The sequence below is a fragment of the Anopheles nili genome, chromosome 2 (genome assembly GCF_943737925.1).
Source record: "Anopheles nili chromosome 2, idAnoNiliSN_F5_01, whole genome shotgun sequence".
NCBI classification, from domain to species: Eukaryota; Metazoa; Arthropoda; class Insecta; order Diptera; family Culicidae; genus Anopheles; species Anopheles nili.
Genome location: NC_071291.1, coordinates 24098080 through 24237500, shown reverse-complemented (window position 1 = coordinate 24237500; position 139421 = coordinate 24098080). Strand labels below are relative to the sequence as shown.

Here is a 139421-nt window from a genome sequence, read left to right as displayed (position 1 = left end):
TATGGTACGTTGGAGTATTAGCATTGTAGATGAATTTACAAAATCCCTTGTCAGCTTGGCTGAGCCACTAACCCGGCGTTCGAGCTGTGTCGACCTGTGTCGTTACATGGATATCGTGTCTCCTTCCTTGTGCCGTTCGATGATACCCGAGCCATTGCCCTCAGCTGGTGGTTGTGTGGTCTTAAATCCAAGTTCAATCTTTCCTAATTGCTAGCTTAAGCTAAGTTGTGTGATACGGTTGTTGTCGGTTTTTAGCACATGGCCACACACAAAAACATGAACGGTGTCTCGATTCGTTTCCCAAAGATTTCCCTGCTCCATTTTGTCTTTCCAAAAGTACACATACCACTAACGAGCGTCGTTCATTGCAATTTACATCGGTACGCTTCACATATGCACGAGATGTCGCGGTTAATTATCTCTGCGACGCCAAATCGCGCAACCGTGGTGCGAGCGTTCAAAGTGCGATAAAAACGAAAGTAAATATGCATTATTCAACAGATAATCGAGCGATCAACGGTGCAAACCCGACCCGGCGATAATCATTCAATTCACTCGCACTTTCACCGCTGCAATCTGCACACTTTCGCACAGTGCTTTTATCGCTCGCACCCCGAGAGGAAGGCGTTCGGAGTAACGTTACCACCAATGGGGCGAAGCACCCAACGGAGTCATTATTGCCTTCCCGTGCCTGTCTAAATTCACGCTGCTTCAAGGACCAACCCGGGCACCCACCATCGCTTCGGTTGGATGCATTCAGAAAGAAGTTATCTCTCATACATGAGAGCGCTGCTTCCCAAAGCGGAAAGAAGAATGCACAACGGCGACCGTCCCATACGAGCCGCCCTCCGGGTTGATAAAGCTTATTTATGAAAAGGGGCTCCGGCAAAAATTGCATTCATGTGTCCCGCAATTTGGCAAGCGGCCCTCATTTGCGGAACGAGAGCCACGCGCGGCACGGGGACATCGTTCGCCCCGGCGGGAATACCATTGCCGGAGTGTGCACACATGTGCACGAAGGGCAAAGTTTCGCTCGCATTTCCACGCTGTTCCGCCTTGTTTATCTCGACCTTTCGCCGGACGGCCCTCTTGGCTGACCTCTTGGCTCCGGTCCATGGTGGACTCGCGCGGAATGGTGCAACAACCGGCGGATGTCTTCGTACATCGAGGAAATGGTGAGTGCTCTCGTCGCGTGAAGGAGAACTCGCACGCCATAACCCGGTTTTCGGGGAGATGCCATGCCGTCTGAATTGCGGCCATCTTTTTCGGTATGTCGATTTCATAAGTTTTAAGTGCTTTTCAAAGTGATTTTAAAAGCTTCCGGGAGTTTATGCACTCCAACTTTTGCGCTCATGTCCCATGAGAGAGAGCCGTGTGGGCTAATAGAATAGTTTTATCCGTTTTCTAATCTGCCAACCGACCGCGAGCGCCACCCAGGCCGATTGCCGCGTCACAAGCGGTACCATTCCGAGGACTTGCGGAAGGAACCCTCACGCGTAAGGACCTCGCACGCGCGCGCTCGTTTGCGTTCGTTGCACCATCCAGCTGCACTTGGTCACCGTGCCGGGCAACAAAACACTGATCACCATGCCGCTCTTGTGGGAGGTGTGTGTCTGCTTGTGTGTGTGCGTATGTGTGTGTGTAACGGTGCAAGAAAAATGCAAGACAGAGCGCCCGAAGCACCGAGTTTACTGCCACGGGGCCCACCGGCAGCGAATAATGTACTCGTATTAAATGCTATTGCTCATTAGCTAATGGATAATTTTGGGTTTCGAATTTAGCCAGGTCACACACACACAATATCACACACACACTGGAGCCTAGTGCACCCGGTGCGATAGTCGCAAATACATTTCATTAGCAAAGATCCGAGTGGAAGCTGTTTCGGCAACTACGCGCCATGTGCTGCCGTTATCATTAGCATCAAACACACACACACACACACACCATAAAGAACCAACGCCAAAACCCGCGCACCCAGCTAGTGCCCGCGGCGCTACCATTCCCTGCGAACGCAATATTCAAAATTAATTTCACTCACTTTTTCCCGAAGCCCGCTCGCTCACCCTCAGGCTGGGATCCTCGGCCCGTGGGGTAAAGCCGAAGCCTGAAGCCAGCCCGACCGGAGCTAATTTCATGAATGATGATTTTGCATGCTTTATAGAAACCTTCCCGAACTCGCCGACAAAATAATTGCCGCACAAAAAGCTCTCCGGCTAATTGTGCCCGTGGCGGCTAACGGCGCGTGGTTCCGTGGGTTTTCGATTTCGAGACTCGCGCAGCTCGTGCGAGCGGTGTCGTATGGTTTTCTTTTTTTGGTCCCAGGTCTCCTTTTTTCTTTTTGGCACAGCTCGCCGAGGTGTGTTCTGACGAGGAAAAAAAAAGAGGTGCGAGCGAAATTAAAAGCCACGCGCTCCATCATTCATGTGGCCGCGAGCCCGATAGCAAACCCGCAAAGACCATGATGGCGCTCTGATAGTGGTGGCATTTGGTGGCATTAATTGCGCCGTTCACATTCACCGGGCTGCATTCCTTCCACCTGTTTATGGCTTTACTCTCCCCCCGAACCGTACGCAAGCCATTCCAGTCGTTTGTTAGGCCCACATTATTGCATCAAGCGTTGGGGAAAGCGCTTGCTTCCATGGCACGTTCTCTTATCACCCGCGTAAGCCGTAAGCGTTCTGTTCACCGCCCGCAAACCCCAGGGAAATCGGGACATGCAACCGGCCGCATTCTTCCGTTGCGCGTGCGATGTAATCTGAATACCCGTGCCGGTGCCCGTGTACCGTGTGTATGCCGGTCCGTGACGAGTTTCGAGGCTAGCTCTCAACCAACGTTCCGGTCTGTTCTCGTCTATCTAACCACGCGCAGTCCTTGTACAAGGCCCAAAAGGGTGGTACAAGCTTTTCAAACTAACATTCATCCTGCTCCGGGGAGGCAAAATTGGCTGCTGGTGGGGTGAGGTCAGATCCCAGGACAAGGTGCGGTGCTCGAGGCCAAACATCACTCGGTGGGCTCCATTTTCCGCTCCAACCGGGCGGGCCGTCTCGACCATCCCGCGCTAGGCATGCCAAGACGACCCGAACGTTGCTCTCGAACGTGGATGACCTTGACGGTGGTACCGGCAGCGCAGGGAGGTGGAGGGCGGGGTGCGAGAAAAATAGCCCCACATATATCTAATAATTTACAATAGCAAGAGTTTAAAAGCTTTATCTTGTTATCCAACAAGCAAATGGATGTTGCTCTAGCAAACAAAGTTTAATTTTTATTTCATCGATTTTGCCATTTCCCCCGCCAAAGCTGGCGAGTCCATTGGCTTCAGCGTCGGGAGGAACTTTCCACCACCGGGTTTCCACGCTTTCCCGGCCATTCTCACTTTGCTGCTGCTTCAACTCCTTATCGCGGCGAGAACATGCGCGCACCTCTCGCATCCCAGTGGCTTACGTTTCTCGCAGGACCCCACCGGCCATCATCATTACCGATCGGAAACGGAATTTTCCGACCCGTCTTGGTGCTTCCGGGTTTTTATTTTCCCACGATTTGTTCCGGGTTGGCGCCCGGTTGCAAAAAAACTTTTGCCACGTAATCCTTGCCACACGCGGTGCCCGAGCATTCGCTGCCTGCTGGAAGAGGATCACCGAAAGCGTGGAAGCGTGGAAACCCAACGGGAACTTGCGTGGGGAAATCCCTTGAAATAAGTTAAACGAGAAAAGGAGTAAGAAGAATAACGGATTACAATTTTTCAACAGCTTTCGCTTGTCGATTCCCGGCGTCGGTTTGGGACAGGGTTGAGCTTGCGAACCCGCGAACTGGCCGGGGTCGATTCGGCGAGGATGCACGGGTTTGCGCGGTTCGATGTACGCGAGGGTACGCGGGATTAGGAAACAAAACACCGAAAGTCATAAAGCATTTGCTTTACATTTGCCATTGCCATTCGAGCCGGACGTCAAGCTGCGCGGGAGTGTGTGAGTTTGTGACAGGTTTCTGCAACCGTTGCTCTTTCGTTCATTTGTTTTTTCGCGTTCTTTTTTTTTTTTTGGGGGGGGGGGGTTGAGAAGCTTTCAACAACAACGAAAAACCTCTTCCACCAATCAGCCGTGCTTTATTGAAAACCAACCACCTGGCTGTGCGCACCAGCGGCATGCAAACTCGGCCACGCTTCGTTGAATATTTTGCCGAAGCTGACTGTTTACCTTCCACGAAGGAGTGAAACTCAATTTAGCTTTTCTGTGCTGCGCAAAAATCGAACCATATTTCTCTGCTTGTGTGTGTGCGTGTGTGGGTGTGTGTTCGTGCGGCTCAAAATGTGTTTTTACAAATTAGTTTAAAATATCGCCAGCTCACAAGCTAGCTCGTTGGAACCACTGCTTCACAAAATCACGGGAAAATAAAAAACCCTCCATTGAAGATCCGAACGTCCTTTTGGGGTTCCTCACCAGGCCGCACGCAGGTGGAAAGCAGTTTTGAACACGATCCGGCAACCGGGCTTTTAACGGTTTGCGCTCGTCACAAATCATACGCACGACCATCGTACGCCATCGTTTGCATCAACGTCGCGCGGATTGAGCAAGGATAAAGCGAATGAACCAGCGCATCGCTTTATTGCCGTCGTTCACCGCCGTGGCGGTGGCGTTTCTAATTATGAAATCATGTTTTCATAAACCGAGCACAACGTTTGCCGTGAAGCGTGAAGCGGTCGCGCAAAAGCGCACCGTGCACCCCACGCGTAAATTTACAGCCATTAAAGCGATCACTCGACGCGACGGCAATTCATAATGTCAGCACGCGTCACCACACACACACACGCACACACACACGTCTAAGACACCTCCCGCGTGGGTGGCCGCATGGTGGGTGGGGGTTGGGGAACCAATTTAGCCGTTCCTCCCAGTCATTCCCAAGCGCGAGCGGAAAACCGGAAACCGGGTGGGAGCTTTTCATCATTGTCACACATAAAACGTAACATGCGTTCAACCGGAAAACTCATAAAATATTCAAACAACATCAATCAACCGGTAAACACACTAAATCAAATCGATATGCCGAAAAGACGTGTGGGGGGGGGGGCCCTCGCTGACGAAACTCGTACCAAACGCGCCGTGCTCGAAGAGCCTGCTGTTCGTCGGCTTCTTCCCTTAGCCCGTACGACCCAACCGGGTTGGGTCTGCTTCACTTCATTATAAAACATCCCCCACATCTCGTTCGCTTGCGGGAGTGGTTGCTGACGCTGGCTGGCTGCTGGCTGGTTGACTTTGTTGCTTTCGGAAAAGTTCATCCTGACGGAGAAAACCCCCCGGTAACCCACTGAACCATATCAGGCACGCCAGCACTCCCAGCGTAGGGCTTTCCCCCGCAAGCGCCAGCGTTACAGTGTGCGGGAAAAAAAAGGAGGGTTCTTTTGTTTGCTCATTCTAAATTTCCACGAGGCCCCCCGACCGACGGGTTTACGCAGGGAAATCACTCAAACCCGCACTCCCGGAGCTTCGGGAGTCGAACGAATCAATCACGGGAGTGGGGGGGGGGGGGGGGGGAATGTACATTATTGATCTTTTCTTCCGGGAGGTTTGAGTGGGGAAAGCCAAATTAAAATGCCACAAACCTTCCCCCGGGCTGTATTAAAAGTTTAACCACATTTTGAGCCAATTATGAAGCACTACGAATGCGTTAGCGCCTCGTTCCCACGTGTTCTGTTTCTCTCGATTAGACGCGCTGGAAACTCGTATCGGCGAGGAAACACTTTCATTTTGACACACACTCCAAGGGACCAATGAGTCATTACAAATTAGTGGGAACGTGTGAGTTTTTCATTTGTCTTAGCTATACTTTCTAATTGTTAGAATCGACTGCTAGTGGGTCGTCTGAATCAATACCAAAAACGGTATGTTATTCTATATCCTCTTATCAGTTCATTGGCAGAAGAAGCACCATTAGCAAACTTTCTTTTTATTTCTACAACTAGGCAGCGCTGAAATATGTGTTTTTATTGTTTTAATCATTCTGCAGAGTTACACGCAAGCAAATCGCGCTCAGTTGGGAGTTATTACGAGAATAAAGGAACCAAAAATACAACAGCAATATGCAAAAGATATTAATTTGCAATCGCATTTCATTGAAGCATTAGCATTCGCTTCTGTGGAAATGTAGCGAGTTGGTGAAGTATTTTCCGCTAAAGGCAAGTGTTGCTCGGCGAGAGCAGTAGGAAAAACATATCTTCCCGCATACCTACGAACGGGCGGATGTTTTCGTCTCTCGCGTGGGCTAGTGGCATAATTGATGTAAAACGCGTTCACCATAAACTCCCCGGCCCAACGGGTGTAAACGGCGACCCAACCCATCGCACGTACCCAGCGGTAAGCCAATGCGGCTCGTGGTTTTATACCAGCGCACCATTTACCAGCCCGGGGGCCCATTTCTGGGAAAATTAAAATCAATTCACTTTCGAATTCCAGCCCCGTGCGCCACCTCGAAAGAAGGCACCATCTCGCTGCGGCATAATTGACCATTAGGCATCGTTAAAAGATGGAGTTGAAAATTGTCTGCGCAAGGTGGGTAACGGTGCCCATCCGGTTGAGCCACCCAGTTGAGGTCCTCTGCCACGGACGGCATTCGGAAGCATCGCTCGCGAGCTCACGAAACCAAAAAACCCATCGTGGATCCTTGCATCCTTGCGCTCGTGGTCCCATTCCAGAAAGGTTTCCGTCGTGCACGCTGAACGCGCGTATGCACATAGCCACATTTATTCAAATGGTATTCATTTTATGCCACTGAAAAGACAATATGCTCCCGGGCGAAGCACCTTCCTTTTTGGGGCGCCACCGGGTGTGGCCACACCGATGGCGAGATGGCAGTTGCTACATCCCGTTTTCGGCACCGTTCGAGAAAAAGGCATTATATTTAAGCCGCGGACACATTTGAAATGGAAAACCGTTGCACCCAAGCGCCATGTGAAGGTCTTGTCCGTGATCACGGTTTTCTGTTCCCCGTTTGCTGGCTATTATTCTCTCTCTCGCTTTCTCTCGCTTTCTCTCTACATCTCGCTCATTGCTTTGGCCTGCGTCAAGGAGTCGAATGAAGGCATCAAGAGTCGCATCGTGCGGATATAAGACAGCCGAGAATCTCGCACCAACGGTACCACGATTACTGTGCCACTACGCGCTCAAGGACGAGAAACGTCGGTCCGAGATGCGGCTGCAAGGATGATGATGGCAATGCTAGCCGGTGCCTATCGTTCCTCGTTTTGTGCCGTTTGCGAAGTACCCACCAGGGAAAGATTGGCAAGCAATAACTGCTTTTCCTACACACAAGAGAGAGAGGACAAAAAAAGAAGCGATCCCCCATTATCGTCCCCTTTCAGCGAGCGTCCTTTAGGCCAACCCAGCTGAACGGCGGAAAGTGTCCTCTTCGCTCGTTTTCCACACTTTTGCTCGATAGTGCTTCTTGTTCTTTTTTTATTGGCTTTGCTTTGCTTTCCTCCCGAAGTCCGTAAAGAGCACGAAGTCCGGTACATCACCAGCCGCTTTTTGTAGCGATCTTTCGGCTTTAGATCCCAAGCCCGTCTCCCTTTCGCAGCTTGTTCCACTTTTCTGAACGAGGTTTCTTGAAGCACTATCACCACGGACCCCACGGACCCGACGGAAATGTTTATAAAACCGAGCGCACCTAGTCGTACACGAGCAGTGTTGGATGTGTTTGCGCGCCATCTGCAAATGTCTCGTTCGGGCGTCGTGCTCGTGGAAGAAAATCTTGTTTATATGAAAATAACGATGGATCTTAATAATAATGTCGTGTTCGGTCGGGAAGGCCAGCAACAGCTACTAGACGTCATCACCCTGCAAACACGAGCGTGAGGTGACAAGGGCAAGCCTGGGAATCGGTGCGGCCCTTTCAGCTACAACCCCCGTTCGATGCATGTTGCACCGCAAATAAATGGCAAACAATTCCATGCCATCGCTCGGAACCGTAATGTAAAATGGCCAATGAGGCAAACATGCCCAGAAACAACGTGCAGCAGCCATAAATTAAATCATAAATTGGAACGGTACGGGATCCCAGCTCCGGTAGAGACAAAAGAAATGTGTTAAGAAACTTTCTACACTTTAATTCACTCAAAACCAGAAAGAAAGCTCAGTAGCTTACCAGAAGGTCCCCTTCAAAAGGTATACCAGCACTATATGTTTCCCGGCTTGAGGCTTTTATGCTCATTCCAGCTTAATCCTACGCATCTCACTACATTTCCCTAGACGCTCGGGAGCGGAAAAACTTTCACACACATCCCATTCCCTGATCGCCCGGTGCCCGGTGGATATTGAAATTTAAAATACCCACTCTCAAAATCACCACCACTCGTGGGAAAGGCGTGTGTGAGTGTGCCAAAAAGTGCGACCCCATTCGGAACAGCGCCGGCAAGCGCTTTCCCTCCGATACGCACATGTGGATGTGCGCAGGGCGAAAGTTATAAACATATTAACAACCTCGTTTTGCAGCAGGGATAATGGCGGTGACTAAGTGGGATGTCGGATCCGTTCCGCCCGAACGTTCCCGTGGCGTTTCCTCGCCACCATTTAATGGAGTCCCCCGGTGGGCGCCGGAATCTTTTCCATTGCGTTTGCCGTTGCGTTCCTGCGGTTTGTTTTTCCGGGCGTCCCGACGCATGTTGCTAAAAAGATCGCGCGAATTAGCCACCGCTTGGGAGGGGGAAACCACCACCATCGCCAGGATGGGTGGCGAAACAAAGCCGAAACCCCTTCGACAGGTCGACAGGTAGCGTCAGTTGCGGCTCATCCGAGAGCGTGGCCGATGGTTAAGCTAATAACGGTTACCAGCGATGGGATGGCTGTCGGTTGATGAGCGAACCAGAATTCCGGGCACCGGGCAGACAAACGTGCACTAGCGGCAAGGCCTGGCGCTTAAGTTCTTCGCAACGACATGGACATTTTCCCGATGCGCTGGAGTTTTGAGTATGTTTTTTTTCTGTTTGTTCTGTTGTTCGTACTGCAGCATCTTACGGTAGCTTTCGGTTGAAGCGAACCGAACGGTTAGAGCAAACCACACCCAGCAGGTGCCACATGCAAGAGATAATCGTTGCCGAAAGGCAAACAAATTATGCTAATACGTTTCCGAAATGCCACCCATCGCCATTTAATTGTGCATTCAAATAGACTGATTAGAAGGGCGGTGAGGCTCGCGAACCGTGTGAAAACGGGAAAAGTTTCACCAGCCACCAACGGTGCCCGCTGCTCACCGCATTTTAAGATGCTTTCGATGGAAACATTCCTAAAAGCCCGGCAAACACCGGCAAAGCAAACACCGGATTGCGAGGAGTTTCTGCATCCCGGTTTTTTTTCCCCCCCATCCGTCACATCCTTCAAGCTGTCGCGTTACGGTTACGGCAGCATCGAGTGCATCGCAAAAGCCCGCTGCACTACGGGGTACAATTATTCATGCCTCCACGATTTATCCCATCATCAATTAGGCTGGTGCTGGGAAGCCGAACACGTTTACCACCGTGCACGGCCGGGCTGGGAAATGAGAGAACCGTAAGGGTAAAAGCGAGAAAAAAAGAACAGAAAAAAATCAGCTCCCGAACTTCCGGGCGCGAAAATCGAACCACGTGCGTATGTATTTTACCAAATTGTCAGGAAAGTTTATCGGCCGCAATCCACGCGAGTCCTTCGCGCGTCCTTCGCGTCCGGGCTACCACACGATCGTTTGGCACACGGCTGCACGTAAACAGAAACTTTCTTACCCATTAATTTATTCCATGTCATATTTAAACTTATCTCGTATTTCAATCGTGAAAATCAGCATGTATTATTCATTCCCACCACGCGCGTCTCGATCGTATCGTTTTTGGGGAAGGAGGGTGGAGGGGGGTTGGTGGGTGGGTGGGCAGATTTTCATCATACGCCTTCATCCGCGCGAGTATGTTTGCGGGTACACGTGGGTACGGTGTATGAGTGCCAGCGCGTGCCGCTGTATGTGTGCTTGGTACGTGTGCGCCTAGGCTCGGGGAAAACATACGTGCCCATCCGCGTGGGGTTGCGGGAAGCGACGGGCGGTGAGAGGAGGCTTTTCGTGAAAGCCAAAAAACTTTTTGATTCGTGTAATTATTGTTTAAATAATTTAAGTTGATTTCTGAACATTACGGAAACCAGCGAGCCAAACTGGGCGGCTGTGAGTCAACGATGTGAGGTGCAGGAGAAAATGGAATCGAAAAGAAAGGAAAACAAAAATGCGAGCGTGAAAGCAAAACGACAACAACAACCAAAAAAAACAGAAAAAAATAAGAGAAACATACATAAAATAAAAAATAAACTGCTGAGCCCTGAGAATGATGGCGGTGATTTTCTCTCTTTTGTTTCCGGTCCACATTTCGCCTCCGTCCCCGGGTTTTTTCACCGAAATCACGTACCACGAGCGACAAGTGAGCTTACAGTTTTTAATATATATATATTTTGTGTTATTTTTCACTGGAGCGTGCAATTTTTTTTTTCTCTCTCTTTCTCTCTCTTCTGCTAATAGGCTTCATTCACCTCATCATTGCACGTGCGCTGCAACCCCAGCAGCGAGCCGAGCGAGCTGGCCGGCGCATTATTTATTGGAAATTAAATGTTTCATAATTGACTTATAATATGTGTCGCTTTTATTTTATGCTTTCGACCGGTTCCCTTTTTTTCCCCTAACCATCCCATCCCATACGTCGCACCGCAGGCCATGCATTGCCAATGCCGCGCCGGTTTGGAAATCCATCGCGCGCGCGCTGGACCGACCGACCGACGGAGGGGTTTTTTTTTCCTGCATTTATCGCGGTGTTTCGCATACTTTACAGGGTTTGGCTTGTTGCTGTGCTTTTTGTGTCTCTTAACAGTCGTTGCCTTTATTTTCTTTTCGATTCCGTTGCTGGCAATTGTTTTTTTTTTTTTGTTTTTGCTGTTGAATCCTCCACCAGATGTACTGCATGAGTGCTTTTATTTTGGCATACATTTTCTCCGTGCTTTCCCACATGTCCTTGCGCGCTTCAAACAAGCCCCGCACTGGAGGTACTTTTTCTGCCCTGATTCGTGGTTCGTCGGTTTGCGTGTTTTGCGGGGGTTTCCGCGTGCAGCCGTAGTACAGAGACAAAAAAAAAGCCGTTCTCGCACCACATGAGCCTTGTTCATTACAGCGCGTTTATAATGCTGCCAGCGCCACCCGCGGGTGCTGATCGCGCTTTGTTATGACCATCGCTTCGGCATGAGTTGGTAATGAAAATGGCTTATATAGTATTATGATGTGCCGAAATAATTCTCAGCCACTTGCGTACCGCTTGCGAAACTTGCCCATCTTCTTCGTGGTGTTCTTCGCCGAATCGACGCAACCTGGCCGCGGGAATGCATGAAATATGTGCACGTGCCATTCGTGTGGCGTGCATTGGATGAGATTTCCGTTTTTTTGCTCATCCTTCTTTTCCTTTTTTTTTAATTCATTTATTTCCGCCGTGACGATATGTCAAGCTGAGCGCGATTTTTTATCCAGCTTTTGATTATTTTCTTTTTTTTTGCTTTGCTTTGCCAGCACCCCCTTTCGACGGCTGTTGCGGCGCGCTCGATTTTCACTCAACACTGAGAAGGGAGAGAGAGAGAGAGAGCGAAACAAAAAATTGCGACGAAATGTGCAGCACATCGAAATGAAATTTATTTATTATTAAAAATTTATATTTATTGCTAGCTCAATGATTCGCAAATTAATTCGATTCCAATAATGCTCATGAAAAGCACCGGACCCGACAAGCGCCGCACGGCTTGAAACGCAACCGCTGGCTCTCTTCAGCACGCTTTGTGGAAATGTCGAGACCTTTTTGTTTGCTGTTTTCCCTACCCGCTTTTGCTTCCGTTTTATTTATTCTTTATTCATCTGACGCGTGCTTAAAGCACCCGTTCTCGTTCAGCGAAGGCAACCAGTGGGATTTGAGCTTTCTTTCGATGAACGTGTGAGCCGTTAAAGCTGCACCAAAACGCAGCACAAACAAGCGGATCTCATCAGTGTTGTGATCAAACAACACCTCAACAACATCATCACTCAGGAACCAGCAGTCCGGGTGCAATTTATGCATTGGTAATAAAATAGATGTACATTGTTCAATCATTAATATTAGTTTTCCATTCAAATTTACCCAATCATACATCTTCCCTGATGCACGAAACAGAATGCTCCAAGCAGCCTATGACCTTTTTGCCCCGTAGCTTTGTGAGATGATTTAAGCTAGGCTCATTGTCATTGGAAACCTGTGTCTGTGGATGGTTGCTTTGCTTTTATTGCGAGCGAAATATCATACCTCCCCATTTGGTTGGTTATCATCGGGAATGGTTCAATAAAGCGGCGATGCGTTCGGGAAACGAGCAAACAAGCTCACGTCTAAAAATATGCCCTCCCCCTTGTGTGTAGCAAAGGTTGCAGCCGGCACAATGGTAGACATATATTTTCATTTCACCATAACCCCTGTGTCCATTTGAGCTCGCAAAAAAAAACCACCACCCAACCGATCGAGTGTGGCTACCCACACTGGTGGCTTAGGATGTGTTGGTACGTGCAGCAACAACGCAAACGAGAAAAAAAGAAAACACAACCAGGTATCAATAGAATTTTATTTATTAATTTTACAATACCACCCCCGGCTTACGCGTACCGAGCCGTAATTCAATCGTGCCAGCGGACACAAAAAAAAAAGCGCTCCGGTTGCCAAAACGGTGTCACAAAACGACCCGACGCCCATGCGATCCCGTCGCACCATCGCTCGTTTCCGTTGGGGGAAAATGGGAAAACGAGCGTCCGCCCCCCCCCCCCCCCCCCATGCGGGTGGGTGGGCAAAAGGAAGTAACGCAGCAACCATTGGTGACATTTCGAAACGATCGTTGTTACCTTTGTCGTTCGCACTGTTGTCACCACCATTGTCGCTGTACTGTCGGTATCACTCCGGCTGGGTACAACCCGGGGTACACAATCATGGCGCAAATGTTCTCGTACACCGAATGCCCAGGTTGAAAAAGGGGTTGCTTTGCGCGTCGTCCTTGCTGTTGCCGTTGCCAACATTTCACTACGCAAACATACCGACTAACCGTGAAAACGAACGAACACACACGCGCATACGGAGCAGCATTGGCTTGAGCACCATCGTAGCTCAAAGCTTTTCCAAAGCTCCCGGTGGTTGTTGCGGAATATGGAAAAGGCTTCAGGGGGGCGGGGTCCTCGAGACGGGGCTTGAGATTGCAGGACAAAGCACGGACACCAGTACCCGTTTGTGTTGCGGGCCGGCATCGTCGGAAGACACGTCTGGAAGCAAACAGTAAGGAGTCGCAACAAAATAGCGAACCGGGAACTGGACCGCAGGTGGTGCGGACTGAGAAGACGATTGAGCAGAGGCGAAAGGGATGTTTAGGGATCGAATCGACAGCTTTCGACAAACAGAGCGTGTATGCAAATTTCAATTCCCATCTCCCGTGGTTGGTGGCCTTATTTATTTATTTTACTCTTTGTTATTTGTGTTCCGTTTGTCGCCCCGTGGAACGTGGCGTTTGTCCCAGCACTCGGGTTGTTTCCGAGGAAAAGCGCTTCACCGACTCTTTTGCCGTGAGTTTGAAGCGTTAGGGATGATCACGGTTGTGTAAGTAGACCCCTGCACAGATCGCACTTATATTCGATTCACGCCAGGGAATTCAATCGCCACACAATGCACACAGGCATGTTATCGCTTAAAGGCTTTGCGTGGGTCGATTGCAATAGGCAATTCGATAACAGGCGCGATCAATTACTCTCGCGAGTCTTCAGCTCGAGTCTTCGCCTCATCGCGCATACCGAACGAACGTACGGTTAATTGCTAGTATCGCAGGAACGTGGTGCGTTTAATGCGCACATTCTTTCCAATCAACCCCCGACGAGAACCAACCCCTGAAAGCTCCCCGTCGTGGTTGTTCGTCTTTGGAGGCATGTAGTAAATGGACGCCCTTCCGAGGGCGTTGGTATTCCTCAACATTGCAACGCGCGTGAGTCGGAATCGCGAACGCAAGACCCTCCAGAAGTACATGCATTCTGGTGCCACTCGACAGCGATGCTCGGATGCTCATTAGCACTGTTTGAGCAAGCCCTTCCGGTACCGACCGCTAGAGGGCGCCCCTTTTTTAATTTCGTAAACCGACGTCCATTGCTCGTTTCAGCAAATGCCTGCTACGCTTTCGCTAGCGCTATGGTTCGTTCCCGTGGACGAGCACCGGCGTTGATTAATAACTTCAAATACCTCACTTAACTCGTACGGAAGCGCTCAGGACCGCGGTTACACCGTGCAGTCCGAGCTCTACGCAACGACAAAGAAAAACCTTCTCTTTTTTGCGTACATTTCTTTTTTCTCCACCCCTCACCAAACGCTTCCAGCCATCCAGCCTGGATCCTCTCAAGCCGGCGAAAGTTGCGCGCTCGGTTGATTGCTTTCATTTGAGATAAATTCTGCGCTCCCGAACGGATCGAAATCCTGGTGCCCCGGATCGTACCTGTAGCTGTGCTATCGCTACCGGCGCCGCCGCCGACATCGCGCGTCCCGGCCAAAGCAGCGCCTCAAATAGCTGGCAGCGTTTTACCTTCATTCGGGAATATTGGCAAAATTAATGAAAATACATTTTCAAATCGAATGAAGCACGGAGCATGGCCAGAAAGAGAGAGAGAGAGAAAAAAAACACTGCCGCACACTGCCGGAAAATCATTTCCCTCGCTGCAGGCGAACGCGGCCACCTGTCGGTGGCGCGTGTGCTACGTTTCCGTTTCCGCGTAAATTAAGAACGGAGTGCTCGAAGTTAGCCGGTGATGTGGGAGCCAGCGGGAGCGAAAGAAAAAAAAACCTTTTAATCCCTACCGGGCTCTCCCACCCACCGGGCCGCCCACGAACGCCTTCTTCTGTGCTCCTTTGTCCCTTTGCTGGTGGTGTTTGATGAAGCTTTGCTTTGCCGTTCACCGTGCAGCATCCTCCGTACGAATGTTCGTACGCGAAAGTGTACGCTGAATGTCCCTTTTTTTCATCTCTCCATCTCTCCACCTCTCTCTCTCTCTCTTTCTCTCACTCTCGACCCCAGGGGATGTAACAGTAGCCCCCGGGAAGTAAAAGCTAGCCGAGCTAGAGAGAGAGAGAGAGAGCTTCGTCCTGCTTAGAGCGTTCATTTAGAGCCTCCATTGTCAACCGACCCAAAAAGTCTTCAAATTGGAGCCAAATTTAGCCCGCGGACTTTCCCCGACGGCGACTACCAAACCTTGCACAGACCGACCGATCGCTGGATAATCGGGTTGTCGTAGGCTATTCGCCACGCCGTGGAATAATATTATGCGGGTTTGCGGAAGCCTCACACCCGGCACAGACACACGAAAATCAAACCGTTCTTTAAACGGTTGCGGATGGTGACGTTTCGTTTTTTGGCGCTTGCGAGGCTTTTTGGCGATGGTGGGGCTTAAAAACTCATTTATTACATCGCTTCCACTTCCACGCGGACCCTTTTTCCGAGTGGCAGTTGATAAGACGCGTCAATTACGTTCGCTTTGTCATTTAAATAGTATTACGCCGAGCTACGTCTTCCAGGCTCGGTACATCATCGGCGCCTCGCCGGAGCCGGTGAGTTTCAATTTATGAAAATTCCATTTATGGATTCTCGATATCTACGATGGTGCCGTGCGTTAGAATCGCTTCACAAACACTTCGTGGATGCTGCAAAACGCTTTAACTTCGCGAAGCTGCCCCGGGCACTTTGACTTCCTCCGATGCGAAATAATCGTACGGCGAGGATACACACAAATGTGCAGAAAGAAACACATTTAGAATTTCTGCAAATTCAGCGAACTTGGGGAAAAATATTTCTCAGTTTTACTAAATGGCTTATGGGTAAAGCTTTCTTTTGTCGGCTTCTTAATGGATAACTCATTTACCATGAACTGGCAGTGTTGTTGAGTGTTGAAAGGAAATCATACTCGATTTTGATATGTTTTAACAGTGCTATTTTTTGTAGAACGCAGATAATGGTTGTTTTTGTTACGCTTCGTACCCGGTTTCTAATAAGCCATAACTGTTTCATTAAGCTGCTCAATGCTTCTGGTGAAATAAACTCCATCAGGTTCTGTAGCTTTTAATTTGCTCCGACCCATTTCGGGATAGTCCAGGGATTTACGGTATTTATCATTTCCAATGAAAGGTCATCCATTTTCCGCATCATTACAGAATTGTGTGTGTGTCTTTTTGTTTCCTCTTTGTTCCATATCTACCGCCACCGAAAGCAGCAAACGGTTTCTAGCTGGTTTTAATTTTTACTCCGTCAGCGGGAAGCATCACTTTTTTTTGCGAGAGAACCAGCACGAAAAACGGAAAGCAATAGACGGAATTAAACGCAACATTTTCGTGGGCGGGGGAGTGAGGTGGTTTCCCAAGCGCCCGTTTTGTGATGAGCTCATCTCAAAACAAACCCGCAGGACGCAGGCGCTTTCCCTGTGGCGCTTTCCGCTAACGAGAAGCAGGAAAAATAATTCCGACTTACGAGGCGAAATAATTGAAGTGACAAAGATCGAGCAGAATAAGGCGACCGATTACGATATCCCGAAGGCGGCCCGCCGGAATCGTCCACTGTGTCCTTTTGCTATAAAAATCACGCAATGACGCCTAACCGCGAGACCGCTAACCCCCTAAAAGGCAACCGAAGGGCGCGCTAATTTGCATGCTCGCGTACGACAAAAAGCTTCGCGCGAAGCAACAGAAACTGATCCAAATCATTATGAATTAGGCTGCTCCTGCTTAAGTAGCCCTCTAATTTGTTTCTGCCCTTGGGTCGTCGGAACCTTTCCCAAGCGCGGTTTTGCCAATAATCAGGACTTTCGCACCACGCAACCGGCAACAGGGCAACGATGTTTGCGAGCGAATGGGAATCGTTATTTCGAGCGTGGTTGCGTTTATGTGCGCCAGATTGTGTGCTGAAGAAATCGCTTTTCCTTTTCGCATTTTTATTTCGATCGCGTGAACGAGACTGGTACGATAGGGTGTACCGGGCAGCTGATGAAGGTGGATGAACACGAACTACCGAACGGTAATCATTCTTCTTTTCCCCGACTAATACGCCTTCTGATGGAAGAGAGAAAAAAAAACGTCACTCCCGCATGAGTACGAATCAGCAAGTTATGAAAGGAGTACGAAAATCTGCCGGAAAAATCGTATCTCCGATGAAGGAAAAGTGTGCCGATGATGGCCGCCTGCAACCTCCGTTTATCGGGCTTCTTTGCGGTGTGTCTCTCGCTCTTCCGGCGATGCTTCGTCCTCGGCAAGAGTGTCATCGGCCTCGGGAATGTGCCCACCCCAAGGGCACGGTTCTGATTTAATTTGTTTCCACCGTGCGCCAACGCCACCATCGCACGTCGCCCAAGTAAGCCATCGTGCCATCGACCAGGCGGCCATTTGCAAGGACCTCGGCGGAAGATAACACCGAAACGGCTCCCTTCCACTCCGAGCGACCTTCCACTTAACCAATATCACCACCAATGACGGGCACTTCCTGTCGTCAGCACCGTCGGCGTCAACTTCCGCGCGACGCGCCGCCTGTGACTAAATAAAAATGAGTTTTAATTAAAACGCTGCTGCATCCGTTCCCACCCAGGTGGCTGCCATGCTAAATGATCACCATTACTGGCAGCCTCCGTCGGCTCCTTAGGGCTTCTCTCGGCAGCGAATCATGTCACTCGAGAGGTCGGCTCACGGTTCCTCCCGGAGTCCTGCGGTGCCAGCGTCGGCACCGGTGTCTGAGCTGTGAATAGGCGGCTCCTTATCGATAGCTATAACCGACGGTGACGGTTTATGAAGCGCGGGTGAAACTAGGGGGTGGAATCTCTTTTCTCGTCCCGCCGCTATGGATGCAGCCGCCGGTACAACAATGGCGGCTCTGAAAGGCATGCTGATGCTGAGGCTGCTTTTCAAGCGCTTTCACTGTAACAAGTCGCTCAGGCATAAGGCCCCAAGCATTTATCTCACCAACTCCATCTGGGTTCAGGTGCATCTTTTGCTAGCGATTCGAAAGCTGCTAAGCATAGCCCGGTATGCAGAGAGGCCCAGGAAGCATAGGTGAAAACTAATTAAATTGCCATGATTCGGCACGCAACACAGGCTCGGGATATTGAGTGTTTTTTTTTCGGAGAATGACAACCAAACGCCTTATATGGTGGTGCGTTATCTTTAGCTAGCTCATGCTCCAATTGCAACTCATTAGCGATCTTCGTGTATCTTGTCAGTTAAATGCAGCGATTTGCACGTTATCATCTTTGTTATTCAACGGAGGTTTATCGCATACATGATGTTTCTTAACTTAGAGAGTCAATAGCAGCGCAACACCTCAAACCGATCAGAGTCTGGATGGTGAACGAGTTATAATAACGAGTTGTACATAGTTTACTAACTATTTTTCACAAAATTAATGGAATCAAAATAAAAACGTAGGTACACTCATACACTGTTAAATACAGGAAGAAAATTTTGAACTGCTATAAAATTTGAATCTTGCCATAATTTTCCATGCTTCTGTTTACATGCTACCGATTCTTCATTTCGGCTGAACAGTAAGATGAAAAAATAGTGAATGGATCGTTTATTGAAATATTTGTTTATGAAACTCTACAACAGTTCTAGAAGCATTTCTAAAACATTTGCAAATCATATCGTTAACAATAATGGAGCAAATGTATGATGACTTCATATCAGACATAAAGGTGTAGATATTTTGGTACTGGCAGTCTGTAATCCTTAAATATAACCAGTAAGGACTGAAAATCTCAATTTCGTTCAACAAACAAAGCAATTTAATTTTAATAGGGTATACTGTATTTTAATGGATGACAAAAACTGGACATGCTGTGCATTGAATAGGTGACGAGCAAAGCATATGCGCTGTCAAATTGCCAGCTGCCTGCAAATTGTGTCAAGTGTCAAACTCCAAACTGATGCTGTCATTGTGCTTCTTTTCGTGCCGTGAAACGCGAGAAATTTTCATCGCAACATTTTTCTGTTTTCCGAGTTGATTTCCGTTTGGCGCGTGGTTAGGAGTGCGTTGCGGAAGTCGTTTTTCGTTTTCGCCGGCCAACGATCATGAGTGCGAGCAAAACGATCACGGAAACGCTTAGCAACAGCAAAACGGCGACGACGGTAATTGCTTCGCAACCCGCCGCCGTCACCGCCATGCCATTGCAGCGTCCATACGGGAAAATAGTGCTCACTCTTGAGAACTGCTTGCTTCCGGAAACGAAGCTCGATGTGACGCCTTCACAGAACGATGGGCTCGACCGGGAAACAGAAACGGATTTACGGATCCTTGGCTGTGAGCTGATACAGACGGCTGGAATTTTGCTAAAACTGCCCCAGGTAGGTTTGCAGAACGTGTGTCATAAGCAACACCGAGACGCCATCTTGTGCTGTGTGTTGAATGTGTGCATAGGTGCAAAATAAAGTGAGCCAAATTGTTTGCAAATGAAGTGGCGAATGCTTATCAGATGTAAACTTATCTCGCACTACAGTGCACCGGTAAAACCCTTTAAGCTGTGAATTCATGAGGCTCTAAACAATTGCCCTTGAAATTTCCAATATTGATGGTCAAAGGACGCGCTTTATTGTGTTTCTATCGTAAATAAAACTAATAAAACCTTCCATTTAAGACAAATATTTAAAAAAATTGTCACATAATTAAAACGATTCATTTTTAAATTTTAGGTCGCAATGGCTACTGGACAGGTTCTATTCCAGCGTTTCTTTTACTCAAAGTCTTTCGTGCGCCATAGCATGGAAGCGACGGCAATGAGCTGCATCTGCCTTGCATCCAAGATCGAGGAAGCCCCGCGGCGGATACGGGATGTAATTAACGTATTACATCATATCAAGCAGGTCCGCAGTCAAAAGTAAGTATCCTGGTCGCCAATCGGTACAATCCGGCACCGTTTCAGTCCCGCCAGCAACACGTCTGCTGCTGCTGCCCATATCCTTAAGCGACTTCTATTAACTTATTTCACTTATAGTTTTGTAGGTAAGACGCAATCTTACTCAAAACTCTATCCCCTTCTTAAAGCAAAGCCCAAAAAGCTTTAGAAAAAAAATCAAACAAACAAAAAAAACAAAACATTCAAGCAAAGGTCTGAACAGAACAAAACAAAATCAAACCAAAAAATCACCATCTCTGATACATGTGTACGGCGCTGCGCAGCGACGGCCACCCCCAAATGCAATGCGATAAAAGCGAGCCAGCGTCCAGGTTAGTCTAAAGTGTGAGTGTATGTCTTAGCTGTGGCAATCAAAAACCATCGGCCACCGACAAGTGCTCGAGGAAATGTGCATTCAACAGGACATCCGTCCGTTCTTCTCTTAAAACGCCACACCGCAGGGTAGATAGCGTGCCGTAGAAAGGTAAACATGTGCGAGCATCTGTAAGTTGCTTTCACGGTATTATTCCTTAACCAGCATATGCTATGGAACGTCCACCGCCACGATCGGCTCTGAAGCTGTTGGCCGGTCACGCTGGCAGGTGTCGCGAACTGGAAATATCGATGCACGTTCTCGAGAGAATCGTTCGCCTCACATCCCACCGGTATGCAGCGGGCCGTCGCACGTGTCGGCGAGAACTAAATCGATTCCGGAAGAGAATGAAACGAATGCTCCGATATTATGGAATCTGCTGCTATCGGGACGGCTTAACGGCCAACTGTTCTGAGGCTGGATGGTTCACGGCACACACGCGGGATTTGGGATATAAAGATACAGAAACCAACCGCTGCCCTTTGAAAGGACGAGTGTCCGTAATGTCACAGTGGCTGCTGTTCTTGTTTCTTTTTATCTTTCTCTCTCTCTCTCCCATCGAAGCATAGTATGTTCTCTCTCTCTTTTTTTTCTTTATGTTTTCTTATCACCACCACCCGAAAGGACGCGATTGTGTCTACCTGAAGGGACGTGATCGTGCTGTGCCAGATTCGTGCGACGATCCGCTTGCCTGTCGGCGGGGTGACACTGTGAATGAGGTTCTTCCAAAGAATTCGATCGATATTTTAAGCGCCGTGTTGTGTCACGACATGACTCGTCAGCGGATGACATCAACTAGCACGACGGAAGAATCCTTGGAACGAAGGCTCTTCTCTGGCGTAAGAGACGGTTCGATGCAGGAGCTGCACGGACGTAATAAGCCAAAGCGAAAGTGGACGATGAAGCTACTATGACACACCGAAATGTTTCTTTACTTCTTTTTCATAGCATCAAATGTTAAACTAATCTTAATGTTAGCATTTGGATTAAATGCCATTTAGTATTAAATGCAATTGTTACATAGGTTAGCAATAAGCCAGCCAATCAGCTCGTTCTTGGTAAGTGAATGAGTAACAGGCTTTTTCAAATAGTATATGCTGCAGACCCGTACACCTGCTCATTAGCATTTGAATGCAGGAATCTGAAAAGCGATAGTTAACGTTGGTTAAAACACACTCTAAAGACAATTTAATTCAAAGCCTGACACCCTGGTGCTCAAGAGCGCTTGTGTTTGTAGCCTAAGACGCTGCGGAGCGAATGAGGTGCATTTTTTGTTTTGTTTTGTTTTGTTCATTGCGCAATCGGAAACGATAGAACTGGAGGGAAATCCTCGTTGTCGCCAATTCTAAACGAATTTTGTTAATTTTTGCCTAATAATGGCCTGTAAAAACGCGCCGCCGCCGCGTTGGCTTGCTACGTTTCTTTCTCTCCTTACGCTTTGTCTCTGTTTATTTCTCTGAAAAAGGCCCATGGTACCGATGATTCTGGATCAGCACTACATCAATCTGAAGTCGCAGGTAATAAAAGCTGAACGGCGCGTGCTTAAGGAGCTGGGGTTCTGCGTGCACGTTAAACACCCGCACAAACTAATCGTGATGTACCTGAAGTACCTCGAGCTAGAAAAGCATCAAAACATGATGCAAATGGCGTGGAACTTCATGAACGACTCCTTTCGGACGGACGTATTCGTGCGCTACCAGCCAGAAACGATTGCATGTGCGTGCATCTATCTGACCGCGAGGAAACACAACATTCCGCTACCGAACAGCCCACCCTGGTTCGTGATATTCCGCGTCAGTGAGGACGACATGCTGGACGTGTGCTACCGCATTATGGCACTGTACAAACGCGGTAAACCGAACGCCGAGCAGCTCGAGGAGGCCGTGGAGGCGCTCAAGAAGAAGTACCAGGAGCAGCGCAAAAAGGATCGCCCCGAGCCAAATCCCGCCCCACCGCCCGCCGTGATTACCGTCGATCGGAACAACGGTTCCCACAATGCCTGGGGTGGCTTTATTCAGCGTGCGGTTCCACTTCCGCTTAATTCCACCGGGAACAGTGTGTCCTCCACGGCCAGTGGCGGCAACATGGTGGGTGGTGTTAACTATAGCGGAAACAGTGCGAACATCAACAGCGGTGCCCAGGGCAACAACGAATCCGGTGATATGGTAACGATGATCGAGGGTAAAAAATCTCGATCACGATCAAAGTCCCTATCGAAATCGTCCCGATCGAAATCACGCTCACCCCGGTCGGTGTCGCACTCGCAGTCACGATCGCGATCTCGTGGCTCACGATCGCGCTCGCGTACCTCCCGCTCACGGTCTCGTTCCAAAACGCGCACATCCCGCTCGCGCAGTGGAGGTTCACGATCACGGTCACGTTCTCATTCACCCCACCACTACACAGTTGAGAAGGCTGGTGACAGGAGGGCGTCGAAGAAGTCAAGGCATCGCTCACGAACTCCCTCGAAGGTGTCCTCCTCGGGAAAGAAGAAATCATCCCGCCATTATTCGTCTCGTTCACCATCTATAGACTCGCCGCAGAAGTATAAAAAAAGGTAAATTTATCTTGTGGAACACCAAGACGTTGCTTCGTATTGAGTTATGACAATTTATCTAATATGTTTTTTTTTCTTATTTCCTGTTCCCAATCTAATGCTTAGTGAGAAGAAATACGACCGCCACAGGAGCAATGACAATCGATACACAAATGGCGCGGATCGAGAACGCGAACGGGATCGTACGAAAGGTACCACAAACTCATCTTCCTTTGTGGTCGATCACTCTCGCGGTCGGGATCGCGATCGAGATCGGTTGCGCATGGATGGCAGCAAAGGAGGCGGCGGTGGAGGATACGATCGGGACGAATACAGACGCAGTGACCACCGGGGAAATGGAAAACATGATAAATATGTTTCCAGCCGTCATAGCGATGGCAGCAATCGCCACCGATCATCCAAGCACGAAAGCGATCGGTCTCGCGATCGCGATCGAGATCGTAGGCGATAAAAATGTAAACTTTTCACACAAGCACGTACACTTGCAGTGAATGTTTGGTTTATTTCATTCGTTTTTACTTTTGTGGAGTTCCGCTGCCATGTTTACTGGATGGTCGAGCTTACACACGAGGCAACGAACCGGTACAGCACCACTTGTTCAACTATAAAAGAACCACGTGACTGAACCACAGAAACCACGTGACTGAAGCAAGAACAGCATAGAGCAACAGGATAAATCGTTGAAAATTGTCTAGCCATGCGTATGGGACAAATTATCTTAAATAGAAACAAGCCCATTTCTACTTTTGTTCATCAAGCCCAAGAAACGAAAGCAATTGTGTATTGACATAATAGATGGGCGGGACAAATTACGATGATCGCGAGGTAGCACTACACTACATTCATTATTGTGGCTTCGGTGTCCAGAATCGAGGGAATCAAACATAACCCAATACATTTTGGATGGCGGTTCCGTGTTGTGTACCGGTAAAATACCCCACGTGTAAGCTCGACCGATAGGCTAGATATTTTTTTTGTCTGAATGTACAATTAGAGTGAATCAAATGATAGTAATTTTTATGACTCCACTACACCTCCGGCCACGTTAACCGTGTCGATGAACTTGTGCCGAATTAGCTTTAATTTTACTGACGATCCTTCGGTGTTGGTCAGCCACTGTATTCGCTGTTCATCGATTCTGTTGCGAGACATTTTAATTTTGTACATTTTTACAACATTTCACAATCACCCGATATGGACAGACAGTAGGTGCTTTACAGGCGAACGGAGTAGGACTATCTACTACAGCCAGAACTGCATCAGAATTAGGGGTATTATTGCAGCAGTAGCGTTGCTACCATTCTAAACCGAGAAACGAAACTGTAAAAATAGTTTACTCAAGTACGGTATTGACGGCTGAGTTGAAAACATTCGACACGTGATGAATCAAATGAAATATAAAATGTTATTTACATGCAACTACTTGCTGACTGACCGGGCTTAGTTCGGGCCGATGCTGTTTTATTTCATTTCTTTATACCTCATTCATTGGGCTGCAGGTGAAATGGCGAGAACATTCGACTGAATTCCGTCGTATTCCACAGGTTGTGTTGGTGAAAAGAAGCGAAAAAATGGAACTGCTTAACGAGCAAGAGAGACAGACAGATCAGAACAGCCCCATCGCCGACAAGATCGGTCACGTGCAGCTTCTTGCATGCTCTCCTGTTACTATCTTTGCCTGCTACAGTCTCGAAACCTTCGCGTTTGGAGGCGGATTTTTGCGGTATATTGCCGTGGAATTTCAGCGCGCACCCACCTCTCACGGTGAAGGCACATTTGCAACTGCCTATGATATTTGGCTATCAATGCAAAAATGCGACCGTCTAACGACGAGCTAAACTCAACGCGTCGGAGAGAGCGGGACAGCCTCATCCCTGGTAAGATTAATCATGCGCTCCTGTTACTATCTGTACCCGCTGCGGTCTCAAAATCCTCGTTTCCTGGTGGCTTTGTGGCGTGTTTTTGCGATATTTCGACGCACACCCACCTCTCGCAGCAAAGGCACGTAAGCTACTGCTTTTTTTATTTGCGAGCGACGTGATTGGTCAAATTCGCACTATGGCACGATGCAAGATACCGGTCGGCCATTTTTGCTCATCGCTGTAATTTCACTTTATTTTGCTCAAAACACGCTCGCAATTCTATTGGAAATATAAATGAATGCTACAATAATTTATCGCATACATGTTTTTGCACTTTCCTGTACAAGAAATGTATTTAATACATGCAGTTGAATAATTTAAGTGTGATTATTATCGCACAGTTTATTTCCGTAACAATCTCATAGTGTGCTTGGTTCAAGGCGATCGACGGCAAAAGAGATAGCATGCGGGCAGTAACGCGCGAGAAAGAGCAAAGCTATGTGTTGATATCGCTAAAGGGAGACAGCAAGCTGGTTGGCCAACGCGTGGAAGCGAGATCACTGAATGCGCAGAAGTACCAGGTTCGAAGCAACCTCCTTGATGCATGTTCTCCTGTTCATTGCTCGTACACAGCCCCGTTTTTGGTGAGCAAAATCGGATTTCGAAAAATCTTCCTCGCAGCGTCGAAACGCAATTCCGTCTGTTTTTTTCTTCCTGGATCGTTCGCGCAACCGGGGTTTCGTTCTGGAAATCGACAATTGCTTACCGTTTTCGCTAATTAATTATGGTGTATGCTTCGGAAAGGTGCAATATAACGATTTCGGATAATATTACACATAGTTTCGGAGCAAAATAATTACCGCAACAAGGCGAAATAGTTCCATAAAAAATAAAACATTCAAAAATGTTTTTATTGTGTCTAATTGTTGCTACGAAAGGATATGAACATTTTCGAATGGTTATTGCATCTATTTTCGGATTTTTATACTAACCACAACATGTTCCAATATAATAAAACATTGCAACATTTTATTTCGGAAAATTCTATGTACAGTTTCGGATAATCTTATGTATAGTATATGAAATAAAAACATTTGAGGCCGTTTGTGGTTTGTTGTAGTGTTGTGTATTATTTCACGAAGTTCGTTGTAACTATATACAATGTTGTTTTATTTTTATTTTCGTATTATTTCGTCGAATCGTATGCCTGTTTTGAACGTGTTAATATAATATTGTGACGTATTTGAATGGAAAACGCAGCGGGCGTTTTCCGAAACGCTTGCCGAGTGAAAAAAAAACGATTTGCAGAACAGACCGTCGTCAATAATTAAGAGCTCTCAAAAATCGACAACGTCCATTTCGAGTCAGAATAAGTTATTATTATATTAGCAATAATTTAAAAGACATCAATCATCGTTAGCGCAACTGAGCTACCATATGGAATAGAGAAACAAAACTCCTCCTCTGAGGGGAAGATATATTGCAAAGGATAACCGTACTCCTAGCTGGAACGAAAAACAGAAGAAGCTCTTGTGCATTGCTGCAACTGCACTACTTTTGGTTGCAAGGGGTTTTTTTGTTTGTAAATTTATTCCTGCTTACTTGTTTCCTTTTTTACCTATCTCACTCTGTTTCCATCAGCGACTAGTAATTTTTTACTCAATGTTTTGTTTGCTTCAAATTCGTAATAGTATACTACCGATATTTTGTGCTAAGAAACCTCTCGTGTATCCTTTGCATTTTATGTGTTCTGTTTCTGTTTCGTTCTACTACAAAAATTTGCACATAATCTGCGTGTTCTCTCTCTAATTTACCGTGAGTGGAGGTTGTGGTTGTAGTTTTGCTGCGTATGATTATTACTTTCGTTATTGCTTCGACGTTCGATATAGGTTGGGGGTTTTAGTTTTGTTGTATCATAACTCCGCTGCTGCTGCTAATCTCACTGGGTTATCGTATCCTTTTTGCATGCAGCATCGTTGAGGCACACTATTCATGTTAGCTCCTAATGTTTCGCTACTGTTTTGCGGTGATTGTTTGCGTGAGGCCTTCGGCCCGGTGTAGTAACTGCCCCATGGTTTTCCCCGAAGTTTCCTGCACCTGCCAACACGCTCGCACGCGCAGCAAGGATTCGTTTGCTGCGTGCGTCACGTGCGTGAGCGGTACCTGTTCGATTCAATGCCCATGTTAACCATTAAGCGCCTTCCGGGCGGCACTTAGTCGTTCGTTTTGTGAAATCGTCCTTCTTTTTTCTACCTTTGCCAGCCACGGCACGCAAAGCGAAAAAAAAACATAATATCATGCGATAATACATACATTACCCGCGTATGTAGGCGCTCGTTCGAGGCGCTCGAAAAGAAAAAAAAACAAGGATACGATCGTGCGTTCCCGCGTGTTCGGGAACCACACGTTAGGCACTCGTGTGTATGTTAGAGATTTGTGGTTAGAGATGTGGCGAAGAAGATCGTGGCGTGGGTTGCCATCCCGAAGCATTGGGTGTTAATATTTTGTGAACGCAGAATATCGCACAAGGTACATCAAGGCGAGTGCAAAATTAGCATAAAACCACTGTTTAATGAAGCGGTGGCATGCCTGATCTGATGCTGCGCAACCGATTCGCCTGGAGGCAAAAGTTGGACCGAAATCACGTTCGTTGTTAGTCGCGTGCGCGTTTTAGTGTGTTTTGTTTTTTCGTTAGTTTGAGGCAGAAGTTACGAACAAGCGAAAACTAAAAGGAAACCCTAACTGATCGTTGTTCTGCTGCTTTCGGGATCGTTGCCAAAGGGAACCCACGTGGTTGCAGCACGTGTCTGTGATCACGTGGCACCGAACGGTCGATCTTTCTCACAATCTTACTCGATCGCAGCACGCGTACCGTATGATTCGGATAGTGGGATTGATTTCGCGGATCAACAGCAAAACAACGCAATAAAGCAAACGAAACGAAAACAACAATCCCTATCCCTGCCAGCCCCGTGTGCACCTATTGCGATAGATAGCTGAGGCGCACGAAGGAAAACGAGGGGTGACTTTTTTTTTCTTGTTTTGTAACATATATGCAACACATGCAATGCACGAATCTAAGGGTTACGATAGGGCTTCTACGTATGGCTCTAAATAAACGTAATAATTACACAATTACACAGTAAATGGTAGTTGGCGTGGGTCGCCGACCTGCGTCGATCAGACCCGATTAAGTATTTTAGTATCCTTTTTTTTTGTTTGTTTAATATGTATATGCAAGTGTGCGCGTTTGTGCGTGTTAAAACGGTTGCTTGTTCCACTCGGGTTTAATATTTGCTGTATTTGCCGTCCGTTTTCTAGCAGACTTTCTTTCAACGCTTTCCCCGACCTTGTGGCGATGATCTTCGCACAGGACGCAAGCAAATCCCAGAATCCGACATCCTGGGCGTTAGCTGGGCGTTTTGCAGCGTGCCGTTGGGCGATGTTAAACTCGACAGATCACCACGCGATCGCGTTGCTGCAGTCTATCGTGCTCCGCACATTCCCGCAGGGTGCAGATGGAACGTTCCTAGATTGCTCTGGTAACTGCCGGTTGCTGTCCGGTTCCACCCAGCACCTTGTTCGCGAACTGCACGATGGCCGCCGCCGGTTGCGTTTGTTCAAGCTCGCAGAACACGTGACACTGGTTGTCCGCCGACGAAGGTGATCGCTTCGCGACGAACGCGAACACACGCCTGAAAGCAAAGGGTACGAGAAAAGTCAATCGTCAATCGTCCATCGTCCTTCGTTCCATTTTGTGTATGGGCACTTACTTGGACGCGGGGATGTCTCCCGTCGTCGATTGAATGCTCCACCGGCGATCGTCTGGGTCAAGCGCACAGAACGACACGTTGTTCGATGGGTAATGGCGTCTGGAAAAGGACGAAACGTTAAAATGGTGATGCCTGGCTATGGACAGCGTCACACACACACACACACCTGAAGAACAACTGCCGCGTGTTGTCGGTCAGCGTGATTCCTTGCAGCGACGCCTTAAAGTGCACTTGCGTCGGTTTTGGCAGTGGCCGTAGTGCCAGTAGCGAGCTGACGGCTTTCCTTATTGCTTGTGGTCCTGCGGGAAAGGTTTTTGGAGGGTTCAAAATAAGCCGCGGTATGATTCGAACGCTCCGTCCATCAGCCAGCCAGTAACCTACCTGTCAACGACTCAGTGTCACAGGTGAACAAGTACAGCACATTGCAGGCTGCACCCTGCTGAAGCAGCTGCTGCTGCGCCGGTGTTTGATGCTCCAATTGTTGAAGGTCCTGCAAAGGCAAGGGTACGTCAATGAAAGGATGCGTGATCGGCTCACCGGCCTCGCAGCCATACTTACCATCTCGGGGATGATCAACCGGCACGGCAGCACAAGCGGCGTGATCGAGTGCTGGTACACCAGCGCGGACAGTGACGTGAAAACGGGCTCGTTCGCGTATCCCTTCAACCGGACACCGCGGATGGTCGGCTCGACGAGGAAGTGCCGCACGAGCTCCTCACTGTTGGGTCCCGTGTACTGCACACCCGGTGGTGGATGCGTTACCTTCACCACCAGCCCGTACGCGTTCGGGAACGTGGTCGAATCGCGCACGATAAACGTCCCGGGTGCGGTGTTCCGTAGCAGCGCGATCGCTTCCTCCCGGCTGATGTTCGGTTTGTACCAGTACTTGGACGAATCGCGCGCAAACTTCACAAACTGTGGGGCCACTTCCTGCGGTTCGCTGTTCGCGTTCGAGGTCGTCGAGTTGCGGCGCGACGTGTAGCAGGACAGCGTCTCGTTTTGGTTGACGATCTCGTGCGTCCGCTGGTTGCCACTGAACGGGTCCTTGCTGCAATAGGGTTCGAGAGGACCGGTGATGAGAGATGTTAAAGGATCTGTGGCAAACACGCTACCATGCGACATGTGGAACGATCAACGATCAACGATCGTACCCAACGAGAACATACACACGGCACACAAAGGACGAATAATAATCAACAACAACAACAACGCCAACGAATTGTCATATTGAGCCACTTAGTTAGCGAACATGCCTCGAACATGGTAGTCAGCGTATTAGCGAGGTTTAGCACGCGTTTTCCTTCCCATGACACTGGGGTCAGCTACTCACTGGTAGTAAAAGGTGCATCCTTGCGTCCGTTTCTCAAGGACCGGTGCAACGCACTGAAACAGGGCAGCCTTAGCATGCGCTAGCTTTTCAAGCTGCTGGAGTAGCACGTTTTTCCTGCTTGCGGGGGATGGAAAAAACCCCGAATCGTTGTGAAACGAGAACCGACGAGTTGTCAGTGTGTGACGGGTGTGATCGATCTCGAATCGGAGGCTCAAAGTAATGTGAGTTTATTGCGGGGGGTGAATGAGAAGCTACATGTCGGGTTTTGTTAGGATGCTGGTGGGTGTTTAGCGTACGTTCAAAACGCCCTATGGCGAACCGGATTGAGTTAGAAGCCCACGTGCAATTCGCTTTCTGAAAATCATGCCGACGACTGCTGTCCTGTGGGTTTTGGTTGTGGGTTTACTAGCTCAAAACACTCGCACAGCAGGATCGATATGATTGGTTAGTGTCTGCTTGTTAGTGTCGTTCGGCGTTTCATCAATCCATCAATCCAGCATTATCTGGACGGTCTGGATGGTTGTTACTGTGAGGCTGGCTACTGATATCTACCGAAGGAGGTGCGCCACAACGAAAACGAACACTGGGTGCGCGTCCGAGGCGCCACAACACCCCTACTTTGCGGGAAAAAAAAACTGCAAAAGCTAACCTCAAGTCGTAGGTCGAGACGCTGGACTTCTGGCTTCGTAGCGACCAAGCGGAATTATATCTCCTGGCAAACCGGCAAAAAAAAACCACAAAAATCCCCCGACGGATGGCGATGGTTTATGAAACAAAATACACGGTCAGGTGAGAACGCCTCTGTCATGTGTGTGTGTGGTGGGAGCCAGCGTGTGTAGGAGGGCTTTTTTTGTGGCTTGAGTCCCCTAAACCAGCGTTACTTACCGTTGTGATGTCGGACTCTTGGGTGGCAGAGCTGGACTGGAGGTTCCATTGCTCAGTCCGTACGGTGTGCGTGGCGTAACCGGGAATGCCGGCGTTTCGGGACGCGGTGAACCCCCCATCGGTGAGTTGTCCGGTTCCGTTTCCGAGCGGTACGACGAGAAGGACTCTTCTCGAGCCTGAAAGACAAACAAACGAAAAATGTGCACAAATAAGAACCAGCACGAGTTCGACGCGAACGGAACACATCACCGCCATCTTTGATTTGCGCTTCGTCCAGCGCCTGCTAGATTACGTCATAAGGGGGGGGATGGAAAAACCACGTTACACGGTGTATTAGTGAGCGCAGTGAGTAGCAACATTGGCAGCAGAGAGCCTTTCTCTGGGGCTAGCGGAAAACAACGGTAAAGCATGCTAACACACCGACCGGTGGGATGATTTTAGCAAATGAAATCCGTCAGGATACGACACCGCAAGGAAGGATGTTCCTAGCGGCCGGCAAAGGGCACGCTTTGTGTGAGAGTGTTTGTGAAAAATGGGACGTGTTTTTATCGTTACCTGATCGCACCAAGAGATCGCATTGCTGCGTTCGGACAAGCTAGGCGAAATGGATGAGATGGTACTGTCGGTTTCAGATGCAATTCGGCGCACATGATTGTTCATTAGTAACGGATAATGATGGTGATGGTGATGATGTGGATGCTGTGACTGTTGCTGCTGCTGCTGCTGCTGCTGCAGTTGGGATACGTTTTGCGACTGCTGCTGGCTAGCGTCGTTACTACTTCTGCTGGTACTGCGTTGTGCTAGTAGGTGGTGCTGTTGCTGCTGCTGCTGTTGCTGCAGCTGTTGATGGTGATGGCCATTGCTCGGTGTATAGCCATTCGCCGTGTCCGAACCGTGGGATGCGTACACGCGATAATTTCCGTTCGTTTCAACCGACGCGATCTGGTGCTGCTGCTGGTAATGGTACAGATGTCCATTGCTGTGGTTCGCACGCTGCTGACTTTCGCTCAGATCGTACTCCGCCAGGTTGGCCAACACGTCCGAAAGCTCCCGGGACGGTTTGTACTCGACCGTGGGTGGCCACCCATTGGTACGGCCCTCGATCTTGGCCAGATGCTCCTCCGTAACGTCGCTTTCGAGGGCCAACGAGGCCAGCAGCTTATCGAGGGCGAGCTGCCCATTGCCGACCGAGCAGTTCACCGAGGCGGCGTTGTCGTTGGCAGCGTTTACGTGCGCGTGTCCATTTCTCCGATCGCCAGACAGCACACCCTGCGCGTTGGCTTCTTGCGTGACCGGTTTTCCATCAACGCTTGCATCCGACGACGACGACGAAGACGATGACGACAGCTCCATTGGATCCTGTTCCTCGGCCGTTCGCACGTGCCCGTTCTTTGCACGCTGATCCAACCGCTGACCGTTGGCAGCGTGATGATCGTGATGATGTTGGTGATGATGGGAAGGATGGTGTTGGTGATGATGATGATGATGATCATGGTACGTATCGATTAGATGAGGCGTGTGATTAATGAGGCTTGCGCTATTATTGCTAGTACACATGGAGGAAGAAGACGAGCTGGTAGTTACACTGGCAGTAGTAGTGTTATGGCTAATGCATGCGTGCCCCACCGTGGGGACAGGCGTCTGGTGGCCGGTGGCCTGTTCTGGTGACGCAACGGGCGCCACGCTGGTGGTTATTTCGTTTAGCAGGTTATTGAGCTTTTCGCAGTTATCGAGATTATTCAGACTGTTTATGTTACTGAATATTATCTGTTCGGACTCCTAAAAGTATAACGGGTAGAAGAAGAGGAAGAGAAAAAGAAAACAAAAACAATCGAAAACGGTGGCGAAACGAAACATAAATCAATGAAATGGAAACGAGGATTTGGGAGAATTTTGAAAAAAAAAGTTAAGGACTAACAAAAAACCAAACACCACACCATTTTGTTAGCTTATCGAAAGCACACAGGCTGTTAGTTTTAAAACACAGAGGCAGTTTTAATGCATTTTCTATCATTCGTTACGTTAGTTTGTGACGCCCACGGCGTGTGTGTGTGTGTTTGTAGATGTTAAATAAAAAGTCATAATGCAATGAAAGGATATTAGAATAGGTTGCCGAATACAGAAAGAGAAAATGTATTTTTTTTTCGAGCCAAACTTCTGCAGGTACTAATTTGTTTTGCGAAAATTCGAAGAAAATTGAGGAAAGACAGTAGGAGCGACAGCACCGGAATACATCCACAGGAAGAGACTACAATCGACAGAACCATACACCACACACCGGACACAGCAGGACGACGGCGAAGGTGAAAGGAGCACATCCCGGTTGTTAGGTAAGTTTTACGTAGCTACGTAGAGGTTTTGTGGCACGTGGCACTCGCGCTGCGAGGAGTGTTTTGCGTACACACGTAATGGAACCTACCAATCGGACCTGTCCGTGCTTCGGAGTCGAATGGTCCTGGTCGGCAAGGGACAACAGTCCACTGCTGCCGTTCAGGCTGCTATTATGCTGCTGCTGCTGTTGCTGCTGCTGCTGGAAGTGACCGTTCATGTGCCGATGCTGTAGCGTCGAGTGTTGATGACCGTTGACTGGACTGCTGGTGGCACTGGAGCTACCGTTCGTTACCTGCTGCTGGGAGCTTGAGACCGGTGGAGCCGGCGATGGAGATGACACCGCCGTACGGGTCGACGAGGACGATGGTGAAGGTGCTTGGGCTTGTGCAATGTGACCGTGCGGTGAGGCATTCAAAATGGTGAGCGGTGCATTCTGAGAGAGTCGTGGTGTGAGTTTGGTTGGTTTAGATTTCGTTACAAAACAGTCCGCAAACATGTGATGGGGCTTTGGAGGGGAAACCTCGAAAGATGAACGAACGTTACGTGAACAAAAGCAATCCGAAAATCTATCATCCGCAAGGGCAAGCTTTCGCGTGTCAAAGAAGGACCTCATTGTTGGAGGATCGTGCGATTTCACGCCACACAAGTGCATCTGCGTCGCATTCCACTACAAGACTGCGTTTGTGCAGTACCGAGAGTTTTTGTGCATTGAATTTGGAAATTTTGAGCCCACCCAGGGGGGTAGAAAAAACACTTTGGTGCCCGAGATGGCGCCCCATTACTCACCCCGATCGTCTGAAGCTTGGCGTTTTCGTGCGCCCGTTGGACGGCCACAAATGGCCGCTCGGTCGAGTGTGTCCTGGTTGTGGTTAGGGTGTGATAGTTGCGTTCATTCCGTACCGGGGACAGCGTTTGGCTGCGACGATGCGTTGTGCTGTAGACGTTGTTCTCGCCGGTTGGGAATGCCGGGCTGCCATAGTTGTAGCTGGAGTGAATTGACAGTCGACAAAATTAGCAACGGTGCAAGCATTTTGTGGAAGTAAAGACGGCTGGTTTTGGGAAATTTCGGGCGCTCTTTAAATTACCTCAAACTACTCGAATGTTCCCGTCGCTGTTGCTCCCGTCGGGCGCGTAGTTTTTGCTGCTGCAACTGAAGCCATGACTGACCGGACATGCTGAAGGTGATAAAAGAAGACATCAAATTAAATTCAGCAGGGGAAAATTGCATGTTTTTATGTAGTTTAGTGAGAAACTTTTGCTTAGGGAACCTCCTGTTTTGTCACAAAAACTTAATTTTTTTCCACGAATAATGCATTGTATTTATAACAGTGTAGTGAAAGCTGTAGCCATGAAGAATATTTGTCCATAGATTTGGATCTCTATCAACAAGATAATCCAGCACAAAAAATGGAGAAAAAAAAATCGTTTTTCATCTAGCACTGCCCAATGACCGAGTTCTTTCTCTTGCGACTCTCTCTCTCTCTCTCTCTCTTTGGTTCAAGTACATCGAGTATACTATCCAGGAAAAAAACACCATAAATCATGTTTTCTCGGTTTGGCAACGGGCTCGGGCTCCATTTGATTCTGCATTTCTCCGGCGGGCAGTTTGCGTACAAAGGCGAGTGTTCTCATTCAAAATTTACTATCCATTTGCTGCCGTGCCGACGTGGTTTGGCGTTCGCAAACAAGATGTCAGACACTTTTACAAAAGCCTGTCGTTTTGTTCGATTCCTCCTGTGACCCTTCGCTGCGATAGCAAACGGCTGGAGCCACGACTTCGCGTTCGAAATCATCTCAATTCCGGCCAACCCGGCTATGCGGTGCGTCATCTTTGGCGATGAGAAAGTTGCAGTACCGCCGCCGGGGCTTCGCTTTCGGAAAAAAAACACTCGGCTCCCACAATTGGAACGCACCGCACCTTCCAAACCCCTCCTCCGGTTCGCTCTCCTTACGCCACCCGGAACGACTGGTCGAAGGGCCGAAAAAAAAAACGGAACAAATCTCGAACCACCCGTAAACGGCTATTGATGTCAATCGCGGCCGCGGCAATTTAACTCGCAGCACCGAGCCAACCTTCCAGACCAAACACGGCACACTATCGGTTATGCCGGGGTGCAATCGAGGGTGGGGGAAGGACAAGGCGACTCGGGGCGGCAAACTTCCCTTCCCTTTTCCAAACGCACCCATCCCTTCACTACGCAACAGGTTGAGCGAGCTCACAACGTTACACCGATAACCAACGAGTTCTCTGCGGCCTGCCAGATTGATCGACAACGGCAAGAAAGCTCAACACGACAGCTCTAGTGACCACGATCCATACCACGAAGCATGGCCAAGATTGCGTTTGAAGAAAAGTGAACCATAGGGCGGCAGGAATGTGGAAACTCGTTCACCTTCTTTCCGCCCGCTGGGAGGCCGCGATCGCGAGTTTGTTCTCATGATCGCACCACACGTGGAATTTCCAGGTCCATCATCGAAACCGAAGGTCACGAAGGTGGTTCGATTCGTTGACGGAACCGTGCGGGAATCCATTACCCTTGCCTTGAGGGTGTGCTTCTGCAAAAAACAAAACTAACCGAAACCGTTTTGGGCGGGGCCAACTGGGGCACATTCGGCAGGTTAGGGGTTAACTGCCGTGGACGTGATTCATTCATGCCGCCGCCTCTTTCACCGGTGTAGCGGGATTGTGTGTGTGCTAATTTTAGCGGATAAAAGCAAATAAATGCAACCGAGCGACGATCCGGCGGCAATGTGTGTAATTGCGATCGGATTAATCATCCGTGGATGGTGGCGTGTTGTGCATTGCACCGGCGTGCAAATAGTGCCAACACTGTTGGAATGGCATACCCGAACTGGCGGTTTCGTTGATACGTTTTGAGAACCGGATTCGGAACGGAACCGAACCGTGCTGCAGGCAACACAGAAAAAAACAAACCTTGGCGAGATCTAACCTCCGAGAACGAGAATAAATTTATTCCCGCGTGGATAGGCGAGGGTGCGCGCAACATAAAACCTACGCCACGCAAAACCCACGCAAACGGTTTTGAAGTGGTGAAACCTTCCGCGATGGACGGAAAATCCGCGACATCCCCACCGCGGCTGGGGAGATGTGTGTGTGTGTGTGTGTGTGTGTGTGTGTGTGTCCGCGGTGTTCGATCAGCCGGCCACGATCGAAACCACTTCCGAGAAGCCAAAGGTTGGCTGGTATGGCGCGCGATCGCCCACCGGATGATCTACGTGAAGGTGGAGTGAATTGAGTGGAAAAAGGCCAAGCAAGCAGCAGAAAAACTACACACGCATCTGTGACGGGCAGATCAACCTTCGTGCGCGCGGCGCAGAGGTTTTTGTTTACATTGCGGCAGGAAAGAGTGAATTGGGTTAAAAATAGGACACCCCCCCCAACGCTTTTCTGGGAGCCCTGGGAGGAACACCCGTGTGGCAATCAGGGTCCGCTTGGACGTCAGGCACAGAGGACGCATCCGTTTTGCTGTGTTGTTTTTGTACACATTTTTTTCCCCCATTTTTTCCCAACCCATTTGCCGCCCAGTTTTGGCAGCATTCGCCTTTCGGTCATTGGCTGCGGGACCGCGTCACGTCAGGATAGGTCAAACCACAGGTAGATATGGACAGGGTTACGGAGCTACATTACGGCGTCCGTCATGCCCGGTAGCTTGCACAGTGCGTGTTTTAAATAGCCGTTCGTGCGCACGAGAAAAGAGGCGACTCACCGTTCAGGCGCGTGGGGGTTGCTGTACACAGTTTTGGGGGGTGGGTTGGTTTACGATCGGAGGTTGTCGGAACATGAACGCCCAACCACCCGAATCTATGCAATTTGCCCACACGCCCCCCTTGGCTATAGCGGGAACAATGGGTATGGCCATCGGGAGGATTTATATGGCGTAACTAGGACGCTCCTTGGGCCCGGGTATTGTTCGTGAAAATTTGATTAATAAATATGATCCCCTGGGAAAGTGGGACAGCATCCATCGGGTCGAGTACTTAAGCTATCGTTTAATAGTTTACTACACCCACGTTTGCAAAAAGGGGTTGATCGTTTAAGGAACATATACCAATGAAGCATGAAGCTTTGGTTTATATTTGGCTTGACTATTTGGCTATTATTTTGGTTTACATAGCGATTTCGATCGCGTAAAGGAAATTGTTATACTTCAATTCAATTGTATACTTTCAGATTCAGAACTGTGAATATCCTTCACAGGAAGAAGTAGAAGAAAGAATCAAACCGATCACTTACGGTTGACTCACGTACTGGTCACCAGAGTTCAGGTAACGATCATCATTTTTCACTTTCCATTCCACGGTTCACATTCAATCTCGAGCAGGCACGAACGTCGAAAGAAATTCGCGCTATCTTGCAACCGATCTCGTCCACGCGAATGTCCTTGGGGTGGAAGGTACAAAAAACCCACCAAGGACTCGCGCACCGCACGGCAGCGAGTCGCACTTGCCGCATCGTTGTTGCTGCTGAAACTTCCGCTTCAGCTTTTTTTTCTGCGTTCCCTTACACGATGCCGATCGAGGGCCACCGCCAGCGCCAGCCTCATATTCCCGCCGCAAGAGGTTTTTACCCAATTTGGCAACGTGCCTGGAGGTGAACCGGAGCCGATGAGATACGGAACGAGTCGTCCCCACCGTCCACCATCACGCTATAATCTAATCAAGGTGCACCACAACGGCCTGCCTGCCAGCAGATCGAGTGCCCTTCCCAAGCCCAAGGATGTTCAATGACACCAGCCAGGAGCAAGTGCGTTGTCCGACGGGACCGTTGGAGTAAGAGGACTCCGAGCGACGGCGAAGGTCAGGAAGTGTACTACATCGCACGCAGTTACCCTGCTCTGATGATGATGTGGGGCGCCAGGCAGATGTGGGTCTCTTATTTCTATAATTAAATTGACATAAACATCGGCGGCGTCGGGGACAAACGCACACAGACAACAAAAAAAAACGTGGCGTTGGTGTTTTCCCCAACATCGGCTGGGCGGGTAGTTTTGTGTAAACGAGCATTGGATTCGATTACGCGGAGTTTGCTGCAACGATGCGAATGCGGCCAGTAGAGCCGTCTGGCTGCACGATAAAGCTTGGTTTTGCGAAAGCGCAGCAGTCATTAAACGGTACGACCCCTAGCGGGGCCACAGCAAGTTTGTGGTGTACCTTTGAAAACGAGCCAACTGACCCACCGATACCCGGTTATTAGCATTTACCATTTAATTGGCACCTGAAGCTGTCTCGTCAGGTCAAGAATCAAGCATCTACACCGCCCCAATGCAGCAGCACTTTGCTCCTCGAATGGCAGACTTATTCGAGTGCCTCCTGACGTTTGACTTCTGACGCTTTCGAATCGATCGCATCTTAATCTCGCACTCACGGGGTGTTTTTTTTTAAATGGTGCCAATAACGGCCTCCCTACCACACGGTAAGTGATCGCGCCCCGAATTGGCGATCAATTCGGAACGACTTCCTGGAGACCTTCTGAACCTGAATGTCCTCCGCGTCTCGCTGGGAGTCGAAATTAGTCGCTTCTTTTATCGCCTTTTTTTTCCACCAAGCACCACCAGCAGGTTAAAGCCGTGCGCAATCAAACCAAAACCGGGCTGTCCGTTCGAGGTTAGCCCACCGATCGCGATCGCGAGTGCAGCGTGTACCAGGGCGAGCGTCAAGGGCGAACCATTTTCCACCCCTTTGGCATGCAAATCTCACCCCAGCGGCAGTTCCAAAGGATGGTTTACGGCACGGGCCAACGATGGGCGCAAACCACCGGAATCTAGAGGGTCCCGATGGCCCACGGGAGGGACATTTGATGACAGATGGTGCTGTGAACTCCGCGCTTCACACACACACGCACGTACGTGTTAAGGGAGATCTCTCGTGTCGTGTGCGCGCGCTCGATCGCACCCCCGTGGCCGTTGGTGGCCGACGGATCAAGCGTTTCGTTACGTTTCGCGGTCCACCCTCCACGGTTTCCCTTGACGTGGTGCCACCCTTCCCCACCCCACCACTCCTTCCACCCACCCACCCATCGCAACCGGGCGGTGTCGAACCGTCAAAGGGGTGATATAATGCTCGCCGTCTCCGCGGAATCTCCTCACCGGCGGCTCGATCACGTGAGCTGCGGTTGCCTCCTCATGCTGCCCAAAGTCGACGTCGCGCTAACCGAAATCATCTTTATTCTATTTGTTTGCTCTCCCTCCGGTCCCCCATCCTCCCACCCGCTCGTGCGCTTCCACACAGATGCCCATAAATAAAAGCCACGGTGCCGCGGTTGTTTTTGTTTTTTGCTCGAGTCGCTCCCTTCGCTTTTCCGCGTGTGGGGAGAGGGTCGTCGCTCACGAAACGGGCCAACCGGCGCAACCAGCGAGCGAAAGAATGGCAAACCGAAAGCCAAAACCGAAAAGGTGGCATTCCGGTGGGTGGTGGGCGCCCTATTGGTGGTGACGACGGGGGTGGCGTTCGCGATCGAATTAATATCCTAATTCCATTTTCGGGCAAGAGTGGCCGCCACGTAAGGCGATCTGGTGGTCTGGCATGCCCTGATCTCTCTCTCTCTCTCTCTCTCCCTCACTCACTCACTTACTCACTAGGCCACCCGGGGCACGATCGGCCTCGATGGCACAAAATGGCGCAGTTTCCGATACGCCCTCGCTGCGATCGGCGGCTGGTTTCAAACTGGCCCTTTCCGAGGATGCTCGAGGCCATCCGCCGATAGGGTGGGATGATTTATGTCCACTGTTTGAGGGGTTGTTTAGCGGGAGCTTTTGAGTTTGCGCGCACACGCCCACGCCGATAAGAGCAGATAGGCTGCAAATAGTGCACGCTTCCGTCCGCTGCAAGTTTGTATGCGCATGCACTTTTAGCGCATGATGTAATCGCGCATCCGCACGCACGGTGTCTCATCGATTGGTTCTTTATCGCCGTCAATAAACGGCACTGGTGCCTGGCACTTTGTTTTTTTTTTTTTTTGAGGTCGTTAAGGGTTTTGCTCAAAACGATAGCTGATAATATTGCGATAGCGGGATTGGGCACGATTTGGTCGAGCACCTGTGGTAATGGCTATTCTGAGAAGTAGTAAAAGCACTCGATGCGCTAGAGTGGCTGAATGAAACGCTAGACTCCACGCCAGCAAGCAGAAGCCCATGCTCAAGTCAATACGCACAACGCCGTGTCTTATCAGCGCACTCTTTTTTTTTTGCTGATAAGCTAAGTCTAGCTAAACAACAACAACAAAAAAAGAGACTATCGTACAATAAAGGTACCTCCGGCGGATGGACGGATTAGCTTAAGCTAAATCTTAAACCACACCCGCGTGTCGACCCCGTCAAGTCGACGGAATACCTAAACTTCTGCTGGTGCTATTGCTGTTAATATTCAAATGTGATGCTCCCAACCCACGACCGGGCGATGGGTGTTAATGATGGTGGCGCCTTAAAAAGCCACCGACAACGCGAAGCAAACCCCCCCCATCACTGAGAGGCCAATAAGTTCACCATCCAGTGGAGTTTCCGGTTTGTCGAGGCTGTGTGTGTGTAGGTTTTCTTTTTGCACGATTCAATCAACGCACCGTTGCCACGTAATGGCACGGACGGAGGCGTATGTCAAACCAGTGGAACATCCCACTCGCGTGCTCGCTACGTGACCTGTTCGTTTCCGACTTCCGATAGGTCCGCACTAAATGGTGCCCCGATTTATGGGGGATGATGTTTGTTTTTTTCTTAATTCCCTAGCCCCATTCGAGGGCAGAATTGCAAACCAGCTGTTCGCGTTCGAGGAGGTGCGGAAAAAAAACCCCCGATCGAACGACACCAAACCACGTTCGGTGTGATCGTGTGGTTCTACGCGCGTGGGCGGCACGCGAGCTTGCGAGGACTTATGGATGGACTTATTTAGAATCTTTTATGAATGAATTCCGGGCGGCATTCGCGCGATCCGCGCACAAAAAACCCAATGCCAAGGTGAGGCGACGGTTAAGCAGCAGCCCTGGCGTGGGATGAAGCGTGGAGCCTCTCTGAACCACACACACACACACTTCGCTCGCGCCCAACACCATTGCCCATTTCCGGCCGGACGGACGGACCGGTCGTCAATCGTGCGAGGCGCACCAAAATTTGCTCAGGTCACGTCAGCGTGCGCTTTTTAGCCGTCCGCCTAATTGCCGGCGAGCGAAGCAGCAAAAACCTGTTTCCTGATGAGTGGAAACAAAACGCACCGCAACCACTCGAAGGCAGGCTCATAAATGCATTCGCAGAAGATGTGCAAGGTGTGGATCGCTCACTTTTGTCCCGGTGGGGATGCTTTGCGCGCACGGGCGATTGGCGTGCTTAAAAAAGTCGTTGTTTTTTTCGAGTTTAACACAAGGTTTTAAATTCTTTGGGTTTGGTCTGCCCATGAAGATCTGCTGATGAAGATCGCGCTCGATCGCGTTCGAATGCTGACGTGGATGCAAATGCGATCGCTGCACTAGCGTGTGCTGGACAGGGATCGAGAAATCGAGCGCCTACAGCCTTAAGTGGGGGAAGGCGCGAGTTCGTTCAACTTCGAACAGTCACCTTTCGCTAATGGTTGGTGATTTCGTCAGCGGCGAATTCTGTGAGCCAGTGAGCCACCCCAAAAAGGTTCTTGCATTGGTTTCGTGCACTTCGCACACACACACACACACGCACACACATCGGAGCTAGCAGCTCGGAGATCTCTGCCAGTTTTCGCCATCCTGGACCGGTCCTGAGTAGGCGAAGGCGAGCTGAGTCGCAATGGCAGAGCGCGATCAAAAGCGCGTGTGGCAACAGCAGAATAAAAAAAAAGTAAACCCGTCCACATGATGTCATGCTCAAGCCTGAAGCAGCACTCGTGTTGGCGACATATGGCTACTGCCGGTTGTTGGCTGCTGATCAAACGGAACCCTTGCCGAAGGTCCTTGCCAACCGCGCACGCTGGTGCGACGTTAAATGGGCGTATATTTTCGATTTCATCCTTAAGTAAGGGGGCAAAAAAAGAAAGCAGCAGAACCCCGATCTCTAACAGCGCAAGTGTGTGCACGTGGCTTGATACGGAGCCAAAAAAAAAAAAAACACCAACCAAAAGCCAATGGCAGATCGGTTCAGCTCGAACGAGCTCGTGCGCATGTTCTGGCCTGCCCTTAAACGTATCCGCCCCCACCCGATTGTGAGACACTTAAGTCCCACACAACGGACTCCCTCCCGAAATGTTTACTCTTCATCGTCCGAACGGAGTCCGAATCGGAGGGTGGCCCAAGATGGAGGGAAAAACCCAACGTCGGACCTTGAATTTAAGCGAAAGCACAAATGATGAAAAACTAGCGCACTCACCCATCATCGTTGCTCTATTTATAACGCTCCGAAACATTCGGTTCGCGATGCGGCCACGCGAAAAAAAGGGCCTACCCTCTGTGCGGCCCGCCCTACGTCTTCGTTCTCCCTTGGCACTGGTGGGGGGTGGGTGGATCGTAAATAGTCCACCCAAAACAACATCCACCGCACGTTGCTTATCGCTTGCGCTTTGACGTAAGCCACCGTAGCCGGCCAATAATCTTTGTGCCCCGTGGCCCTTTTTTAGGGGGTTGCGCGTTTCCAGTAGCGAGTGGCGAGTTGAAAGTGAAATTTTCAAACCCCACCTCATTCGCCCCATGGCCAGACGGCTCGGGATGGACGCGATGTCGTAAATATCCGCAGCGGTGGGGATATATATTTTTGGAACCAACCCAACCCAACCCAACCCAACCCGACCGAAGGATAGTTTTTCCCCCGCCCGGAATGAAGGATGCTCACCGGTGCGGTGTCACACGGCCAAGGACGCACGGTCTGTTCCATTACCATGGGGGCGGGGGGGTCACGTATCCGATCGTCGGTATTTCCGTTCCGGACACCGCACGCTTCCTCCCTACGCGAACTCGCATCGCACCTGTCCCATCGAGAGAGCGCGTCTTGCCAGCATTGTGTGCGCCTTTTGGGGCGGATGTTGACTTTCGTGTGATTAAATGTTTGCGTTAAGCGAACCGCCAGACGGGCGAGGATGAAGGGGTTTTGGGGGTTGGTTTTTTAAACGCATAAATTAGTGACCGTGGGGACCGGTGGGTGAAGCAACGCCACTTTCTTCCTGCCCGGACACGCTCGCCCCCGGGTTCACGGTTCGTTCTGTGTCCCTTTTGGTTTGGCGCACTCGTTGAAATGAAGACCTTGCGCTCGCGCACACGAACAAACACACACACACACACGGGCACACACACGGGCACACACACACGCCTCGGATCCAAGTGCAATGCAAACGGTCTTTAAAAGAGTACAACGTACCATGCGGAGGCGGGCGATTTCAATTTCACTCGGGTTTAATTTTAGGCCCCCAAACGCTCACACGCCCAGTTCAAGGACATTTCCCTGTTGGGAAGAACCCCCCCCCCCACATGATTTCACCTCTTCAGACCCCCCTTCAGACACTTACCTTTCGCTGGAGAACTGCCGCCCGAAGCTCCCATCCATGGTGTTGGAGCGTTTGAGCGGCTCATGCGCCGGATAACCACCGTTCGGAGCCGTCTGGCCCGTCGTCACCGTTTTCACCGTGTGCTGGTACGTCCACCGATCGCGATCACCATTGTTGTTGATGGAGTCACTGGCCATTAAAGCACCGCCCGCGGGCGACTGCCCATCACCGATCGTGTACTTCTCACTGAGCACCTTTTCGCGGCGTTCGCGCAACATCTCCTCGAAATCGTTGCGCGCCATCGACGCCACCTTGCGGCCCGTCGTCGGTGTCCCAAGCGCTTTCCGCACCATGGAAGGACTCGACAGGCCCGACTGCATCTTGATCATGGTCGCAGCCGGCGGATGCTGAGGCGTCCCACTGGCCGGGATGTTGCCGTACGTGAACGGTCGCGAGTCTTCGCGCGCGTGGTACGGTATCTGGTGGCCACCAACGCCGCTGCCGGCCGCACCGCTACCGAGTAGATCGTCGTCGTCGTCCGAGGTGAACCGTTCCGATGCTCCCGTGGTGGACCGTGCTGGCCGAGGGTACGCAAGCGACTGCTGCTGGTGCCGCTGCACGCCCATGATGAGCTCGCGCTCGGCCGGCGTCAGATTATTGTTATTTATATTTTGCAGCTCGCGGTCGCGAATTGCGCCCGCCGCGAAACCACCACTCAGCAGCGGCGTTTCGCGGCCACTCTCGCTGGGCGGTGGCGTGAGTGTCGTCGTTGTGCTGGACGTTTCGTACAGCAGCAGCTCGCGCTCTTTCGCCGCGTAGTCACTCACCGTTAGTGGCGTGCGTGAGCGCGTGTCCTCGCGCGGACCCAGCTGCGCTGAGTGCGATCGCTTGATCGTGTCCGCGTTCGTGTTCACGAAATGATCGCTCGGGTTCTGATGATGGTGATGGTGGTGATGATGGTGATGATGATGCTGTTGCTGCTGCTGTTGCTGCTGTGCCGATTGGTGATGGTTTGTTTGGTCTGCTTTTTGGCTGACGTCCGGGATGCCTTGCACGGTGAGCATCATGTCGGACAGCAGGTCGTCCAGCTCGCGATGGCGATCATCTGGAAAATTGACGTAACGACGACGCAAAAAGGGTGGTGTTAGTGTGGCCAAAAAAAAAACCCCCTGTAAACCGGCATGCGAATAAGATCGAATTGTTTCGGTTGCCCGTAAATAGAACCAGCTAAAACAAACCCTAATAACCTTCAACGTTAGGGCGCGGATGCACTCGTGACCATTGCACCATTGCATTGCTAAATTGTGAGAGTGTGGGCATAGCTTTCAATTTAGAATCCACGCCTTTCCATCCATCTGTCGGTCGGCCGTGCGCGCCAATATAAAGTTTTCCACCGGGGCACCGGGCGATTGAATTGAAGCTGACAGGTTAATTGGGAGTCGGAGCAGCAAAACCAAAACCAAAACCAAAAAAATAGTGTCACCCGGCGAGCAAGCGAGTGTCTTTTTGTGCCTTCAATCCACCAGCGCCCTCGTGAAGGGTGGGGAAAATGAGACACTTTTCCCTGTACCGCGTAATGGAAAAGCGCCATTCCGCGATCGGCGACTGATCGCGCCCGCAAACGTAGCGTAGCGTTACGAAACGAAAACGCCCCAGCCGGACATCAGCGCCGTACGAAAAATGCCCTTTGCGAGGACCCCCAAGATGGTTTCACCGCGCAAAGCCTTCCTGGCAAGGGTGGTGTGGTACGATCAGGTCGGGATTTTCAGCGCACACCCCCCCACCCCCGTGCGAAAGATTCGAGAAAGATGGCGAAAAGTGCACGGACCCACATTAGGAGCGGGCTGCTCCGTTCGGGCATGGATCGCCAAAATGTCGAAACTCGTCGCACTCGCGCCTGCAATCAGCAAAACGGAAAGCCAACCGGGCGCTGCCGAAAATGGGAAAAAATGGAAAAGTCCAACGCGAGTTCGCGCGCACGAGAGAGAGAGAGAGCCCTCCATTTACACCTAGACGCGCGGCGACCACCCTCCGGTTTGGAGCCTCGGGGCAGTTGCCTTGCCTGCGCGCGGACACGACGATACATGTAATTAAAAATCGTGAAATTATTCCAAATATGTGCGAGGTGCTTTGGCAAAAAAGGGGACGGCAACAGATCGGCCGGTTCACACATAATACGACACACACACACACACACACACCGGCGCTACTACTGGGAGCCACCGATGGAAATAGAAAATCATGTTTCTCGGCTCCCGTTCGGTGTGACACCCGGATCTTTTCTTGGTGCAAAAGCAAACTAAAAAAAAAAGGTGAGAAACTATGTGCGAGAAAAGCCTAACGTGCGTGCGTGCGTGCGCGCGCGCACGGCCGTGGAAACGCTCGTCAAAACCAGCATTCCAGCGGTGTGAGCTGCTGGATAAATTAATTCATGCGTTCGGTCGCCATGAGAGCGGTGCCATTTTATGGGCATTCGCAACCTTGGGCGGGTCGAAACGTTGATCGATAGAAATTGTCGATGAAGCGAAAGAAAACACCACCCCATAACGAATGGGTTTAACAGAGGGTGTTATCAAAAAGCCTCTCCTTCTGATGGAAACCGTTCCAGTTTTCATGAAAAAAAACGACCCATTTTATATAAAAATCTAACATGTCCAACACATTTCATGTTGCTGATTGTGGCGGGGGCGAAAAAAAAAGAATCAAATCTGAAACCATTCACCACCCCGTGTCAGTTTAGCCATTGATTTATGAGCAAAGGAATATTTTTCATCCAAATGTATCTAGTCCACAGAAAAAAAAAGCCCGCCATCAAAGTCTGATTCGTTATCTAAACAGGGGGTTCGCTTAAATCTCGGAGGTGCTTTACAACAGCAAAAAAAAAATCCATACAGCTTAGGCTGGCACATTAAACCTCGGCTAAAGCTTGCAAAATGAGACACAATGTCAACACAACGTCCCAAAATCGGCTAGGAATGAGCGGGGAAAGAAAAAGCAAGCTCCCAGGCTCACCCGTAGGCAGGAGCACAAAATTCAATAATTCATGACCGAAAACGTTATCCATGGCGCGGCTGGGTGCAGCACCATCGTATCAAAGTTTCACTTTCGCGCAAATATCGAAAGCTTCCTTCATTGGTGTTTTTTTGTTGTTGCAAAAGACAGAGGCAAGATTAGCTTATCAGCATCGGCGAACCTGCCACGGTCCGTTTTCGACCCCAAAACTTGCACTAAATTCAAAACCCATTGTTAGTTTCTCTCCGATCCGAACCCACATTTGACACCATCACGAGCCTGACGGGATCGGGAGTGATCCTGCCAGCCGTGTATGCAAACGGAAAAATGGAGAGCAAAAAATGAAAGCCCTTCGCTTTCTCGGTGGGGAGGCCGCATGCCATTCCATCGGCGAAATCACCAGCACCAGGGACGCTCTTCCAAGAATCGATGAAAATCGACGCGGAAATAGGTGACATCTTTTTCCGCAGCCACGCAGCCAGCCACACGACACCCGCGATGGAAATAAGGGCAACGTGCTGGCTCTGCCCGAGGATCACAGGAGCGCAGCCAACACGCACAAGGACAGACAGACAGACAGACAGACAGGCTGGCTGGCTGGCAGCAGCAACGCAACGGTCGCATCTCGTGGCCGTCGAAACTGTAGCGGCACAGTTAATCTAAAAAAGGGGCGCAAGCAAGGGCTTCTTTCTCCCAGTGTTTCGCCCGGCCCGGCCTGGATGCGATTGATTTCTCTTATCGATCATTCGCCCGCTCGCAAGTCCGCAAGCGGGAAAAGCCCCCAACCGAGTGGGGTGAGTTGCATAAATGGACGCGCCAACGGTCCGACGACGGTGAGAACACGCTGGAGGCGGATTGGCAAGCTCCCATAACGGGCGTTTTGGTACATCCCCATCTTCGCTACATCCTGGTCAGCAGCTAGCTGGCTGATGGTGCCGGGAAGTCTTTCACCGGCCAGCGTTCAAACGCATACTGTTCAGAGGGGCCTGCGTGCAAAACACTCTCTTTCCCGATGCCGGAAAATGGAAGCTTGACATCCCGGCCACGTCCCAGTCCCCGTGGCTCCCTGGATAACACCACATTCAGGTGGCGGCCTTTTTATGGTGTGCGACCAGCTTTCAGGTCGGCGGTGGAATCTCACTCTCGTGCGTTGGGACGGGCGTTGGGTTTCGATTTTTCGGTGGACCGAATGATTGTAGCGGGAACCAGCGTGGGGGGGGGGGGAAACCGAGAGAAAGAAGCAACGCTGTATGTGTGGAATGTTAGGGCTCGACCTACCTTGCGGACTAGCTTGGCTCGGAAAACTCGACGGTGAAACGCTCGATCCCTGTATGCGGCCTGGGCGCGGAAAGGACCAAAAATTAGTTGCACCATAGCGAGCAGAGACCGGAGAGAGAGAGAGAGAGAGAGAGAGAGAGAGAGAGATAGAGAGAGAAAAACGGTATCAATATTTGCGCGACCCAGCTCGCTTTTCGAACGTCGCCAATCAAAAAAAAAGGGATCGACGTCGACGTGACTTACGAGTGATTGGACCACTGCTTGAAATGCCCGAGTCCATGGAAACGGTCAGCGGGCTGCGCACGGATTCCCGGCCATCAACCTGCCCTGCCGGTTTGCGCCCGCTCGCGTTTCCGGTGGCCACTCCCGGACTTCCACCGTCGGCCACTCCGGCCGTGCTCGGATACGACGCACCGTAGCAACTGCTGTTGGCACTAGCGGCGTTACTGACACTGGCCACTCTCACACTACCGGCGCCCTTACCGTCTCCGTTTGCCAGGACACCCACCAAACTGCTGGCGGGACTGGCCGGAGCCGGTGGAGCCAACGAGAATGGGACCGGTGTGCCACGTGGTGTACCGCGTGGCGTACCGTTGTGGCTCAGATAGATCGAGTTGGGTGTTTTCGAACGTTCCGGCACCGGTGGTGGAATGCCACCGTTCAGAGGCGTCCGGAGCCCGTTGCTGAATTCGGCCGGCGGTGAGATGAGATGCGGTCCCGACGGGGACTTTGGGCTCTTCAATATGGTCGCGTACAGCGACCCATCCAGCGGACCCTGCGTGTGGTTGGACTCATCTGTGTGAGAGAGAGAGAGAGAACGAAGGCGGGAAAAAAAGATTGTTCACTCGTGTTGATCCATTTCACGTGGAAACTACAAGCCAGGATACACCAACGTACAAAGCACACACACGTACAAACACACAGACACACCAAACACACTGATAGTAACACGCGATCGACGACCGAGCGATCCTGCCCAACGAACTCATCAGAAAGCACTGACCCACTGGTCGAAACGCATGGCAACGGAGCCACCGAATGGGGGTCCGATCTCTTTCGCGATCGATGCGCGACCACTGGGGGGACCCAAACGGATCAAACGGGCACAACGGGCATCATTATTGTTACACCCGGCGACCTTCTGGTGCGGTTCGGTTTTCCCCCTTTTTGCCGCACAGTTTCGGAATGGGTTCTGCTTCCAAATTTGGACTAGGTTCGAGGTACCTTGATTGCCTTCCCCCGGCGGTGTTGTGTCGCGGAACGCGTGCGAATGGGACGGAGCTAAGGCCGCAAACAAGCTCAAGCGAGCGAGTGAAAAGCTCGCGCAAGAAGTGCGAAGGACTGCGGACGCGCCGGACGGACCGCTGAGAGCAGCACGTCGCCAGGTGACACGGCGCCAGGTTTACAATAAATTTAAATTGGGATACACACCGTGCGGCCGTCGGAACGAGGTCGGATTTAATCGAACCACCGGCAAGCGATCCCAAAAAGTGCAGATCCACTCGGGCACTCCGTTTTAAAATGAAACCGTTCGCGTTGCTTAGCGAAAACGATCGCCTACAACTCCTTTCTAGAGAAAAGCACAAAATACTTGAAAACTGGTTCCACACCGGGGCTGCGGAGAAGATGCTCGGAAACGCAAGCAAAAACAAAAAGCCGCACACAAACGGTGTCAGATCAACATCACACCGCTGACGGTGCTACATCCGACGAAAGTGGACATAATTGAGAAATGATTAAGTTGATTATCGATCACCGATCGTTGAAACAAAAAAAGAATGACATAAAGGCACCGTTTGTTCCGTTCGCGGGATTGGCTCCGTCAAATGCAAACGGATCGTGAGCCCTTTTGATGAGTGCGCGTCACTCTAGCGGTGCCAAGCTTTCAGGCTCGAATGATCCGACTCTGAAGGATGACTCTTATGTTTAGTGGTTATCAACGTGAGGGACCCACTGCCACACAGCTCGTTCCTTAAGTTCGTTTCAATAAACTGCGCGGTTTTACACGCCAAAAGTACCACTGGATGGTTGATTTCTTTGACGTAATAGGCTTAAATAGCGTCATCTGGCGGCTTGGGTGGTCATCATCGTGTTGTTAATAAGCTCGAGCGCAGAAAATGTGTCTGCAGCAAGAGTGTGTTGTTATAGCTATGAAACACGACGCTTCGATTGATTGTCTGTCATATGGTAGTAATTACTACCTGCAAGCACAGTGATTAATATCGTTTGTTAGGGCGGAAAATTTATGGTAACCCAAAAACAGCAAATAATAACTAATTATGCGGCGGAATGTTACGTCCCAGGGCAGTGTCCATCATCCGTACGAAGACAAACCATTGCAAAAACGTAGCAGCGAAGCTTTATTACGGTACGCCAGTGATGTCGGTGGGAGAAGCAAGCAACCCGTAAGCAAATTCCTCGACAGGATGTTTTTTGGTTGTTGTTGTTGTTGTTGTTGCGGGAAGCCAGATGAGTTCAACTTCGCCCAAACGGTTGACGGTGTAATTAAGCATCGAAGCGAGCAATATTTTAATCAATTTACCTTTCCCAGCCCAACCTAGGACGATGAGATGGTGAAGAAACCCAAAGAGTCAGCGGCACGAAATTGAAACAGAGATACGACGGGGGAGCACAGCAAGCAAACGTTTGACGTCGAGCCCACCGACGACGTTTGCAGCCAGCCGCCGCCGCCGATTATGGCCGCAAGGGAACGCGACCACCGCACGGATGCAAACCGATTCCGGTAACATAAAAAAGAAAACCGGGGGGCGGAAAATTTAATTTACGAAATGTTGATCGAAATTTTGTGCGTTCGCGTGGAAGTGGCTTCGAAGCGCGTCAGCCGATGATGGAAAAATTAAACTGATATGAATCGTCGGGAGACGGAATGGAACTTGCTCGTATATCAGCGGGGCCAAATTAGGGCCCAACTACTCGCGTTCGATTGATCGTTAGTTCGGACAACCTATCGAAACGTGTACCCCCAATGGAACTGTAGCGCAGGAACTGCAACGGCTCACAACCTGATCGGTCGAACCGTACTAAAGCGGGCAGCGACTCGCAAAAGGTACACTTTTAAACGCGCCCGCAGGCATAAATCTTGCTAATGCAAACTTCCCCTTCCGTGGGCCGCGTGAAGCGAAGCATTCTTGTCGGGTGTATTTTGCTGCGCGAGGACGCGAAAAACGTGTATAAATCGCACACACAGGAGACACAGGCTGTAAAGCAGTCCAGGTGGGCTGTGACTGGACTGCAGGAATTGTCACACCGTTACCACCCGGGCGGTGTCGACGAGTACGACCTTTACGTTTCGATGCAATCAAGCAAGCCCCCGATTGGGGCACGGATTCGTGCAACCAGGCATGTCTTTGGTGCACCTTCAGGTTTGGCGGGGTATCTTGGGCAAATATCGCGTCAGTTTTGCTGCTCTCGCGCCTGTTTTGGGGGAGAGCCGACAGAAGCCGTAACGACGCGCGTGTGCGCGCCGTGCTGGTGCCCCTTTTTGGCGTAGGTGTGACTGGACTTTCGCCCTAGCTGGCCACCGCCAGCTGCAGTTCCACCACGGGGTACTGCCGGCTCCCTTCAGTCCAGTGGTTGGTGCATTTCAGCAAAACGTAGCCCACCTCGTCCGCCCGTCGATCGCCCAGTAAACATGCCCAGCCTGCTAGTGGTCGGGTATGTTGTTACCGAAATAGAACACCTTCTTCCTGCGATCGTGGTACCACCATTCGATCGTGTGGTTGGATCGTACATCAACTTCTGCCTGCTGGTGGCAACTCCCAAACCCGGTTTTTAGTTCCACAACAACGGAGAGGTGTAAAGTAATGGAAAAGAAATCCCGCGAAAAAGATTTCCACAAAAAATTATAACCTCAATTAGCTGCGGTTTGTGACACTATGGTGTATAGGTATATAAGTAAATTTCCACATCCCTGCAAGTGATTTGTTTCCCTTAAGGCCTGGATAACTGCTCGGCATTTCGCAACCTTTACGAACATTACGATCGCAGTGCTCGCTGCGGAAAATACAATGCGTTTGATCGTATGTCAAGCACGCGCACAGGATGGGTGCATGGAATTTGTCGGCCATAATTAAACCGTGAGCGTTTGCCAAACAATAACAAATCGCATCGAGCGCAATAGCACGCGAGCGAGTATTCATAACGATATTTATAGAACATCGATTGAGCGTCCGATCTTAGCAACGACCAAATGTTTCCCACATGTTGCAATTTGCTTGCCTAATGAAGTCATCCCGGGGTTGGCATTCGCTGCAAAATGGTGTTATCTTGTGGCTTTGGAAAGCCCACCAATAAGAAGAAAAAAAAAAGACCCCACCATTAATACCAAACCCAGGCACTCGCGATTTACGAACAGCATGAAAGAAAACAAAGAAGAAAGCTGAAGCTATGAGCGGTGGGTAAATAATTTTCGGGTTATGTGTGATAAACGGTGCGGCAACTGCTTCGGACAACAAGTGGTTTGACGTCACGCGAAAGAGAAAGAGCACCGGAGTCAGTTGTCGTCTATTCACAGCATAAATATTCTTCCCATTCCCGACTGAAAATAGACTCTCGCAGCATAGATGGCGACAGCGACATAGTGATAGAGAGCCGTAGCGGGCACTGCTTAGCTGCCGTTGGGGTGCCTGTCTTTTATTTTTACCTCACCGCTTGATTATGAATGTTTCCCTTTACGTCGATGATGATTCGGCAGGACGAGACTGTCCTTTAAAATGCATTCGATAAAATGCCACCAAAAAAAAAAACGCCGGTTTATTGCAGCGCACTTTGTTTTGGGGAAAATGCAATTCATTTCTCACCGCTGGCGTTTGGTACACTTACACCGAAGCATTTTATCTTGCCCTGCTCAGCGTGGTATCAGCAACGGATGATAGCAAACACAAAATGATGGCAAACTTGACGTCGACGCGGTTGTTAGCAATGACTCATCTGCGAAGCCCACAGGCCGTACTCGATTTCACTGTTGTCGCGCACACACATTTGAGGCACATTGCGTATTTTCACTCCAACCGGGGTTGTTAAAACCGGTAATGCGAAAAACGGTGCGGTATTGAGCGCTAAGTACGAAACGTGATACGCAGCTTGACCGGGGCTTTTGTTATCGTCTCGGTTTCGTCTACCTGCACAATCAGCACGTTGTGCATATTTTCCACTGTGCAGGTTGAGGATGGAAAACGCACCGGAAACGCATTCGTCACAACCACGAAACGGTACGCGCCAAAAAAAAAACCGATCCCAAACCGTACCGCACCAGAACGCGACTTGGGAGCAACTCCCGAAACCAACCAACCAACAACCCGGTGATTCCCACCCGGTTGGTACGGGGCGAGCGCGTTGCAAAACGAAACTCCACCGTGATCGTGTGTGGGGGCCCGCGTTGTCGTCGTCGGGCATGTTTGGCGCGCGCACCATCTCGAGCGCGCGGGTTTTCATGCGCACGATCCCTCTGGATTGCGTACAAACGCATAGCGTTAGCGGAACGGGAGAGGGCACGAGTTTTCCGACACATTTCCACCGCCCGAGCGTGGTCGCCCTGCATGGTTGGTGTAGGTTTTGTGATAGCACTCGTGGTTGCGCGGTAGCAGAGAGAGAGAGAGAGAGAGAGAGAGAGAGAGACCTTCGAGATTTATCCAACATCTAGGTGGATGATGTTGAAGGTATTGAAAGCCGATTTGCCGTAAGGTTGCAATAATATTTGTTGCCGTAAGGCACGGGTTTCCGGTTACCGGTTGGCCGAAAGCAACAATAATGAAACGAAAACAAACATCGCGTCCAATTATTGATGGCAAAAAACAATCAAACTTCAAAAGATTTTATTTATAGTGCAGCAAAAGTCGCTGACCATCAGCGAGCGGGATGCTTTTTTCTTCACATCTACGGCACCTTAGCGCCACAAACAACCCCCAACGAGATTTCCATACGCGGGTGGGCGTTTATGTGGTCTGCGATCTCGAAACATTCATAGTCTGCCATGCCTAACATATTCTTCAGTGGTTGTGTCAGCTGGATCGTGATGAAATTGGTGTTCTTTCTGCCCTGACGAGCAAACAAGGCAGAGAACCAACCAAAACGACAGCGTTGGGAACTGGAGCGTAACATTCTGCCATGCTTCTGACCTATGGCATAGCTGCTTCTCAAACTGTTTGCTATCTTAATGGGTGATTTTTTGGATGACTAAAATATGTTGTTTATTCACGTAACCTAGTATTCATCAGCTTCAACACCGTGTCAAGTCCACCCATCAAAAATACAAAAAAGTTTAATTTTGTGCTGCGTCTCCTGATGGCCTCATCGTCGATAGCGTACCTAGGCAGCAGATACTCTTTTATCGATTCCTAAGCAATTTGATGGCATAGATAAAAGTCAACAAGAGTATGGGTGTGACTGCGCCCCAGTCCACCACCGGGCGAGTGAAGGTTATGCTCGCAAACGGCCAAGGCCACGCGGATAATCTTCATCGCGTGCATCGCGTCATCAGCGCTACCGCCACACCTCCGAGCGATCATAAAACAATCAATCAATAAATTAACCTTTACCACACAAACGATACTATGTGTGAACCTTTCGCTGTTTAGCGCTCCGATAAATCGATCGCAATCATCGACACCGCTGTTTACGGGCAGCAAAATTATTGCAGCGAGAGCATCGGTTTATGTACGTTGTGTTGCGAAAAAATGATGCGAGTGAGCGTGTTGATAGGCGGTCAAGAATAGTCAAGGGGAGATTGGGTTTATTATGGACCGTTGTCATGCCTTATCCAACACAACCGTTGGAAATGTTTTATAATTGAGTTTACAAAGCAAAGGGTACGTCGAGTGAAAAAAATTATATGTTTCGCTAGACACAACATTTTTTGTCCCAGAACGGAAAACCATTTCTTCCTGAATGTACCCCATGCTAGTTTGAACGAAAATAAATGATATTTGTGCCAAAAACTGGTAAAATTCTAATTTTATTTCCCCCCAGCGCTTGAAGCATCCCCTCCCGCTACAAGCTTTATCTGTAAACAAGAAGCTCGACAGCCATTAATGTCTAAATAACCCTACTTCAGCGGTGAATGAACCACTACCACTTCCGTTGCCGAACCAAGCACCAGCTGTTCGAGTTTGACCAAGCGTTCGTCTCAATCTCACGCTTGATTGTAGTAGCACTGAATAAAGTATACCATGCTTAGTGGTTTAAGTTTGTAGCGGCGATTGATGAATCATCGTCCACCGGTTTCGGATGGGACAGAGAGACATCGCCCATTAGGTGAACAGGAAGAGGCACCGAAATAGCGCCCTTTTCGCGGGTCTAGGCGCTGTGAAACGTGGCCGTGTTCCAAAAATAACTCCTTCGCGTACACCCCGGTAATAAATCAAACGTTTGTCAAATAAATTAAAGCAAATTAATTACGCATCCTGTCCGATTTTGTCATCTGCACGGTTTGCGTTTTCTTTCCAATGAGCACCAATCATTGCCGTGGTTGGAAAATTATACCAAAGCGCATCAAATTACTCTTTACACAGAAGAAAACTAACCGAGAAGACAATGCTATCTCGAGATGGTGCTTCGCTAGCGACAGTTCAGTGCGTTGGCAGTTCATTGAATCATATGCTGACACCCAGTTAAATCACACGTACCCGTGTGCTACACATGTTTACGATTAAGTGTTTTGATCGTACGGTCCGTGATGTGGCTATTAATGTTGCCTTTGTTTATGTCTTCCAAGCGTGAGCCAATCTTACTGTCAGCTGACGCGAGAAACTAATCGACAGTGCATATCAGGTGAAACAAATTGTGTGTTTATTCTAAGAACCTCACGAGGCGAATGCTAGAAATCACGCCAACGCAACTGCACGTTAGTAGTGGTTTTCTCATGAATTTAGTTTGTCGGATATATCAAGTCAACGTAACACTTTCTAAAAGGAGTGAGTTGTGTTATGTAATGCAGAAAGGTAAAACTAAATAGACGGGCACCAACAATAAAGAATTAGGCGAACTAAGCACAAACAAATATCATGCACATGGTCGATTATGGCAAATAAAATAGCGACTACTTGATGTCCATATGTTGTATCTAGTGTAGGAAACATCATTTTGAGTTTATCATGAGCCATATTGAGTTGTTTCACTACTCAGGAAACATGGCCAATAAAAATAGAGAGCGCAATTTACATTCTCCCGCACTAAGCATGCTTAGCAAAAGTTTGAACGTATGCATTGCGTATTGCATACTTTCAGGCGGTATACATAGTTTACTTTGCTCACTGTTATACACTTACCTTCGTTGATCGTTTCCAGGTGATCGCCGTTCTCTGTGATCGGTTCTATCCGTACGAGCGGGTCTTGGAAAACCAAGATCATAGGCCGTTCGTTCGGTACGGTGTCGAAGCAAAACGTCATCTTATGCTCTACCGAAAAACGTTCATCTGCAATGGAGAGTGAAAAGCCCAACACACGTGGTAAGTTGCATTAGCCTTTTAGGAATTCATCAACTTGAAAGCATTCATTTACCGTCACACGCCAAGTCTAAATCTCCCTTTTTGAATTGTACTTCCTTTTCGGTTATGGCACATGTGTGAAATTGCACGGATGCGATCAGTTCCTTCTCATAGGTCGCTTTGTTGTTATTTGGTATGATCTGGTAGCAGCGCACCAGCATGTCGCCGCGCACCCGTAGCGGGTGCTTGATTTCGTAAATGAAGTGCCGCGTGGTGATGGGAATAACGTAGATGTCGGATGTGAACAGACAATGGACACCTTCGAAAACTTTGATGAAACTGCGCCACTCGCTGTTGACGGTTATGGCACGGTAGTGCAAGCATGGCGGAGATTCGACCCGTATTGCCTTCAGGAATAAGGAGGACGAATTAACCTTGATCATACCGGACAGCAGCCCGGAGAAGTACTGAATGTATCTGAAAGATAGGGAAAAATATAACACCGTGCGTCCACGCACATGATTAGCACCTGCTGCACTCGGTTATCCATGCGTCGACGAAGTCGGTCGTTACCTTTTGTGCGAAGGAATGCGCAGCGGACCGGCGATGGTCTCGAGAAACTTTTGTGTCGAGTAGACGTCCAAATCTGACCAGCTGGGTGTTTTGGAACCATTATCCGCTCCGTTGGGGGTGAGGGAATTGTGCGCATGGCTACTACCCTGCGGAATGTTGGAACCGCAAATTTTCTGATACTGCAAGTAAGCTGCAACCGCTGCACCGAGCCGCTGTTTATCTTCCCTGTAAATACGATAAAAAAAAGATACACCGCGTCAAACGCCATTCTAAAGCTGCTGAAATCCCATGATTGTATTCGAGAATTATCACTCTTTTGTTCGGGTATTATTTATTTTTTGTTATGTGTTCAAAATCACAACAAGGGGTACACTTTGTTCTTTTCGTTATTGTACGAGTTTTGACGCGTCAATTTGCAATTTTTTGCGTCCCCTCTTCATTGGCCGGTATCATCATTCTGTTTCTTCATTCATGAGACAAAGATACCCTTTCATCACGGTACCTTTTGAAGGCAGGATCACTTTGGAGGTAATTATTATTCACTGATAGTTCTTCGCAACCGTCCAGTGAACGCATCATTTAAAAATCGATTTCCTTTTCAGCCGAAATCTTAACGTGCATCGCCGAAAGAGGTTAATAACCATCGACTCGCGAATGATACAGCGTCCAGTGTGCGCGTAAAAGACGACTCCAAACTCAAACTCAAAGAGCAAAGCTGACAAACTTTACCCAACCAGCTTTTGGGTAATGGTTATCCAATGCAGTTATTATATGCAGAGCAGCGAATGCATATCTTCGAGCACCGGTTTCGAAAAGTGAGCGTAAATTAAAGTGCTTCCATGCTACTGGAAAGGGTGAGAATGGCACACAAATTACATATAACTATCACCGAGACAGCGCGGTTTAATGTGCCATTTCCTGTTTCATTTTCGGTATTTTATTAGCTTTCCGCATTAAAAACTTGCACCATAAAAACTTGTTAAAATTGAACAAACTTTTCCGACGATGCAATGGACTCAAATGCATCTCCATACCCGCTACATTTTGCATAATCGGGCTGATTTTGTGTATGTTTTAGTTTTTAGTGAGGCCTTGACGTATGTTGCACGTTTCAAAAATTTATATTGCCTCGGTAATATATGTTATTATGCGCAAGAATCCGCCTGTTTCCGGACGGTAATCATAACTCACGTGGATGAGTGTTTACTCTTCCACCAAAAACCTTCATCTGATTGCTGCACATTGTAGCGTGCGGAACCCGTGGTTCGTATGAATATGATTATAAAAATCAAACGCCCAGCTACGCCCATCATTTCCCAAGACACTCGTAGCGTTTGGTGCCGCAAACAGTTTGGCAATGTTTGGCCAACCAGCTTCCATAGCCACAGGCGCACAAATCGGTCCAAAAACTGTGCGCGGTTCCGATGCGGTAGACTCGCGTGAACCATTTCGAGGCAGCGTTTCTAGTCCCACCAAAACGCTGTGTTGTTTTTGTTTTCGGTGCTTGCCGAAAAGGATTATTTATTCCTCCCCACACAAACTAAATCTCTTATCTCGCCTCTAGTGGTGGTGGCATGCGCAAAATTGATTGGTACCGTAAAAATTGCCCCCGAGATTGCTCAAAATCTACGCTTATGAATTATTTATAAAGGATCGCAAACACTCTCGCAAAAGCTGGTACATGCGCCACCCCTTCGCGAAAGTCTTTCGCATTCTTGTTACTGCCTTTCGCTTGTTTCGGTTGTCGGATCGTCGATCGTCAGCACCCAAAAGCGCCAGCGTTTGCATGTTGCATACGTTAGTCGAAAGCACACCATCGCGATGGTAGGCAGGAAGACGACAAAAGGTAACTACAAATTGCCGCGGTTACCGTTGGTTACCGCTGTTGGTCGCTTGACGCGCCGGATGACCAGAAGCCATTTTGGAAGCCGCGTACACGTTCCGCACACCCGGCGCCTTAAAGCAACCCACTGTAGCGGATGATTTCCACCGGCGTGGAGGATTTGCGACTGGCTACGGCCGATGTTAATATTCGGACACGGACACGTTTTCCCGATTCGGAGGTTTGATTATTATACCGCAAATACCGTCGGAAATGGCGGGTTAGTAAAATACGCTTCAAGCGCCAGTTCGTGAGCCAGCATACACCGCATCGCACCGTGTGAGCGCTACCCATGGGTTGTGTGTTTCGTAGCTTTGCACAAAAAGAAACATATGTCGATGCCATAAACTGTCCGGTGCTGCATCGGTATTGAAGCATTCGCACGCGGACCGGGTGCATCTGCATACGGCGCACGCAGACCTTCGCTCCGGTCTGCGGTGCCGGTTGATGCGGTTTTCCAATCGGTAGTACATATTCAAATGTGACACTTTGGAGCATTTTATGTAAATGGGCCGCTTTTTTAACATTGTCCCGATGGACTTTGGCCGGACGGGCAGCAGACGCCTCAGTCGGTGGCGTGCGTCCGTCAGTGAGCTCAAAACAGAACAAGCAAATTATGGAGGGATTTCATTGTTTTTCAAGCATTTTACTTTCGACGGTACTTTAAGTGAATTAAGATACGAATGATACTATCGAAGGAAGAGTCGAGTTAAAAGAGAAGATCATTTGCTTTTCCACCGTTACGATCATTACCGGCGCGCATTGATCGGCAGCTTCCGATGGCATGTATTTCGCTTTCCAGGCAACCTTTTAAATTTATATTGATAGATTATTGACCGTAACGGTTGGGATCCGGTGAGCGGCCTCCGGTTAAGCGGCTTTCAGGGTTAAATTCCCCAATGGCCTCACAAAATCGTTCCCTCTAGTGGTTGCTATCCAGAACCGTCGATAAAGCGGTAGGTAAACAGATAGTGCGCGTCGGTAAAATGGCTCCAATCGTTGAACGTCGAACGGGCAGCATGTTTGGAAAGAAAACAGACAGAACGCAGAACCGTTCTTTTCGTTGGGCCCATGATGGGTTCTCGCCATGCGTTCGATGGTGGTCCTTCTCAAGTGGCCCTTACGGCCGAAAAGCCTTTCACGGGAGGGGGTGCGTCACGCAATCGCGTTTCCATCGACAGGCGCGCAGACGTGAGTGTAGGATTACCTTTTGGAGGCACACCGGACCACCTTTAAACTCTGCCGATGTGTGTGACGCCCTGCGCCGGGGTGAAATGCCTGTTTACGAGCCCTGCTTTCGTCTTCTACTCACCTGTCCTGGAGGACGACAATTTTTTCCTTCCCACTGCCAAGCCAGGAGTCAATGTATTTGCACAGCTCGCACAGATTCTCGAGCGTGATGTTGCCGAGCCGCGATTCCAGATCGAATATCCGGTAGTTCTGAAAGGGAAAGACACACAATTAGAGCGAGTGAGTGAGAGAGAGACACTCACACAACATTACACAAAACAAAAGGAATCGAATTAGGGCGGGTCACCGGATGATTGAGTGATTATTAAGCCAACCCTGCGCGGTAATTAGGGAAATAATGTTTCTCGCCTTCACGTCTGCCAAGAAACCAACCACCCGCCAGGATTATGCGATTGGCGAGCCGCAAAACGAGGGCTCGCCCTACGTTACACAACCTGCTAAGCAGCTTATCCGGTCGGGTTGTCAAGTGTCTTTCAAACAGAGCGCAACCGCGATCGCACGCGGCAGTTTAAGCCAAAGCGGAGACGCATTTAATTCAATTATCCTAGAACGAGCGGACACCGGCGGCAGGTGATTCCGCGACTCCTGGCACACCTACCTGCTTATGTTTCTGTTCCAGCATATTGATGAGTTCGCGCTCGTGCTCATCGGCCGGCGGTGGTACGGTGCCGGTAGCGCGAGGTGACGAGGACCCATTCTGAAGCCGCCGGGCCGGTAATGTCGACGCGAGAATCCGCTCCGTCACGTAGTTTAGCCGCAGCGTCTGGGGTGGCAGCGGTTCGCCGGTGATCCGCGCCGCAGGATACCCGTGATGCTGCTGTTGCTGCTGCTGGGGCCGGTAGTGCGGTTGAAGCGAATAATTATGATAATGGTTGTTATTTACATGGTTCAGGTTTGCGGCCGGCCTAGCCTGTTGCTGCGGTTGTTGGGCGTTGATCGCATGCAAGGGCAGCTAAGATCGGGAGCGCGTCGAAGCGAGAACGAGAAAGCGAGAGATGGAGAAATGCCAAATTATTCGTGGAATATTGCGGGACGATCCAGGGTGGCCGGATGGATTTAAGAAAGCTTTCAAGCGACCCGGACTGCAGACGGTGCCGGCGGTGTGCTTGGCGCCCAAATTTGGAACACGAAACCTTTTAGATAACGATCTTCATTCCCTTCCGAGCGATCGAAGTCTAGCTCGGCGTTGTTATTGTTGTTGTTTCATTTTTGGGCTCCAGTTTTTTTTCAAGACAGAAAGCGTGACGGGATAGATTTTTTTTATAGCTTTACAACCACTCCATCATCATCAGGCGCTAGGGGTTTTTTTTTTCTTACAGCGAGCATAGATTTTCGATCGTCGATCGCTCCCATCCATCCCAGTCCATCATAAACTGTCACGTGCACATCGGTGAGCCGGTGAATAAGAACAGCGCGAGCTGTATCATCACCCCATTTGAGTTGGAATTTATATCAACGCATTCGCGGTTGAATTTCGAACCGGCGAGCTTCCTTTGAACGGCAAACAAACAGCCGACCACGAGGACCTTACCACACACTGTGCGCATCTGAAGTACATCTCTAGAAATCTTCCCTTCTTGTTCCGATCGATTCGTCCCTTAAATCGAGCACCACAAACGGTGAACGTAAAGTACGCAGTCCGACCCATTAAACAAGCCCGGCAGATGAGGCAAGACGTGCTTCAACATCCGCTGGGTCGCGGACTTCTTGCGATTATAGATTTGTACCGCGGAAAGTGGAAGACGCCCAACCAACCGCTCATTACTCGTCTTCTGGCAGGCCCAAAATAGGCATCGCTTGTAAGGGCCACAATGACCCGTAAATAATGATCGATCGTCTCGCCTTTTCGTGGGAGGAGGGAGGTCTATGTAGACCATGTTTCATCGATAGTGCGCGCTTCGTCTCCACGTGAATCCGTCGGAATCATTTGTTTTCCATGGCAGGGAGTCTTCCGATGGCCGAGCGGTTCAGAAGTTGGTAACGCCGGAGAAAGGAAGTTCCGCTGGAATTGAAACGTAATTTCGAAAACAAAACCAAATTGGGGCGAATTTATTTGATCAAACAAAATTGCCAACATCCTGCAGCGGATTCTCCTTCGGCGCACGTATCGTGCGCGTCCGAAACCCGAGTCATGTCTGTTTGGGTGCTATAGAAGACAGTAGGAATGGCTGGCAGCGAGGTTTCGATCAAGCGGCTTATGATTTGGACACACAACGCATGTTATTTCAAGATTTCTCAAAGCCCTGCTTGCGGAAGCAGTGTTCTAGAACTTTAATGTGATGCTTGTTAACAAACCTGTTGTATCGTTGTATGTTGTATGTTGATCGCATAGAATGATAGTAGAATGTGTAAGATTCTGTTCCAAGCGGAATGTACAACAAGCTAATATTACGAGTTTTAGCATATCAACTTTAAGGAAAAATTAAAAATTCCACAGCTTCCATCCCTGTACAACATTGTTAGACTGGCTCGAGGTCAAGGTAGCAACACCTTTGACATGTATTCAATTTGCAATTGTTCATTATTCACGATCTGGCATAAAAACGATCAAACAAAATCTCCCGGCCGTTGACAAGAGAGAAAAGTGAAATCTCCACTTGTACGTGATCAGCATCCAGGTCCGTTCAAACCGGCTATAACATACATCACAGTGGATGGCACGAGTGCACTTGGATGTGCAAATGCAATGGTACACGTAAGTGACATGATGGTGCTACGTGATCGCCATCGTATCCGCTTCGCCAACATCAGGCAATTCGTACGCTTAATCAAGCAAACAAAGCACAAAAGAATACCAAGTGCATAAACAGCAGAAAGAAAGCTAGGAGTAAACAGAGTTGCTAATTATTCATCAAGGATACATGTTTTTTTCCTACTTTCCATTTCATGTACGACTTGTGCGCTATACTTTATATTAAGATTAACAAATTAACCCATATAAAAACATTCGTGGGTCTAGAATCATTGGCTGAAAATATCGTGTCGATAGTTGTATCCTTAAATAGTTCATCAAATCGACTCTGTGTATCTAGAGGTTTTTTTTTCAATTTGGTAAAAGAACTGATCGGCAAACAAGTTACGCATAAAGCTTCATAAGCGGTCAAGCATCATATATCTTAATAATATACCACCATGCTTTTACATAAAATTGAACAATATTCTACGTGCCACGAGATTTTCCATTACACGTAATTTTGGATCTAATGGTAGTGATTAATACCGATGAAGATCACCTTGCCTGCGGATGGTTAGATTCGTATTTGAACGTAAGAAGCTAATCGCACTTCAACCAACATGATCTGTCGGCCCATTAACACCGTCTAATGATGATGTCGTTATTCGAAAATGGTCGCTTTACAGTTTAGCGGCAAAAACTGACAAAGGTCGTTTCTAATTAAATATTAAGTAAAATGATGATTTATATTTAATTGCAGGTTGTCCCGTTTGGATGTGTGCCCCCGTAAAACATTCTCTTTGATCACAAAGATCGCTCACACGCTGTTGTGGATATCGAATCATTATTACAAGAAAAACGCAGTTCTAAGCGTGATTAAGTATGCGTGTCGGCGAGCAGTGCCGTCATTCTTACCGAGTTGTATTTGTTGATTGCTTGTTGTTCCTCTTCTCTGCCATTTTTCTGTAACGGAAAAAAGAAAGCAAAAAGTGTTTTCTATTAGTTTCGTCTCGCCAGTCTCTGCGTACGTTTGGGGCCATTAATTCGATAATCAACCGATCATCCAGCACTAATTGGTTAAAAATTATGTCAGCCAGATAGTTATGTGTTGGATTACGCATTATATTTACATAGCTTGAGCAACCATGCTCGGGGAGGTGTACAAGAGAAGTACTTCTGGATCACGCTTATAGCCATCGTAAACGACCACGATGGGTTTGGGGGCTAATGAAGCTGAAGCGTACGATAAATAACATGAAATAAACTTGCAATTACACTAGCATATCGAATGGTAATACCGGTCGGACAACTGTGTTTCTGCAACTTGAGCGCTGCGTAATTCCACGGTGTGGAGGAAAATGAAAAATATCCAATTGCTTTACACAGAGATTGCAACAAGCGGAAACGCAAGGCGGGAACGGAAACATATTCGCGTGACAAATTGTAATGTTTCGTCGTTTGATACAAACTGCAGCAAAAGAAAATATTTTGCAGCACTCTTACATAGCCATATCTAAATATCTGTCGCAACTGTAAAGAAAATGATCATTCATGTTTCCTAGCTCTAATATTATCAAACTATTAAATGTGTTTACATGTAACTCTTAGTTGAGGTTGTACATCTTCATGGAAACTTTCTCAAAGCATGTTCGAAATCTTGAAACAAAGCTACAGCAACATGAAAGCACAAAAACTGTCATTATCACGCATGCACGGTCCGGAATTATTGCGGCATCGCAATAAAGTGTCTTCCAGAACCGGTTCAGGACTCTCCCTACAAGAAAGCGATCAGCACTGATCGGTTAACGCAAGATCATGAGTTCATTAAAACTCCATGGTCCTATCGATTCTCGCACCAACTAAATGGTCTTCTTTTGCAGCGACGCTCCAAAAGCCTTTTAGAAGCCCCATCGTGGTCAGGATTCGAGCGCTGCCCTCGTGATGCACGCATGTGATTAACGGTAATGAATGTCTTACTTAGTTGTTCTGCTTTTTTGCGCTTCGCACCGCATTCTTTGTGAAGCACATATTCGCATAAACGTATTCTTTCAACGGCTCGCTTCACCCGATATGCGTGGTTTCGTGGTGCGAGGTTTTATGAGATTTTTGTTTATGGTCGTGAAATGTTGAAATCACCCATTGCAACACGCGAGCATAGGAGATTTGTTTGAATTTTATTGCAAACATGAAAAAGCCAAACGCATCAATATCGGTGGGGCAACCCAAAACCGCCTTGAGACTGTGAAGGCTAAGATTCAAGGTTAAGAGCGCCAAGAAAGAAATAAGAAAGCGGCTACAGAAATTAACAGATAATTTTTTTCCCAAATCCAGCCGAATTCTTTGGAAAGTTGCATTCCTGAAATCATTCGCCATTTGCATGCAAACAATTCCGAAGCCGGTATTTCAACTAAAACAAACAGGAAGCTTTCGAGCGTACGTGTGAATTGGGCTGCGATTGCATCTGAGGCATACCCTGGCACGCAGTAAACACAAAAACGAAGATCGTGAAGGAAATAAAAGCACTGGCGACGCAACGGATTTTTACCCCGGACACGCCAAACGATCGCGAAAAATTCCGCCCACGAACTCGTGAACTCCAGCGTGGAATGCAATCGAAAGCAATCATTCGCTCGGTTATTCTCTATCTCGTTCACACTGTCGCTTGAGTGTGCCGGGTTTGAACAAGGTTCCCGGGGCATTTTCAGACCAATAAAAACGCAACCGTTGACCACGCGGGGTTTCTTTTTCTCTTCCGATCGTACCCTGTCGGTTTTGCAACAGGACAATGTCGCATGGCAACATTGCCGAGAAGTGGAGAAAAAATATCGCACATGCATAAATCTTTGCGGTGGTAAAGTTATAAATTTGTTTCGCCCCAGGCCATTTCTGTGCTCTTTTCGGTGAGCCGCTACTCAAAGTACGGTGCAAAACCGTTGGACACGCAAGTGGAGCTGAATGCTTAACTTTGCACCGCCAACGGAGCCAGTGTAAATTGCAAATCATTCGGTTGTTGGCGTCAACGAATGCATGTTGATGAAATTTAGCATCATTCCATCAAACGATGGCAAATAACACCGATAGCTAATACGAAAGTTTTGCAAACAAATGAAAATAATCCTGCCGGTTTACGAATTTTGACACGTTTATAAAATAATTCTCGCTTCCGTCGATGGTCTGATGGCGGTGGTCAATTAGCTGGAAACAAACTGCAAAACGGCGACCGATCGGGTGGTTACCGAGAGTGCCGTTTCTTACGAGGGATCATCGTACATTTTCCAGGAAAAAAGATGCATGCAGCACCGTGAACGCAATCCGGTGCAGAAACGTGGACACAGTGCAGCGTGGCACCGTTGGATCTCGCGGCTCGTCGCAGTGATCATCGTACATCCCTCGCTCGGGAGCGCTCCAAGAATTGGGCCTCGCGTACGCGTTTCCGAGAGTGGGCAAGGTTTCGCGAAAAAGCTGCCCCGCCGCCCAAACGAGCGTGTACGAACGACGGAGACACTACGCGGCGACAGTGTCCTGCTCCTCCTTCTCGGTGCAAGCCTTGCGGGTGAGCGAAGGAAACGAACTATCCTTCCGTGGCGTCTGGTGTCCGTTGGCCTGTGCCGCTTTTCCGCCCGCCGCACATTGGTTTGCCGGGGCGGGATTTTCGCTTGCCGCAGCCGAAGTTGATATGTTTCCACATGCACGACCCCGGCGATGGTAAGGTAAGATGTCGCTTTCCTTGCACTTTTCGCGCGGGAACGGCGAGTGTCAGTACCGCCGTCTAACTACTGCCCATAAATTATCGGTCCTTCATTCGGCGTCTCGCGAGCGGGAGTACGTGCCCGTATCCCATCAACCCATTAGAGGCTTGCCTCCCGACGGGTCCGTGTGTTGTGTCGATTGGGTTTTATCGTTTATTTGCTTGTAAAAATGCACAAAACCTCTAAATCCCGGCGAACAGATTGCACACGCGGCCGGCACTGCAAGCACACCGATGAAGCGCACGACAATAAAACACACTTACACATCAGCGCGAAGATTATGCACATAAGCCTGCCTGGGAAGTTAGCATCGTAAAACGAAAACTCACGGAACACAAAAATAACAAGTCTATTAGACGCAAGGATTAGCGCTTGGCACCACTTGGCCACAGCCAGCGAAGGTGGCTCGCGGTATCAATACGACAATATTCACACCTTTTGCACAAACGCTATGCAAATTATGTGCTCAATTCGCTTAATATCAATGAGTTTTAGCTGGTTTTAAAACGCCTTTCAAAACATACCACACCACGATAATTTATTATTCGACCAGAAGCTAAGTGGCGTAGGGTGTTAGCGTTATAATAATGACTGTTAAACCTAATTTATTTATTCAAATATCATTCCTGTCTTTTCAGAGGCTCAGGAAACTCTACGGCTTACGGATTCAGATAAAAACAAATATTTAAATTTCAAGGATTGTTTCGGTTTCGGGAGAAAAAAAATCATAACCAGACAGGTACCACACACATAACAACCGAGATGCTGAACAATCGGTTTTCTAATTGCGAGGTGAAATATATTTTCGCTTGTCGCAAAATGTCGAACTCGCGGGATGATGGCATTTCATTTTTAATTTTTTTTTCTTCTTCTGCTTTTAAACACATTTTCCAACGCGAAAGAACACGTAAACAAATCGCTCGTAACGATTCCTGCCCGGGAATTGCGTGCGTGCGAATCGTTTGTATTTGGCTGTCTTCGCCTTTCGTTTTGCCGGTTTTGTTTTGTCTGGTGTGTTAAGACTTTTCGCAAAGTACCCTTGCTCTCCGGTATGGATGTGGTGTGAGTGTGTGCACTCTTTGGTTTTTTGTTTGTTCCCTCCTCAAATCGCTTGTGCGAATGATTTCGCAAGCCGCCCGGGTGAGATCATCCGCGGAGCCAAATTTAGCAAAAAAAATCAAAGAAACAAAATATGGAAAAGAAATCCTCGCTAAACCTCGCCACCTCGAACGCACTCCTGGCTAGCCAAACGAAACGGCTAATCTACAAACTAGGACAGACCAAGCAGCGAACAAGTACGCGAGCTATTTACAATGCAGGGTGGTGCACGACGTACGCAAGAAACGCGCCCGTTTTTACTAATGCCCTCGATATGCCCACCGAAGCCGTGTGTGCGACGAAACCGGTCGACTAATCTGACCCTCGGGCGAGTAGGTCGTTCGGGAGCTAATCTAAGATGCTCCCGCACCAGAGGCTCCAGCACCGAGCACCGGCATCAAACGCACCGATCGCTGGCAGGACGCCGGAGCCGGCCATTTGCCCCATCGCTATCGATCGCAATCATCGAGCCATTAATCACTTGTAACATTTGACCCACTATCGCCCTGCACGATGGGCTGCTCTTTTTTTCCGAGAGATTCATTTTCCCATTTATTAGAGGGATTAATTACATTTTATTAACACTTCCACACTATTTACACTGCTGTTCGCCGGGGGTACAACTATCTACACGGATGCATCGCGCTGCGAGATGCGTGTCTGCAGCTCGTCGTGAAGAATGGGGCACGATCCAGCGCCCACCGATTGGTGTGCAAACATAGCGATCTTGAGTGATCGAGGGCACGGTGTTTGTGGCACACACGTGGCCGACGAAACGAGACACAACATCTTACACCCCATACAACCCCACTCGGACACTTGGCTGTCGGTTCAAAGAAAAAAATACAACAACACTCACGACCGGCAAATAGACACTGAAGCGATATACACAACTGCCCAACTGGCCACGCTTTCGGGCTTTCGGTTAGGTTGGTCAGTGAACAACGCACATCACAATTAGCACACCATTAGCACCCGGTTAGGGCACTCCACAACACATATACATATAGGTATGCGATGAGCTAACAGCTCGCTGGATACCGTCGTGCTGCTGCTGGGGACATTTCGACGGATGCAACAGCAATGCAGCTCATTGCTGCAGTGCGTAACGAGCGCTCCCATGCCGAACGGGACGCATCCGAAAGGACGAACGGGGGGCAGTTTGGCGTCCTTCCAATAGCCCAGACGCACACAAACTCACTCCACTGCGCACTTTCTGCGTGTTGGGTCGGAATGCGACAATGCGGTAAAATCGCAAAACGCGCTCAACTGTTACTACGTGAGTAGCTAGATTAACTAGCTTATAGTTAGCCTATTAGTAACTTAGTTAACGTCGGTTAACCAAAGCGACCGGAAAGTGACTTTCAACGAAAACGGAAGGAACAACCCGCGTCCTGTGTTCGCGCTAGGACATCTACAACCGCACTGCGCTAGGGCAAAAGGAAACTCGTCGGATTTTCCGGCGGAGTGAGGTCTTCGTGCTCCGTTCGACATTGCGTGCGAACGAGACACCCGACCGTGACCGTGCTTGCACGGTGGAAGCAAGTTCAACGTGCGGTTTGAATGTACATCCCTAACCAGCCCAACTGTGGCTCATAAGAGATTCAAAGTGTATAAATTTGTCCTTTTTTCTTTTGGAATGGATTACGATATTTTCTTATCACTTTATGATGTTATGCTAAAATTTATTGCCTATTTTCTGCTGATTGTGAAAATTGTTTTATTTCTGCGCCGTATGCGAACGCAATGAGTCACCCTGTGTCCCCTTGAAACGTACAAACAGTGCCATGGACCGGCTTCGGTTTGTTTTGACCGATGCGAAGCATGCGCAATACTGCGTGTGGCTGGTTTTCCGCAAAACTATGGCCGTCCTTTTTTCGCTGAATGTCACAAAATTGTCACCGATGACATTAGCACTGCCATTAGACTCTACGGAACGACAGGGTGCCTTAGGAAGTGAGCGAATGTCATGGGCAGTGCAATATTTTCTCGCGGCATTCTCTCAAGGATTCTTTGGTACTGTTTCAAGGATACTGCTGATCGGAGCGATATGAGAAAGTTTAGTTCATTTTTATCCAAAGAGAGAGAATGAGTAATAAAGAGAGAAAGATAAACGAAAGAGAGATGGTTTGTTCCGGAGAGTGCTTTGCTCAATACAAGTTTGCGCGATTCTCGCTAGACACAGCGTTGATAAGGCGAAGACAATTTCCCGCCAAAATTGTACGATTGCCACACACCTGTTGCGCACACTAGTTGGCAGCGGGCATTATGTGGGACATGACTTCACAACGTCTTATCAATTTTAGCGTCATATAAAGGAACCACACCACACAACTCTCTGATAGTCAGCTAATAGGCGCAGAGTTTCGTATGTTCAAAGTTGCAATCATCAAAGCACCGTGATCACCTTAGCCAACCACCACGGAAAACCTGTTGTTCGCTGCGCTATTGCACCTCAGCTCCACCAGTCAAATTAAAATGCAATCAACAAATTCGTTGAGGCCGGCGGCGCACATCAAAGACCCCCGGGAATGTACGGTTGCGTATTTCAACCCACCCCCGGCGTGAGGCGGTTCGCCTTAACCAATAGCATCACTGCCGGCTCGCACAAGTGCTCCGGAGCAGTTAACTAGCCATATTATTTGCATAGCTGCACGCAAAACCCCGGCTACACCAAACGAGCAACCTCAACCAGCAATAAGTGGCAAACTGCCCGCACTACAGTGTTGATCGTTGCCTATTTTGTCGGCGGTATTAGGCACAGCCTGCAATGCAAAGGCAAATTGCCGAAGCGTTAGATCGGAGCGTTAAGTGCAACGCGGCCTTTCCCGTTGGGTACATTTCGCGCGCCACCCCTGGGTGGGAATGAATTCGAGGGAACGATCGCGCGCGCTGTCACTACCCATAGCTCCGCTAATTCACTATTGATGTTTACCTTTTTCGCTTATCATTTGAAGCCAGCTTCGCGAGTCATCGTCGGTGGAGCGTAACCGAACAAAGAAACAGTTTACCACGTCCCGAAAGGGCAGCATCCTGCGGCGACGTACGGCCAAAATTCCACCAAACCAGATCCAATCGACCCGAGAGGGCCCGGTTTTCCACCGCCAAACTGCGAACTGTTTGCACCAATTAGCTGCTTAATTGATCACTCAACTCCAACACGATAAGGTCTGGTCTGGCGCTATCTGGGTTGCGATTTAAATCCAGTTCGAGAGGCGTTCGCGTTTTAGCGGCAGGGTGTCAACGAGTTGTCGGGTCGAGCGTCGAGGCGAAGCAGAAACTATGTGTTACGGTTATGCTTAAAACTAATAATGAAAAAAATAAAAACAACCCCGTCCGCTGGTGGGTTATCTTAATTGATCTGATTGGGGTGGGGGGGAATCGAGCCGAGCGAACGTCACGACCCCCGGCCAGCTTCCTTGACGGCGGCTCTCATCGGGTGGTGGATAAGCGTTTCGCGCGCCAGGCGACGGGCGAAAGGACGTTTTGCGGACTCGAAATTCCACGTTCGATGGGATTAACATATTAGGGAACACCAAATATGCATAAGTTATGGAAATTGATAAATGACGCTGTTGTGATTGGAGCAGGTGGGCAGTTGGAATGATGGGGAAACGTTTATGGTACGGTGGTACGGCGATTCAAAATAGCCGATCGAAAGGTTAAATTAATACATTAAACCCAACGCGAGTTGACCATTTCGGGTTTGATATTTGAAATGTGACAAAAATCACGCACACACCCGTAGGAGGTCTGGTGCCCGTGTGCCAACGCAAGGACGGTTGGATAACAAATTTATTAAAATACACTTCATATTTAAATGCGACTTAAAGGCTCGCGAATTTGCGCAGTCAACACGCTCGACACCAAAATAAATGGGACACATTTGGTTGGAATGGCGCAGCGCCCCGGTGCATCACGTCGGAAAACGTGTGTTTTTTTTTCGTCTTCTTCTCTCTGATGTCTCTCAATTCTTCGCCCATCTACGATATTCTCCACGCCAAGTGCACGATGCGCCTAACACACACCGGACCGGCGAAACCGGTTCGGGAGCGGGTTTTTATTTTCGCCTGCAATCGCCCAATTTTTCCCAGAAAGCGCCGAGAAACATCCCCCGGAATGTTGGCAAAACCCATTTGGCAGGCGGACACAGGACGCTCGAAAGTGAGATGATCTCGTGACATTTGCGACGCGATGTCAACACGCTCTGGCGCAAAGGGAATTCCTGGCGCGATCGCAGCACCTTCTCTCTGGGGGCGCGTACACACTCGAAAAGGGCACTGCGCGAACGGGTTGTTGGCAAGGTGCAGGAGATGCACCTCGCGATGACCTTGAGCGGTGACGCGCTCGTCCCTCTGATGACTGTCAAGGCCATCAACGTCATCGTTTGTCTTCTGGTTGTGGTTGGTTTGTGCCTTCGGATAAAAAAGGGGCAACAAGCGACGGATCGTGCACCGTGTCGGACGATCTAGGACACGTTGCAGTGTGGCCAGCAAAGACGTTGATTAACGTGCTCATTAGCTGTCATCCTGCGCACGAGCGAGCCACCCCTTTGTGTCGGACGTATCGGGCGAGAAAAGCAATCTTCATTGTTCGGTCAACCATTTTGTAATAGGGATAATATGTCACTTCAAGGGTTTTCCCAAGCCCCGCGAGCACGAGGCTAATGCGAAATTTATCTCTCGTCGTCTTTAATGGCGAGAAGCAAAAAGAAAAAAGTGGGTAAAATAAAACAAACCAACCCTGACGGGTGAATGGAGGTGAAGAGAAAAAAAACAACGAGTCAGGAACCGCGTCTTGAGATTGTTTGATGTTGGTTGGTAAATCAGTTAAGTGCCAACGGCACAAGTGCACATGGCCCCTCTCTCGTATGGTCCCGTGCGCGAGCCGCGTGTGAATTGACTTAGATAGTTGCGCAGCGCGATAGCGCGAAGAAGCTCCCCGATGGAAGTTTCCTTCTGCTGCTGCTGCTGTTTCGCTCCGGCCGTCAGTATGCGGTTCCCTTGACTCATCACTAAAAATAGATTCGCCCGATTCATGATGCCCGGTCAGTGCCGACGCGGACGACTTAAGCGCAAACATTTGCGTTTCGAGTCGCGATTATCATTTGGCGTTCCTCGGCGCAAGCAAGCCTGCCGGAGAGCAGCGCTTTTCGTGCTTATTTAACTTATCGTTAATTTATTTTTTTGTTCCTCGCGTGACGGAGCGTCCATTTTTGAGGGAGTGGAGACAATCGGCCGTGTTGCGACGCGGTAAGGTTAGGCCCGCGGGAGCTGCGTGATCGCTAGCCGATTTGATGCCATAAACGCGGAAGAGAACCTTCTTGGTCGCGAATGGTCGTGAAATGGGTAAAAATTTGGCGAAGGACGCCGATGCGATGGCGCGGGACAAAAACAAAACCGGTTTCGCTTGGTGGCTGGGGCGAAAAGAGCTGGCTTCTTGGTTCGGGCGCTTCTCGCAGCCCGTTGTCATAATTTTTCGCTGTCAGATCGTTAAAAGCGATTTTGCATAAATGAGGCGGCACACGGTGAAGGTGTCCGGCGATCGCCTGATCCCATGTGGTCCACCTCGCAAACAAGCGAAGCCTTCGTGTCGATGTGTTCCCGGGGCTAGCGAGAACCTTTTGCACTGCAGGTTGACACCGAGCACGCCGTGTCATCCCCGATCCTTGTTTGCTGGGGAAAACTGGCCCGAACCGGCTTCCCAAGCTCAAGGGGTAAAAAGCCGGCCGATGCTCGAGGCAAGGGGAATAGTGTTTAATGCAAATTTATTTTACATTTTCGCCTCTTCGCAATCGCGCGTCTTCCAGCGATCGAGTGTTGCATCATGGGCGCGCAGCAGCAGGAATGCCACGGTTTTGGGATGGGTTTCCTTTGGAAGCCCAGAGCGGAAAGAATGAGGAAAATGCGACGGTGCTAAAGGTGCTTTTTTTATTTTTACCTTTGCATTAACAGCCCACCAAAGAATCGACAGCATGAATGGGCTCTTAAATGAGACGATTTTTCAGCGCGGTTCGCTTGTACCTGACACCCGCTCGAAAAACCGGCCGCCCGGGAGGTTCGCTTTAATGCAGCGGAACGCAAAAATGCGAGCTTCGGTTACCGTTGGGGGTTTACGATCGAGCCCGGGACGGTTGGCGGCTCGACCGTTATCATGTTACCGCCGGCGTACAAGTCAATTGCGACGATAGTGACATGAAAAATGGAACGCTTCATGCTCGGCGACAGCGTGCGAGATACAGCAGAAAGGTACCACGGGCTATCAACCATCGGATGGTATTATGACCGACCTGTTGGCGAGCATCCAGCCGCATTATGCTGGAATCGGGACGAAAATATGCATGCCCATTGTCGCAGATAATCCGGTCGGCACAAACATGCCCACCGATGGATTCAAATCAATCGATGCGGCAACGATCGCATGCTTTTGGTGCACATTGTAGAAGCTTTTTTTGTTCAAAACTAATCTACATTGATTTGCAGTATTGCTTCTTTGCTAAGTCCCGAATTCGGAATTCCGATGTACGATTTGGTTGCAACAATTTATCAGTACCTGTAGCAGCTAAAGTTTCAGCATTCTCAAGGTACGCATTAGCGCACGCACATCAAGATGATTGATCGATCCTTAATTACTCGCGCGATGAGTGACGGTTGAAAGGGAGCGTGACACCTTTATCGTTGCGAAATGTGCCACGCGGGCTTGGGAAATTGTTCTGCAATAGTTTCGACTCCATGACTACTGCCGCGAACTATAGGCTACCTGCGTGACTAATTATGAAGCGTGTGTTAAATTGTTTTTTCATTTGTCAGCACAACTCCGTGTACATTTGTCTGCATACGGTAAATGCTGATAATAGTTACCATGACGTAGCCTATTTTCCAATTGCCCTCCAGCGATGCAGCTCTCAAAAGGACATTTATCTCAGTCTCACTCAATTAACCGCACCCGGGCGGATCGTAAAGCCGGCGGCCCGTCACTAGCCGGTTGTTTATTCAAAGTGATAATACGCTGATATCGGGTTTCTTCACATCAATTGGATTACGTCGCAGCGAATCACGATTCGAACCTCAATAAAGGTGTGATAGCCGTGCCCCGGCTGTTCGAACCTGTGACGGACCGAATCTTATGACCCGTGACATTGCGAAAGTCGTTCAATCAAGTGTACCGCTCGTTCAACATTCTATCAGCCTGATCTGGCAGGCAGCGACCACCAACCACTCACACTAGTGCCTAACACTAGACCTCAATGGTTTGCACCGGCAAACAGGTTGCGGAAAGGTTGCTGTCGGCTATCGGGGCTTGATTATGGGCACCTGGCAGGGAGCCCACCAAGGTGTGCCTTAATCAAGAGCAAACAAACAACCTTCCCTCCGCCATGCCGATGGAGGTTGGCTTGCGAGAACCGACGCGGATTTCCAGCGCGGGGTGCGCAAACGACAATTAAACGCAATTATAATCGTAAATTAAGCCTCCTTCTTTTCTTTTGCGCACCGGCAGCCCTTAAGAAACTGAGCGCACTGGTGGGCCCTTTTTTTTAATTTATGCCACCACACCGACCGATCTCGTGCCGGGCCGTGATCATTCATACTTCCGATTGCACAGATATATCGCCTATTTGTTGCAGGCTAGTGCAGCGTGTTTGCCATCCGTAGCGTCAGGTGAGGCGTCAGGGTCAGATAAACACGAACGAAACTGTCCTGGAAGGATGACAAACACTAGAGACACGATGGTACGCTAATAAACGCTCATCGACCTAATGAAAGGGATCGCTGATGGCACGGGAATTTATTGCTGCCCCTGCCTTGAACGCACGCCGATGACAAAACCCTACGCGCGTAAGGGGTTCATTAAAAGCGCGCCGTTTCTACGCAGCTCGTGTGATTTGTGTTCCTACGGCGTACAAAGATGCCAAATGGAACGCACTGCAAGTGTGCACCACGAAAGCCCGGTTAAAGCGCTGACATCACGTTTCATCGAGAGAAGAGTTTGCGAATCATATAGATCATCACCAGCCCGCCTTGACGTATCGTGCGTGTTCATCGGCTGAGGCAGCTTAATTGTGGCACGTTTGCGTTCACCCACACGCAACGGTTGGGTTGGGAGTTTTTTGCGTGGCCGAGAACTGACGCCTGCAACTGACCTATGTAGCACAAATTAATGGGGCTAGCATCATAACGAGCGCGATCGTGCGCGATAATCAAACAGCCGACCGCCGGGACGAAGGTCCCGATCACTGTACGCGTGCTAATCACAGTGCCCGTGTGGGAGGACGTTGTTTTCCGCCATCGCCTTGGCGCCCGCACGGTGAACGTGCAATCATTATTCACAAATAAATCTAACACACGGTGCCATACGCCGGTGTTTGTTGCACGGTAGCCGGGTAGATGGCATTCGAGTGGATATGCTTAGAGCGGAATGAAGCTGGGGCAACAAAAACAAAAAAACGATCGTTCCAACAACCCCATCTCGGCGTTTAAAAGTGACAGCAGCTGTCATGAACTTTTGACACTTGCCGTTGCGTTGGCGCGGCGCGTGTGGTGGAAAGCTCATTTTTCATCTCGAACGCCCAGCTGCGCTCGATGTGGGGCCACCCTAATAAGACAAATGATGGCCCCGCTACCGGAAAGCCCCGTGGGCAATCGCAAATTTGTCCGAAGATCGGTAACAACCGGTTCGTTCCCACGCGCAAACGCGCACATGCATCTATGGGGGCGAGATATCGGAAGCGTCTGGTGCTTCATAAATTATTGACGCGATCAATCTCGCCCTTTTCGTTCGAGGAATCCAGCCGTAAAACGTGAATGCATCCTTTCCGAGGAGCAATTTGATATCGCTGGATATCATATTCAAATTTTCACCAAACTGTCAATCTTGAATGTCGCTCCGAATGGCGGGAAGGAAACCCATCCATTAGCACCCCGAGGACAAACGAGGTGTGTATGTGTGTGTGCTGCTCGTGAACCCAACCCTGCCGTTCTTCTTCCGATTCCTGCAACCAGCGTTGAAGGGCCGCCCGTCCGCCGTGTCATTAACCTGCGCAAGAAAATCCAATTTCAACTTCATCATGCCCTGGATCAATAATTCAAAGGGAACCGGTTCTAAGGTAGGGCCCCGTTCCCGCTATCAATCATCGATGACCACCGCCGGGCGTACAGAATTGGCCGCACCCGTCGCGGTTGGTAACGACCTCACACAAGTTTGCACCCCTCGTGACACCATTCCCAGGGCACGGCCATCTCCCCCCCCCCCCCACCCCCGGCATCCGTTTTTATCAGTCACCCCTCAAATGACCTTGTGGAATGCATAACACTGAGCCCAAACGACCTGCCCGAATCTGAAGCAATCAAAGCCGCGTGAAAGCCACGGAACACTGACGATGAGCAGCATGACGGCGTGACGTCGACATACGCGCGCGCGCGAGAAGCCGCTCGCGGGAAGCCGAAAAGCTTTTAAAATCAAAACATTATCAAATGAGCTTTTCTTCCGTGCGCCCGGTTCGGGGAAGGCGCACCAAACTAAGAAGCCGATGGGTGTGTGCCCATTAAACCTCATCAGGGCTAATGATTGGGTCGCGTGTCTTGCGGGCGGTTCTCCACCAAACCGCCGCGTATCTGGCGTCCACAGTGCAAGGAGTAATTAAGGCGCCCTTAAGGAGACGAATAAAAATGAGAGCTGTTTTGCTGGGCTGTGGCGGCGTTTTTTTTTTTTCACCATCTCCGTTTTTCCTCAGAGCTCGGTTTAGTGGGAAAACGGTAATTTGACACTTTCTGCGGTAAATCCGTAAAAGGACCGTTCGTCGTGCGGCCACCAAGGCATCGCGAGAGGGCAGCGGCCGGAATTGATGCAAATTCGCACGACGATGCTAGGCGCGATCGTTTTATAAACGGTACAGCAGACGTTGGGCGGCAACACCTTCCGAAAGCCATTTAACGTGCACGCTCGCTTATGGTTCTTTTTGCGACACGAGCTCGCAGTTTTGTGCACGGTACCGCGGTTGGTGTGACTCATAGCTCACGAATCCACGAACACTTTTGATTTAATTTATGCTAAAGATGGCAATAATGTCTGCACTCGACTCCGCGCGACGGTACTGTATCATGTCTAGCCATTATGGGGTTTCTCCAGCTTCTGCTCCACCGTCTCCGTTTCTCCGATGGGTTGGTTTCCGTAATTTATTTGCCTTTTTCAGAAATGCTAGCCGTACAGCAGATATACATCAAACGGATAAACTCGCGAGAAACTGTATTTAAACACAATATTTCGCGTGTCTGTGTTCTTGGAATTTCCATTGACATGGTGACGTAAAGGTAATCGAAAGGTTACAAAAGGTTGTTGTAATATTCCACCGTGTTTAAAGTTGTAAAGTTCATATGACCCCCGCAATCATAATCAACATTAGTGCTCATATAAACAACTACGAGGCTCCAAAGTTTACCACCAAATCACTGTCAACTTCCATACAGTTAGCAAACGTGGAGACATAGCGCTGTGGAAAACGATAGCAAATAAATCACCCGGACCTATCCCAAACCTTGAAGTGTGTGGGTCAAATCAATTCAAATCACTATCATTAGCTGCGAGGTGAGGCGAGCCAGAAAAGTCGTCCCTTCGCGGACGAATGCTCCGTGGCCGCCGCGGGGTGATTTAATGGTGGGAAAGCCCTCTTAATAATATTAAAATGAGCTGCGATTCCGTTTAACGGGTTACTGACATTAGCCGGCGGGGTGGAATTGAATATCAAAGTCATTACGTTACGTAAACCGCTGGTGGTGGCTTCTTTCGCAGGCGAAAACGTGTGATCAAAGAGAGATCAAACGAGTCTTCGCGTAATGAATAACGCAGGTTCGATAACAGAGAGTTTTGTGGTAAGAAAGGCACCACAGGGATTGTTATAAAAAACCCTCTTTTATATCGTTTCTTGGTAAAGTGTTCAAACAAACAGTTTGCCTAGGAATTCGGTAGGAATTTCTTGCATGCAAATGCTAGCCTCAATGATTAAACTGATGATGCGAGCGGCTATTTCCATACGCAACTCTGCGTGAAGTGTATGAGCAAGATCCGCTTCCCTAGGGCCACTTGCAACAGCTATGAATTGGCTCTTGAACGATGATCGAACAACTAGCACATGGTCGGTAACGCGATGAACTCACATCTACAACTGCTTACATCACGATGGAAAAAAAAACAAGTTATTTTTCTGTTCACGAATACGCCGGTTCAACTTTTCGACGCCGGAGAACATCTTAGCTCAATGAAATTTGCACATAAACAGAGTAACATTAACCATATCACCTTTGCCTACCTCCACAGCGACGAACCAACCACCTATTTGGCGGCAAAACGATCCGTCTGCCGGCTGTGCGATCGGGGCGTCTTGCTGTGCCTAGGGAATGCAAAATGGTACCACCATTATTTGCCACCGAGCAGCAAAACGCCAAACGTTCGGCCAATTGTATCGTCTTCTTTTGCGTTGTTTTTGTGGCGTTGTACCGTGGTGTGGGGTAAAACCACGCTACCGGGCGCCGTCCGATGTGCCAGTCCATCGGGCTGGGCTATGCGATTGGTAACGGCTAAAAATAAGTCCAAGTCATGCTAGAGCTATGTGCGCATACACCCATCCGGCAACCAGCGGCGAGGCTGGAGTTTTCGAGCGAAGGTATATCTAATTAGCTCGCTTCTTTCCAGACGTTCCCGGTTCCCGCCAGCCGGTTCGAGCGGGATGCTTTTGTAACGCGATCGCGTCTAGCTCGTCGAGATGTTTCTTGCGGCGACGTGGTAAAATTGTTGCGTGCTCAGCAAGCAGCGCCTGAAGGGACGCTCGGTTCACAAGTCACCCAGTGGTTGTTGGGATAGGTTCGGTACAATGTTGTAAAATTTATTACCAACATTTCGCGGCATTTTGGCTGAAAATTTTTGCGAGAATCTCCGCATGAAGAGAATGTGCAATCAATGATGAAAGCAATTACATTCTCCATTCAGGAAGCCACTCGGCTTCTGGAGGGCACACTCCGTCAACATATGTGCTGCATTTCTGCACCCCTGTGTAAGACGCACCCAAAACAGGAAGCGTGTCCTCATCCCGCCGTGCGTTTGCGTCCTCTGACAGCGGAAGCAAACCTCGAGATGGAAAGCAAACGGTTCTCGGGTGCTCAAATATCGGGCAAAAGGCTCAATATGAGCTTCCCGGCAACCTGGGGTACATTGAATTGGCACCATTAGCGGCTGAATGCCGTTGTTGTCCCGTGTGCCGTGTGGCTGAACATTATCATAATGGTTATGCCCACACCTGGGCACCGCTTGGGCTACTTTCGGCTAAGGGTCTCCCTGAATGAGACCGTTTGTTCCAGCACCTTCATTTCTCACCTGGCGTGAGCGGGCGATGTCGTTGCGGCTGACAAACGCGTGACTGGCTTCCGTCCGCAACCGATCCATCAAAGCCGTTGTCGTACGGTGCGACAGGACACACCACGCGAGTCCTTGTCGTGGTAATATTCGCGCGTGACTCGCGGTCCGTCGACGACGATAGCTATTTTTTTCGACCGATTGATTGATGGGCATCGGGATACAGGCCTCATCCGTCAAGCCACCCACAAACTGATCGACAATATTACACAGGCTTTGGTGTATTTTGATTACGTTCCACTCATATTTGACATATTTCTTTCCCCATCCTTCCCGTTTTCTTCGTTTTTTTGTTGTTTCCTTTAAGGAATAGGAAACACTGGCGCCTCTGTGACGAAGTATTGCAGAGAGAGAGAAAGAGAGAAAACTACTAAGGAAAGCTAAAAGAAGAACTCAAGGATGCCATGCTTATCTTCATCGATTTAATGCACGTCCAAGGTCAGGTGCCGAAGTTACAGCACACACTTCTTGACACGAGAAAAGCATTCAGCATTTTTTTTTTCTCCATACTCACAAACGCTCATCATTTCTTACGCAAGGGTGGCTGGCAAGCGGCAACAACATTTGGTTACTCTCGAGCACTTGGTATCGCGGAGAAGCGATCTTTCGCAGGTAAAAAGCCAGCCACGGCAGGGAATCGGGATTCTCGGAACAAACCGGGACGCAGAAGCCAACGATATTTACGATCACTGCGACTCCAGGCCGACGCCTTGGTTCGTTAGCAGGATTTTGGGCAACGTTTGCCGTGTCATAAAATCATAAATTCATTTCCGTACGAATAAGCTTCCGTGTAGCCTGGTACCGGTTTGAGCGCCTTCCGCCGGTTTGAACCGAAAATATCTTCAACGCTTGTGTCTGTTCATTTTTGCACAAGTTTCCATCATGTGAGTCGAAGTAATAATGTGGTTCGATTTTGGTGTCATCTCAACGATTCGAAACAAAAAGGAAAAACGTTTTAAACATCATACTACACGGTCATGCTTCATATGCTGTCAATTTTGACTAAATGCTTTGGTAAAACAAACTAACAGCCAAACTTTTGCCAAATCAAGCTTTTGCATTTTTGTTTTTGAACCGCCAAACACGAAAGGATAATAAATTGCGCACAAATGCATACGTACAAAGGCTTAACAACAAACCGCTAAAACGTGAATATACAAACAAACCTTTTCCAAAACTCCACCGGTCAGCGGAGGTCAACCCGTGCAAGCAAGCAGTATTGTAAGAAACGAACACCACTCGAGAAAGACAATACAAAATCGCAAAAACAAATACGTAAACTTTTGCATGTAGCTGCTACATTCCGGGTTCGCTTCGACCGGAACACAGGCAACATATCGCGAGGCCACAGCTCGCCTCAAACGGAGTGTGGCTAAGGCGAACCGCCAAAATATATCGCGATGGCACGAATAGAAGACACAAAAAAACGCACCCCAGCCAGACCGATGGCTTGACCAAACAGTTTGGGCGGGTTCGTAAGACCACGGAATCGGCCACCGTCCAAGGGGGTAACCGAACCGCACGGAACCTGCGAACACCTCTGTCAAGCTCGAGCAGTAGAGTAGAAAAAGCAAAGGGCAACACCAAAATGTCCGTCGACAAAGAGACATAACAAAACCAACCGTTTGCCAGCAGAACGTGATTTGCATGGTTTATTAGAGTTTAAAGATTGTTGCTTTTTTTTTCTCTCCTGCTTCTTCCACACGTTCTTATCCGTGCGAGTGCCTGACGTTAGGACGTTTGGCTGGGGACGTTTTCGGAACATGAATGACCGCAACGATGATGGCTTGTCGTCACCGGCGACTTTCGGTTGCGAGAGAAGCCAGTTTCTTCGGTGGTTCGATTTTCCAAGCAGGAATTATCCGTGCCTCTGAACACGTGCTCGCGCATCGAAAAGAAAACCGTTGGGATTTGGATTTAAAAAAACAAAAACGCTCGCCACCACACGGACATAATTTGGTGCTTCTGGGAAAAGCGGGGAATCGTTTTCCGTTTTGTTTTGTACAAAATTTGACAGGTGTGATTAATTGTGCGCCGCCGAGCATGCGGGCATGCGCTGGCTTAAGCTGGTTAAACGGCCAAAAGTTTGGGGTTTTGCGCCCCCTTTTCGCCGCCGGCTCGTTGTCCCGCACACCGAGGCATTTCCGTTCGTGTTCATGTTGTGCATGCCCATGGGTGGATTAAAACGAAACAGTAGCTCCAAGAATAATGCCCCAGTGTTTCAGCGGGCAGCACAAGCTACAGAAGAATAAGAAGCGCATCCCGCTCGATGGGGGATGGGATGGACTGCTCAGTGGAAGGAATGTTGAAATGGCTATGAAAAGCGAAGAAAAGAAAACAACAACAGAAAAACTCTCGCAATCTTCCGCAGCTGGATCGTTCCGTTTGCCCTGCAGCCGCACCCGTCACACTGAAGTTAATTAATTAAATCACATCCACCACTCAGCCCGCAAAAGCGAACCCTTTTCACGCAGAACGCATCATCATTTTGCTTGCCAATTGACACCAAAGAGCGAGCAGAAAATGTGGAGCGTCGAGTTCAAATGAACTGGCTCTGTTTCTTTCGGGAACGGACCAAACGAACAGCAACAACAAAAAACCGGGAGGAACGCAGAAAAAAATTGCGTTCCATTTAAATGGCATTTGCCATAAGTCACGCACGCACACAACAAAAAAGCAAGCAGTTTTGCGCTGCGGCTAAGTACAGCCGCCGCATTCTTGCCGTTACTTTGACAAGAAAGCAAGAACAAAAAAAATGAAACGGGAAACCCTTCACACAAAAACCAACCACAAACCAACAGATGATTTCGATCAGCGTTCATCGTCACTTCTATCGCGGGCAATATCGGGCCGGTTGCGCTCTGGCCTCCAGTAACGCACACTGTTGCTGCCATGTGCGCTGCAACTGTTTGCTAAATTTGCGCCCCGCTGCAGCGGAAAACGGAAAAAGCGCCATCCGGTGGGGTCGAGCCAAGAATAAGACATTTTCGTTGTGTCGTGAGCATGTTTACGGCGTGTGACCCGCGCGGCCACGCCAATGCGCATCCGTGCGCCTTAGTATGCGTGCGATTAGTAGGTCAGTTGTCACGGCGTGTCATCGAGCGAAGCATGTTTTACTGCTGCACATGTTGTTGAAAGTGGTACCGAATGTTTACCGGGCAGGCTTTACCCATGGCGTTGGGATGTAGATTTGAAGCCAAGATTTGAAGTACTCCGGCAGAAAGGAACAACGCCAGCACGCGTTCATCGTTCATCGATGTACAAAAGGAAACATCAATTTAATAGGACTCCGGCATGAAGCGATAGGGGAGGCCCAGTGGGGGAGGCTGCATTTTGATAAAACGATTATTGACAAGCCGCGTAAACGATAGCATACACATATATTGTGCCCAATGGAAACGGGGTGGGTTGAACACGCGCCAGGAATGCACCTACCGTAAATGAGGTTTCCAAATAAAAACATTCACCCCAACTACGCCCCCGCAACGGCAGCCCTTTTTTTATTCTTCCTATTTTCCTAGCCCCAGCACGAGCCCCCCCACTGTTGTTGGTTCGCGTATTAGAACTGGTAGGAATAATTAAATGCATTTGCTTGTAAATAAACATTGCCTTTGGTTGGGCCACACAGCCTTGTATGTGTAAACAAGACCGCACCAATCGTCAAAGGTTCGCTAGGATCCTACTAGGGCGATCGGCAAAGGTCCTACTAGGGCGAGCTCGGTCCGCTTGACACGTATTTCTTTGTGAAATTTATAAATTGAACGGTTGCTGTACCCTGCTGACGGCGAAAAAAAAAACGGTTCGAGTTCGTTAGGCTAAAAATTAACACCCTTCGCGTGGAGATCGTGTACCCGGACAAGGCCGCTTCCCGCAGAGATGCGGGCGTCACGGTTTGGTTTTTCCCCTCAGTTGTTTGTTACTTTGCCCAATCAACCATACCTTCTTCAGCGTGCTGGACAGACTGAACGACTGCGAGTTGACTCTTATCATGGTGCGGCTGTCTTCTCGATGACTTGGCGACTGCCCTGTGCGTTGGATTAATCTTGACGCGAGCTGAATCTCTCGATCTCGGTGCCGGGATGCTCACTCACGCGGACATCACGAACTTAACCGGCGCGCGCGATTGCTCAAGCCACTGCCAGAATCGACAAGCGGCTATTGGGAGCTGGTCTGGAGGGGTTTTCTTTTCTTTCGCCTTTCGCTCGCCGCTTGTCGATAACACGAACGCGGTAGATTCCCCGTACTCGTGGCGCTGATAACCACGCGCAGAGGACGAACTCGGTTGGTTTCGACCCCGTCAGAATAGGCTCGAGTGTTTCGAAAATTGATTTTTCCCTCCTTCCGATTATACTCTCCTAGTTGCGGGCAATCGCACTACCTACGCACCAGTACACGCGCTCCACCGATAAGGGTGACGATATCGGACGCAAAATGGTCACCTCTCGCGATCGCGTTGTTCGATAAGCAATCGACTAGCAAGAGGGTTGTGCGAAATTAAACGAAAAAGCAGGCTGGTTGCTTTTGCTGCGGTTGTTGCTGTTGCTGTTGAGTGAGTGTAAATTGGGCTGTAGTTTAATCTACAAAACTAGAACTATTCACACTGATCGCACACACACACACAAATTCACACAAGCGCACAACGAGTGAAGAAGGGAAAACCTTTCGCAACCATCCCGAGCGTATCTCTGGAGTGCCGGTTTTGCTGCTAGCTGGTTGCGTTGCGTGGAAACAAAAACCATCCACTAGCGGCTCGCGAAATGGCGATGGAAGAAGATCAGATAGCTACAGGACACGGGCACATAGCGGGCACACACACTCGCGCGCGCGCACACAAACACAGAAACAAGAAAAAGGAAGAAGAAAAATGCTAGCACACTTTTGGTCACACCGGACCATTACATGCCAGCCAGTAGGGGGCTAGGCTAGGATGAGCATTTCCGTTCAGGACGCTCGGAAAAGCGCCATGACACCGGGCGACAGGACGACAATCAGGCGATACAATCAGGCGCGACACTGGCAGGCGGAAAATCTCTCCTCGTGCCTTGCGTACGATCCGTTCGAAGACGTTTACGCGACTGCCCTTTTTGGTGTGCTTTTGCGTGAGCGCAGCCTGCCGATCCGTGCGCAGGACGGCCAGTATGCGGAATCTCTCGCGTGAGCGAACGCGAGAGCTCACGACGTGGGCTTTCCTCTCGCCTGAAGCTTACAAAGTGCTCTCTCGCGAGTTTTCTCCCTCTCTCTCTCTCGCTCTCACACTCGCGTTCCCTTTTTGGCCAGCTGTGGTTTCCCTTTTGCCGTGTGCAATCCCTTCGGAACGCTGCGTGCAGGGCGTTTGGGGCCGCGGGCCGTTCCACAGGCTTTCCTGTGACCATGCTTTTCCATGCTATGGGCCGCGCGTTCCACACACATATGTGTTTTGCCTAGCGCCTGCCGCAGCGAGTCCCGCAAAAGCCGACACGTTTTACAACATCGCGATGAGCGGCCCCTTTTCGCGCGGATCGGTTTCAATGCCCTTTTTGCCCTGTTTCGGTTTTTTTGCGGGGTTTGAGGATCTTTGTTTTTTTTTTGTTTTAGTTTCTTGCCGTTTTTTGGCCCGCTATTCTTGCTCGCTCAATGGGCCCGTGGTCTTTCGAGGAGGTAGGTGGGTTACGTTTGCATGAAGCCATTGGCCGAGCCACGGATCATTTCGTTTAATGGACGAAAGCTTATCCCAGGGATCCCGATGACAGGGCCAGCAGCAGTGAACGGGACTGCGCACAACGGATCGCGCTGGTCGCGATCGCGCGAGGGCAAGAAAGATCCGCACACACGAAGTGCGAAGAACAATCGAAAGAAAGCGCAGTTTGCGATTCTTGCTGACGTTTGCCAATCTTCGGAACGTTTCGTCAGGCAGCGGAGCGTTTCTTTTTGTCTTTACAAAAAAAAACAACGGCCACGATCGAAGAACCTCGCCGCCTGAATCGACAACATAATAATTTCCACCCTTACTTTGCTCTCTTTCTCTCTCTCTCTCTCTCTCTCTCTCCCGTTTCTAGCTATCACTCTCAGTATTCCTTTCAGCCTTTCGATCGATTCAGCCACCATTCGCTCACGCAACAGATCTTGCTCCGCGAAGCAACACGCGAACAGCTGTGCTTTGGGTGCGCGTAAAAGCTCGCTGAATAGAATAAAGCTCCCTGCGTGGCTCGGGGCTGTAGCTATAGATCGATGGCGGAAGGAACGGTCACCAATGGGGAACATGTCAGACCGGCTTGCACCACCCTTTTCCGAGCACGAACGTACTTAGCCTGATGGATCCTTGAATATTTTAATACGCGGTCCCGTAGATCATGCGAAGGTCGACCTGCACGTGAGGGTGAATGTTGTTTGGAGTCTGTTCTTTTTTTTTTTTTGTTGCTACATACAGCTTCCCTCTTTTGTCGATTCGCGATAGCGTATTCTAACGGGGTTCGCAGGCCGCAGCATCGGTGGACGTTGCCGACGTGATGGAGTGGCATCGACAAGCAGAAACGAGCTGTATTTTTACAGCCAGCAGGCTAGAAGTATTTTCCATCATCCCAGCCGAGCGACGCGAATGTAAATGTGTACGCAACCATTCACAAACGTAAGATTCTCCCTCCCATGAAAGCCGCCACTTTCGACCGGATCATGATTAGTCGATTTGAACACTTTATCGCACTTCTACCATGGCAAGAAAATTATTTTTATCCACCCGTTACAAACGCCCGAACGAGTGGTTGCAAATTGCGCTGCAAAATTGCAGCGACGCCACATGCAGTCAAAAATTCTAACGACCTGATGGTCAAGGTCCATAAAGTAGAAATGTTTCTGTTTTTTTTTCTGGTTGCTCACACTGGCAACCTTAAATACGTCATTGTAGGTTTGCACCTCGCCCAACAAAGGAACACAAATTATTGCTGCATGTGATGAAAACATCACCAGCTGTAAATAGCTCGCTAAGCGTGAGATCTACTTAAAAATAAATGTGTGTGTCTTTCGCACCGCACCACCCGAAACAGCTGTTACGATTAATAACTATTCTTGCCAGCTCATTGCACCCGGCAGGCGCGAATCCTTCGCGGACGGAAGCAAGCGGTTGCTGCTCGGGTGCGACTTCCCTCAAACTAGTGATTCACGCCCACCAATGGCGCCATTGCCACGGGCTGCCAGCGCGGCAAAGCAAGGATGACATCCGTTTCCACGGCTCGATGGCAATCGATTTTCCATTCCGATAGATTCGGCGCGAGCGTTTCGGCGTTTGCGTTCCCGGCAGGAGGCGTATGACCACAAGATGCGAGATGTATGCCAAGGCCAGCCCAGTACCTGACGCGCAGAGCGGTGTTTTGTGTCGTGTGGCGCTTTCAAGGCGCTCCTGAAGCGTTGTAAACATAGAGCTCGCTCAGCGCTCCAGGCGACATGCTAATGCAACGTGATGGATGACCAGCAAAGGTACGGAGCTGGGCAGGCAGCAATGCCATCAAACACGCCATCCCGCAATGGTTTTCGACAGGAGGGAGATATTTGCACACCACGAACGGTTCGACTCCCGACCGTTCCCTGAATGCGAATGGAATTTTCGCTCCGCGCAGCAACAGCACGCTAGATCAGGATCACATTTTTAGCTGCATCTGGAACGCCGAACAGCACTACTCTCGCAAGTACGAATCGCCAACCGATCAGCGCCACACAGTGGAACGAAACTGTGGCATGAGATCATTCCTTAACGATCGGCCGCGGCTGGTTTTGGATTTGCTATTGCATTCCATTGCCCTAACCCGCCCCTTACAGAGTGGACCTAGCTCGTAGGCTGATGGAGCCGCTGCTTTTCGCCTGTTGTCGTACGGAAATGGCCACCCACGGAAAGGAACGTTCGAAAAAAAAATGCTCACTCACTCTCACCCGACACACAAGCTGCGAGGAGGAATGTACTTTGGGCGATAGCAAATTACGAATTCACGACTCCACACCTAATCAATCATCGCTGGGAATGCGGAAGACACATTTGCCGTTACGAAGAAAACCAGTATGGCACCATAGCTGGAAGAGTGTTGGGACGTGGCAGACAAAATGAAATTTAATTATTTCATTATTTTTCCCTCAACCGTTCGCCAAGCTTCATCAGTTCCACTGCCAGTCGGTGTCGGTGGGGCATCATTCGATCTTGAATTAAACGAGCTAGAAATTTGATTAGAAAATGTCGAACAAATTGTACACTTTCTTTAGTAACCCTTAGAGAACAGTTCGGTGCATAAATCACATGCTGAGAAAAATAGGAGGTAAAGTTTTGTATTTTAAGCCAGCAAGCCTTTCACCCGTAGACCGGAGCGTAGAGGCTAAAGCATTGCTTAAGGACGCCTGCCGTTCGAAAGTGTAAAGCAAATACTTGACCAATGCTGCGAAATCGGGATGACCGGGCACCGCAGAATTGTGCTGAAGGTGTTCCGTATTGATGGATCGGTGTTTGCCCCTTCGCTGTCTGTCGGTGTCGACTATCGACACTAATTGCAGAACATCAGCAACGACACACACTACAAGCACGGTGCTACACGGATTTATACCGTCACCTGATTAACACGGTTCCCTGCAAACATGGCGTTCCTCAGCGGGAAAGCAACTCGTAAGTAAAGAATGCAAAAAGCTGAACCCATTCGCGGGTCCCTTACTTTCACGGTCTGGTTGGGGGGTGATTAATAAACGCGAAGCTTTCAACACGCGATTAGCGAAGACACCCGACAACGCATCAACGTCGCATTCTTCGCAAGCCGTAAATTTACACGCAACTGGATGCCGTCTTGGCATGTCCAAAATAGCACGCCATGTCAAACAACACCATACTCGATTGAGAGCATATCTTGGTGCATTCCTTAAAGGCAGCATACCAGCGGTATTCTTTCGTACGTTATTTTATTTTTAAGCTACTTCAACAGTGAAAGGTGTAAATAAATGCTTCAAAAAGATCCCAAGTTTGAACCTAATATAGTATACCTAGGAGGATGATGGCAGTATTTTATACACTTTCAGTGCTGGAAAAGATGATAAATGTACATGAAAAACATCATCTGATGATTGATGGCTTATCACGAGAGCTCTTCAAATGTCACAAGCTAGTTTATGCGCACTAACTACTATCTTTAAAAACTAAGAATATGGTATTGCAACAACAGAACAGATCAGTTGAAAAGGTATATGTAATTATAGCAGCTTCTCAAACGGGTATTCCATGCTGCCTGACGAGGTGTTTGGTATTATTGCTCACTTTGAGAGCTTCTGGAAAAAGCTGATGCATAATTAGACGATCCACCGTCTTCGGTAAGATAATGGTGTATAGCACCCGTCCGCAAAATGGAAAAGTAACTAGATTTGAAGCTCTCTTTTCATATTCCTTGCCCCAAGTTACATTCTGATTGGTTGCCAAAAGCGTGTTATCGCTTGGATGTATCTTCGACACCCGTAATCTGGTGTAGATGAAAGAGTAACGAACTTCTAGGGGCAGTAGTATGCTGTTGAAATGTAAAACCTAAGCTGCACTATAGCAATCCTGAAATACGCTTTTAAGAGAAGCAACCGAAGAAGCAACTTATATCGAGAAAATTCAGGCCAACATGAACGTTAACCGTTGGAATGCGAAGGCTAATGAAAAGGGGGAAAACATATTTACGACCATCATGGGAATGTTAAATCATTCGCAAAACCCAACCAACCCGCGGGACGTAACGCGGCGAACATCTCCCTTAGTACATCGGCGTAAGGGAGACGATTAATGCTCGCATCGGTAGAATTTTATGCCTGCTGGCCGGTGGTAACGAGCAAACGTTCCCTTCGCTTAGTTTAGCCATTACCACCGCGAGCATAGACCTAAGGCTCGGTTTAAATTGCCGTTGAAACAAAAATGGATGTACGCAATGTTGGCGCGAGGAAAAAGTGCGAGTGTGAGCAGAGGGTGAAAATACTAATCATAACTGACATGCAAAAGGAAGCACTGCCATCGATCGTGATCGTGGTTCGGCGGATGCCAAGATCGGCCAGCAATAAAGCGTAACTGCGAAAAGGCGAAATCTCTCTGCTTTCTGCCCGGGCAATTGTTCAATAAATTATATTCTGTCAGTTTATTAGTTTTCGCACATTTGCAGCCAAGCTAAGCGCGCTCCGTAGCGCAATCAATCGTTGGCGCATGCGTTAGTGGTGAACGCCGGAAGGAGAACTACGCAACAGGGCCGTAGACAGGACCGAGTCGTGAAGAGGCCACGAGGGACATTATCTTAAGTGTCGGATTCACCGCTTTCGTGGTGATTGGGTGCAAAGTCAACGATTTGTTTATCACCTCCGGGTTGGAGGCAATCTTCATCACGCTTCAGATTAAGCGTGCGAGAACAAAAAACGCGGGGAGAATCTGAATCTGACCAGAGAAGGACGCATGCTGGGCAATGACCGGTTGCAAATCTAGACTGTTGTAATAGCTAGACTATTCGAAAAATGGGAATGGGTGATGCGTGCAAGATGATCTAATTTTTAGACTGCTTCTTTCTCAACCAGCCAAATTCGTGTTGATTAATTATTTGGGCTCTATTTTAAAACATCCGCAGCTGACGTCACCGTTGTTATTACAGCGAAGACAGCACGGTCAATTTACACGGCCCACCAGTTTTGGGTGCGGATCTAATGTCATGGAGCAAAAATATCTCTCGATACTATTTTCATTAGTCTCAATAGTGTTAGTCTGTTCACGAGCTTGTTTTCTCGATGCTAGAGCATAGACATATTAATCCTTTAGAATTAGCTCAACAGAACGTCTCACTAAACACAGCAACACGTACTATCGGACGCCTTGATGGCAGCTTTGAGAGTCGATTCACCCGACACGATCAACCCTTGTTGCCCTCATGCGAGGGATGCTCATGAATATGCATCATACCCAAGTCAGATCACTTCAATTGACCGTGGAACGCTTTTGATGCGTTGATACCACGGACGATGATGGTGCAAAGTTTTCCACTTGCAACGGTTTGCAGCCACGGTCAAACCGCTCATTCTCGCTTCTAAGGAGCCCGTGATTAATAGTGCAATATCGGGCAGCGACGACACATTTATTCCATCGCGTGCAAACTTGTTAATGTGCCGGGTTTTAGTAATGGGATCGCTGTTACGAGACGTATGCTAATATAGCTCGCCGGCAAGTCATTTATCACAATTTCCATGTTTAGCTTTTCACGGAACGGAGTGTGTATATTACACGCACGTCACAAAAATACGTTACTAAATAGTGAATTACGATAAGCGTTAATCCATTCCGGATCCGATCAAGTATGATGACAAATTTGACATCAAATTAAATTAAACATACGACCGTCCTCTGACGATCAGATTGGTTGATTAAGGGCAGAATATGGTCTACTTACGAAGCGTGCATAACGTAATGGTGAAATAATACAAGCCATAAATCATCCATACCTGTAAATATAAAAAAAAGCAATACAGATTAGAATGTGTAAAGAACATGTTTTTGCTTCGAAATATTTGACGAAAAACGTTATTCAATTGAATACGAATTAGGAAAATAATTCATAGCATGCTTTTATGGACATTTTTTTAAAAATATTCTATTATATTTAATATACCTTCAAATCACATTGTTTATTATCCGTAAACATTCAAACACTTGTCCGTAAATTATTTATTACCAGTAAAACGAACACCGTAAATATGCAGTATTTTTTTTTCGAATCCACTTTCAAAATGGATCGAAATTCATCGAAAATTCGCATCATACCCCGCATATGCCGCATGGCAATGGGAAACATTCACACCGTGCCAATAAACGTATCTCGCACCTTTGTCCATTGCTACTGTTTCCACAGAACACTCGTGCCAACAGACGTCTGCCTCCTCTCGCACGATACCTGATTAATGCTCATTTATGTCACATGCCGCCCATAAGATATGCTGCATGCACCCCAAAGCGGCAGGAATCCGCGCACAAATAAACAACGCAACGGTCCGCTTTCGATTGTGCCAAATGGCAACGGCAGGCCAAGAAAAAGCGTGCCCAACCAGCACGGGCATCGCAATACGATTTCCATTGTTTAAACAAAGACCATCGAGAGCGATTCGAAATGCCAGCTGGCAGGGGATGAAAAGCGCCTCGCATACCGACGGAACCAAGCCCAGGAGTTGTGCTGGGATAGCTGTGACAGTGTCGAGGTGGACGAGTCGTCCTCCGATGCGGGTGTAGATTTCGGTGGGCGATCGAATCGTGCGAGAATTGGGAGTATCCAAACAGCCTGCGCCGAACCGGTCGGATTTGCATGAATGGGCGACCTCGGCAACAACCACCTCCTGCTAGGGCTCTCTCTAGGTTCCACAGCCTGTAAGACAGGCTAAGAAAGAGTTAGCCAGCGTGAAGGAGGCCTTTTCCTTCTCTTCAACGAACTTGACCGCTTCGCAAAAGGGTTGGATCTCGCCTTCGCTTGCACACCGGCGGCTGGGACAGGAACCGTTAAATACGGCTTGCACGTTTCGATGCTGCCCGGGCCGGGCCGGGCCGGGCGAAAATGGATGGTGAAAACTGAATAGAAGCGGATTTCTCCGCACCGTGCGCCAGCGGCCGGTGTGATTCCTGTCGTTTTTCACCATTACGCGAGCCGCGCAACCGCACGCCATTCGCTCCGAAGGTAAACAGTTAACGCACTTTAATCAACCAGTCAATCAACCAGCGGCCGTGCTAGTCTCCGGTCACCTTCGGGAAACGTGCTGCCACCCCGGGGATGCCCTGGATTTCCGTTCCGCTATGTGGGTTTGCTTCGGATGCTGGGGTGGTTGCTTGCTTCTTGTTTTTTTTTAATCCTCGCTGTTTTTGGTTACCCGTACAGAGGGGGTTTTGTGGAAATCGTTCTCCCTTGCCGATCGGTGCACGTTGCTCCATTTCCTTTCCGTTGACCTCGAGGACGACTCGTAAACCAAACCGCGGTCCATCCAGCGATCCGTAATTTCTCGAGGTCATGTGTTGGGTGTGTGTGTGTGTAGGTTTGTGTTTGTGTTTGGGAGGATGATCGCTTGACCACTGGCCATTAGGGAGCATCGTTGAGAAAAAGGCCGCATGATTGTGCAATCGGGTAGGCAGGCAGGCCGTTTCTTGTTTATTTTCGCTCAACACTATTAGGCAAACCATGCGCCAGTGTTGGGTAAAATGGACCACATTTTCACCACGTGCCAGTAAATATCTGTCCGCACGGGCGTGCTATCGAATTGAAAAATGCTAAGCCCGCGCTCCAATCAGCTCGAATGATCCCGGGTCAATCGCAAATGACTCACATTATTCAATTGGTTTTAAGCTTTCCCGCTCGCGAGAGATAGACCGGTTGATCAGTTATTATAAATCATCACCGATCAGTGGCCTTGGTGGGTTCTGCGTGAGATGGAAAACCCGGCAAGCCCGGTGCCCGGAGAAATTGACCTTCGGATTAATTGTGGCTTACCGTGTGCCGCAAACGGTCGCTACCGGTCGTTGCCACACGCGTGTGCCACCCATGGTGCGAGATCGAATCTCCCAGGTTGCTGCGCAGGAATTTCAACCGACGGCGGTCAGCAAAAGTAGAACAACCCTAGACACACCGTGGCGCGAGCGAGACATGCATGCATGCCGTATATGCATACGACGTAACGATTTATTGGTGAAAATGCGGGATCGTTCGGCATAATCCGACGGGAATCGGGATCAGGCGAGTGCGGTTAATGCCGGGTGCAAGGGCACACAGCGCCAGCGGGACCCCCTACGAAGCGCGCTGAATGCGATGTTCACCGGACAGAGCGTGTTGAACGTGGAAAAATCGTTGCAGCGAGCATAAATAGGAGCACGATTGGCGATCGGTCGCCGCTTTAAAGGGACCCGTTTGCGAGTAATTAACATCACTTCGATGCGTTTTCGAGCCCAATACACGTCGGAAGTATTTCTGCCTGAAATTTACGCCCAGTCGGGCGCCTTTCTACAGTCATTTCGGAGCGAATGTCGATGGCTTAATTTAAAAAAATATATATTTAATAACGGTAATCCGAAGTAACCTCCCAAAGGGCTCGAGGGCTATTTCGCTCTCATTAGCTTGCACGGTATCGCAATTTCTCAGGGACCGAGCGTTCGCTATTCCACAGCTGTTAAACGGTAATCAATTTAACGATCGACTCCGACGAGGATTTGATAGCGCCCATCAAGTGACATTAATGGGTTGGCTTCGTTTCGTGCGGTGATCGGCGCGGGATATTACGACCATGACCGCCAGTTCTCGTTCTAACGTAAGTCCATCATCCTCAAAAATCTACGCACATGATACATGTTATTAAAAAAGGAAAAACCCGTTCCGTCACGCGCGCGACCAGAACGATCCGGTACCTAGCGGGTTAAGGCTATCGATCATTTTTTTTTGGTTTTCTCGCGATCGTAAACCGATCGTAAGAAGGGAGGGAAAGCTGACGGAATCTGACGCTTGCCAGATCGCCGGGTCAGACCGCGAAAGCCGGTGCGCCTCAGCTGATTTGTGGAGTTCGTGCTTCGAAGCATTAAACATCTTTTTTTTTCCTCCGCTCTAAATATAGTCGTCAAACGGTTTACGGTCTATCATTAATCTGCGTCAGTTCGCAGGTACCACCCAGCCAGTGGATGAGCCGAAATGGGATGGATTTTGTAAAAACAAGAACACGCTACATTCTTCACCACGTGCAGTGAAGTCTTTCGCTGTTGTGCTCGCGGTGAATCCGATCGAAGTAAAGAGCCACGTACCTTCGATGGTCCCATCGATATAGGTTGGCACTGAAACACGCCTCATTGAAAGAACCGATCGTAGCTAATCAGCGAAGAAGGGAAAGTCTGCCGAGTCCGCTTGCAGCTCGGGAGCAGGTAAATCTTTTCACTTCCTTATTTGACTCAATTATTCCGGCCCGCGGTGGAGCGCTAGCCGGCATTATGTTGGCCATATTTGGCAACCGACTTGCCTCGCAGGCGGCCTCTTTTGCTGGCCACGACCACGGAAAAGCACAGAATTAGCTAAAATCCTATCCTCATGAAGCGACCCGGGCGGCCAGGCGACATCCAAAAGCAGCGAGCCAACCGACCACCGTCAGCGAATCTCGGTCCCGCATTCATGGGGTCGTCAAAGGTCTTCGAGGTTGCAACGACGCAAGCGTACGGTGAAATTGTGCCTGTGGTTTTCCACGGCTACTGCGGAATGTGCCGCTCACGCAAGGATCTCGAAAGGCTGCTGAGTTTCCATGTAAAATTACGGTACCAAGCACGGCGATCGATCCACCTAGAGGAGGAACCTTCGAATTCCAAGAACGGGTGCGATGGAAGGTCGCCAGCGTTTAACACATGCGTGCGGTGATTCATTCATATTTTGAGCATTATGAGCAGCGTAAACAGCGAGGTAGAGAACACGCTAATCATCGCCGAAGGTCTACATCTTCCGAGGGAAAACAAGTTTATCCTTAAAACAATGATCTCGTGGTGACGTAATGACATGTGTTTAAAAAAAAACACACACACACAGAAGACGCTAATGGAATCATTCTTCGAATGAGGCATTACAACGGGGGAAACGCTTTCTGTACGATCGCTTTCACTGGCTGGAAGCTGATGCTAAGAAACATATCCGCTCGAGCTAGAGCCGATTTCCTATCGCACCGTCTATCGTACCGTAGATGCTGCAAATGGTTGAACGTTTTCCCAACTATTTAGACACCCGTCTTTCGGTTTTATCGGTGGCTTTTCATGGTTTCGATCGCGGGCTGCGGGCTCGCGAAGACCCAACGGTGTATACCGTGCCATCCCACCTAACGGTGCCGCCCGCAAATCAACCGGTTGGCATGCGAAAAGGCCCTCCGTTTGAACCGCGTAGGGTTTAAAGCCACCCGAGAGGGTTGCGAACACTCCGACGCTCTGCCTACATTCCACGAGCTTCACCAAACACGGGCACGATGTTCGACGTTTCGAGTCCAAATGTGTCAATCAGCTGCGGTAAAGCGAAAGCACGACAGAGGACGCCTCGCTACCGGAACCGTCCTTGCGAGCACGTGAGATTGCGGATCGCACTCGATCCACGTTTTCCTGAGCTCCGTTGCGTTTGCCCGAGGTACTTCGCGTACCTTATGGGGCCGTTCGATGGATCATCAGTCATTGAAAAAAAGGCTGGGGTGCAAGGCGACCGAGAGATACTCGAAGGGGTTTTTTTTTGCCGCTTTTCACCCGGCCTACGGGGCTGCGGTCAAGTTTATCATGGGGCTGGCTGTTTGGTCGTGTCATGTTTGCATTGTTCAACAACCGATCCGACCGGCCGATGAGATCGACACCGTTTGCGGACCTCGGCGAGCTTTCGCCCTCGCAACCAACGCGGGAAAGTTGCACGACGATGATTTATGTGGTAGTAATTTCACGTTTAACGATCGGCTACACGCGTGCGAAGTTTTCCAGACCGCGGGTCTGGTAATTTTAGCCGTACAGATCGAAAAAAGGCTCCGGAACGATGCTGCTCAGGTGCCGTAGATCGGGCCTGCTGCGTGCCGTGGGGCGCTTTTCTCTCGCCGAGAAAAAGGTCACGATTGCAGCAAAATACTTGTCACACACAATCTAGACACGCGGATCAACACCCTCGCCGTTTCGATGTAAGGATGCAAGTTCGCTGCCTCTTCGGTGCGTGATAAATAGTGCAAAAACATCATAAATCTGGGCAGCCATCAGCAATCTAGCATTATCGCTCAAGAATGCCTTCTCGTTTCTGGGCTTTTTTTTTCTTGCCACCGCCACCCGGCAATGCAGATGGAAAACATTGCGCCAGTGAAATATGGCAAACATCGTCCGGTGAAATGCACGCCCGAGATTGACGGGCTTGCACAGTCATCGCGCGGCGTGGTATTAAATTATTATTCAGCCAACGGTAGGATTATAGTGGGGCCCGGTTTAAAGGCTGAAGTACCTTTTGACACAGTTTCCCGGCGGCAGCGTTATTTGCAACAAACAGATGACGCATTAAACGTCTAGATACTTTGTGCCTTGCCAACTCGGAGATGCGCCTTCTCGCGGTGTGTTGCGAACGAACGAGCGGTTCTGAAGAGATGTAAATCCAGCGAGCAAACGCTCAATAAAAAGAAAACGAATGGATGAAACATTTAGAAACTGTGTTAGTCTCTTAGGCGGAGTTCTTTGCTCCGTTCAAAGACTCGTGGTGTATCACGTGGGTTGAAGAAAAAACAAACTCCACCATGTTGGAGTCTGGCTCCCCGATGGGAGCAAGCATTTTCACGGCTACTGGGGACTCTCGGTGATCTCCAGCTGGGCGCTCTGGAATTGATACCAACGGCATCCTTCATCCACCGGCTCGAGCTGTGTTGCTAACATTAGACGCGATCACCGCAAGTGTCATGCAGATATAATTTACGACTATATTAACGTCATAATCGTCCAGATCGGCAGTACACCACGAGGAGCACGAGTCTGTGTCACTGCATTTCGGTTGGCGTCTTCATTCGCGAGCCTTTGTTAAGAGGAATGGTGTTTCGCTACGCCAACGTTAAAAAGCTATGCTTGCTGATCTGCTCATTCCACGAACCGGTAGGCTCCCTATTGCTTTACGCGGTTGCGATCTATGCTCAAGCATTGTCACATCACAGCAGGAAAGAGAAACGTGGATTTGATGCACGGTCAGATAAAGTTATCTGAATAATGCGATTCATACGTATTTCTCCCCGTAGAAGAATCTGATCTTTACTAATCTTTCGATTCTGTATTTTTGCTTGCTCGCGATTTCAATAAACCAGAAGTTATTTTTTAACCAAAAAAAAACCTCGAAAAATACTGGGAACCATTGGAATTCATTCAAAAATAGAGCCGGTTTTTCAAATACAAACTACCTACTACCTGGGTGTCCTTCGAAACAAATAAACCACTTTTTTTTGCTACCGAAGTCCATTTTCGCTGGGTTCTTTAAATTATCATAAATAAGCTCCTCGCGGTCTTTTATTCATCCCCTGACCATTCCCAACCGTTGCTTATACCGCACGAAAATCAATTCATTTGAATAATCAATGTAAATTGCAAACGATCAACCCGGCAAAGCGGGGTCGGCCCGACAAACAAAAACTTGTTTTAGCAACAATCCACCACCAACTGGCGTGGGTCTTTTGCTTCTTCAATAGCGTTCCACTTGACTGCTACGTGTGATAGTCGGCCTTTATCTAGAACTTAGCGAAAACCTTCAAAGCATCCCCATTATGCTACAATTGAACACCCTGTTGAAAGACGCATCGTGTGGATTGATTTAGGTTTTCAAAATAAACGGTTGAAGAAAGGTCACGCGTCGTGTTGCAATAGTTCATCAATTGAGATGGTAGGAATTCCTGTCCAATCCACGGGAAGCATATTTTTAGTAACGGATGTGTTTTGCCACAAAAACCCGTCGTGCGTCATAACACGCGGAAACGATTCGGTTGGCAGGAGTCGAAAATCTTTAGCAAGACGATGGAAGCACAACCCTAAACGCCCGCAGAACTGACCGTTTGAACTCCACGATGGATGCCAGCGTGCGCTCGGATGAAAACCAAATATTCCCAATAGAAATACAACCGTCCAATCGCACTCATGCTTAAATTTTTTTCAAAAGCAGCCCCGTTGTTTACATAACCCTTTCTCGCGCCCACCCGCAATCCAGACGAGGGATTTTTTTTGTTTCTCAAATCGATTCTATAGCTGCGAGCACAGATTAAAACATAAAAACGCTGCTCCATAGCGCACATACACACGCATGCTATCGCACGCATACGGTGACCCGCGCGCGCAATAATGCAGAAGATGGTACGCAACGAGTGATCGATTTGTTCCGGTCATGGAAAGCAAACATAGTCGTGATGCTTCTAATGCTTTTCCCCGCCGCACCAAGCCGTGTCGTGCGAGCAAAACAAAAAAAAAACAAACACGCATTAGGTCCGCTAGCGATCCGGGCTGTGGCAGTGGCAAGAAACCCGGTTCTCACATCTGTTTCGTTCGCTGGCCCAACCCGGGGTCGGTATCGGTTGGTGGATGAGTTATTTTTCCACTATTTATCGTTCACTCTTTAATGTTCGAACGATCGTGGCGTGGCGCGTAGGCCGGCCAAACTGTTTTTCCCTTTGAGTCGCGTTTCCGCTTCAGCGTTGAGGCGGAAGATTTTTATCACATTTCCATCACCGTGAACGGGTTGGGCCCGTTGGAATGCCGTTCCCTTCGGCGGCCTGGGGAACGTGCTCGTATCTCGATTTGCCAGCGAAACCAACCATTTTCTTGGGGCCGACGGATCGCATCCCAACCACATCAGTGGGCCAGTCGGTCAGCGGTCCGTCGGTCAGCCGGACCTCCACCGGACCAAGGCCATAGAAACGTGGGGCACATTATGCTCTTGCGCGGTCTCTTTACCGCGATACCGCGATATCCCTCACAATGCACTCGCGTGTCTACTTGCCCGTGCCCTGCCCGCGGTGGTAAAGGGAGGTGATTAATTTGAGATAAATTTTCCAACCTAAAAACGCGAGAAGAAACGAAAACATCAGCGCCGGAGGCAAACCGTTTGCATCAACCACCGGTGCCGACTCCCGGTGAAGACAATTTAATTTTCGGATAGCTAATGCGGGAACAAGCGAGAAATAATCGCTCCCAGCCCGAACGGTGGGGTTCGCGGAACGCCGCACGAAATTGCCCGGTTGGTGGAAAAATCGAAGGATGCTTCGCTAATATGCGCCATGTTGTGGTGCTATCGCGGGTTCGCCATCGTGGGCGCCGCGAAATCAATCGCTTCTCTGTGCCTGGCGGCACAGGAGGGAGAGAAAAACAAAAAAGCAACGAATAATGAGTAAGTTACACCGCGGAAAAGGAAAATGACCGACTCACCAGCGAAATGATAGAAGATTGTACGTATTTTGCTTGGGGTGCTGAAGCGAACGAAATAAAAGACACGAAATATGCGCCACCGTGAGAATCGATGGCATGATTTTTCGCGCAATTCATACGCGCCACGCCACGTGTACGAAAGCGCGCCGTTCGGTAACGAGCACATGCAGCGTTACGCTCAGCCGAGACACACGACCGAACGCGCTGCAGCGCCATCTACGGTGAAGCAAACGAACTAGCTGCCCAGTGCGTTACGTTCGCTTGCAACCGCGAGCTTGCTTTCGATCGATGCGTTCGATTCCGTGACGGAAAATTCCCTTCCCAATCGAGAACGGACTTCGGAGTTCATTTCATCACCAATCGATCGCTGGGTATCGAATTACATCTCATTCACACAGTGTTCTCGGAAAAGGATGTTACGATCAAAAACCTACAAATGAGCCAATGTGTGTAAACGAATGTCTTAATGTGAGCCCCCACCCGGACGAAAGAAAGCCACAACGGGCAGCTCCGGTTTTCCACGCTTCGTTGTCGCGTTTTACGGCATTTGCGGCAGGAATTAAGTGGGCTCTCGCGCACGGCCTTCGCTTTCGTGGAAACACTTTAACGCTTCATTTCGGCCCCCATAAAAACACCCATCCCATCAAGGACCACGGGGATGGATCAATCTTCCAGCGGCAACGGCGAGTGACGAGTGACACTCGCCTCCCATGCCAAGGCTAGCGAAGATGGCCATACCCCAAAGAAGAAGAAGCTCGCCGCCGGATTCGGTTAATAAATTGTCAGAAAACTGTCCATCACGAAATGTTACTTCACGAATCCGATGGATGGATGCCGGGGCGCGTGTGTCACTTGATAGCCGGTCAATTTCAATCTTTTCCGTAGGAAGAACCCATCACCAGTCGAAGGTCGTGCCGGCCATCAATCGATGCGCTCGAAACCGGGCTTTTTCCCAGGGGCGGGCCATAAATGGTCTTATCAATCGCGTGACCATCGGCCACACCCGCAGGCAACCCGCATCGTGCGTTAAACGTAAACCTCGAAACGCCCGAAACGGTGCAAGCGGTTAATGTTTCAATCTCTCCCCAGCGCCCGCGTTCGAACGGGTTAGTAGCCCTTCGACGGCTCCCTACGTAAGACAAACACCAGGCCCCGTGTAACCTGAGCCAGCTATCGGTTAGCTCGACGAGACCTGGCCCGATAGTAACGTACCTTTCGCAGCTCCACCCGAGCGTACTCGGTCTCATCTAGGTCACTGGCGACGCTGCTGGCCGTGTCGGTAAAATCACTCGTGTCACTGAACTCCGACCCGACCAGATAGCACGGTTCGTACGGGTACTGTTTGCGCCGGATCTGCACACCCGGAGCTGACACACGCACCAGTCCACCCGGTTCCGTCATCCTTGGACCTTCGGGATCCGCCGTTGGCAGGCCATCCACGCCAGGCCCAATGCTGGGTGTCAGCGTGCTGACTGATTCTGCGTCCGACTCAAGCGCCTGTGTCCGTTGGTCCGGCTCGTTGGCCGTCTTAAACCGCAGGTCGTTGTTGTTCGTCTCGTGCACACTTGCCCGGCACGGTTCCACGTCCGAGTTCGGTCGGTGATGGAAATCAACCGCCACCTGAATGTCCTTTTGCACACAGTCCGGTTCATCGCTGCTGACGACGCTAATCGTTCGCGGTGGCCCACCGATGACGTCCACGCGCCCAGATATATCACAGACCTGCACCTTCGCTTCATTCTGTCGCCGTTCGTCCTCCTCTTTGGTTTCGTCCTCCTCCCGGGGCAGTTCCTCGACCGCTTTCAGCTCCAAACTGCGCCGATTGCGGCGTTTTTCGGCGATTTTACTCTGCCGGCGCGGGATGCCACTGCCGGCGGGTTTGCGCGTGTCCTTCGCCTTGTAGGTGTTGGGCTTCTTGTGTTTGCCCAGGATCGAGTCCTCGGGGCTGTCGATGACGAGCGCTTCGTTGGTGTCGCATCGGACTTTGGGCGAGGAAGGCACACTCGGCGAGGACGATCGTTTTGGGGAGCGCTGGATCAGCCCGACGACGAGCGGGAATGCGAACAGAACGCCACCTTTGTCGAGCTGCTGGTAGATGAGGTACGAGGTATCCGTATACCGCGCTTTGCGCTGGAAAGAGTCACCGGAAGTGAACCGGGGGCGTTGTTCATTGGAAGGTTTTTTTTTTTCGTACAGATTCACGCGAAACCCACGAAAATGCTCTGTTACTGTCATGTGCTCGAGGAAGGTGCTCAAACGCTTACGAAACAATATGCATCATGCTAGTCCTAATCGCACGCTGATTAGGGTCAATCTGGGACCATCGCTCGAGAGGGTAGCTCAAATAGAAATAGCATCTAACGCGGGATTTACGCTGATAAGCGCGAACCACAAATGGCTGGACATGTGTACGTGATTTACAACTCGTGATTTCGTTGCTGACTTTGCGCATATGTGCTTCGATCACAACTTGCTCGCGCAACTAAGGGGCGTACGATTAGGCCTTGTGTGAGCGGTCTTTTGTGTGCGGCTTTCAGCTTAGCCACAAGCACATCAGTGCACTCGTGACACCAAACGCAAACACCACACTACATTGAGACCGGGTTTCGAGATACAAAATGACCACGATCGAGATTCACCAGCCGCTGAAAGGTCGCCCATTCATCGGCACGTCGTAACCGATCCCGTGCCGGAGTCAACCCTTCCCAGAAGCACACTAATCGATTGCATACTTGCATATGAGAGATTGCACCGCTGCACAGGGAAATGACGCCACCATCCGCTGGCACAACCTTCCGCCCGATCGCTTCCAATCCGCGACGGACAGTCGCGGGTGCGAGGCCACTGAAAAGTTTCGATTTATCTTGTAGCTGCAATCGTGAGGCCGGGGTGCAAAGGCCCTGTCAGCAAAGTGCCAATTGCAGTGCGTCTGTGCATCGGATGCAATAAAACATCTGCAACTGCATCACAGGGGGGGCACCGATTTTTTTCCCTCTCGTAGCTGCACACATTCAATTCCTAGCTGACCACACGCACTGGGTCGACCCCAAAATGGCCCCATTCGATGGGCCAGGATTTTTTACAACCTCCGGAACATGTTCGAAAGGGTTGAGAGAGAGAGAGAGGCTCCCTTCAATTGAAGACCGTTGCCTTTGCCCACCCAGCGAGGCCTACGCAAAAGGTTTTGGGGGTGCGGCGTGTAATGAAAAAAAAAAAAAAAAGAACTCACTTAAGGGCCCTTTTCTCGCGCGCAGCCGTTTCATCTCCGACGGCGCCCGCGATCGTGGCAACGATACTTTATTTAATGGATTTCAGTGGGGGTTTGCTTTCGAAAACAAGACACAATTTCCTCTCGGATGTGCATGTGCAGGGACATCGGTTTCTGTTTCCATCCGTGATTCCGTCCGGTTGCCAGGCGTTCGACCGAGCCAGGCTTTTCCATCTTCATCCCCTGTAGTGAGGTTTCGATGGGATTTCCCGAGGGCGCAATGTTGCAGCAATCCATTAGCGAATTTACGAAAAGTGCAGCATCTCGTCGGAGTCGCTCCCACAAAAAAAGGTATAATTTACTAACCGAGCCTACGAATGCAACTGCACCGACGGAGGTATGCCCATCGTTCGCCTGCCGTCGTGATTGTCGAATCAAACGTGGTGAATGGCTTCCAATCGCTACGGCCATACGGTACCATAGGGGTTACATCGTTTAATAATTGCTAATTCGTCGTTTAAGGTTGCGGTCAATTTTGTGGCATGCATCAAGCAAAACGATGCCTCAAAGGCATTTACTCGTTTGGCGCTGAAGATCGATTGAACCTTGATATTCAAAATAACGGCCTGCAATTATTTGCATAAGAAAAACGAAAAAAAAAACCACGCATACATTCGTTGCTGTTGATTCTTTTTCCTCTTCAGCCAGAGTGTATATTGTTACACAGCGAACGAACGAGTCCATTCACGAAAAAAAAAACACAACACGAAAAGAAAACTCCAACACCGTTCCGGGGTACCCAACCAGTTCGGTTGACTTTTCACGGTTTAATGGTTTATTTTTAGAAGAAAATTTAAACGATTTCCGACGATTAAGTCCAAACCAGACTGGCGCAGGGATGCAACACTTCTTCCCTTTTTTCTCTCTTTTTCTCTCTCTCTCTCTCGATCACTTGCTGTTCTTTTCTTGCGTTAAATCTCACGCCATCACACAAACACCGGGCCGCGTGCAGAACCGGAGCAGAAAATACCTCCGATCGTAAAGAAATCAACATCATCGTCATCGTTTCCGTAGATGATGATCGTCGCCTTCGACCCCGATGACGATCGGTACCGGAGATAGAACGTCCGGTAATATGCCCGGTGTACAGGCGCGCCTTTTGGGAACGAAGGAAAACGAGTCCCAGCCACCCTACCCTACGCCCGCGCACATACCCTTCATCAGCCCACGAAGTACTGCGGGGAGTGAATGGAAAATATTTATCTTCCCAAAACCGAATGTAAACATATTACCGACATTATTATTATCTGCGTTTCCGCTCGCCCGCACCGCACCGCACCACATCACGGCCCGGTCCGGTGCATTTCACGCACGTCCGCATCGCGCGGGTACGGCGCGTCGGGTTTTAAAATACGGATTTCTCGAGAATTACAAATGTACATACGTGCGCCTGCACGGGATTTATGCACTTTACCGATGTACACGCGTACAAATACTGTCGAACACTGGCGGGCAGCAGCAGCAGCCCCGGCCAACAAAAGGGAGAAGAAAAGCTTAAAAGCCGAAACCACTCGGCGTTGGGCATTACGATCTGCTTTTATCTTGTTTTCCGTCTGTTCATCTGTTGCTGTTTCCCTCCACCCGTGTGGGGCAGGAGAAAGAAGAAAAAAAACCTCTCGAACAAAGTGTGAAGTTAATAAATTTGTAGGGTTTCCTATTTCACTAAGTCGCGGGAGGAGTTTGAGGTTGTTTTTTGGTGTGTGTGTGTGTGACCGGCGTTCGCCTCTCTTTATCATAAACATGATTTTTTCCTGTTCTCACCCCTCCACGACGGCATCGGCACTTAAAAGCTGTCTTAGCCGGTGGAAGAAAACTGCTGCCCCACCGAATGGAACGCAACCGAACAGCTCGCCCCGGAAGGAAAATCCACTCCGAGTTTTGCATCTGTGCGCGGTGTGCCGTAAAATGGTGACCAAGAGCATTTGTCATCAAACCAAAGATTAAAAGCGAACCGCGCGGAGAACTGATAGCCCGCTCAAGTGGTTGTGAGGGTGGTTGGCGTTTTACTCACCCAGGGAAACACACCGGGCCGGAAAATGTAGCGCCTCCCTTGTGGGAAGGAGTGCAATCTGTTCGCTGCCATGTTTTCATTGCCATGAGAAACCCGCATTCATCTTGGTGGGTTTAGAACGTGAAAACGCACACATGCGTCATGATGTGTGGCCAGCCAATGCACGATAAAGCGCCCTTTCGGAAATGATTGATGCGTTGGGCACGCTTTTCCAGTGGAAATTATAGTCAGACGCGGCTCAATGCAAGCTAAAAGCCCGAATATTACATTAACTGATCGTTGTATCGCCCTATTTTGGATAGCATGCTCCACGGGTTTTTACACAAGAAAAAGGAAAGTGCCACCTATGAGCATTCGAGTACAGAGCATTTTTGATTTGTTTGTTCCGATCGTTCTCTTCGTAAAGATCCCATACCATACTTACCGAAACATCCATTATTTTTTAGTAGGCAAAATCACAACAGTCACTGCACTGATTGTCCTTCGAAGGCAACATTTTCCACCACCTACATGCACTACACTTCTTCGGCAAACACGTGGTACAAAGCGAACGGAAATTGTTTCGGAAAGAAAGCTGCTGCTGCTGCTGCCGGCTTCGTTCGACACGGGCACGGGATGGTGTTGCGAGTCGCAAACAGCTGTTGAAAAATGGACACACTTTGTAGCGCGAGAACGAACACAGTGCACTATGTGTCCTCGATCTCTCTCTTTCTCTCTCTTTCTCTCTTTTTCCTTCGGCCTTTTTTTAGTTCTTGAGGCGATCTTTGAAACTGCTGAATAAACACCATTTCGCGCGCGAACGGCTGCAGAAATAATGAACTCGAACCGCACCAATCACACACGAGAGGCCGCGCGAATTGTCGGTGCAGAAGGACCCGCAGACGAAAAAAAAATCTCTCAAAAATACCCACCCACCCACAAATACACCTGTACCGTCCTTTGTAAAAGATCGCGACCGTGGGTGCATTTTTGCTCATGCATTGCACGATTTTGGGCGGTTATTTTATTTCACACACCACCTTCGAGGGAATTAGGCAAATTGCTCCAATAAAGCGGTTCATGCGGCTTTTGACCGATTTTGCCACCTGATCTGTTTCGATTCACAACATCCCTCCCCGGAACAGCATATGCAATGGGCACCGGCTCAACTAGAGGGCTAATCAAACGGATCGTCCTTAAACGAGCACAACAGTATGCAAACAACGGCCCACGATCCAATGGGGGGGCGAAGAAAATTGCCATGCATTAAGCGACTCTCCGGGCACAAACTCGCAAGCCGCAACAGCGGGAAGGTTTGTTTATGCGCGATGCTTCATTTCGAATGGTTTCGGTTTCTCGACGCCGATGCCTAATGGGTCCGACGGTGACGCCTCCACACGAAACGCACAGAAACCGGATCGGTGGCGGTGAGATCTGCTACGCTTCCTGCTGTTTTTTTTTCCATTCGCTGTAGTCTGCATAAATTTTGTTTTCCATCACAAACGGTCCCGGGCCGGAAGGTGGACAAAAACCAACAATCATGCGACTAAACAACGAACTAACTAAAAAAAAAAGGAAGCCAGACGACGACCCAAGTGGGTGTTTACTGTGTGACTGATGGTTTTATGAGAGTGCCACTTTTACCACACCGGTGAAATGTTTCACTTCGTTTGTGCGTTTCATACAACGAGCTGGCGGTAAACTGGATGGAAACTGGATGCCACGTATCACGCGCGATTATTAGCCACACTCGGCCCTTTCGTCAAATACCAACATCCGATAGTTTGACTTGGAGTCTCCCAGCCGCCAGGTTGAATCGTAAAAGTTATCCCTTTTTCGCTGGGCGGTTTTTTTTTCTCTCTTTCTTCTCTTGTTTCTCCATCGAGACGCGACACACAGCCCCGACCGTCGAAAAATGTGTCGAATGAGTCTAAATTTAGTCGAATGTGTACGAAAATCCCGCCTCACTGGCCAAAGATGCGCCTGCTGCTTGTCCACCGCCAGCGAATCGAGTGAGGGGGACGGGGCCCTATTTTTAGTGGAAAACCACCGTGCGCCAGATTTCCCTTCTTCAAATCCCGTGTGCTTTGTGAGTGCGTGCGTGTGTGTGTGTGTGTGCGGGGGGCGTTTTCTTCTTCTTTCTCACTCCGATCGCGGATCGTACAGCTTCCCCACGGCTGTGCCACCACCACCACGCTGTCGTTTTTCAGCGGCGAAATTTATTTGGTGAGATTAAATAAAGTAGGTGAAATGGGTCTCACAGGCGGCTTCGCGCATGGGGGTTGAAGGACGGCTTAAAGGCAAATAAAAAACTGCCTGAAATATAGGTAGCCCATGCGTGCAGCAGCCTAGTTTCATCTTCCCAATCCAAACGGCTCGCCTATTGTTTTGCGGAGTGCTTGGCAAATGGCAGCGAGCTTTCCGGGAGAGCATTTCCCGAGCCAGAAGGCGCACGAAATCATACGCGTTCCGTTTCCATTTTTTTTTGTGCTGTTGTGGTGCCCGTTGTTGTTGCTGCTCGCAAAACAAACAGAAAACACACGGAGCCTTTTACGGCACCGTACTTCAAAAGCGGGGGTTTTGAACCATCTGCTTCCTATCTGCGCCATTTTGCCACAAACACAGCCACTGGGCTCGCTGTACAGAGCGCGCGAGCGCGCGATCGCGTCACCAACCTGTTACTTTGACGCAAGCTCCAAGTGGAAACGGCCGCTCGAAAGGGGTCGCTTCAATGAATGCGAACGGGTCATAAAACCGCGCATCATGCACGCGCGTTAACGGGCGACTAATCAAACGAAGCAAAGGCCCCGCGCGTTACCATGATCACACCGAGACGCGCGATGGTTTAGTGTAATGAATACGGGAGGGGTGCCTGTTACATCATGGCGAAACTGCACACATCGCCATCGGTATCAGCCGCGCTTCGGTTGAGTGAGTGATTAATCCTACCCAGCCGAACCCGCACCCAGCAACGTGTCGTGGATGGTGCTTGAGAAATAAACCTACCCGAAAGCGAGCAAACGAGCCATTACGGGGTTTTGCAATTAGACACAGTAATCGGTAAAATTTGGCTCTACACTCCGCGCGGTCGCACGAATTTCTCAACAGGTCAATTATAATGCCCGATCGGCAGGAGGAAGGCATCGAAAAGTCATCTAACATCGTTTTCCTGCGGCGACCCGGGCAACAGTAGCCACGCTCGATGATGTCACTTACGGAGTGCGGCCACAAGTCCACCCTCCGGATTGGGGCTTCGTCAGCTTGAATTATCATCACGCGAGCATCAATCATCGAGGATCGAGATCGGCATTAAAGTGAAGCTCAAAAACTTTGCTGCGGCGAATGCAATTAGCCGTAAAGCCCGTGCCCTGCGAAGGTTTCGATCGAGCGAAGCGATTGCACCGGTGCAGCATATATCGATGTAATAAATAGCTCACACCCCGGTGATGCCACTCGGGCGCGTACTAATTGATATTTCAACAGTCCGTGGATGAGCACCCTCGGTGGAAGATCGAATTCCCGATCGCGAAAGGTCACCCCTGTAGGTCAGACGAATTACACCGATGACGGTATCGTCCACCACCGGAGCGGGTTGGATTATATTCGCTTGTTTCGTTTGCCGGACTGGAAACCGGCTGCGATCGGATCGACCAGCGTTGTGCGGTACACTTAAGCAATTAAACAGATGTGTCATGTCGTGGTGCGAAGTAAAGTGGCCCCTTTTTCTGCACCCCGGGGGGGGGGGCCGGAAGAACCGACCCGCAGGCAAATGCCGATCAATGTGAGCGATTGTTTATGTAGCGATTAAGCTCACGATCAACTCCACCCTTGGTTCGTAAAGGGCGGCAACTTTAAACGACACTTTTTCGCCAAAAGGAAATGCCAAAGCGCACTGCTCGGATCGCTTCACTCCACCTTTCAGTGACTCGGCGCTTTCTCGCAGTCCGTCAGCATCCAACGTGAAGCATTCGGTCGCATTCGCCGACATCGCGCCTGTCGCATTCAATTAATCATTTACGGACACCCGGTTGTGCTTCTGCGAGGTGATTATTGTTGCGCTCCTTCACACGTGGTGCGCACTCTCTCAAGGGCCTCCGTGGTGAAAAGCCCGACAGTGCCTAAATAGTGTGCCCACTTCATCGCCGTCCGCAGTGATTGACGGCTGAATGGTGGCGAATCAAAACATGTGTGTGGAGGTGCGAAAATACAAAAAAAAACGCAAAACAAACCACACCACCCTCAGGAATCGCGCACGATCGATCAGGACACGATCGGGCCCAGGTGGAAGTGTACCGTGCGTGACTCGCCATCGTGGGGGTTAAGCGCACGTTAAGCCGTTCGTTGGTGGTGTTTGAATTAAAGCCCAGTCACGTCATAACATCATAAATGGGCATTTCCTAGCGGGTTGGGGCCCGGATTTACGGCCGTTTTGTGTGGAAGCTTTTTTGGGATGCATCGAGCGCCGGTGGTGTTGGGAAAAAAAACTACTTCAACTAATTAGTGGCGTGATGAATCCCCACTATCTCACGTTCTCATTTTATTGCGACCGCTTGCTTTGCGTCGGCCACGAAGCCCTACCAGTGCCAGTCCAGGGCTCAGAAGCGCTGACGACGACGGTGGAATCTGGATCCAACCCAACCCCAACGTCGTCTGGACCGCAGCTTCACGCAGTTTCACCCAGCAAGCCCACGTGAGGTACGATTACAAACCGCACCTTTAGTGCCGTCGGCAGCACTATTACGAAACGTCACGTAGCGCGCGATCGACGATCTGCTCTTTGGACGATCGTCGGACTGATGGGTTGCCTGCCTTTGGTGGCACCGGCTCGTTATCAGAGCTAGGGCTAGCAGAACTGCAAAGTTTTCGCGAGCAGAAGCTGTGGTCGGGCAAATTACACGTGCGCTGTTCATCTCAACGCCGACAAGAGCCTGACCTGAGGCTTCCAACAACGACCCGCGAGCACGGGTGATGATCATCCATTCCGTCTAATCGCGCGCGATTTGTGTTTGCTGGGTTTAAACCGCTGATTTGTTTGTAAACAGAGCGCTCAGAGCGCGAAACAATGTCCTACTACGAAGCCCCACCTGAAGGGTGGCCCGTTTCATTCCGTTTGATGTGTGAACGTTTTAATTTGATTTGTTTCCATTTCGCCCCAAGCCCGAGAGTTCGCAAGCTACGACCACGGGAGGTACGATTAAACGGAACAATCGGGATTGCCGCCGCTAAGCTGTGCGCTTCGATCGAGTGAAAGGGTGCGAAAGCAGTAGAAGAAAAAGAAAAGAGCGCCCGATCAGCAACGTTGGTGGATTGTTGCTGCATCAGCAACATCCCTTGGGTGGTGCAGCGAACCGTTGGGGTGAAATTTATTGGGTAAGATTCTAATTGAGATAGGCCCCCGTCGTGCACGAGCGAGCGAGGGCTGTTTGCATTTAGCGAATGATACTTCAGACCACGAGGGAGACCAAGCTGTTGGGGTGGTTTTTGTTTTCCCCTTCCAGCTTTCCAAGCCATGAAATTGCCATCGTTTGCCCAAGACGCTTCCGCGGGCTCGAAGACGGGCGCGATGGTGAGCGAAAACAAACGGATCTCTTTATTTATTTTGAAATTGATGATCATTAATAATTCGGTATTATTAAAGTTCATTTGCTTCACATCGGCCAGCCGGGATCGACGTACTCGATCGGGCGGAAACGTTGGGCCTTTTTTTCGAGTGTGGTTCGTTCGGTTCGCTCTCCAAAAAAAATAAAAAGGGCAGCAACATCGCGAAACTCTCGCAGCAGGGGTGCTTCCGGAAGCGACCGAAGCGGTCGCCCTCACAAAAGGAAACGTCGAAAATAGGTCTCACCCAGGTGGGCCCCCGAGACCTTGGAGCCACAACGTACACGAGGCACTCGATTGATAAAGCTTCAATTATTAATCACAATCTGGCACGCAAATAACTGTGTGCTGTGTGCCGGATTGGCCCTCGGTTGCCCTTCGGAACCCTTTTAGGGTAGCTTTTCCGGGGGCGTGCGACCACTTTCTAGTCACCTTCACGCGTTTCACGTTTCGTTTCCACGGCCCGCAAAATGGGGGTAATTGTTACGACGTCCTCCCGATAAAAGATATCGCATGGGTTGCATGCTTTTTTTTTCATGCCCATGTAGGTCGATCGGTGGTGAGAGCAATTGCGGATCGTGTTCTAAGCGCTCCTAATGCGAACAAAACACTAACTCACTCACAACGACTAAGCTCCAGGCAAGTAAGATTGAACGTTTGTTGTTCTGCTGGTGTCGGGATGAGAATCTTTCCCTCACGCTCGAGATCAAGCTATCGCAGAGTGCAAAACGCTGCGGTGCCTTTCAGCTTTTTACTAAGCATGTTTGTTCCGTCTAGGACATCTTATCTTCCGACCAAACGGCAAACACCTGCAAAAACCCAACCACTCCACGTCGCACCCGAACACGTGCTCGTTGCGGCAAAAAAAAAGCACCGATAAAACGCAAAACGGCACCGTGAGTCTTCCCCGAGCGCGGCACGACATGCTATCAAGAAACAAATAAATTAAATCATCCTCTCCGGCCAAATATTTGCCACCTTCTAGGGGCTAACGTCTTGCGCGAGTACCTGTAGGAACCTGTGCCGTCCGACCTTCCCCCGGTGCTAAGTCATCGCGTGCAAAAGGGTGGACTTAATTAAATTAACTCCACAACCGCGGCTTCGGCTGATCTTATCTGGTGCTGGTTTCGTTCGAAGCCTGCCAGCCAGTGTGTGGCTTAACGGTGAGACATTCTTTCACGCGTGGCTATTTTGACCACCTTTTGGCAGGGTCACTGGGAAGGTTGCTCATAATGTAGCCGTGTGCGCGGTGCGCGTAGCAAATTCCCGAAAGAGTTAAGAAGTAGCCAGCTAATGGATGGGCTAGCTGGGAAAGCTATCGAAATGGGGCGTAGGAAAAATTTGCACGGCCCGTGTTGGCACCGAGCAGCAGCTTAAAGCCCCATCATAAAGCAAGCGTTTTGTGAGCCTCCACACGAAGCGTTTCTGCCGCAACATTCGCTTTCGGGCATTGGTTTGGGTTTCGTTTTTCAACCCCAAAACCTGTCATCCAGTATACGCCCGTACGTCACTCATTTCGGCACGATTTGCATCGACAATGAGGCGTAGCAAAACTGACGTTAATTATCTGCTGAAGAAAAAAAATAAAGCTTTCTTCGTCAAGTGCCGTTTGGTGCACCAGACTTCAGGCTTCACTTAACACTGGTAGCGTCTCGCTCAAGGACGGCTGGAAATGGCATCACGGCTTTCAGGCAACCGAGGGGCTCGGATAACTCGCTTTATGCTTCACAGCAAAGCAGCTAGCACGGCGTTTAGTGACACCAACAGTTAAAAACCGTTCTCGGCTGATGATAAGCGGCTGATGAAGCTCTGCTCAATTGCGCCACGAAAGCTGCGCTCTTATCGAGATTATCATCTCAAACAGGTTCACCCCGTGGCCATGCATTAAGTGTACGAATCCTCCACGGATGGGTGACAGACAGAAAAGTCAATCGCAGCTCGTTTGCAGCGCCACTTGTTACACGTATGAGCGCGCGCGTGCGCGCGAGCTTTCTACCGCCAGACCGGTAGCCGAGTCGTAAGGTTCTCTACGGTTCCCGGACCTAATGAGTCCCGATTGACGGGCTCTCGGGATGCCCTTTACCCGTTCCAACGAACTGGCACACCGTGTCGGCTGTCAGCGACGTTACGTTTTTGGAGAACGACTTCAAATCCCACAAGCGGGCTGCGGGTTTTCCGTAGGATCGCTTCACCGATAACAAGCGACTCGTTGCCCAAAGGTTGCCGGGTGTGGATAACGGTACGCTCGAGACCCAGACCCAGACTGGTGTGGGGATGCCGCCAGGGCACGTCCTTGAGACTAATTAAAATGAGAGCCCTTTCTTGTGCAGTCAGCCTTGTATCTGCAGCCACAGAAACGAACGCGGCCTGCGCAAACGAGGCAACACCTGAGTGGCGCGGTTTGTTGGTTTTTTTTTTTTTGGAGTCAATTCATGCGCCACGTCACTGGCATCAGGTAACTGACTGCAGGTAAGTAGAGAAATTGTGGTACTATGGTGAAACGGAACGTCGCCCCAGACGCGGAATTTGATGCGATACCAAATCACAGCCAGAGACGGCAAAAACAGCGTAAAAGAAAACAAATGTACGCCCAAAAGTGACGAGAGAGAAAGAGAGAGAGAGAGACTCATGCAGGGCACGTGCACGGTAACAAGCTGCTACCAAGGGTTGACAAGGGTTGACGTGATGATGATGATGATGACGACGACGGTAACTACCAACAATTTCGTCAGCAACATCATCAACAAAGCGTCATCATCAATTTCGTCGTGGTGCAGCACTTTTTTTTGTCTCTCTCTTATGAGTTGCACCTCATTCCAGCCTTTTCTCTCTCTCTATCACTCTATCGTACCCGATCCACCGAACGAGTGTATAACAAATACGAGTGACCTAGCGGAGTGTTTACAAGAAGTTGGGAAAGTCAACAGCACACATGCCACAGCACTCCGGGGGCGTTTGGTCCTGAGCCATGGGTGGTGTTGGGTCAAAAAAAAAAGGAAAAAAAAGCCACCATTTGCCCACGGTAGCCGTATCGGTAGGGACGGTGTCAAGGGTTTCGGGCACACACAGGTTCAGGTTGCCTGTGATTGAGCCTGGCACAGGGCAGCGGAGGTTCTTTGCGCCTAGAGGTCCACGAAATGCTGCTTGTTTCAGCCCTCAGTTCCCGCAGGACGCTAGTCACCACGCGCCATCTTGAGAGCCTATTTTGTGCTGTTGTTCCGTGCGCTGGCGTCCAATTAGGCAAAAATTCGCCAATTTCTCGGCACGCTCTGCACCGCAAACGAAGCGCTGGATCGACGGATCGCGCCATCTCGACAACAAAGTGTGCCCTTTCGGTGGCACTGCCGTACCGTGCGAATGCAAATTGCAAAACCGTGTGTTGCACCAAAACCCACCCATCATAGGGGATGCAATTTTTCGTGCCACATTTCCGCCACTTTGTGGGTGCCTTTTTGCCTCCCACCGGCAGGAACACATCGATCGGATGGTGTGGGCGCATGCATGGGAAAATTGCCCCTTCCAACGTTTTGCTCAGAAAACCCACGGCTGTGTGTGTGTGTGTGTGTGCGGCTTCACTCGGGACGTGTGTTTGGAAGCAAGCGTCCCACACGTCGACCGTTTCCATCGATCACCACACCCGACGGCTGTAGACAAAACGCCACAGTTCGAGTAACTCGAGACCCCTTTTTCTCCGGGGTGGCTATTTTCCGATGGAACGCATTTTTCCGCCTCCACCGTGCGGAAACGTGTCTCGGTGTTCAAAACATCGCCGATCTCGGAATTCCCCGGCGCGGGTCTAAACATAACCTACTTTTTCGTTAGGGGTTCGTTTCGGTCTGGCAGACGGCAGACAGGCGTCGGAGTTTCCTTAGGTTGCTGTGCTCATTTTCCACCACACCCCCGCCGCGGGAAAAAGGTGTCCTCGTTCGTCCAGCGATCCCAAGCACCCAACCCCGCAATCACTAAACCACCCAATGCAACGGCAAACGGCCGCTCGGTGGCAGCGAACTCAAGCGCATACATAATTTATGTCGCTCGGTAAACAAACCCCTTTTTGCAAACTCGTGCCCGTCTATTCGGGGAGGGTTTGGTTTTGCAGTTGCACACGGAGGGCCAGCTCCCGAAGCTCACCGGCAGGATGCAGGAGCGCGAGTTTAGGCATTCTCCAGGCGTGGCTCGGTCAAGCAACCTTTACTAAGCGTTCCCGAAACGCAAACGGGGGCCCGGGTAAACATTGTGATTAAAAGTTCTTTGACTCCGGTTGCTTTTTTTTTTGCTTCCCCCCGGGACGACGGTGACGAGCCTGACGAGTAGTAGAACGATGGGCAACTCCGACAGGGTGCTTTTCACGTGTGAAGTAAGTGGGTGCACCACCACCGTTAGCTAACCGGAGGCCGGGCACATCGTGGCCGGGTGCATCCTGGAATGTCGCCTTTAGAATGTGGCTTGTTTTTTTTTGTGTTTTTGCTGTCTTCACCACCGCGAAGGCATCACATTCGCGTACCACGAGCGATGTAGAAAAGCGTGTTGCGCCCTTTCGTAAAACATTCACTAAGGCGGAAAGGTGAGATTTTTGTTCCCTTTTTTCTTCTCCATTCGTACGTACGCACAACCTCCGCTAATAACCTCCGCTATTGGGGTCCGAAAGATGATCGCCTCTGCTCGGCTGTATCGTACCATCGAAGGCAATAGAAGGCAATTTCGTTAATCATACTCTAATGAACCTTGCCAGCTTGCCCAACAACCGAAACAAGCGAACAGCTCATCGGCCAGTTCGAGGGGGCATCGGGCGATTCGATAAGGATGCCTGATTTTTTTTTTTGTTCCCCACCACGCAACCCCATCGCCTGGGTGCCGTCCGACTCGAGAAAGCCTGGACGCGCACTGGAGTTTGTTAATTGATTCCGAAACTTGTTTCTCTACGCGGCTTTTCACACGCCTCAAACACCCCGCCCTGAGGCCCTGAGCTGCCCATTTACGGAACACACCCGCGAGGGTGGACTGTGTTTTTGGGTGGACCCAAACGAACGCCAATCAATCCACGAAAGCCACGAAAAATCACTGTGGGCTTCAAACCGTGGCTTCAAAGTGAACCTTATCGTGGCGGTTCGAGTTTCCGGCGATTGCTTATCACTCCCTGCGCGCCCAATGGGATGGGCGCGAGGTTTTGAAAAATAGTGTTATCTCCCAAAAGTACCCCTGGCCTGGTACCGAGGCCACGCAATTGCTCGATGACGCAACCGAGCGCCGAAACGCTCGAGAATAGAAGCTAGTCCGGCTCGGTCCGGTTGTCTGTTGGTGGTTGGTTTCGGTTAAAACCAGCGCCCCGGAAGAACGCACCTAGCGACCACGGTTAGGTCGACCACACTTACTGTGGCGTGTGTGTGTGTTTTTGGCGCACGCACCAGGAACTGGCGGCTAGAACGCATCGATTTGTCAACGGTTGTCTGCGGACGGTACGGTGGTGCTGGCGTTTTTTTTTACTCTGCTCCTACCCAAAGTTCGACTTACGGCGCGCGACGACATGAAAGCGAGTTCGCCGCCGCAGGAAGCTGCTCGAGACCACGGCGGCCATTAGAAGGGTCCGCCCGACTCGACGACTTTGTCACTCTCGTTTGACAGCGATGGTTGGTGTCTCGCCAGCCTTATTTTTTTTTGCCTGCCTAACCTGTGGCACTTTTGCGCCGTTTTGCCGCTGGGATCCACCGTGCGCTTGGTCGCTTGATCACTTGGCACCTTCTCGTGTGCAGGTTCCACCCTTGGTTCAGGTGAGCGTGCACTTGTGCAACGACAGGGGGTGTGGATGCGCGTGTTATTTTCATCCTTTTTTTCCGCATCTTTTGCCTTTCCATCCCCGACTGGCCAGGCGCGAAAAGTGTTTCGAAGAAGCATCTGCCGGGCCTCTTCGTAGAACAGGCCCTTACCCTGCTACCCCGTTAGATCGAGCGGTTAGCGGAGTTGGGTGTTCTTTAGGGGGGGCGGGGGGATTGCACGACCAAAAGCATGATTTATGGCAGGGTGGAGGTTTTTTTATTCCATGCTTCGATGCGGCACAGTCGCGATGTGAGCCGGCAGCGCGATGTAAATAAAAATCGAGCGTTTCACCGTGAAAATGGGAGACTCGCGCTACTCGCGCCGGCAGCAGCGTGATACTGAACACGTGCGTGCACGCAAGAGTGTAAATGTGTTGCGCTTCGGTCAACGTGTGGTCTCGCGGGGCGATTTTTGGTCTGGGTGTTGTAAAAATAGAAACCGAAACGGTCGGCTTCAAAATTCATCCATCGAATATGGGCGGCCTCGCGCGGTGCACTCGGCGACCGGGTCGCTCATGGTGGTTTAGTCTCGAGAAATCGCGCCATACGCAAGCGCGCGCGAGCGCTCGCTCAAATGGCCGGCATATCGCTATCGATCGATGCACTTCGAAATTTGACACCACAAGGACCGGAAGGAGGTCGGTCCGTATGTCATATCTGTGTCGATCGAATGTCGCTTGCGTGCCTTTTTTTTCTTGTTTCGTTTGGTTTGGGAGCTTTTGATTTCGAAACTTTACGCGCGAACTGACCAACCGCGCCTACGCCACAGCGGTGAATGCCGACGTGAATGAAGCCACGGGTGGGCGGGTTGATGGGATTGCTATGTTGGCGCAACATAAACAGCACACGCGGGCATCCCTCCCAAAAACAAATCTCACCAACGACGCCGCCGCAGACGCCGGTTTCGATCACTTTCGATGAACGCACGCGCCGTGGTTTTACTTTCTTTTTCTTCGTCCTCTACGCCACGAGATTCACGGTTGTGATAACGGGCTCGCACTCACACTCGGGAGATGGTTCCTTTTTTTCTCGTGTTTACGTTTCTCTTCACGTCTTCGCCCGGGACGAGTGATCTCAATATTAACACCGAAATCCCGGCCACCCGGTGTTTGCGAAAGCCGCCACAGCACTTTCACCCTCCCCGTGTCGAAAGGGCGTCAGGCCCCTAAAGGGCGAGAGAAAGAGAGAGCGAGAGAGAGAAAGAAAGAACACCAGTATGCCGCAATCTGACGCGCTAACTGGCGCAATTAATCACCATCTGTCATAACACTGTCAACGCCTGCTGTCGGAGCGAAGGCTCGTCCATACGCAACACACGCGTAACAATCGGCACCGTGTGCGAGAGGAATTCGCGATCGAGCCACCGTGTACGCACGTGTGCGCATACGCTTCCCGGTGCGCGTTATATACGCACGTCCAATACACGCACGTGTCAAACGCGATCGATACACTGCGGTGTCAAAGTGCACCGCGGACTGGTATCGATCGCTGCGCGATAACGATAGAGCTCGCACACACACACACAAACATTCACGGGAAGCGTACGTACGAGTACAATCGCAGCAGCTATACCTTATCACACGGGCACCTTCTTCACGTAAGCGAACGCGCGCGGGCGCGTTTTTCGCGGCCACTCTTAAATCGATCGCACTCGAAAAATAAAACAAAACCGCGAAACAAAACACCAACGTAAACAACGATCATGCGGGATCGCGCACAACCGCTCGTTTCGCGTACAACCGCGCGAATTGCTTCGTCTCAACAAATTCAACAACAAAAAAATACAACGCAAACAACAACGCAAGAATCGACGCGCGCGCACGCACGCACGCACGCTAGCACGAAGCGAGAAACTGAGAAACGAACCCGGCCGCGGCAACGAATCAAAATAAAGTGCGCCTCCATCAACATCTTACGGCGCTCGGAACCCGCGGACTTATCTCTTCCGCGAGTTGGCTCTCGCGCTAACACGCTCTCTCTCTCTCTCGCTCTCGCTCTCTCGCTTACTCGAGCTGCACTCTCTCAGGCGCACCGGACGCGGACGTCTCGGCGATGGGAACATGTTCGAGCCTTCAGCCACTCTGCTGCAACCGTGCGGAGGTGTGTGTTTTTTTTTCTGCCGCGCCCGCCCACCTGTACACGTTCGCCCGCGCAACCCAACGGCCCACTTGCACCACTTGCGGCCCTCTTTCGCGTGGAGAAGGCCCTTCTTCTCAAGGGACTCCCGGTCCACTGTCGAGAAGAGCGTGAAGATAATGTTTCGAGCGAAGGGACACGCTGCAGGGACCAACCGTGCTCCATGAAATCCCTTTCGCGAAGGAAGAGAGAGAGATAGAGAGAGAGCGAGTGAGAGAGCCGAGAAAGCGAAAGAAAGCAACAGGAGAGCCACACGCAACACAATGCGTTTGCGAAGGGCTGCACACACAAGGTGCATCATCGTCGGCGTAGGGCGAGCATGTGGCCCTACCGGGCGGGCGCGTGTGTGGTATTTTGAAACCACGCTTAAGAGAGGCTGCCAGCAGCTTAGCGATCGAAAACCGCCTCCGGACGGTTGATTGCGGATCGGGCGGCAGGATAGTATGTTAATCGGTTTAGCATCGCGCGCTTGTTGCGGAGGAGCAATCAACAAGTTGAACCTTCCAAAAATGCAAATTTGCCGGGCGTAAGCGAAGCCGGCCCCGTGCGTTGGATGCCGTAACGCAGCCGGCCCACTGGCGGTATGGTATGTAAATCAAACGGTTACAGCCAAATAACGCCGATAGGCCGCTTACGCTAAGCGTTATAATAGGTGAATCTGACCGTTGGTACCATTGGGAGCCAGCGGCACAGGCAAATGTCGCTAAAGATTTCTCTAACAGCGACGAGCGGTTATTAATGAGCATCCGTCAATCATTCGCGGTTTTGCAAACCATGCGAGTCTTCTGTCACACACTGTACCGCGTTCGACGCGTTCCACGCTGGTGGACACGCTCTGCAAGCCATCACCGTCTGCAGAACGCGCACACACATCCGTTCCGTTGTTCTTCCGCCTTCAAGCGGGTACAATCTCCTCATCCTAAGCATTTTCCGCACATTGGGTGGCTGCTGCGTACGGAAATGGCCCATCCAAGCGCACCGTATGGTAAAACGCTTACGCGCTGCCTACTCGTAAGCGATCGCACGCGTACATCACGCGTAGATCACCGGATTAGCGTGAGAGAAAGAGAGATATAATGTGTGTGTGTGTGTGTGAGTAAGTGGTACAAAACAACCTCAAGCCAAACCCCCACGGGAACTTGATCCGCTCGACAGGAAATTAGTTTTTGGATTAGGCGCGATGAACGCACCGACCGTCGCGGCGAACGGAGCGAAAAACAATTCCGTCGATTTCGAGCGATCGCCGGGGTTGGGGGGGGGGGGAGATCTTTCGGAAGCTGCAACTCGCGTGGATCTTCCCGGGGCCATCGGCTGCGATTTAGGGACGCAAAGGGACGTTGCGCTGCGTTGCGTTACGTTGGATCCGAGGAACCCCCGACCAGCGTGACAAATCGATCGGCAATGGAATGTCGTACTGCCAACGGGCATCATCGGGTATCGGAAGGGCCGGCAGATCCGGTTTGAAGGATCCGTCCCTTAAGAGCGTCTCGCACGCCCAGCGGCGGATAAGTGCATTTATTTTCGTTCTGCCTCCGCGGCAAGCGTTCCACTTAGCAACAACTCTTTATTGTTTTTTTTTCTTCTTTTGGCCGAACGCACACTTGAGCTGGCCTGAGTGGAGAGCTCGAGCGGTGCAATTGCACCGCCAACAGACGAATTGTGGCCGGAACCATCGTCGTAAGTGTGCGTGCATAGTTTGTGTCTGGGTTTTGTAGCGGTTTGTTTTTTGTTGGCCAATTAATTCGTTTGTCTTAAGTACGACGATTTGGAAGCCCTGAGCCCTTTGGTGGGATTCAAGTGAGCTGTCCGCTAAAATAAGCCGACTCAAAGAAGGGTTTTAATCGATTTCATGCGTGCACCTTGGTACACTTAAAGTCCTCAAAAATATCACCTTTGCTCGTGAGCCCTGCTTTGATGGCACGTCGAATGAAATCCATATCGTAACGACACGGCTAGAAAGTGAAACATAAGCCACCGATGCTTCGCTTCGAAGGGTTGTTCCTTCCGCTCTCGCTGGTAGCAGCGGGTGCAGGCAACCCAACAAATAACAATCACACAAAAAAAAGCCACACATCGAGGTCGCAAAGAAACCATAAACATTCGCAGTTCATGTGCGCCGGCGGACGGCGAGAAATCGAATCGATTTAACATCTTGTTGCTCCGTTTTCTTTGCGGTCAGCCGCAACACTGCCACTCGGTTTTTCACCCGAAAAGGGCAAAACGAGTCGTACGCGTGAGCGCACGGATGAAACGTAACACCTCCTTGCGGCAGGACGTGCCCGCTTGCCTGGTGTGCATCTGGCGAACGAGCATCGCTTCGTGTGCATCCCCGCCATGGATTGATAACGACTCGTTTTATGAATGGCGTTCTGCACCGAGGATCGGCAACACCAATGTGTGGCCGCTCGGCGTTCATTCATTCGCTCGTCCGGGGGATCGCCGCAGATTGTGAGCTAAATCATTCACTCGCTCGAAGCCGGCGTCCGGGTTTTGGGTAGGTACCCGGCCGGCACCGGTTTGCCAATAAGTCGTCCGTAGACTGGATTTCCTTGAATGGCGAGCCCACCGTGGAACGGTAATTTGCTCGTTGCGAGTGCCGTGGTGGTGCGGCGTTTCCACGCTTCGTCAAGGTGATGGAGACCGCGCGAGAGTGGGGAACTGATTCCGATTCCGATTGTCGTCCCGGTGTGGGCGGACTCGATCGAAGGCTCGAAACAAAAGGGTGGATATGAAACCGCCCATTATGATGATGGTGAAAACCGGGCCAAGAAGCTTTGCATCGCTGTTTAGAAATGGCCAGAACGAGAACCAGTTTGCGGGTTATACAAGCGCGGTTCTGGGGGAGTTTTGATCGTTTTAGTACAACAATCTTCGCCAATTGATCAATGTGCTGCAGTTGGTAAAGGTTTGTAAGAATGTATAGACCTTTGAATTTTTTTTCCGTTACTAAACAACCATGGATCACTAATTTTTCCATGGAAAATGTGTGTTGTTACACTTTTACAAAAATTACAAAATGGGCTGCTCTAAGAACCAGATGCCTACGAGAAGAGTTTCACCAAAATGTAGAAAAATATACCCCATTCTCAAGAACTCGCATAACAGCGCGATGTTCGCCAAGCCTCGGATGGGATATGCAAACGAAATAACCAACAAGCAAGTCACGACGATTCGACGGCTTGACTGTGTTTTGTGACTGTTGTTGGATCGCTTCCCCGCTACGTCGATGAACCAACCGAAGAAGCGGAATGATAGTGTTTGTTTTAGCATAAAAATCACGCAAGAGGCAAAAAACAAACGGGATACGGTATTGACTTGTGCTAAGCAAATAGCAACAATCGGAGAGGAAGAACACGATCAGCCGGTTCGTTAGCAACCGTTGGGAGCATTGTTTGGTTGCCTTTTTTACACTAGAACCGACGCTGTTAACATATTCGTAATTTGTAAGCAGCGGTTCAAGTATTCCGCAAATGGCTCTTATTTTGTACAGCTGTCAAATATTTAAATGATCTCAAATTTGATGAATAAATATTTTGATGAATATATGTATAAATGCTATTTGAATTACTCTATTGAGCACTAATTCAAATTCAAGCGAATCCGAATCCGAAAGTGTTCGTCCGCAGCCAACGTAACGTCGTTACGTTACCCCACAAGCGAAAGCGCCCTCTGTTGGAATTGTATCAAACTATCGCGTGCACTGGGAAAAAGCTCGGCAGAACCGTTACATATGCACGCGACCACGTTATCGTTTAGCAAATGAATGAAAATTGTAACGATGGTTTTTCCCAACAAGGATCAACAAGGATGAATTTTCACCTACCTTTTCTAGCCGCACGCACTGCTGGTGGCAGGTGAAGTCGCACACCACGCACCGCAATCCGATGTCCAATTGTAACGCCCGATGACACTGTTGGCAGAGCCTGTCGTACGACGGTGGCAGGATCTGGAAGATGTGTGAAAACTTAACCGCTTCTACGGCTGCCGGTGGTTCGATCAGGAACCGGGTGAATTTCTTCGTGTCCGCTAGCAACCGCTGGTGCGCGTCCCGATGCGCTTGATCACTGGTAGAGGCCGCCCTCGTTATCTCCGAGCCCACGTTCTTTGGTGTCAGTGTGATGATGCGCGCGTCGTGAAAATTTTGACCACGCTGTGGGTTTGCATTCAGCTGCCTCAGTATCTGCGATGGGTCCTCATCGATGAAGGGAATGCTTCCCTCGCTACCAGCCGGGACGATGATTTCATTTCGGTTCTCGTCCACCTGAGCACTCCCCGGCGAGTGTCCCTCATGGTCCGGTTTTCTTTTGTCGGTGGCATCCTCGGTCTCGTCATCGCAGATCTTAATCGACGGTAACACGTCATAGTTCCCATTGCCATTGCAATCGAGCTCGTCCCTAGCGTTGGACGCGAGATTGCTTTGTTGCTGTCCGGCCGGTGTTTTGCCGGTCGTTTCCGGTGCTTTCACTGTGGCCTGCTGCGTTAAGGATGATGTCCTGCGATCGGGCTTTGGTGGTGGTTCCGCACGTTCCGGAAGCTTCGTGGGACCGGTCGCTCCATCTGGTCCTTCCGGTTTCCGGTGCGGCTCGTCGAAACTGAACGTGACCGTGTTTAGGTGCCGTGTTAGCTTGTCGTGTTCCGTGTTGCGGGTGTAGGTCGTGCTCTTGAGGTTAGAGGACTTGAGCCGAGATTTTTGAAGCAGCTGCTGCTGAAGTCGATCGCGACCTGCATCGTTGGGTGGTTGGGCTTCTTCGCTGCTTTCGTTGTCGAACTCACCGTTCGGGTTTGGGTCCAGCAACCGTTGCTCGAGTTTCTCCGCGGCCGATAGCAACGGACGTCTAGCGGCGGGAAGCAACTGGAGTTTCTGGCTATCTTCCGGCTGTGGGGATGATGATGATGATGAAAATGCAACAGAAACGCTCGTAAACGAAGGGAATAAAATTCATCCCACTCAAGCAGCCGCCCCATCAAAGGTGATAAAATAAATTCTTCCACTATAGAAATATGGCTTACATATAGAACAGACGGAACGTGAGCAAAATTCTAGTTCAAGCAGCTCAGGCATATTATCAGGGCAACATAATTAGGGCCCAACATTCCATTCCCAAAAACGTATGCAATGCGTACATTACGCTTCGTGCCATTTCTAGCTCCCATTGCCCAGCTAGACAACGGCACCGGGTAACGAATAATTGCTCTCGCTCATAAATTTCCCGACCGTTACAGATTGCAGCCGGTTGACACTTGGAACTGCCAGACACGGAAACGGTCCGGTTGACCGGTCAACGAGCGATTCGGTCTTTTTTCTGGCGGCGTTCCCAGGACCGACCCCGATAATCAGACATCGAACGATCGGGAATGGAGATTTATGGACACCAAACCGGCAACTGGTAGACTGCTGGGCGAGTGATTAAAAAGTTTTCCCCCTATGCACGAAACGGGCCGACGCTACGAAAAAGGCATACGGAACTCGTTGTGTTTGGCAACTCAGCTAGAGAAATTGCTGAGGTCCAGTGCTTGGAGAGATCACACGCTTCTCATGGCTATTTTTTTAAAAGAATCGTGTTTTTGTGTTTTGATGGTGAACTTTTGAATGTTCACATCGTGTTAGGACAGTGAGAAAAAGCATCATCCGAATGCTACTAATTTCCACCCTATTTTATTGGGTTTTAGCCAGCTTCGCTGCCTGATCTCAGAGCCACTTGCAGTAGCTTCTGATGCTAGCCCTTCCATATTGAATTCTGTCCCAGCTAACCTCACAAAAGGCGTCAAAACGCAGCTTAACCGATGCGGGATTGCGCAACCGTTCACACTCCCATATTGAATATCCATCACGCTTAATGGGTTCGGGGGCATTTTTATTGATTTGCGGCGCGCAGCAGCATAAATTGAGTTTAAGTGATGTGACAGCGTTTTTGTGACAGCGGCAATAATCTCGCTGCGTCGCTTCAACTTTGATTCACTGCCACAAGCCCTACAGAGCCACGGGGGGGGATTCGTGATTGTTGATGCTCTTTTTTTGTTGTTACAAATTCTACATCCCTCGAGCTTATGCAGAGCTCCGTTCAATCGACACCCGATGAGGCGCATTACGATAGGCAGCACCCCAAACGGACCGATGGTGCCCGCAACCGCAATGCAAGTTCCCATTTCGTCAGCATCGGTAAGAGCTAGTGTAAATCTGTCATCACTAGGGGTTTTTTTTGTCTTGTTCACTTGAAAATCCGGCCCTTTTCTTACCCGACGACCCCAGTCGTTGCAGTCGTTTTTCACCTCGCGCACTCACGCCTCAGCTGATACAATAAACTTGTGCGTGACCCGGAAAAGAGCGCTCAGGGAAAGTCAAGCGTAGAAACACGAGCCGAAGCGCTACCTTTTTCTCGCCCTTCGACCAATCCGAAGCGTCCGATGCGGAGGCATCCCTACGGATGGATTTAATGGAAATCCAGTACCGATAGTTGATACGTTCTTTGCCTTTTCGCGGCGCACAAAACGGCAGCGCAGCGGTAGGTAAATATTTGCTTTTTCCTTTTCGGATTTAACGTGCCCGGCGGCCTTCCCACGCCGCAACGGGGGTGTAACTTACGGTTCGATTTGATGCATCAATGCTTATGCAATTAGAATTTTCGAGCCCGAAACCTAATACGTGCACCGGTTCCCCCTTGCGAGCCGTTCTCGCGAGGGCCATCATGTGTGATGCAATGCTCGAGCCGAAGATAATCCGTAATATCCGTACGATATGTACGGCTGGCCCGCAAGAAAGGAAAAGTGTCGGAAACCGCGCCACATTCACGCGGGTCACCGACGATCGCGAGGACCTTGGGGGTTGTTTTTCTTTCGCCAAATGCAACGCCATAAGCGCGGTGGTTTTTGTGCCGTACGAGAGTCGCTCGAGGACGACAGCCATCTGTTTCCGATTGGATTGAACGCGCGCGCGCGTACGGCCACCGGTTCTAATGGGTATGGATGGCGTGTTTCCGGACGCGATGAGAGATCGGAAAAACAGATAAAAAATTAAGACTAATTGAATTTCCCGAATCGCTTGCCAACCGCTCCCAAGGCACTTTAAGCCGCCGTGACCTCTTTCGTTTGGGCCGCTCACACACACACACATACACAGGGTCAGATGAAACCTTGAGGTCGTGAGGCGATTTGTGTATCGTGTTATGGTCGGAAATGTGAAGGGAAAACTATAAACGATTTCGATTTCGCTAAGTCTGCCCGATGCCATAACGCGTCTTTCCCATAAGTCAATCAGCGGCAGTGGATGTTGTATGAAAATAAACTTTTATGGTCGTAAAACCAACGACTAGAGTTAGAAAATGTCTGCCAAATGAGCCATGATTCATGGACTGGCGATGGTCGATTAAAAAGTTGATGATAGCTTTAAATTTGTGTTGTAAAAAATGTTATTGTGAGCTGTCTAGTAATGCTATTAGTTATGAGACGTTATGCATTTGTCATGAGGAACAATATTGTGGTGGGTAAACCTAATTTGTCCATTCCTACGACCCTTACCCGACAATTCATAAACAAACACCCCGACCTGACACGTAACACAATAGCGAACTCCTAAATTTAAGCTCACCACAAGCGGTCCATGTACCTTTCGGCAAATTTCGTTACGTTGCGTTCCCACATCATCGTTTTCCCGGGACACAGCTGAAGAATTGGCGTTGAAATTCGCAACGTTTGCGGTTTGCTTTCCCCGGGCAGCCGAGATACCAACAACTGCTGGACCCATGCTGGGTGATATTGAATATGGGGGGAGGTTGTTGAGCGAGAGAAGGAACGAAAAAAGCGACACGCCGGAGTTACTTCTCGCGCATACAAACATCGGCCATTCCAGAAATGGCTCGCTGCGGGCTGTAGTCTACTTCTATCGGTCGGTGATAATTGGATAATGATCCGATTGATCCGTACCCACGGTTGTATGATATATGGGACCGGTTTGGACATTCGATAATCTAGAGAGATTGCAGCTTTAGCGAGCGTTTTTCGCTTCACCCGCTTCACGAGCCGCTAAGCCAGCCTGGTTCCTTGTTCGTTTGATGTCCCCCGAGTACATGGGTGGAATATTGGCCATTGAAAGCCATACCACCGCCCATCAATATTCGTGTGAATTTACGCCCGACGTGCTTTGTGGTTTAGAATGCGGTAAGTTAAAGATCTCTTCGCTGGAGCATAAAGCTTCACCGCAAATAGCGAAGAGTTTGGAGAGTTGCGGTTGAGCGATTGGTGGAGCTTAGCTGGCAATCACATCGTTGTGCATATTCGGTTGAAATCGCACGAGCCTCACAGCAATCAGTTAATTCAATATTATGCTCTATCTTCCCCATAAAAATGAAACTGATGTGCAACTGTCACTTTATTCAATGTTGCAGGCATCCCCAAGGGTTTCCAAAAATAATTGTTTAAAAAAACTTATTTGACGATCTTTTTTGTCTCAAAAAAGCATCTTATTCAGATTGCACCCAGCCGGCTCTAGAAGTGGAATACCAAAACAAATGGCGCCGCTGAGGACCATCTTCGCCCAATTCCTTAATCCCCCTCGAGAAGGATGCCTGCCTCGGTCTGCCTTCGTTAAAGACTGTTAATTAACCGTCAAGGATCGCCATAAAGAAATTGGCTGTGATTTACGTCCTGAAGTTATTTTCTTTTTTATTTTCGCTTCTCATTCCTGGTTCCGCCTTTCGATCACGAAAAGATTTTTGTGCTAAAAGAGAGAATAAAGCAAAACAAAAACACCCAAAGCACAAAAAAACAAAGCACGCTAAAAGCAGATATCTAGGTCATCCGCAGCACCATCGCGGAGAGAGCCAAGGCTGCATGCCGATACGAGCGCAACGTGCAACGACGGCGACAGCGTGAATGGTTGATTGTTGTGAATGAAAATTGCAGGGCCTGTCATTTTCATTGAAACAGCGCCAAACGCCTCCTCCTGTTGGATCGGGCTTTGTCCATAGGTGTGCGAAGGAAAATCGCCCCTGCTGGTGGTGATGTACTTTTACTTGCAGCGCGTTTGAACGCTTGTTGCACAAAACGGAATGGAACCCAGCCGCACAGGCAGTCGCGAGCCGCAGTCTGCACAAGAGAACACGTAATGTAATTTGAAATTCTGCAGCCCCGTGGGTGCGCGAGGCGTTGGTTGAGATATTTAATTAAATAACGCTCATCTCCATCCATTTTAATGAGTTTCGCGAGTTTTGCTTTACGATTACATTCGAAAGCGGATTCCAGAAATGCATGGCCGATGGGATTTTAGCCATAAAAAGGAATTAAGCGAGAAACAATTCAACAAAATTGAGATAACACAAATTATACAACTAATCCCGGCAACCCGTTTTCTTCGTCCTTCGCCAACGGCCGGTGCTTTATACGATATTGCGATTCTGTTTGCCATCATTTTCGCGCGCTTGCTTTTAATTCCCCGCGATTTATTGCATCAAAAGATCGCCCGACTTAGCATACTCACGTTCAGTATGGGACTGCTGATTTGGGGCCGTTTTTTCTCCTTTGAACAGAGGCAACCCCACGGCATCTTACGGTGGATGGAAGGGCTGCCACTGCCTCGATTACTCACGCGCTCTGGAGGCGCACACAGTTTCACACGTACGGTATCGATGCGAAAAGCGAACCCGGGACGAGTCTTTTACGTATGCGCGCGACGTACGAGTTTTGTGTCGTTTCATTGTCTGGAGCTTACCGCTCATTCCCGACAGTCACTGACAGCGCGCGGAACCGATCTAATTTCACATTTCACTACCACTTTCGTAGGAGGATGGCGTTTTTTGTTTTTGTTTTTCTCTCGCCCCGTGCCACGTGCAATCCAGCGTTCGGTGAGCATCAATCTGTGAAGAGTAGACAAAAAAAAACATACACAACCGATTAATGAAAACAGCATTAGCTCAAACGCGACAGGAGATCGACGTGTGGTGTTACAATGTCGGTATGGCACAAACAAAAAATGAATGGTATTTTGATATGGCGAAGGGAGGAATTTAATTTATTTTCAAAAGGTTATGCAGCAACACACATAGATATGAAGATTTTCGCTGCAAAACAGATGCTAAGACATGTGCCCTTTATTTGGGCCTTTTTTGTGTAATATTAGAGCAGGCTTGTTGAGGCTCTCTCCACAGCCGAAGGTTAACTGTCAAACACCTTCAAGCTCTGCCAGTCGCGTTTAGAAACGTTCGCATCACTTTGGGTGATGATATTGTATCACGTGCTGAATGATGGTTGGCAACAAAGCGGTTGATCCTTGCAAAAAAAGCGCTAAATTAGTTTCTCGTGATACGCGATGAGCCGAACCATACTGTAGGATATGCGAAAGATCATTGTTTGCCAACGGTAAGATTATGTTTGGCGAGTGTAAGGTATTCCTGCATAAGAAAACTTTGAACCAGTCGAGACGTGTGGCTTCCAATGAGTGGAAAAGATATTACTTATTAAATTTAATGAGCTACAGTGACTAACCGCCATAGAAAGCTTTAACAAAGCATGTCATGAAAGTATAGCGATTGCTGATCCAAGAAGTAATGCTGATTTTAAATATGAATCGGTACTAAAACGCAAACGATCCATGCCAAAGTATGAAGAAAAACATCACGCTCCAACCATGGGAACGCAATATTTTCTTCAATTTGTGTTCAGAACAAACAAGCACACAGAGTGCGGTAGATGTTTTGATGGCACTGATGGGCGGCAAATCTCTTTCAGGTTCAGCCCGACGCTCGTGGCACTTGTAATTATTTTTCGCACAACGCGGGAAAACACTTGCGCATACCTCACGCGATGACACATGCCAATCATCGCGGTTCCACACTCATGCATATTCCGTAAATGCCGACATTCATTCATGGTCGGCATCGATTGGATTTGTCATCGCTGAACATTTGTGGCGTTTCCAGTACGGCATGCAAAAACACAAAGAAGCGTTTTTTTACGGCCGTTAGTTCGCTTCGTACCCTTAATTATCTATTTTTTATCGAAAAACAATAAAATGGTAAATGCTTATAATAGCCCGTGATGTGTGCCGTATGCCATCGCCCGTAGCTCTAGCAATTTCTGATACAAAGTATTCAAAATCCAGCAAAACACAACCCAGCAGCGCACGGCCAGAAAAAGCTCACGAACGCCTTTGCGATAAAATCATTTCCTGGGAAAACTAAACGAAAACCTACACGCTTGCGAAACAAATCGCTGTTTATCCCGAGGACATGTACATTGTAAAATGAGCACACACACACACACACAAAACGGGGAAAAGAAAATCTCTAAACACCATCGGACAGACAAATGTGATAGGCTCTCCGGGCGATCGCACCCAACACCGCCCCGTTGATACTCTAGCGCGCTAGCCCATCTCGTACGGCGACATTTGCATTTCGAACACCATTTGTTTCACGTTCGCACGAACGCCACCCATTCGCTGACCGACAGGCGCAAACGGAGACGAAGACTCTGGCTACCAGAGAGCCATCGTGTCCCCATGGCATCCCGGGTGTTACCGGGACATGTACATGTTCCGCGCACATACGCCATCCGTTGCCGCCAGCGGACGGCTTTTGAAGAGTTATTTGCTTTCATTTGTCATACGCGACTCTGCGAGCCGATGCAACGCCGATGCAACTGGAAGGCTCCACTCCGCACAATCACCACGAGAGACGCGCATTGTGCATTAGGAGGAATGCGCCCCCATCGACCCATCGAGCGTTGCTGTTCTGGCTCAAGAGAATCCTCCCGCTTCCGAAATAGGTACGGGGGTGTTGAAAAGAGTTATTCCACTGCGTGAAGTATTCGTTGCGAAAGCCACCCTCCTGTTGCATCGGCCTCGGTCGGGGTGCTGTCGAAAGGTTTCCTTCATTTTTTTGTCGTTACAAAAACAACGCGCTCTCTAAAGCAGGGCGATCGCAGTCGATCGCGATTTGTGCCGCCGCGTGACACCGTCCCCGAATCAATCCGCCAGCGGAGTCAGAGATTGACTTTTGCTGTCAATACATATCATTGTTCCCGGGGGATTGCCGGTGAAGGGCTCGGTCGGTAACGTGGGCTGGAGAAAGTTCCCATCCCCGGGTCCCGGTTGCCGTTGTTGCAACACGAACGAACGACACGGTTCACTGGAGTGGTGCTGCAGCTGCACTGCTCGACCGGTGGAGTGCCTCGGTTGTATTACTTTTCCGGCATCTTCAAGACAAAAGCACATCAGCGTGGGCCGATGCTATCGTCCCGGTGAAGTTGTGGTTCCTGTTTGGGTACATCGTAAAACGAACAGTAGATGGCGTTCGCTGCCATTAGCAAAACGATTTCCAACCCCGTACGCTGTTAAAGTATCACCAAAACGAATACATTGCTTACATAATTATGTTATATTTCACCGTTAGAAGCACGATTCTGGTCCGTGGACTAAAATTGCTCCAAAAGGCTATCGTGGACTGGAGATAATCGAGTAACCGGCTCTTTATACGCTGGATCTTCTAGTAAAATATTATCACCATATGTATGTTTCCGTGCATATGCGCTTCCAAACATGGTGCAAGTGAGCCTTTACCACAATAAGCAGCCGCAAACGTAATACATCACCATGGGAAGAAAATTAAACCGCTTAACACGTTTCTTGGGCGAGAGATGGAAAAAAAATGCGATAGCTCATCACGAGTGAAATAAATATTCACACTTTCCGCTGACAGTGACGGGTTGGCGAGATGTATGAAAAATCGAGCCAAATAAAATATAAAAAATCCCATTATGTTATCTAAAGAGCGAAACAGGAGAGGAAAAAAGTCGAACAGCAGCAACAAAAAAATCCAAAGAAGAACACGCCGTTACCGAACAGATCGGACCATAAACGTTGAACAAAGGAGAAAAGAACAAATTACTTGCACATTATATGCTCATCTATCACAGCCGAAAACCAGGGCGCTCGGTTCCGCTCGATGCCGCTGCAGTGAAAAGTGGTTTTTCACTTTTTGTTACTCTCGATTTCATTTTTCCGTCCGAACACCAAACCATGTGTGCGACGTGGTTTGGTCGGGCTACTGCACGAAACGCAATACGTGGAGCATCACGTGGGTGCATGTGTCAGAATCGAATGCACAATTTATTGCATTTATAATTGATTCCACTCACAATGGCGTGGAAACGAGCCCTTCGGTCTGGCATGTCGGTGTGATATTGGACAGCTATAAATACCGATGGCGAAACGGGGACGGAAAAGAACGAACGAAACGCATTTAGCAAGCTGAAGATGACGCGGAAAAATGTGCAAAGATTGTGCGGAGATCTTCTCTAATTTTTGTGCACTTTTACTGTTTTTTAAAGCCGACTAGAAGTAGCATTTGTTCGTTGTTGGCACAGAACATTTAATATAATTTAATTAAAATATAACTATAGCAAAAATCAAAAGTTTACGTCCTAAATGACGATTATTTCGGAGAAAATATTAAGCACAAGTATTGTCTTGCTTATTAGTGATACTCGATATGGCCTTTGAATCATGAGTATAAAAATCATCCGGATGATCAGGTAACAAAGCAACGTGCGTGGGTTTACCGATGAACGATAGCTTTCCACATTGCTCGTAGGCTATTCGGGAATAATGGCTCCCCGTATATAATTATATTAGCTCGTGGGTGCAGCATAAACTCACGGTGGCAGTTTCTTCGATCCCCTGATGGGGAATATCCAAACTCAGAGCACAAATGTCCTCGCCATTGTGCTTCGGATACTAATACTGAGATTCCAATCGGGGAATGAGCGCTCGTTTTGCTCAAAAAAACTGCTGAATTAAGCTCATCCAATGGCGGAAAAGAATACCACGCAGATGACTATCGACTCAAGCTTTGAGTTTCAATCGAAAAAAACATAAACAATAAAAAGCTTTTTGTCGTTTAAAACTGCTTAAAAATGGAAAATTTTCCTTCCATCTCAAAACCAACCACTTGCGATGTAAACATGCTCCCTCCTAACGCAAGCACAACTCCTCACCATGAACGAACACTCTGGCTGTCCCCATCGAGTCGGGGCAATTATTTCTATCAATGTCTATCAATTAACTAATGAGTGATTGAGGCGCCCTCCGAAACGCCAACATGTAATTGGGCCACCCGGTGCTAGGGCAACTGAGGCCCCACTAGTAATAATGGTGGGCGTTCACTGTGACCTTCCAAATTAATTTACAGACGCCATAACACTGACAGAACGAATCTATCCGGTCGAGTGGATTCACTATGGGAGCGGGTTTCGGTGTGTGTGTGTGATTGGCGAGCCACAAGCATGCAAAAAAGCCATAAAACTGTTCCACTAGCGATCTCTCGCACTTTAAGCTCTTGCCGACGATGTCAATCAAAGCGAACGCACGGAAGGTATGCACCCACGGCGGTGGTCCGACGTTGAAGTTCGCGGCTAAAAAACCGCAACATCGAAACGCGATCAAGCGCAACTAATGATGCGGGAGCGCATGACACATTCTATCGAAATGCAAAAATGACACACCATCACGGTGGTCATCGAGAACGCACGAAAGGTTGCTTAGAAGATGTTAAGCTTTGTGGCAGGCCTTGGTAACGCTTTTCAACGGAACAAAAAGGAAGCGAGCTCGTTTTCCTTCGACGAATCGATCCGACCACCGGTTCTAAGTTGTAACGCGTGTTTTTAACACACCCTTTGTGAGATGTTAATAACTTAGACCTTTCGCTGCTTACCCGAGACCCGTGCCCGCTTGCATACTGGCGGCAGACATTATTGTTGTGTAACCGCGCACAGCATTGCAATGGTATTATGCAATTCCGGGAACGCCATACGATCGCAGGATGGCTCAGGGCTCGATCGCTTGCGCCGAACTCATCGTCGATAGTGTGTTTTTAGGCCAAGCTGGCTCCCGCCAAACGGTCCCGCGCTCGGCTCCCGTTCTGCCGTTGAGCAATTTTTCCCAGCTTTCCGCCCGAATGTACAACCAACCGTTGTAACAGTCAATAAAACAAACGTTTTGTTTATTCCAACACAGACAGGGCCCCGTTGTACGCAGCCGACGCATAATTAACTAGACCTGGGAAGTGCGCGGTGCATTCCATCGGGATTTGATCGACCGTCGCGGGAACGCGCCTAAGAGCGCGCGCGGACACTTTTCCGGTGTCGATTGCATCGATTTGCGGTTGTTTCTTGTGGACGGCACCAGTCACGAGGTCCACCGTGCTGCGATTAGCATTAGCGGGTTCCATGAAAAAGCGGAAGATAGTGTAAGTTTCCAGAAGGGGGAGGCAAAAAAAAAAAAAAGAAACATGTGCTTTTGTTGCCGCTCATCTGAGGCAAACATCGACGCCAAGCACGAACATTAACGATCTAGACGATTGCAGTTTAGTACGGCTGTTCGTGGAATGCAAACACTGCCCGTTGCGTTCTTCACTAGCATCATTCACTAGTAGACCCCTTTCGTTGGCCCACTGACCGGGTGGAGTTACAGCTTGAGCCCACCCTTTTTACAGCGCGTTTATGCTGCGAGAGAACCGACCGAACAGATATAACAAATTATCGGCTGCCGCAGGGTTCTGGGCGCTCCGGAAGGGCGGAAGAATGTCCAGCTCGCTTGGTTCTCTCAGAACTGGCCGCGTCTGGAAACGTAATTTTTCATGCCCCATATGCGTGGTGGGGCGAACGAGCGTGCACGGTGGTGAAATTGCGGAAGTATGGCGCACCAAACCGCCGGAACGATGCCTGAGAATGGGGTCAGTGGGAACAGGAAAAGGAAACCGCGTGGAGCGCTAGGGCGCACATTCGGTAAAGCCGTTAGTGTGTTTTGCTGTACGGCGATCCAGAGAGAACATGACGAAAGTAAATTGAAATACAGCGATAAACGGTAAACATATTTGTTGAAGCGTTTCGCTGTTTTAAAGTAGCCAAACAAATGGTGTTGCGTTTTTTTGTTCGTTGCTACCAAAATTATCCCCACTCACGTACCGGTGTACGTTGGATTGAATTAAAAGAGATAAAAGTCATACTAACAGAACAAGAAAATTGTAGGCAAACAAGGTATTAGGCAGGCAAGAATATTCATGTTGAGAAAAAAAAATCAATAAAACAGAAATATATGGCAATATCGATCGAAATAAAAACGAGCATCAAATTTTGATTACGATTTATGACTATCACTTTATTATGCAGATTGACCGATGCAACGATCATTAAATAATGCCAGCGAAGCATGCTTTCGACCTGTTTTTGTTTAATTTATGACACACCAACAGGAAAAAGCCTAATTTTGGTGCCTTACGGTACAACTCGAAATGCTGAGAAATGCAGGGAAATGTGAAAACACCGCTAGCTATCACAGCATCAACCCATCTAGGACCGTGAAAATGCTTGCCAGCCAGCAAGTAAGCAGTAGGTGCTGCCGAATAATATCCCGGGCTCAACGTAAATGCCCCGTGCGGCAGGTGGTTCAGAAGCCCTGCAAAAAAAAAAGGTTCACACATCGCACCGATAACACTTCGCACGCCGTTCCTTAGCGCGTCACGAGCGGTGCTGCAAAATCCGATCTTCTAAAGCCGATTATCGAAACCTTTCATCAGCCCGTTGCTTCCATTACCGCGCAACAATAGCAATTACTCCATCCGGTCCCTGCTCGTTCCGCGCGGGTTAAACGCGTTCATTTAGGAAGCCCACAGCTAACCGTCAATTGGCGCAACAAAGTGTACAAATGCTCGCTTCCTAAGCCACCGAAATCTTAGGTCACCGTGAAGGCTGCCGTAATTTATACGATTTCTCTCGGAATCCCCCCACCCCATCGAAGGCGACCCGCGGGTCCGCTTGCGGGACGGTTTTTGGCGGATTATGATTTATGCCCATTCGCCCCTAAATCGTGGGGGCCCACCGCAAAGGAAATTGATATTTGATGGGCTATTATTACGCCGAACACCTTGCCGGGGACCCACGTGGACCGTGAATCGTTGCTCACACGTTGAGTTGGGTGGGGGGCCCTATACGCCCGTCCTAGATTCCAAAATAGTCCAGGGATTCGCTACGGCAATCGCCAATCCGGTCGCCCTTTGGCTCGAGGGACGGAAAAACCTCAACGAATCGTCGTCCCTGCCTCGTTGTGATCGATTTAACAGCGACGTAAACGGGACGAGCTGGCAAGCGCTACCTGGTGGAAATGGGGCTGCCTGCACCCCTTGTGCGGTCGAGTACGGCACCATTCGTCGAGTACGAATCCGGGACCGTGTTCCGGAAATGGGAAATCGGCTAAATAAACCACCCACCCACCCATCCGGCTGGTGGCGGCTTATCTGTGTCAGTGACATTAACAAGAGCTAAAAGGTAAAAGAGGTTAGGAGGCAATACATTGTGGAAAATAATTTCTCCCTCCGCTGGCTCGGTGGCTCTCGATGGTGGCGCAAAGTCACGCAGCGTGCTTTTCGCGAACCGTACCTCGGTGCTCTAATCCTTTGCTCACGACCTGCTTGTCGTCGACACCGACGAACGACTGTTACTGTACCACGCTTGGAGTTCGTTGCACTTCCTACCGTCGTGGATCCAGCGAGACAACGTGATCGCCAACGAATGTCTCGATTTGTGCCCGCCACAGTTGCAGTTATGAGCCACGAAATGTAGGTGCGATACGATGGGAGTCGTTCTGAACAGCCAACCAACCAGCCGCTGCAGCGTGCCGACAAACGGCGACGAAAATTTCCACCGCTTCTAACGGTGAAGGGATGTTGTGATCCATCGAACGGACCAAAAAAAAAAAGAAGCAGAAAAAACAGATATACCACACTCCGGAACGAGGAAAGAAAACCAAACCTCGTGGGAAGGTGCTAAATACGCGAACAAATGTTAGCCCCAGGAAACGCCGCCGGGTACATTTATTTTCCATTAGACATTCTTGCGCGTCTTGCGGCGGGAAGCAAACGTACAACAAATCACGACACACCGAAAAAGGTAATCCAATGTACCAATTTGTTGTCCTAAAAGCTGCTGGTTATGATCCATTTTTGTTAGCTATTTTTCCGGCCGCATTCTAGACCGTATTCAAAAATGTAGGATTTCAGCTTGAAGGAACTACAAAATACCGCTTATTTCAACGCTGTGTGCAATGCGTGTAGCTTCCTGACAGCCCAAAGAAGGCCAGCGAATGAATTTCAAATTGAGTTGTAACGCTCGCTCGTTCGTTGTCTGAGTGAAGGGATCTCTGGGCGGCAAGCTTGCACCGTACGTGATTTATCACGCATCACCTACCATGCACAACAGGTGCCGTGGCGTACTGGCCCACATGGTTAAAGATAGCAGCTTAACCGCAGATAAACGCAAACATGAACAAGAAGGTTAAAATCAGCTCTCATAGGCTGTAGCAACGAAGCAGCTACTTGCTGTCAGCTCGCACCCGGTACAGGTCTCGTTTTGTCCCAAGGCACCGATTCAGTACGAATGCTCGGAACACACCATTGAAGCCAACACTAAGCCACCAAGAGGCCACAGAGATCGCGTAATTAATTACCACAGTGTCACTAATGCAATTTTGCATTGATTAGAGCACTGCACCACTTGGTGCTGTGGTCGGTGGATGTTTTTTTTTCTTTATTTCTCACTCGCCTTCGCTCATAGTTTTTGCCAACTATCCGCTCCGGAATCGCTGTTCCACGTCTCCGCCCGGATGCGTGGTCAAGCGCCCCGAAGTCGTTGGTCACGGATTTGCGACATGTTAATTTGGAGCGATTGTCACACTCCCGGCCATTGCCGTTCCCGTACCGAGGAGATAATTAATGACCTGAGGAGCGAAACTTCACCCAACGGGGTCCATAAAAACAAAAAAAAAAAAAAGGCGCACCACCGGAGCCGTGTAGTCCCCTCGGCCGCTTATCGCAGATTTCGGTCTCCCCGATCGGTGGGGAGAGCGTAATTTACGAAATAACTGCCACCGTTTTGTGCACGTCAAGCCGGTGCAGCAGGCGCCTCGGTGGTACGATATTCAAATCAGCTTTATCTGATAGTGCAGGAACTGGTTAGCGTAAACGGGTTACATGTAGCGCAAACTGCTTCGCGATATCATCGCACGCGAACGTACCATCGTTCCGTGTGCAGGATACCATCTCGGGCGCTTCCTATCGCGACGGATTGCTGCCAACAACACATTTGCGATAGTGTATCGTTTGCGTGCGTAATGCCTGTGGAGCGGAAATTCGTAGCCAGGCAGCAACACATTTTCAGGCTAATTATGCGTGGTAGCTTTTGAGTGATCTTTGCAGGGTGGAAAATGAAATCATTTCGTACCCCCCAGAAGCACATTCATTCGCTGTCAAATTTAGAGAAAAAAAATACTCCAATCGAGACCAAGAAAGGGACGTTTGTTGGCGCAGCAGATGTGCTTCAGGGTTTTGTTTATTTACTTTCTGATCGATTAGCTCGATAAATAATGGGAAAACGGCACATGAAGCAACTCGTCGCGCAACGGCACAGTGGCACATACAATTTTAGCAATGGTTTTTCCCAGTAGTGTAGGGATTTCATAATGCATTGGTGTTCTTTATCAGCAGTTTGAAAAATAAATTTAAATTTTGTTTTCAAATTTTGACATAAAAGTATTTAAGCAATTCAACAGAGGGCTCACAACAGAGGCTAACTGCAAGCAAAACTAACCCTCTACTAAACATAGCTGATCAGCATTTTCCGCACATCACTGTTGGACCAGAAATTCAAAGCGCCCAGAAGAGGCCTGTTATGCTTGGTTTCAGCGATCACCGTCTAGCTTGCCGTAGCTGGCACGCTAAAGTGTTGAATCTGACGGAAGTTTGACGGAAAACAAAGCGAAGCGAAGAACAACAAACATCGGGGAGATTTTTCCGCTTGTTCAGCTAGCGACCTTTCAAACGGACCTTGAGCATAGGAAAGAAAAAAAAAATTGCCACCTACTCGATAAACAAACTATGATTACTGCCGACGAGGCTCGAAGATCGATGAAGCTAGGCGGTTGAGCAAACAGCTATTTGACCTATGGATGTTGGCTAGTGAGAAACTGAGAATGAATCAGAAAAGGGTTTAGCATAATGTGGCTCTTAAATTCGATTTACCGATTTTTTCCGATTATCCGTTGTTGCATGCACCCAAAACCATCTGCCCTAAATATCTCCCTGTAATTGTTGGTCACGTTTCCAGCGAAATGTCATTTATGTTTGTCGACGCAACAAAAACGTATGTTTCGTCCTGCGAGAGCATTGCGTCAACAGCAACGGCACACGACCAGATATAACTTAATTACACCGACGCAAAACCGGTAAATAAAGACAAACCGTAACAGCTGCACGGACCCGGGCCAAACGCATCCTTCACCGTGAACCCAGGCGACATCCACCGGGTGACCCATATGTGCAGGCTGGTGTGAATGCTCTCGATTTTCGGCTCCGGATTCGAAAGGCGCACAAAAACAGAAAACCATTAGACTTTGAAGTATCAATTGGCAAACATCGTAAATGGCAAATGGCAAAGCACCCAAACGGGAACCCCGACCCGGGCTCGACCCGAAAGCGGGGCGCCATCGATGACGGAGCGCTCAGCGTGAAACGGCAATAAAATTTTAAATCAAATAAATTACCCGAGTCGATTTCGGGCTAACAATGGAACGGGGCTTCCGCTACGCACCACGGGATGCGTCCCTCGGCGACGTGCGATGGTTCCGCAAAATGGCCACGGTCGACGGGTAACCCGGATCGGCGATACCGCTTTTGGGCACGCCTAATTGCGCGGGTGTGCACATTGCGGCTGGGCAATGCACATAATGCAGTGCAGGGCGCACTGCAACACGGCGGCTCTCGGCACAGGGCATTTAAATTGAATAATCACCTCAATGTTTGGAATTGCGGCCTCAC

The 139421-nt window shown here is 49.5% G+C and overlaps 2 protein-coding genes across 2 annotated transcripts; one reads left to right on the top strand and one right to left on the bottom strand.

Annotated features, from left to right (window-relative positions):
- The first annotated feature begins 19123 nt into the window (after positions 1–19123).
- LOC128730790 (cyclin-L2-like) lies at positions 19124–24288 on the top strand. Its single transcript, XM_053823869.1, has 4 exons — positions 19124–19396; positions 19742–19926; positions 21783–22874; positions 22980–24288. The coding sequence occupies exons 1-4, from the start codon at positions 19124–19126 to the stop codon at positions 23323–23325; spliced, it is 1896 nt and encodes a 631-aa protein (XP_053679844.1). The 3' UTR covers positions 23326–24288.
- A 1557-nt stretch (positions 24289–25845) lies between these two features.
- On the bottom strand, positions 25846–128178 carry LOC128720085 (uncharacterized). The gene is made up of 23 exons (XM_053813734.1): positions 128039–128178; positions 122390–123442; positions 63531–63578; positions 60540–60893; positions 60003–60130; positions 56809–57033; positions 56309–56712; positions 56077–56223; positions 50334–50348; positions 48035–48586; positions 47792–47851; positions 43523–44606; positions 34141–34230; positions 33842–34040; positions 33144–33488; positions 31280–32503; positions 30725–30900; positions 29840–29956; positions 29068–29557; positions 28891–28999; positions 28676–28808; positions 28510–28608; positions 25846–28431 (listed from the first exon to the last, which is right to left on the bottom strand). The coding sequence occupies exons 1-23, from the start codon at positions 128102–128104 to the stop codon at positions 28266–28268; spliced, it is 7284 nt and encodes a 2427-aa protein (XP_053669709.1). The 5' UTR covers positions 128105–128178; the 3' UTR covers positions 25846–28265.
- Between the last annotated feature and the right edge of the window lie 11243 nt (positions 128179–139421).

Excerpts from the sequence above, each read along its gene's own strand:
- LOC128730790 (XM_053823869.1), top strand. The coding sequence starts at position 19,124 with ATGAGTGCGAGCAAAACGATCACGGAAACGCTTAGCAACAGCAAAACG. Across the intron at positions 19,397-19,741 it reads TTTTGCTAAAACTGCCCCAG|GTCGCAATGGCTACTGGACA; the intron begins GTAGGTTTGCAG and ends TTTAAATTTTAG. Across the intron at positions 19,927-21,782 it reads AAGCAGGTCCGCAGTCAAAA|GCCCATGGTACCGATGATTC; the intron begins GTAAGTATCCTG and ends TCTCTGAAAAAG.
- LOC128720085 (XM_053813734.1), bottom strand. The coding sequence starts at position 128,104 with ATGCCGTGGGGTTGCCTCTGTTCAAAGGAGAAAAAACGGCCCCAAATC. Across the intron at positions 32,504-33,143 it reads AGCACGGACAGGTCCGATTG|GAGTCCGAACAGATAATATT; the intron begins GTAGGTTCCATT and ends TTATACTTTTAG. Across the intron at positions 29,957-30,724 it reads AAGAGTCCGACATCACAACG|CAGGAAAAACGTGCTACTCC; the intron begins GTAAGTAACGCT and ends ATCCCCCGCAAG.